This window comes from Schistocerca gregaria, chromosome 7, assembly GCF_023897955.1.
Source record: "Schistocerca gregaria isolate iqSchGreg1 chromosome 7, iqSchGreg1.2, whole genome shotgun sequence".
Lineage (NCBI taxonomy): Eukaryota > Metazoa > Arthropoda > Insecta > Orthoptera > Acrididae > Schistocerca > Schistocerca gregaria.
The window spans coordinates 346,538,590-346,682,768 of NC_064926.1; the positions used below are offsets into that span (position 1 = coordinate 346,538,590).

Below are 144,179 nucleotides of genomic sequence, written 5' to 3' on the forward strand. Positions count from 1 at the left end.
GATTGGTAGGTTTGTGAAAAGGAAGATTGCTTGCAGTGAATGCTTTTCATGGACCCACGTCAAACCGACTTTTTTAGTTACCTTTGGACAAATCTCTGCTACTACATCTGGCTGTTGTCAGAAGATTTTGTCGTGCTCCTTTCTTCTGCATTCCTGCGATATGAAGACTTGTCTTGACATGCTGGTCCATTTGAAACTTTTTTTTTTTTTTAGCACCAAACGTTTTTCTCGCAAACTCAACAATATAAAACAATGCTGTCATATGTAAATGTTCCAAGATGGTCAGCTATTCACGAAACGGCGTTTCTTTTTTCGGGCACCATGGAGCACAACACGTTACACACTACACGTCGTAAACCTCTTCAAGTGTGTACAAGTAAATAGAAAGTTAAACTGAATCAATGGACGTGCGACTAAAAGCTTGCTTAAGTTAATTTAATTGTTGCCGGAGCGGACGGCATGACAGCGGTGGGGATTAAGAGGGGGCACAGGTGCAGGAGCATTGAGTGTGTCTTCCTCTTCTGTAATGATTTCGCGAGGCAGTGGACTCTCGTTTACCGATTGCACGCAGTTCTAGGTCGCGGTCAATATGTGAGACATCAAAACTAGGTCGAGCTAGAGGTCGTCCATCTAAATTTTTAAAATATTGTAAACATAGAGCGAAAATATGCATCATAACTAGTTTTTGGTTAAAATATGCAATAACTAGTGAAAATGGGCCAAATAACCAAATGCATATGCAACATGCAAATGCATATAATCGGGTCTCTAGTAATAACTAATTAATATCATTCTTAATACAGCCATTATTTTATCCTCATCATTATAACAGTCACTATTGTTCTTACTATTGCCAGTTATTATTTTTATTAATAATACAAATTACTGTGATTGAATGTAATTTATTTTGTCTTATACCTGGTCAGATTTAAGAGAGGGCCTTAAGGGCCTCATCTGGTCAGGCTAAATAAGCAATACACAAGAAAATAGATTTGTCAACTTGTGTCTCACATACATTAAGTTACTCATTCAAGAGTTTGTACCGCCACTACCTAATTTTGACCGTATAGATATCAAACGCCCTATATAATTTTCAAAAAGGTTACATATGTCATCCCTGCCCGGCAGGAGTAGGAAGCTGTTCAGATACGAGTGTTCCAAACTGGTAAGTCAACTTTTTCCTATCTTTCAGAACCTAAATTATTAATTTTACAGCACTGCTCTTATATGGCTTAGATCTATGCCGAAATCGTTTTTTTTTTCACGCATTGCTCAAATAAAAAGACTGCATCAGACTCCATTTTTTTACATTCATGGAAGTGATACGACTTACGTGGTCAGTGCTCAATCTTTTTATCTAACAAACAGCTATCTTGGGCTTCAGCTAAAATCTGTTTTGGTATATAAATTACTGAATTATTACTATCTGCTTCTGTTTGATGTAAGCTGTTTGTAGGGTGTGCCGTTCAGAGAATGACGGGCTACAAGTTTTTGTATCATACATGTTTCGAAGTAAGAAGAAAGTTGATACCAGTATTAAGTATTTTTTATTCAAGTGAAATGAAACTAAGTAAGGAGGATTTTCTTAATTATGACATGCACTACTGTACTTGGAGTCCACTGCCTGCATCTACAATTGAAATGTAAGATAAGTCCGATAGTCTAAAAGTTCGTACAAGAACATTTCTAATAATGCAATTGTATTATCCTTTTAAATGTTTTTCATGTGTGTATGTATATTGTCTTATTTAATTTTTTATTTGCAACTCAACTGTCGACCTGTTTGACACATATTTAGGGCACCAGTTATGAATGGGGTTTGTTAACTATTGTTATAGTAGGTTAGGTTAGGACAGGTTAGGTTAGGTTAGAATATCTGACATTGTTATGCATCATAAAAACTAATTGTAGGTATTTTCTGTTTGCATGAGTCATGATGGGGAGCAAGTAAAGAAAAAAGGCAAACATTGAGGAGAGATATTGGAAAGTAATATGAATTGGACGCAGGTTAAGTAAAATTTTCCATAGTAAGCTGTTTTGGTCGGCTCAGCATAGGTAGGACAGCTACGCAAGTTACTTGCATGGTTGCGCTTGGCAGCGCCTCTCTTTATGTAGATAGAAACCTTTTCCTCTTTATTCCCTTCCTCGAATTTTATTTGCGAAAAAATTATAGGAAATTTTTCATTGTGATCCATATTACCAGTTAAACATAAAGAATTGCAATATAATAGTTTGCACATCATAATAGACGTAAAACAGGCTTTCACACCACGTAAATTAAAATTATAAACTGTAATAATTAGCATATGAAATTTAAATTTTTTGGGAATTTTTTTTTTTGCGTTTTCAAATACCATGGCCGAAAAATATATGCCCATTGCTGATAGCGATAGCGAAAATGCAATCAACCAAGATGGCGTAGAATTGTGTGATTGAACAATCGAAGTTCAGGCGCCATGCATGCCTACTGCAGAAAGATTAAGTAGATCAGAGATGAGTGTTGCAGGTGTGACAAATGATGGGGATGCTCCACAGCAGAGTAACCTTGACGACACAATGTTTACAATCGAAGAGACAATGTCATGCATCTTCCAGAGCAACATACGGCTCCTGAATGAAACATTGGAGAGCGATTATATGACTTTTGACAATGCGTTACAAACACCACTTGGTCAGAACACAAATATTAACTTTGAAAGTACAGCTGACAGCAACCACAGCAGTACAACCAATGCACTGCTATGGCAGTTATTAACTAACATAAACACGAAGTTAGATAGTATCAATACAATTTTCAGTGATATGAAACAAGTCATGAACATGGTAAACCAGCAACAAAACACTGTTACATAACAACTAAATACAATGAAACAAGAACAAAAACAAGTGTTCAAGGATTTGCAAGACACGGTCTCACAGAAGTTTAATGACTTACCCAAAAACTTTATCACTGAAATCGACGAAAAATTGAATGATATGAAAAAACAAGTAAAGCATGAAGTACTTGCTAAAGTTAACAGTAACATTACAGAGTTAAAACAGAAGGTCAATTCTTTTAATGACCATCATGATTTAGTAGAGCAACAGATAAAGAAAATCACAGGCGCAAACACAAATAGTAAAGTCACATAAAACCAGTTGTGTTCAACAGTAAGAAAGGTAACCACTGTCATTAACAAACTAAATGAAGATTATGGAGGTGTACCTCTAGCTGTAGAAGAGCTTACTTTAAGGGTAGCAACATTAGAATTGACTCAGCATGTGTTAAGGAGGAGAGAGAGAAGATCAATGAAAATCTAAGTGATATCATTAATCAAGCTGAAGCAGGTACATTAGATGAGGGTAATACCATAGCAGAGAAGTTAGTAACAGATTGTAAGTCATACAGAGATTTAATAGAAAAGGCTATACAGAAAAAGTAAATGTAATCGTGAACAAGGTAAACATTAACCTACAAGCCACAGAAAATATTACTGGACCTCAAAATATGCAGGTAAATAATGTGCAGGCTACAGTGAAAAACCAAAACCTATCGGTATTTATCCACAAATTGTCACGAGTCCCACAGCAGGTACCACTGACTGTTATAGAGTGCAAAATCTAAACATACCCCAACTCCAACACCTGAACAATTAGCAACCGGAATTACAGGTAACTATGACAACAACATAAATACCACCAAAAATGCCATGTATCTATCAATTATTTTTGCAGAAGAAGGTTTGCTGGGACATAGACAGTTTCCTATATTCACTACTGAAGATAAAAGAAAGAATTCAGTAGTATTTATGAGTGTTTTTCTTCAAGACGTGTTAAAAATTTTGAGTCATTTACCATCGCACATTAGAGAAAAATTAGTCACAACATTGAATATTTTCTGTCAATGCTTGATTCTATCAACCTAATCTATGAGAAAAGACCTGTACCCAATAGACAACAGAAAATCAGGCACAACAAAAACAACATAGTTATGTAAATCAGTCAGCAAAACATGATCCAAACATGCAGTAAAGGTACACACAACAACAATGTTACATACCCAAAGGTAACGAGTACAGGTACGGAAAAAATAAACAATTTAAAAAAAATGGTTCAAATGGCTCTGAGCACTATGGGACTTAACTACTCTGGTCACCAGTCCCCTAGAACTTAGAACTACTTAAACCTAACTAACCTAAGGACATCACACACAGCCATGCCCGAGACAGGATTCGAACCTGCGTCCGTAGCAGTCGCGCAGTTCCTGACTGCGCGCCTAGAACCGTAACGATTTAAAAGAAATTTTCAAAACAGCAGGAGCAATTTCAATGCCAGAGCGAATTACAATCCACCATCACAAGGCCCTATGCCGAACATGAGCAGAAACAGTCAGCCGCAGTAGTGGCCGACGTGCGGCAACAATGCCATGCCTTACACTGCACTGCAGCCGACCTTTGGGCAGCAAATTACTGGTGAAGTACCCATACAGTGCAACTAACTGAAATTACTCCAGGTAATGAATTAAGTCACACTATGCCATCGGAAAACACCAACTGGTCGTAGTTAAGCCCAAGGCTATTGACCTCTCAGGGAGTGTGGGCAATGAAAAACTACAAACATGTTTTATAAAGTTTGACAAACAAAGTGACATCCAGGATTTGTATCAGCATGAGTTAGATACAACAGATAAAACTCAAGAAGAATGAATACAAGCATTCATTTAGATGAAAATATTTAATATTGACACACAGTTAATTTTAGATACAGGTTCAACTACCAACCTAATGTCAAATGAATTTTTCTGTGAATTGAAAAAGAGAGGCAAATACCCAACATTTTCTGTCCTAATTGCAAGGTGCAAACTGCTACAGGCAATAAGACTAAACTGGTTAAAAATCAGGCATTTATTCCATTACAAATTAAACGTTTTGCAGTGAGGTACAATTTTCTTATAATTGACAAACTTATAGTCAATTATCTTATTGGCATGGATGCGTTTAGAACATAAAAACACAGATTGACATAGGTAATGGTAAATGCCACTTTTATGTAAAAGCTCAGATTTTTTCTATTGATTTAGTCAAAACACCTGATGAAAGTAACAAACACAAACCAGAATCAAATGTAACTGTACAATATTCCTTTCCGGTTGTATATTTCACAAAAAATTTGATACTGAACAAGAAGCAAACACTGAGTTTATTTATGAAATGGTAGAGCAGAAACTAAGAGAATCACAGATACTAAATGATATGCAACAACAAGAACTTTCTGACTTGTTATTTAAGTATGCAAATGTTTTCAGTAACGAGCCAGGAGTAATTGAAGACTGTAAATATAAATTTGAAGTTTGTCCACATAAAACATTTTGTGTAATGTCATATCCTATTCCATGGATAAAATGAGAGCCAATAAGGGAAGAGATCAGTCATATGATTGAATGGGGAATTATGTAACCTTAATTTTCATCCTAGAGTAGTCCTGTATTACCAGTACATGAACCAGATGGATCCATAAGATTAGCTATCAATGCTAAGGGTATCAATAAAATTATAGTACCAGTAAGCATAAGACCAGACAACTTGGACGAACAGCTTCTAAAGTTTTACGATAAAAAATATTCAGTATACTTGACCTCAAGATGGTCCTACTGGTAAATAAAGCTCCACGAAGAAAATAAAAAACATACAGAATTTGTCTCTGGTGGCAGAAGTTACAAATTCTGTGGCTAACCTTCTGGACTGAACATTAGCACAGGAGTGTTTATAATGGCATTGAACTAGGTTTTAGGACCAGAATTGCTTAGCAAAGTCACTGCCTATGTAGATGACCTGTTAATAGCCACACCCACTTGGTTAGAACATCAGGCTCACTGAACAGGTGTTTCAACGATTTGCAGATTACGGAGTAACAGCCAATTTAAAAAGGTCTAGTTTTGGTAGGGAGCAAGTCAATGTTTCAGGACATGTTGTGCCAGAACAAGGTATATTACCTGATCCAAAAATGCTTGATGCCATACGCAGCTGTCCATCTCCAAGAATAGGAAACAACTAGAAGCTTTATTAGGACTATCATCTTTTTTTCATAAATTTGTATCACATCAACTGATAAAAGTGATGCATTGCTAAACTTGTTAAGAAAAAGTAGGCTTTGGTTATGGGTTGATAAGTGTCCAGAGGACTTGAGTAACATTAAGAAGGCACTATTCAATGCAAACATTCTTAACCATCCTGATATGTCCCAGGATTTTTGTCTATGCACAGATGCCTCATCTCAGGGGCTGGGTGCATGCTTGTTCCAGATGCGAGAATAAGGAAGTAAAAAAATACCCAAGGTCACCAATTTTTCTAGTCGCATTTATCAGAAGCAAAAATATCTTATTCTGTGTCAGAATTGTAAAGTTTAGCTATAATATGGGCATTTAAAGAGTTTGAATATTTTTGTGGGGCAAGAATGCCAAAGTTTGCTGTGACCATCAGTCACTGTAATTTCTTTTAACATGTAAACTATTACACAGTAGATTAGCTAGGTGGTGTCTATATTCACAAGAATTCAATTTTGAGATCATTTATATTAAAGGAAGTCAGGCTGTTATTGCAAATGCCTTGTCTAGGTTACTACAAGGTTTAGAGCAATTTGGTGAATTAAGAGAGCAAGATACAGAACTCAGAACGTTACTGATGCAAGGTATAATACAACAGTCTCATTACCATACGCTTTCTAAGCAAATGCAAAATTATACAGCAGCAAGATTGCAGATGGAGTAAAGTCATCGAAAGCCTTAAGCACGAGAGGAGGCATTGACCTGTGCACATGTGCAACAGACTGGCAGAAGGCGCAACCAAACAGGAATGCGACATGTAGTAGTAGTAGTAGTTTTATTCATCCGTAGATCTATTTTTACAAGGATATAGGACATGTCAAAGTATTTACAAGCTTAGATCAATTTACAATAAGCTAATTCGTATACACATATATTTACAGACTTCTAGTTAGAGACAATCATTAGATTTTACTCCTGGTATACAATAATTTATTTACAAATAACTCATTAAATAATGTAATGCCACACTATTCACTCATATTTCACTATCAGTCACTGCACACACTATACACACATTGTTTCATAACACTTCACTCACTACATACACACACACACACACACACACACACACACACACACACACACACACACAGGTGATCCTTGGGCCATTTTCTGTACTGCAAGTTCCCATTTGCTATTCTGAAAAACTGAGTCAGCATCCCTTCATAATGAGTGAGATGTTGAGCTCAGAAAGAGGAAGAGGTGTTAGTATTGTGCTATGCATAACTTGAGGGGAGAGTGTCTCTAGAAAGGAAAAAAGAAGAAAAATAATAAAGTGAAGGTGTTATGTGGAATATTGGATGTTTTATAATCATCATTATTATTATTATTTGTTTGTATAACATTTTTTTAGCAAACCCCTACTCTGCTTTATCTAAGTAATCCTTCAATGTATAAAATGTATTGCATAACAGGTACTTTTTAGTTGCCTTCTTAAATAAGTGTATTTTTGAAATTTCTTTAATCTCTTTTGGTAATTTATTGTACAGTTTTATTCCTTGGTAGAAAATGCTGTTTTGAGTTTTATGTTTATTTTTTCTTGGTAAATGTAAGTTGAGTCTATCTCTTGTTGCATGGTCATGGACAGAGCTGTTTGTGCAGTAATTGCCAATGTTACTTTTGATGTGTACAACTGACTGGTAAATGTGTTCACATGGAGCAGTTAAAATTCCCAGTGTTTTGAACAGATCTTTACAATGAGCTCGACTACTATTTCTGGTTGTTATTCTTATGGCTCTTTTCTGGAGTTTGAAAATTGTGTTCATATTTTGTGGATTTGTTCCCCAAAAAAGAATGCCATAGCTAAGAATTAGTACTTAACTTAAGTACTTAACTTAAATACAAAGTAAATGGAAATACTGCACAAATACATCTACTACTAAGAACTAAGGAACCTATTGACATATGTGCACAGAGATTTAATTAAATACTAAGCTTTATACAACATATTTTACAAGCAAAAGGAAGCATTATGAAAAATTATACGAAACTTGTAAGCTAATGGCAAATGACAAATTTCCATAAAAAATGTCAAATATTTTCTTTGTAGAGTAAATGATCATAATGGGTTACAGAATAAATGAATGTCTACATATTTAAACAAAGTATGGAAATATATGTGGGCATATGCAATGACCAAATGTATTAATGGACACCGAGCTACATAATACATTTAGTTTTAAGTTAGTTTTAAATTTTTTTCTTTCAGCAACCAGTGCATCATCACGGCGCAGAAGAAAAGAATTGTGTCGAGAGTAGCAGATACCAAATGAAGAAACAAGCCAAATCTCGAGTAAGCAATTTAGTTATAAGGATATTTATACAAAGGTCATAAGGAGAATGGAAAATGAAATATGCATCGTCACAGTATATCTTCATGACAATTATCATTACCTATTCGCTGCAGAGTACACATAAATATTTAAGAATGAGATGTCACAAAAACCAATTAATTTTTATCACGTCACATGAAAGCTTGAATAATGTCATTTCTTGGTATTTGAGAAAGATAAGTCTGCGATGGTGAAAACGTCACATTTCACACTAAGCTACATGGGAATTTAAGTAAATAGCACTAGCACATGAAGAAACAACATGATACTATGTGAATGATAAGTCAGTACACATTATTTCCATGAAACGAAAGTTCCTTGGTGACTAGTCAATGACTACACGAGTAACATTTCCTCATAAATCTTTGAACCAGTAGGTGTGTAATTTCCTTCTTACCTCCCAAACAAAGAGGCAGTGCCAAGCATAGTTAGGGCATCAATGCATAATGTTTTATTCCTCATTGCAATGTTTTTCTCCCTCCTCTATCTAAGGAAGAAATGAGCTCCCATAAATGATAATAGCGTGTCTATAAAATGAAGTATAAATGTATCGTGTGATCGTATTGCATCATGATAATGTACATGTAATTAATTTGTATATGTGATGTGAACAAAGATAAGTTGAAGCTAAAAACAAACTGCAGTAACAGAACCCAATTGATTATATGATTTTCAAAACATAAGAAATTTATGCTCGTAGTATAAGCAGTGGATGGAATGTCAGCCATAGTTATAAGTTATTATGTTATGTATATCATTGTAACTCAATACTTGTATGAAATTTCATTGGAAACCAAACTCCAGATGAAGAAACGAAGTTGAAAGACAAGTAAATTATACTATGTTTTGGACGGCTATATGTGTCTTTCAACAAGTGGATGGTCAAATGGGGTAACATGAACAAGTGTGTGCAACAAAATAATTTCTGAGTATTGTGGCTCACAACACTTGACACATTAATGTCTGGGAACCCTATCAGGTAGGAATGATAGAGAAGATTCAACAAAGAGCGGCGCATTTCGTCATGGCATCGTTTAGCAGGCGAGAGAGTGTTACGGACATGCTAAACAAACTCCACTGGCAGGTGTTACAAGACATGCATTGTGCAAGACAGAGATTTATTATTGAAATTTCAGGACAATAATAAATCTCTGTCTTGCACAATGAATGTCTTGTAAATTTCAGGACAGCCCCCCCCCCCCCCCCCCCATTAACAATGGACCTTGTTGTTGGTGGGGAGGCTTGCGTGTCTCAGTGATACAGATAGCCGTACCATAGGTACAACCACAACGGAGGGGTATCTGTTGAGAGGCCAGACAAACGTGTGGTTCCTGAAGAGGGGCAGCAGCCTTTTCAGTAGTTGCAGGGGCAACAGTCTGGATGATTGACTGATCTGGCCTTGTAACAATAACCAAAACGGCCTTGCTGTGCTGGTACTGTGAACGGCTGAAAGCAAGGGGAAACTACGGCCGTAATTTTTCCTGAGGGCATGCAGCTTTACTGTATGATTAAATGATGATGGCATCCTCTTGGGTAAAATATTCCAGAGGTAAAATAGTCCCCCATTCGGATCTCCAGGCGGGGACTACTCAAGAGGATGCCGTTATCAGGAGAAAGAAAACTGGCGTTCTACGGATTGGAGCGTGGAATGTCAGATCCCTTAATCGGGCAGGTAGGTTAGAAAATTTAAAAAGGGAAATGGATAGGTTAAAGTTAGATATAGTGGGAATTAGTGAAGTTCGGTGGCATGAGGAACAAGACTTCTGGTCAGGTGACTACAGGGTTATACACACAAAATCAAATAGGGGTAATGCAGGAGTAGGTTTAATAATGAAAAGGAAAATAGGAATGCGGGTAAGCTACTACAAACAGCATAGTGAACGCATTATTGTAGCCAAGATAGATACGAAGCCCACACCTACTACAGTAGTACAAGTTTATATGCCAACTAGCTCTGCAGATGACGAAGAAATTGAAGAAATGTATGATCAAAGAAAAGAAATTATTCAGATAGTGAAGGGAGTTGAAAATTTAATAGTCATGGGTGACTGGAATTCAAGTGTTGGAAAAAGGAGAGAAGGAAACATAGTAGGTGAATACAGATTGGGGCTAAGAAATGAAAGAGGAAGCCACCTGGTAGAATTTTGCACAGAGCACAACTTAATCATAGCTAACACTTGGTTTCAGAATCATGAAAGCAGGTTGTATACATGGAAGAACCCTGGAGATACTAAAAGGTATCAGATAGATTATATAATGGTTAGACAGAGAATTAGGAACCAGGTTTTAAATTGTAAGACATTTCCAAGGGCAGATGTGGACTCTGACCACAATCTATTGGTTATGAACTGTAGATTAAAACTGAAGAAACTGCAAAAAGGTGGGAATTTAAGGAGATAGGACCTGGATAAACTGACTAAACCAGAGGTTGTACAGAGTTTCAGGGAGAGCATAAGGGAACAATTGACAGAAATGGGGGAAAGAAATACAGTAGAAGAAGACTGGGTAACTTTGAGGGATGAGTGGTGAAGGCAGCAGAGGATCAAGTAGGTAAAAAGACGAGGGCTAGTATAAATCCTTGGGTAACGGAAGAAATATTGAATTTAATTGGCGAAAGGAGAAAATATATAAAATGAAAGGAGAAAATATAAAAATGCATTAAATGAAGCAGGCAAAAAGAAATACAAACGTCTCAAAAATGAGATCGACAGGAAGTGCAAAATGGCTAAGCAGGGATGGCTAAAGGACAAATGGAAGGATGTAGAGGCTTATCTCAATAGGGGTAAGATAGATACTGCCTACAGGAAAATTAAAGAGACGTTTGGAGAAAAGAGAACCAGTTGTATGAATATCAAGAGCTCAGATGGAAACTCAGTTCTAAGCAAAGAAGGGAAAGCAGAAAGGTGGAAGGAGTATATAGAGGGTCTATACAAGGGCGATGTACTTCAGGACAATATTATGGAAATGGAAGAGGATGTAGATGAAGATGAAATGGGAGATACGATACTGTGTGAAGAGTTTGTCAGAGCATTGAAAGACCTGAGTCGAAACAAGGTTCCAAGAGTAGACAACATTCCATTAGAACTACTGACAGCGTTGGGAGAGCCAGTCCTGACAAAACTCTACCATCTGGTAAGCAAGATGTATGAGACAGGCGAAATACCCTCAGACTTCAAGAAGATTATAATAACTCCAATCCCGAAGAAAGCAGGTGTTGGCAGATGTGAATATTACCGAACTATCAGTTTAATAAGTCACAGCTGCAAAATAACAACGCGAATTCTTTACAGACGAATGGAAAAACTGGTAGAAGCCAACCTCGGGGAAGATCAGTTTGGATTCCGTAGAAATACTGGAACACGTGAGGCAATACTGACCTTACGACTTATCTTAGAAGAAAGATTGATGAAAGGCAAACCTACATTTCTAGCATTTGTAGACTTAGAGAAAGCTTTTGACAATGTTGACTGGAACACTCTCTTTGAAATTCTGAAGGTGGCTGAGGTAAAATATAGGGAGCGAAAGGCTATTTACAATTTGTACAGAAACCAGATGGCAGTTATATGAGTCGAGGGACAGGGAAGCAGTGGTTGGGAAGGGAGTAAGACAGGGTTGCAGCCTCTCCCCAATGTTATTCAATCTGTATATTGAGCAAGCAGTAAAAGAAACAAAAGTAAAGCTCGGAGTAGGTATTAAAATCCATGGAGAAGGAAAAAGAAATTTGAGGTTCACTGATGACACTGTAATTCTGTCAGAGACAGCAAAGGACTTGGAAGAGCAGTTGAACAGAATGGACAGTGTCTTGAAAGGAGGATATAAGATGAACATCAACAAAAGCAAAACGAAAATAATGGAATGTAGTCGAATTAAGTCAGGTGATGCTGAAGCAATTAGATTAGGAAATGAGACACTTAAAATAGTAAAGGAGTTTTGCTGTTTGGGGAGCAAAATAACTGATGATGGCCGAAGTAGAGAGGATATAAAATGTAGACTGGCAATGGCAAGGAAAGCATTTCTGAAGAAGAGAAATTTGTTAACATCTAGTATAGATTTAAGTGTCAGGAAGTCATTTCTGAAAGTATTTGTATGGAGTGTACTCATGTATGGAAGTGAAACATGGACAATAAGTAGTTTGTACGAGAAGAGAATAGAAGCTTTCGAAATGTGGTGCTACAGAAGAATGCTGAAGATTAGGTGGGTAGATCACATAACTAATGAGGAAGTATTGAATAGGATTGGGGAGAGGAGAAGTTTGTGGCACAACTTGACCAGAAAAAGGGATCGGTTGGTAGGACATGTTCTGAGGCATCAAGGGATCACCAATTTAGTATTGGAGGGCAGCGTGGAGGGTAAAAATCGTAGAGGGAGACCAAGAGATGAATACACTAAGCAGATTCAAAAGGATGTAGGTTGCAGTAGGTACTGGGAGATGAAGAAGCTTGCACAGGATAGAGTAGCATGGAGAGCTGCATCAAACCAGTCTCAGGACTGAAGACAACAACAACATTTCAGGACAGCACATTTTTGGACGAGTTGAACAACATATTACTTCCCCTCACATACATCTGACTTATTGACCATGGGGAGAAAATCAGAGAAATGAGAGCCAATACAGAGGCTTACCGACAATCATTCTTCCCACATACTATTTGTGAGTGGAACAGTGTTGGAGGGCTCAGATAGTAGTACCGAAAGTACCCTCCGCCATACACCATTGGCTATCTTGCAGAGTATGATGTAGATGATGATGTAGATTGTCTTTAATTTCTATAGAAACTAGATCAAACATAGTTGCCAGTTTTGGAACGGAGAAAGAAATTAGTATGCATATTTAGAGGTTTCCAATCTGCTCAAGATTTGTGTTTGCAACAATGCATATGGAGTATATGAAATGGTTGCATTTAAAAGATCAATAGCAGAAACGCCTCTTAGGTACCAGGTATCTATCCATGCTGAAACTCCCTTATTAGTACATGGTGTAACTGCCATGGGCAACAATGCAGGCACTGACTCAGGCATCCAGCTTACTGTACAGAAGATAAATAATGTCCTGGGATACATTACGCCACTCATGCTCAATCTGTTCATGTACTTTTGTGAGATGTGTTGCCTGACAAGTCATAGGAGTCACTGCTCATCCCTTCATATCCCACACATGTTTGACTGGAGACAAATCCAGAGATAGAGCTATCCAGGGAAATTAATGCACATCTTTCAGATCACATTGAGTTTCACAGGCAGTGTGCGGGCAAGCATTATCCTAATGGAACAACACATCACTATCCTGTTGCAAGAAGGGCAAAAGAATGGATCTAACAATGTACCAAGTGCTGGTTAGGGTCCCCTCCAGAAACACAAAAGGTGAGCAAGAGTTGTAGCTTATCGCACCCTTTTGGTGAGGCTAATGTGTCTTGGAAAAATGCACCGTATGATACAGTTCTCACCAGGCTACGAGTATGCGCCTGCAAACGACCATTACTTTTGTGCAAAAGAATCTGCATTCATCTCTAAAGACCATGGTGCACCATTTCATCTTCCATGTTATAGTCTGAAAGAACCAGTCAAGCCATGCACCTTGATGCTGTGGCGTGAGTGGGTGCACATGCCCATAGTTCCACTGCTATTAACTAGTTTGCAACAGTTCTTGTTGACACATGTGGGCTCACAATGTCTCTTATCTGTGCTGTGGTAGATGTACAATCTGCCACTGCTGCAATTCCAGTACAACGATCCAAGTGGTGTAATATCCATGCATATATTTATTCAGAAAATATGACATCATTGTGTGTGGAAACTGAGTGAACATTCTCATGATTTAATAAAAAAAGGACTTCACCATTACTAAAATAGTAAATAATTATTTTCAGTAACATAATTTAATATTCTGTGAAAACCTTTATCTCAGAATATCTATGGAAAAAACACAACGAAAATCACCGTCTTCTGTTATCTATGATTCTTCTAGAATAATCCTCCTTGTTTGAACTGTTGTAACGATTGGACGTGATTGATGTCTTGTAGTACTGAGGTTGGTAAAAACTGTGTTTTGTTGCTAATTTAATATTTTAAAAATAGTTTTTTTGTGTCATTGACAAGAATCTACTTTGTTGGAGTCTTATTTCTTTGTGAGTTTCATCATATATAAATGTTAAATTTTCTGATCAGCTACAAAGGAGTGCAGCCACTACACTATTGATCTACAGGGCAGATTATTGATAAATGCTGAATAGTAAGTGATTAAATTTGAGAAATATTTTGAAATGTTGATGCATAAACTAAAGGTACAGAAAAGATTTAATAAGTGGTTGTCTTATGTTAGGTGCCATCTTAGTGAAATATTTCAGTGGCAGATTTAAATCAAAGTTTTAAACAGACACAAATCTTGATGGTCAATTTTTATTCTAATAATTGTGTATTGGTGGCCTAGAACCCACTCAGAAATAATAAATTTGACTTAGGTTGTGAATAGTCTTTAAATGTTGTTCAAACAGCACCTTAATCAATAAAATTGTTCTCTGCTAAAGTATGGACCACGATTATTTTGTAAGAACTTTTATGAAATATTTTGACAGGAAAGAATACATTAGTGTTGTGCACATGTGATATTGTGTGTAAAAACGGTTCATTTTGCTTAAGAAAAAGTGTTGCTACCTTGAATAACAGTTCAGTAAATTGTATGAGATCACTCTTGTGCATGAACATAGTGCAACTTACACTGCTTGACAGACAACATTGCTACACAATCACAGGTGGAGATTTCCTTTGTAGAATAACTATCTTTCGCCAGGAGCAGCAGCGATTAAATGAAACCTCATGTTACGCTAATAAGTAATGGTTTTTTTGGTTTTGTTGTCATCCTGCCAATGATTTGTAAAATACCACAATGCCACCGCATGCCACACCAGTGGTACCAGCATCATTGCACAACTGATGCGGCACGTCCAACTCATGTGGCAGTTCTGCAAAAGGACTATCCCACAACTCGGAAGGTCACAATTTGCCTCCATTCAAACTCACTCAGTTGGTTGTAAGAATATATCCATGGCATGGCTGCCTACTTGCATCATATGAATGTACCACATTGAGCCTTCTAGTTGTAAGCATTCCCTATTAAAGTGTACACAAAGGTGGTGCCCTGGTAGCTATGCTACTACGTTATCCATTGGCAGATGACATCAAAACCATTATCAGTACTTATACTATCCCCAGGTGGCATATGCCGTAATAAGACATCATCTTTCCAGGTTTAGTGTATTCTTAGTATGTCAGTAACTTAAAAGTAGTGACATCAAAATGATGATAAAGCTCAGAATGCTGTTTTAAGAGAAGAAAGCCCAATTTTAACCTAGCCCCAGGCTGATTCTCAAACTGTATGCCCTAACTGACACATGAAGGAAGTGTTAGAAACAATGTTTCTGTGTATGTATATGGCAATTAAGACACTAGTTTTATATAAAGGAACAAAACTAATAACAACTCTTGGTCAATGACCAAGGTAAATTAAGACAGTTCATAAATAAGAGACAGAAAACAATGATCTGTATCACTTCTGAATAAAGAATGATTTATTATTCTTGATCTATTATACAGCCTTTTCAGTCTTCTCCTATGGAGCCAGATGATTTGGTGGTAGAGAGCTTCTGACTTTCTCTCCAAAAGCCTTTACACCTTCTTCATTGGCCTCCTGGAATCCTGGGATCTTCTTACAACGCTCTATCCAGTCTTGTGTCTTTGGGTAGCCACTGAAATCCAAGCCAATCGCCTGGAAACAAATAATTACTGATTAATTTCCAAATGTTGTTAATGGGGACTGTTAGATAAAAGTTACAGTCATTAAAAAGCACACCAAAGATGAATTATGGGATTCTCAGATATTTTTAAGTTTCTGCATTCATAGATGATCCAGAAGTTGTTACCTATACTCAGTGATTGGCAATACAAGTCTTTTGTAGGTTTATTCTTCTATAAAAGTGCAAAACCTGTACAGTCCTAATAAACTGCACTCACCATCTGCCTTTCCCATTATGAAGGAAACTTTGGTAATACATCACTCCAAAGGTCTCTTACTGGTATTTGACCAAAATCATTGTCCTTAGTTCCAATGCTACACTATAACAATGCTTAGCATTTTTGTATTTTTTATTATCCTGTTGGAGAACAATTTCAATTATGTTTTGGACACCAAGAATGAAACCCTGAAAAAAGTATTCTCAAACCAAACTCTCACGTTGCCCCACACAACAAAATGGATGTAACATTTCAGTATTAGTTTGAAGAAAGCCATAACACAATGTGTAGAGACTAGCTGCAACTGTATCTGCAGTCATTTGCCATGAAATCTGAAAACTAATTCATCATCCACCACAAAATCAACATGAACTGTTCATCATCATTCTTTGCTTCCATTCTAGGCATGCACTTGATTGTGTGATTTTACGTAACATTTTTCTGCGACTTTCTGACATCTTTATCAACAAATTTCCTCTTGTCCTTTACTGTGCTTGCCTGAGTTAATTAGGTGTTTAATCCTTAAGATATGGGAAAGGATCATGATGAATCCAATATGTTACAAAAAGTTTTACTGTATAACATTTCTGGTGAATTGTCAGTCTACACTACAAGAGGGGATCAGTTGATAGGAGAAAGTCTGAAACATCAAGGAAGTATCAGTTTAGTACTGGAGGGAAGTATGCAGGGGAATAAAAAAGACAGAGGGAGAGTCAGAGGCTGGTAGACTAACCAGGTTCAAATGGGTGAGATTGCAATAATTATTCTGAGATCAGTGGGGCTTGCATAGGATAGAGTAGCATGGAATGCTCCATCAAACCAATCTTTAGATGGAACACCATCAATACCACCACCGACACCACCATCACCACAACCGCCACCGCCGCCACTGCCGCCATAACAACAACAGTCAACCTAAACATAAGTGGTGTTTTTACTCCTACAAAGAAGTGAGCAAGAACTGTTTTGATTGAACTGCTGGAAATATTGTATATGGAATATGATGTGGTTACAGCTATATCTTTTTGGAAGGCAACGGATGCTAGACACACATCTTATAAATAAAAACTACTTTTCAGGTATAGGAAATTTAGTTACAGAGTTACTTGAGGCTTTACATAACACCTTTTGTTATTTTTGATATTCATAAATGATTTACTACACCACTTGTCAACAGCATAGCCAGTGTAGTTCAAAAGATTATGTATATGGAAAGGTCTTTGTGAGAGCAGAAGAAAAGGAAATATAATTTAAAGACAATTGAACAGTGATAACCTAGAAGAACACAATGTGAATGAATTTTCAAGATATAACAGCAAAAGCATAGAAATATATTGCTATAAATATGGTACTGTAGCGTTCCATACATCTTACACAAAGTGTCTATGAGTGCATTAGATGATCTTTTGTAATGGGAAAAAGTGATGAACTACTGAACAAAGATCAAGTAAATAGGGTGCAGTACAATAACAGCTATCACTCACAATAGAAGGTGATTTTATTTAATGCTGTTATTTCTCAAGAATTTTTAAAAAAATTGAAATTATATGTCTCCCAGCTCAGTCTCACAATTAAGGAATTAGAGGTAGCAATGATTTTCATTAAAGCTGTATGTAGCTATGAATTTATTGAAAATCAGATTGTGTGTGTGTGTGTGTGTGTGTGTGTGTGTGTGTGTGTGTGTGTGTGTGTGTGTGTTGATAACAGAAATTAAGCTATCTATTGACTTCTAAATGTGGCGTGGATTATGCTGTGGTAAGCAAGTATTCCTGAGCAGTGAGTCCACTATTTTGGCATTTGTAAGTCTGATGGAATAGCTAATGCACTCATTTATTACCCATTTCTATCCAAAAAAATTAATGAAATGCTAGAGTCTTTTAACATATAAGGAAAACACAATACATGAAACATTTAGATAGGTAAATACCCATAAATCAAGGTGAGACTAATGTACCAGAAAAAAATTTCAGCTTAATAATGTTTAATTTTTATGTAGTAACTTCATCATAAAGTGTAGTACATGTAGACATTCTTCAAGAATGTGGCATTCAACAAATGTCAAACTGGCATGAAGTGTACTACATGTATGCCTATGCAAATAAGCATTTCACAATCCCTGTACAGGGTAAACAGATTAACACAGTCTACATTCTGTATATAAGAAAATGGAGTTCTCATTCATTAATCACAACAGAGTCTTGGTAGTAAGTGAGGGGATCATGTGGTGCTTCTTTTCATTATGTCATCAGTCTTCTGGGTGTTTTGATGAAACCCATCAAAAAGCAACGAATTCCTCTCTTATGTTAACCACTTCATATCAAAGTAGTGCTTGCAAGCTATGTCTTCTATTATGCGCTGGATGTATTCCAATCTATGTCTTTCTGTACAGTTTTTAGCCTCTACAGCTCCCTTTAGTACCATGGAAGTTTCTCCGTAATGTCTTAACAGATGTCCTACCATCCTGTCCCTTCTTTTTTCAGCATTTTCTATACATTCCTTTTCTTGCCGCTTCTCCAGAGAACCACCGCATTCCTTACCTTAACAGTGCACCTAATCTTCAACATTCTTCTGTAGCACCACATCTCAAATGCTTTGCTTCTCTTCCTTTCCAGTTTTCCCACAGTTCATGTTTCACTACCATACAATGCTGTGCTCCAACCATTACTCCTCAGAAATTTGTTCCTCAAATTATGGTCTACATTTGATACTAGTACACTTCTCTTTGTCAGTGGTAGTCTACTTCTTATGTCCTCTTCGCTCCATCATGGATTATGTTGCTGTGTTGGTAGCAGAATTTCTTAACTTCATCTATTTTGTGGTCACCAGTTCTGATGTCAAGTTTCTTGTTGTTCTCATTTCTGTTAATTATCATTACTTTAATCTTTATTTGATTTATTCTTGACCCATATTTTGTGCCCTTTAGAGTGTTCATAATATTCAGCAGATCCTGTTATTCTTGACATACACTGATGACACCAGTGTCATCAGAGAGTCTGATCATTGATAGCGTTTCATCTTTAATTTTAATTCCACTCTTAAACCTTTATTTTATTTTATTTTATTTTTTATTTTTGTCATTGCTTCTTCTATGTATTGATTGAACAGTAGGGACGAAAGACTACACCCCTGTCTTACACCCTTTTGAATCCAAGGATTTCACTCTTGGTCTTCCAGTCTTATTGTTCCCACTTGGTTCTTGTAGATGTTATAAATTATCCATCTTTACCTATAGCTTACCCATACTTTTCTCAGAATTTTGAAGATCTTGTCCCATTCTACATTGTCGAATACTTTTGAGCAGGTCTTCAAATCCAATGAATGTGTCTTGATTTTTCTTTACGCGTGCTTCCATTATCAACCACAACGTCAGAATTGCCTTTTTGGTGCTGTTACCTTTACTAAAGCCAAACAGGTTGTCATCTAACTCATCCACAATTTTCTTTTCCATTTTTATGTATATTATTATTGTCAGCATCTTGGACGCATGAGCTGTTAACCTGATTGTATGATAATTCTCACACTTGTCGGCTCTTGCAGTTTTTGGAATTGTGTGAATGATGTTTCTCCATAAGTCTGATGGTATATCGCCAGTCTCATACATTCTACACACCAATGTGAATATTTGTTTTGTTGTCACTTCCCCCAATTATTTTAGAAACTCTGATGGAATGGTATCTATCTCTTCTGCCTTGTACAAAAAGGAAAACAGCCTACCAGTAAGCGTCAGAATTTAACAAGAGCTAGAGCACGGCCTATCGATATTAAGGTTAATTATTTCATGAAATTGTCACTTCCACTGGTCCTGATAACAGGATTGTTGTCTGAATACAGAATCAATGAGTTGAGGAAGGCTGTACTCTACGCCCTGTAAAATCTCAATGGCCCAACACAACTAGTGCCCTAGAGGTCAAATATATTGCTTGCTCTAGAAAACACCTTCACGATGCAGTAATCACCAACTACATTAGTGTGTTCTCTACAGGTCTATCGCTCCATCAGTAAACAAGTACTGTGCTTGGTCAAGACATCCTACTAAATGCAAATGTGAAACAGCTACTACAACTGAAGAGCAAAGTATGCCCTCTTCCTGTGCAATAGGAACTGTTAGAAGAACAAATCAGTCATTACAACTAAACAGTGAGTACATCTTCTGCCGGATTAAATAATGCTCACAGGAAATTATCACAGCCAGCCACTGTGGCCAAGCAGTTCTAGGCCCTTCAGTCCGGAACCACGCTGCTATGGTTGCAGGTTTGAATCCTGCCTCGGGCATAGATGTGTGTGATGGCCTTAGCTTAGTTAGGTTTAAGTAGTTCTAAGTCTAGTGGAATGATGACCTCAGATGTTAAGTCCCATAGTGCTTGGAGCCATTTGAATTTGAAATTATCACATTAGAGAAAATATTTGTTTTAGTTTCCCATGGAACTTCACAGAATTTGTCAGTTAAAACAATTTCCACCCTCTATACACAAGTAAATCTTTGTTATTTGCTGTCGCTCTTCATGATGCAATTTTGATGTCCAGTAATCTGGATGTGGATGACATGTTTACGAAATGCTACAGTGAAACTGTAATTGTAACCAGTCTATAAATTCTAGAGGAAAGATTTAACACACACACAATACACTGATAAATAAAATAGTGCAAGGCAAAGAGAGGTGCCAACCTGCAGGCTGGTGGCTGTGACAGCGCACACCACGTCTGCTATGGTGAGGTGGTCACCGGCCACCCAGCGTGTCGCTTCCAGGAACTTCTCCAGGAACCCAATAGCCTCATACGCTGCTGCTTTGACTGATGCTTCCACAGTCTTGTTGCCCAGAAAGAACACAGGAAACTGTAAAAGAGAAAGAGCAGTCTTCGACTCATTGCCTTTTCATCCATTTTTTACTAAACACTCCGACAAAGAACTCGGCAAAATTGTGAACAAAATCGTAGTTCTTTCAATAAGAAATTCAAAGAACCCAAAGATAAAGGACAGTAAAATGAAAATGAGATAGATGGAAGAAAGTAAGTCAATTGTTTATGACTTCTAAAGTAATCACCATAAATGTTAAAACATTTATCCCACAAGGTGGTCAGTACCTTCATGGAAAGTGTGTGATTGCCTATAGATCCATTGTGACTGCACCCAGATGTACACTTCTTCACAGGAAGCAAATCAACAGCCATGAATTACTTTCTCCAGGGGTCCAAAAATATTGAAATCATGTGGGGAGAATTTGAGACTCTATGGAGGATGTATAAGGGATTCCCATGTAAGCCCACATGATACCAAGGCTGTTTCGACTACACTGCGCAAGTTTCACTGGGAGGCTCTTACACATATTGTATATAGTCACAATCTCTCCCCATCTGATTTTCCTGAGGAAAGACATTCATCATTCGTGGCCACCGATTTGCTTCATTTGAATAGTGCATCGCGTACACTAGGAATCAAAGGGCAGTACATTGACGGAGCTGTCATTTTGTATTAAGGTAATTCACATGAAAAGGTTTCTGACATGATAATGGTCATGTGATGGAAATTAACACACTTTGAAAGCTTCGAGCTACATGCATGGGACATTCCATTTCGGTAATATTTAGAGACTTTAATATTTCTAGAGCCACAGTGTCAAGAGTGCGCCGGTAATACCAAATTTCTGGCGTTACCTCTCACCACAGACAACGCAGTGGCTGACAGCCTTCACTTAACAACAGAGAGCAGTGGTGTTTGCATAGAGTTGTCAGTGCTAACAGACAATCAACACTGCATGAAACAACAGCAAAAGCCAGTGTGGGATGTATGACAAACATGCGATGAAGTTTGGCGTTAATGGGCTATGAGAGTAGACGACAGATGCCAGTGCCTTTGCCAACAGCATGGCCTGCAGCACCTCTCGGGGGCTAATGACAGTATCCCGGTTGGCCTTAGACAAGTGGAAAACCATGGACTGGTCACATGAGTCCCGACTTCAGTTGTTAAGAGCTGATGGTAGGATTAGAATGTGGCACAGACCCCATGAAGCCATGGATCCAACTCAACAAGAAACTGTGCATGCCGGTGGTGACACCATAATTGTGAGGGTTGTGTTTACATGGAACTGATTCGGTCCCCTGGTCCAACTGAACTGATCACTGACTGGAAAAGATTATGTTCGGCTACTTGGAGACCCTTTGTTGCCTTTCAATTATGGAATTTTTAGGGATGACAATGTGCCATATCACAAGGCCATAATTATTCGTGATTGGTTTGAAGAACATTCTGAACAATTACAGCAAATGAATTGGTCACCCAGATCCCTCAACATGAATCGAATATAACATTTGGCTCATGCTATGAATTTTTTCTGATTTTAGTGTGAAGTGTGTAATAGCAAAATTTTCCAAAATTTTTCAGTTTCAAAAATACAAAGCAGCAAATGCAAGTCAATCAGGAATGATTAGATGAAGTAAAAAAAGATGCAGAACTCATGAAACATGGGTTTACGGATAAGACATTGACACTAAGGCTCAATCGTCCCCATCCACAAGACCAAAAAAAGCCACAGAAGTGCAGTCAGATGTGAAGTTTATGGGCACTGTGCTCTTCGATTTCAATGGCATAGTGCACCGTGTGTCCTTGCCACAAACTCTATCAGTATTTTCAATGGCATTTGCATGAATGAATTTGGGAAAAAAAGGCCGGATTTGTGGCTTTTTCAGCATGATAATGTACCAGTTCACACTCAGTTGTTTGCAGTATTATCGGTGACCGTATTGATGACTGTAATGATGACCCAGCCTCTTTGCAACCTCTGACTATGTTGGCCATTCATATGACTGTTTTATTTTCTTTACAAAGTAATAAAGCTAGGAAGTTGTGAAGAAAAGTGTCTAAGTGACAGAATTATAACAAGTGGGGGATTAACATTGTATTAATCATCTTGAAAACTGTTGTTGTAAGAGTAATAGCCCACCACACAGTAGTCTGAAATGCTAGGGAAAGAAGTGTCTAACGTTAGCCCCATGCATGGTGACAATAGTGTGTTGCCTAATAAACAAAGTAAGAGCCTATGGAATATCAGACCAGCTGTGTGGCTGGATTGAAGAATTTTTAGCAAACAGAACACAGCATGTTGTTCTCAATGGAGAGACGTCTACAGACATTAAAGTAACCTTTGGTATGCAACAGAGGAGTGTTATGGGACCACTGCTTTTCACAATATATATAAATGACCTAGTAGATAGTGTCGGAAGTTCCGTGCGGCTTTTTGTGAATGATGCTGTAGCATACAGAGAAGTTGCAGCAATAGAAAATTGTAGCGAAATGCAGGAAGATCTGCAGCAGATAGGCACTTGGTGCAGGGAGTGGCAACTGACCCTTAACATAGATAAATGAAATGTATTGCAAATACATAGAAAGAAGGATCATTTACTGTATGATTATATGATAGCAGAACAAACACTGGTAGCAGTTACTACTGTAAAATATCTGGGAATGTGCATGCGAAAAGATTTGAAGTGGAATGATCATATAAAATTAATTGTTGGTAAGGTGGGTACCAGGTTGAGATTCATTGGGAGAGTCCTTAGAAAATGTAGTCCATCAACAAAGGAGGGGGCTTACAAAACACTCGTTCGACCTATACTTGAGTATTGCTCATCAGTGTGGGATCCGTATCAGATCGGGTTGGTGGAGGAGATAGAGAAGGTCCAAAGAAGAGCAGCACATTTTGTCACAGGGTTATTTGGTAAGCGTGATAGCGTTACGGAGATGTTTAGCAAACTCAAGTGGCAGACTCTGCAAGAGAGGCACTCTGTATCGCAGTGTAGCTTGCTGTCCAGGTTTCGAGAGGGTGTGTTTCTGGATGAGGTATCGAATATCTTGCTTCCCCCTACTTATACCTCCCAAGGACATGACGAATGTAAAATTAGAGAGATTCGAGTGTGCACGGAGGCTTTCTGGCAGTCGTTCTTCCCACGAACTGGAACAGAAAAGTGAGGTAATTACAGTGGCACGTGAAGTGCCCTCCGCCACACACCGTTGGGTGGGTTGCAGAGTATAAATGTAGATGTAGTAGATGTAGATGTAGCCAGTAATGGATCTTGAAGGGCAACCATAAGGCCTGTGGAACATCACGATATGGCTGCCCAAATCACCACTGAATCCTTGTCAAGTGTCACTCTTGGCAGTAAACTGTCTGCAAGGTAGGCTTGGTATGGCTTAAGCCAGGTGTAAATTCGGCCCAAAGCTAGAAACAGTGTGAAACAAAAGTCATCCAATCAAATGCCTTTCTTCCACTGCTCAACTGCCAAGATTTTATGGCTTCGGGATCATTGATGTTTGGTTTTGGAATTCCAGACCATCCTGCAATACCCAGGTTAGAGAGACCTCTTCATGTTGTTTTAATGCTGACAGGGTTCACGAGTGCAACATTCAGTTCTGCAGTGACTTTTGTATCTGTTATCCTCTTATTCTTTGTCACAATTCTCTTAAATGACTGTCCATCATGATTACGCAATACACACTTTCATTTGGTTATGACTTAGCAGATGAAGTTCTGCTGCTTTTTCTGCATGTTGTATAAATCCTGGAATGGTGCCTCTTGAAAAACCAGACTCTCGGGATACCCACCATACAAGCACCAAAAAATTTGGCCACCTTTGAGTTCACCTACTTCCAACATAATGAGCTCACAACTATACAGAACTCTGTTCTGACCACAACTGACACTTTCAGTGAAAAGACACTGAATGAGTGCCGTTCCAGGTCAAATACAAAAAAGCAACCTGTCGTCTTGGCTAGCATTCGCATGTATATTCAGGCATGCATTTCTCGCATTTCCACATTTTTGTCCACCCCCATAGTTAAATGATGTAATGATTTTGTGTAGTGCCAGGCCAGATTATTTACTGAATTAAATGCAAAAATAAACTTAATATTTGTGGATGGTTATGGTATACAAGGGACATTATGCCTGTATAAACAGTTGAAGGAAAACTTGAAGTTATTTTTTCCTAGTATTATGTTGTTCCCATTGGTTGTTTCAAGACATTTGAACAATAATAATGAAGTAATTCTTCATGCTTTCCCGGCGATCTGTTGGCATCTTGGATATTCGGGAATCCAGCCGGATGTTCGCGTCGTTCTCGCACGATATTTCAACAGCGTGCCTCGCTGTCTTCTTCAGGTGCTACCTGCTTTCCCGGCGATCTGTTGGCATCTTGGATATTCGGGAATCCAGCCGGATGTTCGCGTCGTTCTCGCACGATATTTCAACAGCGTGCCTCGCTGTCTTCTTCAGGTGCTACCTGAGACTGGTCCTTGGGTCGATCGAGTCCAGTTTTTATGCCTGGGAGGAGCTGGGCGTTCCCTAATCGGTCCGCGCCGAGTCGAGTGTTCCATCTGTGGTCCGCGCCCGCCAGACTCGGCTTCAACGGACCCCTCCAGTCGCGGATGTTCCGACTGCCGTCGGCGCCGGTTTTGGCCGTCCTCAACGGTTGTGGTTGTCATTTGAGGTGTGTCAGACCCGATCTGAGATGTTAGGTACTCTATCTCATGACTGTTCCTACGGTTTCCACTTCTGTTGCTTCTTTAATGACACTGTCCCAATATCTTGAGGTCTGTGTCACAATCTTGGTGTCATTGTAATCCATTGAATGACCATGTTCCAGACAATGCTCTGCTATGGCTGATTTAGTTGCCTGCCTGAGTCTGGTATGTCTCTGGTGTTCTTTACACCTGATGTCCACAGTTCTGGTGGTCTGGCCAATGTATGACATCCCACACTGGCATGGTATGTTGTAAATACCTGGCTTGCGTAGCCCCAGGTCATCTTTTACAGTCCCCAGCATAGCGCCAATTTTTGTGGGTGGGCAAAATATGCTCCTGATGTCATATTTCTGGAGAATCCTGCTGATCTTGGTAGAGAAGGTCCGGCATATGGCAAGTATGCCATCTTCTTTGCCTCTTCTGGTTCTTCTTCTGGATCCTTTGGCCGGTTGGCAGGTTGAAGTGCCTTCTGGATATCTCTAGAGGAGTACCCATTCCTGCTGAACACTGATTGTAAGTGTTCTATTTCTGTGGCCAGACTATCAGGATCTGACAGAGTTTGTGCTCTGTGGACCAGTGTTTTGAGCACTCCATTCTTCTGTGCCGGATGGTGGCAACTGCTGGCTTGAAGGTATAAGTCAGTGTGGAGACCGAGGGAACAGCCGTGAGACAAGGTGTTGGACATTAGAGACCAGATCTGACACACCCCAGGTCATGAACTCGACTTCAGAAGACGGCCAGGCCGGGCGCGGACGGCGGAGGGAACACCGGCCACCAGAGAGGGACAATGTAGCCGCGTCTGGCGGGCGCGGACCTCAGATGGAACACACGACGCGGCGCGGACCGATTAGGGAGCGCCCAGCACGCAACAGAAGTGGAAACCGTAGGAACAGTCATGAGATAGAGTACCTAACATCTCAGATCGGGTCTGACACACCTCAAATGACAACCACAACCGTTGAGGACGGCCAAAACCGGCGCCGACGGCAGACGGAACATCCGCGACTGGAGGGGTCCGTTGAAGCTGAGTCTGGCGGGCGCGGACCACAGATGGAACACTCGACTCGGCGCGGACCGATTAGGGAACGCCCAGCTCCTCCCAGGCATAAATACTGGACTCGATCGACCCAAGGACCAGTCTCAGGTAGCACCTGAAGAAGACAGCGAGGCACGCTGTTGAAATATCGTGCGAGAACGACGCGAACATCCGGCTGGATTCCCGAATATCCAAGATGCCAATAATAATGAAGTGTGACTTCTTATTTGATGATTAATTGCCAGTGCAACGTTTATTAAATGTGAAGAATATTATGCAAACTGAGCAGGAATAATTATTCTGTGGAAGTGCCAGAAACTCTTAGGACTCTGAACTTAAGATTTTTATGTGGGGAAGAACTTGATTCAACATGTAGTCACAGTTTCAATGCACAGTCTCAAACATACATTGTACATATTTGGGGATTTGTATATTAGATCCCTACTGACGGACGTTACACCTGGGTCGGAACTCAATTATTCTCTGAGTACTCAGGAATGGGAGTGTTGGAATGGCTAGGCAGTTAATTAACTCCAGACCTCAAGTAGCAGAAACGCCACAGCATATTCGCCATGTGCCATGTGCTTGTTTTCTGCCACCCCCCACCCCCCCACGCAAAAAAAAAAATTTTAAAAAATCAACAACAACTTGAAGTACCTTCATTTTGCGAACATAGATGTGATTAAAACATATTGCTGAGAGAGCTAAAAGCTATCTCACAGATAGAGTTCCATAAGTGTTTCGGGTTTTGAAAAAGTCTTGGTACAAGTGTGTAATACTTAATGGGTTCAGTTTCGGAGTGGATAGCATTCAATCACACAAAGAGACAAAATTCTTACCAAAAATCAAACATCGTATGAATGCCATTGAGTGATGTACATTAATGCACCAGCAATCCAAGTGGAGGCTGCAATTTTTGTTACTCACACATGCGTTAGAAACAATAACAGTAATAGGAGAGTGCAAGAGATGGAATGGAATTGTGTTTCTAACAGTTTATTTAATTAACTATAACAGATGACTGACAGTATTATCAGCATGGGAATCAAGTGATAAATCCTATGGCCTTCACCTCATACATCATAAAATCCATCCAAATAACATGCGACCGTCTTCAGACACTATTTCCAGTGGCTTATTTCAATAACACTGACTTCCAATACAAACCATTATTAATAAATATGAACTGTTTCTCATTCTGCTAAATCAGAGAATGTCACCTTGCTAGTTGTGTCAGTGTCTCCTTAATACGTCTGTAAAAAGTGTTTAACTACAAATTAAACAATACACGTAAATTTGCCAACTTTTCAGGTATTAGAAAAAAAGACAACAGTAAACATGAATCAGAATGTCCCATAACATTTCGGGTGGGCTGCTGGGTGTCATTAGGTCTCATAATGATATTTTGGTGCTGAGACTTTGCTGCCAAAATATTATGACAGGAAATACTGACATCAGGTACTTGGCTGTAAATTTCATGGAACAATGTACACACCAAGAAACTTTCAAACATCAATGGAAGCAAGATACTTACGACAATTGCCCTCAATCGAGGGAAAAGGGTCCCTGCCTCAAAGTAAATTCTCTGATTGACTAGCGCCCTCTTCTTTGGCTCCTTCGGATATAAGGAGTCATCCTTCCCATACTGTGACACGAAGTATGTGGCAATTGCATGGCTGCGAATAAACATACAATGCTGTCAACCAAACTGATGTTGCTGAGGATGAATTGAATCCCATTAATATCAGTAGCATAGCCTTACCTGTCCCACAGGACAAATCCGTTGTCGTCGATAGTCGGTATGGTGTGCTGTGGATTTATCTGGAACAAACAGTGACAATCAGTATGCCGAATAGGCCAAGGTGAAGGCTTTCGCTAAGCAATCAAATTCCAACCTATAACTGTATATTTTTATATTTATCACACATAAAATGACAACCGTGGTACTAAACCCCATATTACACACGAACAAAATTAATACAAGCATTCCAGCAGTCTTCATTTCAAGCAGTCTAACGTAATAACACTAGCCATATGTATATTTCTTACATCTTCTGTTGCTGCCATTACACCCTATAGCCCCCCATGTCCCCAGCTCCTGTTCTTGCGGTAGCGTTCTTGCTTACTGCGCACGGGGTCCTGGGTTCAATTCCTGGTGGGGTCAGGGATTTTCCCTGCCTCGAGATGACTGTGTGTTGTGTCATCTTCATCATCATCATTCATCTCCATTACGGTTGGAGGAATGCAATGGGAAACTACCTCCACTAGGACTTATCCTAGTAGGCGGTGCGGGTTTCCCTCATCGTCCCCTATGATCCTCGGAGTATGGGACCTCATCATCATCAGCCCTCCATAACCTATGGACCTTGCCAAGAGTGGCTTGGATGACACACAGACACAGATAACAGTACAGTAGGTGCAACCGGAATGGGGATCTTTGGAGAGGCCAGAATAACTAGAGCTTCCTGAAGAGGAGTAACAGCATTTTCAGTGGCTGCAGGGGCAACCATTTGAGTGACTGATCTAGCCTTTTAACATGGGTCAAATGGCCTTCCTGTGCTGGTACTGCAAATGGCTGCAGGCAAGGGGAAATCACAGACTTCTTTTTTTTCACTAGAGCATGCAGCTTTACTGTGTTAATGATAATTGTATCCTCTTGGGTAATATATTCTGGAGTTAAGATAATCCTCCGTATGAATCTCTGGGCGGGGACTACTCATAGGAACCTCGTAGTTACAAAAAATAGAACTGGAATTCTGTGGGTTGGAGTGTGAAATCTTAGATCTTTTAAATGTGTAGGATGGGCAGAGAATTTAAAAAGTGGAATGACTAGGTTGAAAATCAAATTGTGTTAGTGCAAGATAGGTCTAATAACGAATAACAATATTCGAATGCAGGTAAGCTACTGTTAGCAGCATCGTGACCACATTATAGCACTGAAGATAGACATGAAGCAAACACACCACTGCAGTACTAGTTTATATGGCAAACAGATCCACAGATGATTATGAATTTGATAGACACTATGATGAGATAAAGGAAATTGTTCCTGTATTTAAAGAAGATGAAAAATTATAATGGGAGTCTGAAATTTGGTAGTAGCAAGAGGAAGAGCAGGAAAAAACAGCAGAAGAATGAGGAGTGGTGGAAAGCAATGAAAGAGGTAGATGCCTGGTAGAATTTTGCACAGATCATAACTTAATCATCGTTAACACTTGCTTTAAAAATAATGAAAGAATGCTTCAGAGTAGTTATACAATGATAAGACAGGGAGTCAGAAGCCAAATTCCAGGGGCAGATGTGAACTATGACCTTAGACTATTTTGCATGTGATGCAGTTATCTATAGTCAAAAACTGTCTGAAAGAAGCTGCATCAACATTTAGTCTGCTCTTGATAACAATTCAAAGTGGTATAGAAATTGCTGCATAACTTAATCATAGCTAACACTTGGTTCAAGAATCATAAAAGAAGGTTGTATACTTGGAAGAATCCTGGAGATACTAGAAGGTATCATATAGATTATATAATGGTAAGACAGAGATTTAGGAAACAGGTTTTAAATTGTAAGACATTTCCAGGGGAGGAGTGGACTCTGACCACAATCTAATGGTTATGAACTGTAGATTAAAACTGAAGAAACTGCAAAAAGGTGGGAATTTAAGGAGATGGGACCTGGATAAACTGACTAAACCAGAGGTTGTACAGAGTTTCAGGGAGAGCATAAGGGAACAATTGACAGGAATGGGGGAAAGAAATACAGTAGAAGAAGAATGGGTAGCTCTGAGGGATGAAGTAGTGAAGGCAGCAGAGGATCAAGTAGGTAAAAAGACGAGGGCTAGTAGAAATCCTTGGTTAACAGAAGAAATATTGAATTTAATTGATGAAAGGAGAAAATATAAAAATGCAGTAAATGAAGCAGGCAAAAAGGAATACAAATGTCTCAAAAATGAGATCGACAGGAAGTACAAAATGGCTAAGCAGGCATGGCTAGAGGACAAATGTAAGGATGTAGAGGCTTATCTCTCTAGGGGTAAGATAGATACTGCCTACGGGAAAAGTAAAGAGACCTTTGGAGAAAAGAGAGCCACTTGTATGAATATCAAGAGCTCAGATGGAAAACCAGTTCTAAGCAAAGAAGGGAAAGCAGAAAGGGGGAAGGAGTATATAGAGGGTCTACACAAGGGTGATGTACTTGAGGACAATATTATGGAAATGGAAGAGGATGTAGATGAAGATGAAATGGGAGATACGATACTGCGTGAAGAGTTTGACAGAGCACTGAAAGACCTGAGTCGAAACAAAGGCACCGGGAGTAGACAACATTCCATTAGAACTACTGACGGCCTTGGGAGAGTCAGCCCTGACAAAACTCTACCATCTGGTGAGCAAGATGTATGAGACAGGCGAAATACCCTCAGACTTCAAGAAGAATATAATAATTCCAATCCCAAAGAAAGCAGGTGTTGACAGATGTGAAAATACCAAACTAGTAGTTTAATAAGTCACAGCTGCAAAATACTAACACGAATTCTTTACAGACGAATGGAAAAACTAGTAGAAGCCGACCTCGGGGAAGACCAGTTTGGACTTCGTAGAAATACTGGAACACGTGAGGCAATACTGACCTCATGACTTATCTTAGAAGAAAGATTAAGGAAAGGCAAACCTACATTTCTAACATTTGTAGATGTAGAGAAAGCTTTTGACAATGTTGATTGGAATATTCTCTTTCAAATTTTGAAGGTGGAAGGGGAAAATACAGGGAGGAAAATGCTATTTACAATTTGTACAGAAACCAGATGGCAGTTATAAGAGTTGAGGGGCATGAATGGGAAGCATTGGTTGGGAAGGGAGTGAGACAGGGTTGTAGCCTATCCACAATGTTATTCAATCTGTATATTGAGCAAGCAGTAAAGGAAACAAAAGCAAAGCTCAGAGTAGGTATTAAAATCCATGGAGAAGGAAAAAGAAATTTGAGGTTCACTGCTGACATTGTAATTCTGTCAGAGACAGCAAAGGACTTGGAAGAGTAGTTGAACATCAACAAAAGAAAATGAGGATAATGGAATGTAGTCAAATTAAGTTGGGTGATGCTGAGGGAATTAGATTAGGAAATGAGACACTTAAAGTAGTAAAGGAGTTTTGCTATTTGGTGAGCAAAATAACTGATGATGGTCGAAGTAGAGACGATATAAAATGTAGACTGGCAATGGCAAGGAAAGTGTTTCTGAAGAAGAGAAATTTGTTAACACCGAGTATAGATTTAAATGTCAGGAAGTCATGGAGTGTAGCCATGTATGGAAGTGAAACATGGTGATAAATAGTTTGGACAAGAAGAGAATAGAAGCTTTCGAAATGTGGTGCTACAGAAGAATGCTGAGGATTAGATGGGTGGATCACATAACTAATGAGGAGGTATTGAATACAATTGGGGAGAAGAAGAGTTTGTGGCACAACTTGACAAGAAGAAGGGATCAGTTTGTAGGACACGTTCTGAGGCATCAAGGGATCACAAATTTAACATTGTAGGACAGTGTGGAGGGTAAAAATTGTAGAGGGAAACCAAGAGATGAATACACTAAGCAGATTCATAAGGATGTAGGTTGCAGTAAGTACTGGGAGATGAAGAAGCTTGCACAGGATTGAGCAGCACGGAGAGCTGCATCAAACCAGTCTCAGGACTGAAGACCACAACAACAACATATAAATTGGTAACTTGTAGTAAATGTTCATAAATGTAAAATTGTTCATTGCACAAAATGAAAAAATGCGGTATTGTATGACTATAATATCAACGAGTCACTGTTGTAATCAGCCAACTTATACAAATACCTGAGTGTAACACATTGTAGTGATATGAAGTGGAATGATCATGTAGGCTGATGTGTGGCTAAAGCAAGTGGTAGACTTCAGTTTATTGGTAGAATACTGGGGAAATACAATCAGTCTAGAAAAGGAAATTGCTTCCAAATCACTCGTACAATCCATTCTAGAACATTGCTCAAGTGTGTGGGACCTGTACCAAACAGGACTACCAGAGGATACTAAATGTAAACAGAGAAGAGCGGCATGAATTGTCATATGTTTATCTGATCTGTGGGAAAGTATCTACGCGATTCTGAAGAAACTGAACCAGTAGACTCTTGAATAAAAACGTAAGCTTTAAAAGATTCTGAAGAAACTGAACCAGTAGACTCTTGAATAAAAACGTAAGCTTTAAAGAGAAAGCCTTCATACAAAGCTTCAAGATCCAATTTTATATGATGACTTTAGGAATATACTACAATCCCCCACATATCGCTCACTTAGGGATTGTGAGAACAAGATTAGAATAATTAGAGCACACACAAACGAATTTAATGCAATCATTCTTCCCACGGCCCATATATGAAAGGAACAGTGGGATGTACCCTCTGCCATGCACTTCATGATGTAGATGTAGATTTGGATTTAGCTGAATTATTGAGAACCTTGGAAGAGTCAGCCATGACAAAACTACTGGATCAGCTGTGTAAGATACATGATACGGGCGAAATACACTCAGACTTCAGGAAGAAATAATAATTCCATTTCCAAAGAATGAGGGTCCTGATGCCTGTGAACACTGCCAACCAACAGTTTAGTACATCATGGTTGCAAAATATTGTCATGACTTATTTATGGAAGAATGGAATTACTGGTAGGAGCCAACTTTGGTGCAGATCACTTTGGATACGGGAGCAATCTAGAAACACATGAGACAATACTGACAGCACTGTTTATCCTAAGGATACGATGAAGGAAGATAAACAAACATTTATATGATTTTTAAATTTAAAGAAACCTTTTGATGCTCTTGACTGGACTATAGTCTTTGAAATTTTGAAAGTAGCAGAAATAAAAAATGGGGAGTGAAAAGTTGTTTACAACTTTTACAGAAACCAGACTGAAGTTATGAACCAAAGGACACAAAAGAGAAGAAGCAGTAGTAGAGGAGGGAGTGAGACAGGATTGTAGCCCATTCCCCAGTGTTATTTAATCTATAGGCTAAGTGAACTGTGGAGGAAAACAAGGACAAATGTGGAAACAAAGTTGAAGTTCTTTGAGGAAAAATAAAAACTCTGAGACTCGGTGATGACACTGTTATTCTGGCTGAAACAGAAAAGGACTTGGAAGAGCAGTTGCATGGAATGGATAGTGTCTCGTAAAGAGATTCAACATTGATATCAGCAAGAGTAATGCAATGCATCTGAATTAAGTCAGGTGATGTTGGGAGATTTAGATTAGAATCTGACAAACTATAAGTAGTATAACAACAAAAACAATCAATTTTTGACAATATAATTTAATTATATAGGTTAAAAATCTATTCACCAAGCGGTGTCTGAACACACACATAAAAGAAAGTTACAACTAGGCAAGCTTTTGGAGTCTTTGGCTCCTTCGTCAGGCAGAAGGGTTGAAGGGGAAGGCAGAGGGGTGAAGGAAAAGGACTGAAGAGGTCTAGGAAAAGGGGTCAATTTTGGGAAAGTCAACCAGAACTGCTAGTTAGATGAGAATTAACAGATGGGATGAGAAGATAAGACTGATTGTTTGGGGATTCCATTGGGCAAGATTTGAAAACCTGAGAGCGTAAAAGTGGAAGACAGGGTATTATGCAAGACAGATTATGGCTTAAACATCATGCATGAGTTAATAAGAGTGAAAGGCTAAGTGTGTTGTACCTAACAGAGGTGGGAGGAGGCAGTGGAAAATAGACGGGTATGACAATGAAATATGTAGAAAACTAAAATGGAGTGAAGAAAAGAATAGGTAGTGTGAAGAAATACTGAGACTGAAGAAATTAAGGTAAATTAAGGCCAGGTGGCTGACGAGAAGCAAGGACATGTTGCAGCACTTGTTCCCACCTTCTGGGTTCTGAGAAATCAGCATCTGGGGAAAGAATCTAGATGGTGCGTGTGGTAAAACAGGCTCTGAGGTCACGATTGCCATGTAGTAGACCATGCTCTGCAACAGGGTATTGCGTGTTGTCAGTATACACCCTGTGCTTATGCTCATTCATCCTAACTGATAATTTGGTGGTAGCCATGCAGACGTAACAGTGTTTACTTAACAACTGGTGTATGATGCATCGTTTCACAGGTGGCTCTGCCTTTCATAGTATATGTTTTGCCAGTACAGGGTTGGTATAGGGGGTGGCACGAGGATGCATAGGGCAAGTTTTGCAGTGGAGATGGTCACAGGGTGGGAGCTATATGGCAGGTAGATGGGTGCAGAAGGAGCATAGGTCTGACAAGAATACTGCGGAGACTGGGAGGATGATGGAAAGCCATTCTAGGTGTGGTGGGTAAAATCTCAGACAGAATAAATCTCATTTCAGGGCATGATTTTAGGAAGTCAGGGCCTTGTTGAAGTTGCTGATTAATACATTCCGGACCAGGATAATACTGAGTGACCAGTGGTGTGCTCCAAAGTTGTTTTTTGGAGGGATCAGCAGTACCAGGATTGGATGTGATGGCTCAGGAAATCTGCTTTTGAATTAGGCTGGTTCGGTAACTACATCCAGTGAAGGCTGAGGTGACAACAGTGGTGTATTGCTGTAAAGAGTCCGCATCCGAACAAATACATTTGCCTTGAATGCCAAGGCTGTATGGGAAGGAGTGTTTGACATGGAAAGGATGGCAACTGTCAAAATGTAAATACTGTTGTTTATTAGTAGATTTAATGCAGACAGAGGTGTATAGATGCTCTTCCGCGAGGACAAGATCAACATTAAGGAAATTGGCACGGGATATGGAATGGAACCATGGGAAATTTAACTGGGAGAAGGTATTCAGAGATTCCAAGGATTTTAACAGGTCAACCTCACTATGAGTCCATATGGTAATGATGTCATAAATGTTTCTAAACCAAACCAGGGGCTGATGACTTATGGATCCCAGGAAAGCCCCCTCCAAGCAATCCATGAAAAGGTTGGCATAGGACTGGTTCCCATGGCCACACCTCTGATCTGTCATTATGTCTACCCCTCAAAGGTGAAGTAGTTGTTGGTAAGTATAAAGTTGATTAAGATGAGCAGGAAGGATGTCATAGGTTTGGAATCAGGAGGGCACTGGCTACGGAAATGTTCAGCAGCAGACACACCATGTACATGGGGGATGCTGGCATAGAGGGAGGTGGCATCAGTGCTAACAAGCAAGGTGTGTGGTGGGAGTGAGACAGGCACAGACTTCAGGCAGTCTAGGGAATTGTTGGTATCTTTGATATAGGAGGAAAGTCTTTGCACTATGGATTGCAGGAAATGTTCAAGGCAGGTTTCATTGTCAAATTTGGTGTTGGAAATGTTTTCGGATTAGATTGCAAAGTGATGTTTCCAGTTGACATTATGTGTGAAGGAAAGCAGGTCTTTCATCAAAGCAGCATGATCAAATGCAGGTTTAGGGATGAAAGTGAGACCCTTAGATAATACAGATAAATCAGGAGGGGAGAGTGCTTTAGATGAGAAGTTGAGGGCACTGTACTGTTATGACTGGTTCTTGTGATTGTGGCTTATTCTTGGTCTGGGAGGCAGCAGTGAAGGCTGTGGGATGTTAAGGAGGTTGGCCATGCTTGGTTCCTACGAGAGGAGTGGTGGTTTGATGTGGCTGTTTAGAAAGCTGCAGAGGGACACGAAGGGAAACATCACTGTTCAGGTAGTTTAGGAGAAGGTCAGATAGTTTTTTGAGGTGAATCCTGGCATGTTGCTGCAGTTTGAAGTTGGCTTGGCAGATGATACCATCCAAGGAAATATGAGGGGCAGATATGATTCTGTAGGAGGAGAGAAGTCTGGTGGAGTGGAAATTAGCTGATGAGACATGTAGGTACAGATTATCCAGGTTAGAGCAAGACTTGCTACATTTGAAACTGTAAAAGAGCCCAGTGTAAAGTAGGATTACTTCCACAAACAGGGACTTTCAGTGTTAGTCCTTTTGGAGGAACTCCATGGGACAAGCAGGTTTCAAGAAATAGAATGTGGGACCTTAGTTTTGATGTGCGAAAGCATGTTTTCGAAAAGAACGGATGTAATATGAGATGGGATTCATCATGGCAAGAGAGGACAGTTTGGAGAGTTATAAATCATTGGAGTGGCAAAAAAATAAGTAGAGAGCAGCTAAAAGATAGAAAACCGGTAGAAAAGCAAGGAAAAATTTGTAAAAATCAGAAAAGTTCTTATGAAAATCATGAGAATACACAATGGTTAATAAGAAGTAATGAGTGGACAATCTATATGATACGAAAAAACGACAGGAAAAAAAATAGGTTGGGAAAGTCGTGAAAGCAGACAAAATTTTAAAAACTGAGTAAACAGAAAGAGAAAGTCACAGGAGAAAATGTAAAATACTTAGCTTGGCAATTAAAGTGATGTAGGAGGGAGCAGCAGAAGTCAATCAGAGCAGTTTGGCAAAAAGCAAACGCATACAATGTGAAAGAATTTACACATAAACAATATAAGTGGAGGGTGGGAAAGAAATAGCTATGGGAATTTGTAAACAACAATGGAATTGTTATATGTTAATGAAAATGGACCCATCTACGTACTAGAAAAGATGTAAGGGCAAAGTGTTGATTAATATGGCGATACAGATAAACGAACGGATTAGCACATAAGGTAGAAAATGGACGACAGTTTGAACAAGACAGACGATGTCAAAGACCGATAAGAGGGTTACATAAGAAGGAATGATGGGCCAATATAACAACAAAAATAATCAGTTTTTGACAAAATAGTTTAATTGAATAGATTAAAAAATTTAGCAGCAGCAAAACATACATATAAAAGAAAGTTACAATTAGGCTGGCTTTCGGAGCCTGTGGCTCCTTCTTCAGCTAGCAGGATTGAAGGAGAAGGAAGAGGGATGATGGAAAAGGACTAGAGAAGTCTAGGAAAAGGATTAGGTTTTGGGAAAGTCACCCTGAACTGTGGGTTAATATAAGAGATTTGTTGTTTGGGAGTAAAATAGTTGATGATGGCAGAAGTAGAGAGGATATAAAATGCAAATTGACTATAGCTGCAAAAGCCTTTCTCAATAAGATGTATTTGTTAGCATATAATATTAGCGTAAGTGTTAGGAGGTCTTTTTTTTAGTATATTTGTCTAGAATGTAGCTTTGTATGAAAGTGAAATATAGACACTAAGGAACTTACAGGAGAAGAGAACGGAAGCTTTTGAATTCTGGTGCTATAGAAGAATGCTAACCATTTGTTGGGAGATCAAGTAATACTTGAGGAGGTACTAAACAACTTAGGGAAAAATTATGCCACAACTCATTTAAAAGAAGGGATCAGTTGATAGGAAACATTCTGAGACATAAAAGAATTGTCAGTTTGGTAATGGAATGAAGTGTGTGTGTGGCGGAGGGGGGGGGGGGGGGGGGGGGGAGAGGGGGCAGGGGGATGGGTTCAGGGAGAGCAAAATTTGTAGAGGGAGACCAAGGCTTGAATACAGTATGCAGCCTTGAACAGATGTATGTTGCTGCAGTTATGCAGAGATGAAGAGGCTTGCACAGGATGAATTAGCATGGAGTACTGCATCAAACTATTCCCAAACTGAAGTCTACAACAACAACAACATATTCAATATAAACATGTAGCACATGTAATTGTTTACTTCTATCAAATTATATTTATATATTAAAAACAAAGATTCCAAGACTTACCAAGCGGGAAAGTGCCGGCAGACAGGCACAATGAACAAAACACACAAACACACACACAGAATTACTAGCTTTCGCAACTGATGGTTGCTTCTTCAGGAAGGAGAGGGAAAGACGAAAGGATGTGGGTTTTAAGGGAGAGGGTAAGGAGTCATTCCAATCCCGGGAGCGGAAAGACTTCCCTTAGGGGGAAAAAAAGGACAGGTGTACACTCGGACACACACACACACACACACACATATCTATCCGCACATACACAGACACAAGCAGACATATGAAAACAAAGATATGTCTGCTTGTGTCTGTGTATGTATGGATGGATATGTGTATGTTTGTGTATGTGTGTGTGCGAGTGTACACCTGTCCTTTTTTTCCCCCCAAGGGAAGTCTTTCCGCTCCCAGGATTGGAATGACTCCTTACCCTCTCCCTTAAAACCCACATCCTTTCGTCTTTCCCTCTCCTTCCTGAAGAAGCAACCATCGGTTGCGAAAGCTAGTAATTCTGTGTGTGTGTTTGTGTGTTTTGTTCATTGTGCCTGTCTGCCGGCGCTTTCCCGCTTGGTAAGTCTTGGAATCTTTGTTTTTAATATATTTTTCCCATGTGGAAGTTTCTTTCTATTTTATTTAAATTATATTTATAGTTACAGTTTGTGTGCTGTAAAGGAAATATTGTGAAAGTTGTTATGAAACTGTATGTTATCTAACTGGTTACCAAATTCTGTATAAGATTATACTTCCCTGAGTGTAAAATACCACTGTGCTTTGAACGAGGCCTTGTAATATGATGTAGCAGAAGTACTGACGCTTCTGGCACATAGAGGGGAGGGCATAGTGAGTTGCCATCAAACTCAGTCAGCTTCAAACACTTGTGGTGGTACGAAGCAGTGAAAGCTGAAAAGTATTAAACTGACAAACCAATCCCGCCCCCAGCCCCCCACCCCGTAGTAACTTGCTGTAACTCACAGTTTTTATGTCCTACATATTCATAGGTTTTAATAATAATATAATAATAACAGTAAAATGTACGAAATATTTTAATACAATTATGATAAAATTGTGTTATTACTTATAAAATATTTAAAATGTTTAATATGCATTTACAGATATGGTAGTAGTATGCCCTCTTCTCCACAAGTAAAAGACAAGTCCCTGCGGCGGATGCAATGCAGATGCATCAAAAATCGGCAAAACAAACAATAGTCCAAACGAAGTCAGCATCTGATATCTAACCTAACCTAACGATGAGCAATGCAGAGTCTATATTACTGACTAACCCAGCACAAGTTTCATGGTTCACATCCCAGTTACAGGAGCAATAAAACTTTGAGTTTCAGTATTTTATAATATTATTGTCTGGATTAAAGAATTTAAAATGCTGTCATAATCTAAATATTAAGAAGTATAATCTTATACTGAAGGCTTAACACAGTAAGACAAGCATTCTGATTAGAAGATGCCCTGAGGCACTCAACATACTACTCGTAAATTATGACTATATTTGTCTAGTGTTTGAGAATGAGTGCAACTTCTGACAAACTTTAAACACAATTTCAAACCTTTATGAAACTTTTTGTCACTCGATTTCTCAACCCTGCCCTCCCCCCCCCCCCCCCCCCCCCCATACACACACACAAACACCCATACACACATGCACATACACACAAAAAGTGATTAAATGAAAACGTTAGCACTTATTACATTTTCTTGTAGTAAAACTTCAGTATCAGGCACCATATTTTAAAGTACTATTTCTGAACTACTACCTCTATTCGCAACATTTCACAGATGGGAGCTGCACAACACTGAATGTACCTGCAGAATTATATCATTGTATGACACATAGATCAGTGAATAGGACATCACAAATATTGAGATGCATGAGAAACTAGCTTTTGCTCAAATTGGAGAGCAAATTATCCAGACTGTATTAATACAGCAGTTTATAATAAGAGCACTAAGCAACACTCAACAACTTTAAACACAATTTCAAACATTTTCTAAACTTTTTCATGCTTACATACTTAGCATCAAATATTTAATATATTATCTCATTTGTAATGTAACCATAAGTTTGAAGCTGTTTTGTGCATGGCAGTTGGATTTTTTAAAGATTGGGGGGTTACTGATATGTATCCTTACTAAACAGAGCGATTCAGTGCCCTAGAAATGGAGTCCACAAGCTAAGGCGGAAGCAACAAGTATTCTGAAGATTAGTGGGTGCCCACTAGTCATTGCCTGAAGCGACGGATGAGATTCAAGTGGAAACGAAATGGAAGCAGTTAACCAATCAACTACCTCAACTAAGCAGAAACCAAACAACACTTCAGCACCTTTTACAGACCTTGGATTCCAGAGAAGAATCTCATGGCCACAGTAAGCACCAAGAACACCCAACCTATGATGTTCCCAGATCAAGCTGTTTTCTAAGCCTCTCTACAAGTTGTGAAATGGAAAAGTGAACAGAATCCCAAGCAGGGTGCCCATACCCAGGGGGCAAAGACCCCCCCCTCCCCCCCACCTCCTAGTGAAAGGAAAAAATGGTGTAGTCAGGTTTTTTCCTTCCAAGAAAATTATTTAAAAGACGGTATTTTCCTGGTTTTTAATATGATCGGAACTGGAACATTTTTATGGCTGCTTATGAGTCGTCATTCATCTTCCAAAGTATAACAATAAAAATACTCCATATCCCCAGTCTACACCCCCCCTTCCTACAAAGTAGAAATACCAAACACAGCAGTGATGCAACAGAACAGGCCAACCAAACCGTCATTGGTTCCATACCATACGACGAACTACACACAGCTGGACCATCAATGGACCACTGCGTGCAATATAAAAGGGTAGCCATGTTGAAATGAACTAAAAAACAGAGGATATCAGGTAACTGACATTGATCAGTACAAAAATACAGACTCTAAAACTGGAGACTTGATACCCCTTGTGATCTCCAGGGATTTGCTACCCAGATGTGAAAAATAGAGAAATTGTAAAGTGAACAGTACCTACTGTATATACGGATCTGACTAGAAAACTATGAACAGCAAGCAGCTTCACAGCGCCTCGACTTTGCAACAGGTACTGCCACAGGCCGGTCAGTTGCGTCAAATGTGGTGAATAGGATTCGTACGTCTAGACGATTCTGAGAGAATGGGTTTTTAACAGTCAGACAGACAGACGGACAGACGGATGGATGACAAAGCGATACTGTAAGGGTTTCATTTCTATCGATTTAGGTACGGAATCCTAAAAACTATGCCTCGACGCAGGCAGCAAGTTCTTAAATCAAACTCACAACCACAACAATTCCCCAGCATCAGACCTTCTGCAGAGCCTGAAGACAGCAGAACTGCAACGTCGAATGGAGGGAGTCATACGGGGGGCCACAACCAACTGGTGGAACGCCAGCTAGTACTTACGCCAACACAGCCCCATCCAAACACACACGAAAATATGACAATGTAAAGTCTCGAACAACACAGGAAGACTCAAAATAGAAATCTGGACTTGGTGATGCCCACCTTTTCACAAAAATAATAGAAATAATAATAACTGTAGCAAGAAAAATAAAACGGTGCTTGTATCAGCAACAGCCCAGTTGTTTTATTAATAGATAGACGATGTCAACCTAATATTAACTTGAAAACTGTCACCTCGAACGCCATCGTGTCCTTGTTCGTGGAATATTATCAATCAGATCAGAGCTGAGTGATACGTTTCGTAGTCAGTAATTTGGTTTGAAATGAGGAGTCGAACGAGTGGCGTTTAATAAGTAATGCAACACATTTTCTTTTTGCGAAAACAGGTTAGTTTTATCAGGATTCCAACACACCATACTATTCCCCATTCTACTGGCTAAAAACCACTATTTTTCGACATAATCTCCGTTCAATGCGACGGCCTTACTCTATCTTACTAGAAGGGCCTGTATGCCTGCATGGAACCAGTACTGGGCAAAGTCGAAGCCATCGTCTTGCTCCATCGATAACCTCCCTATCATCCGCGTACTGTTTCCCACGGAGTGCATCCTTCATTGGGCCAAAAAGATGGAAGCTGGATGATGCGAAATACAGTCTGTAGGTGAATGAGGTAGAACAGCCCAATGAAATTTTGTGAGCTCCTCTAGGGTGTGCAGGCTGACAAAGGCATCCAATTGAGCAGCGACGTGTGATCCACCAATCACCTCGAATTAGAGTATACGCATGTTGCAACACTGCTGGAGTCACAGCCGACCTGCACGCGGGAGAACCCACAGGTTTGCAAGACCTTGTTGTGATAACGACATATCCCTCACCCAACGACTCACCGTGCTTTTATTAACTATTACCTCTCCGTAGACATTCTGCCAACGCATATGAGTAACTGCGATTCTCTGGTTTTCCGCCGAAAGAAACTCAATGACAACTCTCTGCTTGGAACGTATCTCCGTTACTGACTCCATTTTGAAGGCTACGTATTGCGGCGTCACCTGTCGGAACTTCAAACTACGTATAAGACTACAGCAGGAATATTCTCCCATGTCTCACAGCAAATTCTGCATGTTTTCAACCAAAATGGCCAAAAAAAAAGTGTTGCATTTTAATTATTGAACGTCCATCACAAATAATGGAATTGTCAAGCACTAATGTACATTGAGTTGTCTAATGATATCAACATCTACATCTACATCTATACTCCGCATGGCATCTTACGGTGTTCAGCAGTACTTTGCGTACCACTGTCTCTTCCAGCTTTTCCTATTCAGTTAGGGAACGGTTCGAGGGAAGAAAGATAGCCATTAATCCTACTGTCAGCTCGAATCTCTTTCATTTTACTTTCACGACTTTTCGCGAGGTATACACCGGGAGAAGCAATATATAGGTTGACTCTTCTAGGAATGTATGCTCTCAGAACTCAAACAATAAATGCATCGCGATGCAAAACATCTCTCTTGCAGGGTCTGCCGCTGGAGATAGCTGGGCACCTCAGTGACGCTTTCGCACTTCCTAAATGAAACTGTAACGAAACGCGTTGTTGTTCTTTGATTTTTTTCTATTTCCATTGTCGGTACTATCTGGTACGGATCCGAGACTGACGAGCGATATTCAAGTATTGGTTGAACGGAGGCTTTGTAGGCTACCCATTTTGTGGGTGGGTTGTATTTCTTGAGGGTTCTTCCAGGGAATCTTCGTGTGGCATCTGCCTCACCGGTGATAAGTTTTGTGTGTTCGTTCTACTTCATATCGCTCTGTACGCATACTCATGGACACAGTGACGGAAAAAAATCGCAACGCCAAACAATAATTAAGGTACAGTAATGAATTTTCGAGAATACATTTGTCTAGGTAACATATTTAAGTGATTAATATTACACAAACGTAGCTTAATGTAAGTGCGAGGTAATCCACTGCAAATGTGAAAAGGTGATACATCAATAACCGGTGTAACCGCCAGAATGTTGAATGCAAGAATGCAAACGTACACGCATTGTGTTGTGCAGGTGCCGGATGTCAATTTATTGGATGGAATTCCGTGTCTGTTGCACTTGCTCGGTCAATGCAAGGACGGTTAATGCTGTTGTGGATGACGCTGGAATTGTCGTCTGATGATGTCTCATCTGTGCTCGATTGGAGACAGACCTGGTGCCCGATTAGGCCAAGGTAACATGTCGAAACGCTGTAGAGTATGCTGGGTTACAACAGCAGTATGTGCGCGAGCGTTATCTAGCTGGATAACTTCTCTTGGAACGTTGTTCAGGAATGGCAGCACATGTCAAATCAGTAGACTGACTTACAAATCTGCAGTCAATTTGCGGGGGATAACCTCTGCTGTCATCCGAAAACATGCACCAGACCATAACTCCATGTGTAGGTCCAGTGTGTCTAACACACAGACCGGCTGGTTGAAGGACGTGAACTGGTCTCCTAACCAATACATGGCCATCACTGGAGCATGACAGAGGCAGCTTTCATCAGAAAACACAACAGACCTCCTCTCTGCCCACCAATGAGCTCTCGCCTGGCACCACTGAAGTAGCAAATGGCGGTGGTGTGGGGTCAGTGGAATGCACGCACAGGGCGTCTCGGAGCTGCCCTTGAAGCAGCCGATCTGTAACAATTTGTTGTGTCACTGCGCCACATCCAATCTCAAACGCCACTACGCTCACGACCGTTGAAGCCTTTATTTAAAGCAAAACTGATTTGCATACCCATACTGGCTCTAGTAGCGCCACTCTAATATGACTGACGCGAAACTGGAATAGACATCATCTTTCAGATGTAGAAACACGCCTACCAACTTTCGTTTGTGTCGCACAGCTCCTTCTCGGCGTTGCGATTTTTTTCCGTCAGTGTATTTCGTGAATGTATGGTGTATGAATGGTTGTTGTGCAACCGTATAATCATGCAGCAATGGATCTTTGAGTACCTTACATTTCTTATATTCAGGTTCAATTGCAACTCCCTGCGCCAAACGTCGAACCTGTGCAGGTCTTCTCGCACTTCACTACCTCTCGACTTGACTGTGGACAACAGCATCATCCGCGAAAAACCTTATAGAACTTCCGATGTTGTCTACTACTTCATTTATATTCTATTGCGTTATTTGTAAAACACTGTGAAAATTAGTGGTCGTACGACACTGCCTTGGGGTACGCCAGAGGTTAATTTTACGTCTGAAGCACTCTGCCCATCGAGAACGACATGTTGAGTTCTGTTTGAAGAGACTTGAGTCCAGTCACACAACCCTTTTGATATTCCGTAACCTCGAATTTTGTCAATTTAAAGGAGGAGCTGCAGTGTGATCTTCTTCAGTGGAACAGTTTTATATAAAGACGTTTGACTACTCGGCGTCCTTTGTGTCACCCTCCGTTTCGATCAAGGGCGCCCATACAATAGTTTGTAGGTGGGAGGGTGGACGTACCTGCGGGTATGGACTAATTGTACTATTCTGGGAGACGAATGGCGACTTCCAAGTAGCCATAAAAAAGTTCCAGTTCCGACCCGGTTAAAAATCTACGTAACACTGCCTTTTAAATAATTTTCTTGAAAGAAAAACAGCAGAGTACACTATACGTTTCCTTTCCTTAAGAGCTGGGGAAGGGTGGAGGGGAGGAATAGTCGCGGCCCTCCCTTGCTTCCGGGTGTGCACACCCTTCGTTCAGATGACTCTGAGCACTATGGGACTCTACTGCTGAGGTTATTAGTCCCTTATAACTTAGAACTACTTAAACCTAACTAACCTAAGGACATCACACACATCCATGCCCGAGGCAGGATTCGAACCTGCGACCGTAGAAGTCGCGCAGCTGCAGACTCTAGCGCCTAGAACCGCTCGGCCACTCAGGCCACACCCTTTGTTTCGATGCTATTATGACACAGTGTTTGGACAGATGACTTTGACCTGTTTACTGACATAACGTAAGTCCAAAACTTAACGCTTTCTCCAAAGTCGATCGACAGAATTTTTACGTTCGAATTCGTTGAAAGCTTTACGCACGGGTGCCCTTGCCCTAATTTTGCTTTAGTTCAGTTTTTGTTTTTCTGTGAAACTCTGGCTACGTTTAAATTTCCTGTCAAGCAGAACTGTCGAACCACGGCGCCGCCTTTTCCGTCGCAACTTTTCTCGGCGCATACCTGTCTAAAGTGTATCGCACAGTACTCTTGAACGCTGTCCACTGAAATACACTAAAGTATTCGCAATTACGAATGGGGACAACCGTCAGTTGTAAAGTGGAATGACGTCAATGAACATCACCAACTTTCTCCTCCGGATGCGAAAATATTTTGTTGACACCGACTTACATAGGGAGGAACGACCACAAAGATAAAATAATGGAAATCAGAGCTCGTACGGAAAGATACAGGTGTTCATTCTTTCAGCGCGCTATACGAGATTGGAATAATAGAGAATTGCGAAGGTGGTTCGATGAACCCTCTGACAGGCACTTAAATGTGATTCGCATAGTATCCATGTAGATGTAGATACCGGGACTCGAACTCGGAGACCGAGCGAGGTGGCGCAGTGGTTAGCACACTGGACTCGCATTCGGGAGGACGACGTTCAATTCCGTCTCAGGCCATCCTGATTTAGGTTTTCCGTGATTTCCCTAAATCGTTTCAGGCAAATGCCGGGATGGTTCCTTTGAAAGGGCACGGCCGATTTCCTTCCCCATCCTTCCCTAACCCGAGCTTGCGCTCCGTCTCTAATGACCTCGTTGTCGACGGGACGTTAAACACTAACCACCACCACCACCACCGAAGACGGATTTTCCGCTTATCGCGAGCGTTCTCCTTACCATTTGGCTATCCGTGCACGGCGAGACCCAAACTTTTATACAGGGTGAGTCACCTAACGTTACCGCTGGATTTATTTCGTAAACCACATCAAATACTGACCAACTGATTCCACAGACCGAACGTGAGGAGAGGGGCTAGTGTAATTGTTTAATACAAACCATACAAAAATGCACGAAAGTATGTTTTTTAACACAAACCTACGTTTTTTTTAAAATGGAACCACGTTAGTTTTGTTAGCACACCTAAACATATAAACAAATACGTAATCAGTGTCGTTTGTTGCATTGTAAAATGTTAATTACATCCGGAGATATTGTAACCTAAAGTTGACGCTTGAGTACCACTCCTCCGCTATTCGCTCGTGTGTATCGGAGAACACCGAATTACGTAGGGATCCAAAGGGAACGGTGATGGACCTTAGGTACAGAAGAGACTAGAACAGCACATTACGTCCACATGCTAACACCTTTTTATTGGTCTTTTTCACTGACGCACATGTACATTACCATGAGTGGTGATGTACACGTACACACGTGGTTTCCGTTTTCAATTACGGAGTGGAATAGAGTGTGTCCCGACATGTCAGGCCAATAGATGTTCAATGTGGTGGCCATTATTTGCTGCACACAATTGCAATCTCTGGCGTAATGAATGTCGTACACGCCGCAGTACATCTGGTGTAATGCCGCCGCAGGCTGCCGCACTACGTTGTTTCATATCCTCTTGGGTTGTAGGCACATCACGGTACACATTCTCCTTTAACGTACCCCACAGAAGGAAGTCCAGAGGTGTAAGATCAGGAGAACGGGCTGGCCAATTTATGCGTCCTCCACGCCCTATGAAACGCCCGCCGAACATCCTGTCAAGGATCAACCTAGTGTTAATTGCGGAATGTGCAGGTGCACCATCATGCTGATACCACATACGTCGACATTTTCGAGCAACGTTGGCAGATATTCTGTAGAAGCGCGGTGTATGTTGCAGTGCTCTCAGATACACGCGATCGAACAGCAGAGGAATGGTACTCATGTGTCAACTTTAGGTTACAATATCTCCGGATGTAATTAACATTTTACAATGCAACAAACGACACTGATTACGTATTTGTTTATATGTTCAGATATGCTAACAAAACTAACGTGGTTCCATGTATAAGAACGTAGGTTTGTGTTAAAAAACGTACTTCCGTGCATTTTTGTATGGTTTGTATTAAACAATTACACTGGCCCCTCTCCTCACGTTCGGTCTGTGGAATCGGTTCGTCGGTATTTGGTGTGGTTTACGAAATATATCCAGCGGTAACGTTAGGTAACTCACCCTGTATGTTGTCAACCATGCGTTTACGACCTATACTCGTACATCCATTATGTATATTCCCTTACAGATCAGACGCTCTACTTAAAGGTGTCTTGCCCGGTATCGGCAGAGAAATACGATACTGCAGTGCAGGAAGTCGGCATTGTTATAACAGTAACATAGGCACTGAAGCATTTCTCTGCCGATACCGTGCAGACGACTTTCAAGTATAGCGTCTGACCTGTACGGGAATGTACATAATGGATGTACGAGTCCAGGTCGTAAACGCATGGGTCTCACAGTGAGCCGTGCACGAATAGCCAAACAGTACGACCGCTCGCGATAAGCGGGAAATCTGGCTTCCAGTCCAGGTCCCGCACAGATTTTCACTGTCGTCACTCCATTCTACACCTGATGATTGTCACTATTCGCAACTGCGAATACATTTAATGTATTTCATAACGGTTGTAGTCGCCGCAGTGCCTGTTCCTTTCGACATGCGTGGATCTCCAAAGGAACTACGCATTGTAATCAGAATCGCACAGGCAGTGCAGTATCGTAGTGAACATATTCTGTTCACTCACGCCTTCAGCGGATGTGATACAACATCCGCTTTTTTGGTCAGAAAAATTAAATGCTGCAATATTGTTGCGAAAAATGAACACCTAACCTCAGCGCTTTGCACGTTCAATAAACCACGTGCTACCCGTGAAGAAATAATAACAGCAGCAGAACAGGTTACTATCGCATTGTATAGTGGAGGTGTCAGCAGTTCCCACACACCAGACCATTTGCGGTACCAGCTATTCGCCAAGTCTGCCACAAAAAGCAAACTGACTCTTGCACGGTCCACAAGATGCCGCACATCATTCGTTGCGGACTTACCAACAAGTCCAAAGTTGGATGGGAAACTGGAAACCTCCTGAGAAATTCGGCTGGAATCACAGTGACCACGGTCCAATACCCGTTATAATGAGCCAAGATCCAGCACCTGAAGCACTTCTTCACATCGTTTCATGCTCATGCAGGCCCAGCTGTGGCGGAGCGTGCTCCTGCAGAAAAGCTGGTTTGAAATGTTCCTCAATTTGCAAGAAATGTATTGGGGTCAACTGTGAAAACAAGCCAAAATTTTTATATGAAGACAGTAAAGAAGATGTTATGGAGGATGATGAGGAAACCGCTGACGAAATCAACGAACTTGCTGAGGCTGACTCGCTGTTTAAAGAAAAGGTCAATCTGGGATCAACTCTATGTACAGACCCTGAATCCGTAACTCAAGGTATTTCTGGTGACACTGAGGAACCTGGCCCATCAAAACGTCGGAAGTGATGCTCATATCAGTCTCAAGTGCGCTAAAGTGCGATATTACAAGTATTAGACACCCAGAACTGTCAACATTTTTTAGTAATTGACATTGCATTTTAATTGTAATAAAGCTTCTTATTTTTAATGTCAACTGTGTGGCTTTTATACACAAGAATAATTACCTACCTAATTAGGTTGCCTATTGCAGCTAATAATAGCTCAGTTTCCTGAGACAATTTATTTTGTGTGTGTGTGTGTGTGTGTGTGTGTGCCTGTGTATGTCTATGTCTCTTAATGATCTATTTTTATGTTTATAGTTTTACAAATACCAGGGCTGAGGTGGCCCCTAGTGAACTTGAGGTAGTGATGTAAGAATCACAATAGTTGGGTGCCCAGCAATCCCCATATTGCATACAGAGAAATTGAATACCTGAAAGTCAGGTGGTAAATTCCAACATATAACAAGATGTATAATGTATTTATACTACACAAACAGAAACTGAACAAATAGTGTTAAAAAATAAGGTATCTTGCCACTATGCTAAAAATTTGAAAAATTGGTATTTTTTGAGGCGCTGTAGCGCCTTAGATATTACGAGTAGGAAAAATTGGCAAGAATCAAATTTTTAGAAAATTTTGTGCTCTTTAACAAAGAAAATAGACGTTAAAGCGATAGGAGTAAAAAAACTGAGATATTTTGAAAAAACTGAAAAAAGGTCGAAATTTTCCAAGTCTTTTGACTGCAGAAAGTTTTCCCAAGCGAAATTTTGTTGGCAAAACTCGGTTTTCTAATCTTTGCAACCAGATGAACGAGTTGAAAAAATAAACTCTTCTACCCCACCTTTTGCAAGGTATATCTGCTATTTGACTGCACTAGTAATGTATTGTCCATTGATGCTCCACATCATCACAGCTTGTTTCCATACGACTTCATAGCCCAAATAAAAGTGCTTCAACGCACATGACCTAATTCTCGTAAGAAAGAGCTGTGACTGGTCTTGGTTAGGTCTGTCTCTTACACAACATACCTTGACAAATTCTTCTTTGAGTTGCTCCTTTGCAAACAGATCGACGATTTTGATGTTGACGTCGACGCCGACAACCTTAGCTGCCGCCAGAGCTATTCTGGAGGGCGGGCTGGCCGGGAAGTGGTAGAGGACGACGGGCATCGTGGCTGCTCCCCCTGAAAGCAGACCAGCACGGGGTAAGCGCGGGGCCTCGCACGTGTAGCCATCAATCACACACTCCACGGGGCTTCTCAGACTACTTCTATCTGGGACATGCATATTTCATACATAAGCATGCGAAGTTCAGAAGAACGCGAAATCCCGAAGATTGGCTAAAATTTACAGACGCGCGAAATTTGGCACGGACTTTAATGCGAGATGCCTCTAATAGGTTCCACAACGAAACATTGTCTCGAAATTTGGTAGAAAATCCGAAGAAATTCTGGTCGTATCTAAAGTACACAGGCGGCAAGACGCAGTCAATACCTTCGCTGCGCAGTGCCGATGGTACTGTTACCGACGACTGTGCCACTTTATTATTGAGCGCCGTTTTCCGAAATTCCTCCACCAGGGGAGACGAATGCAACATTCCAGAATTTGAAACACGAACAGCTGCTAGCATGAATTTGTTAGAAGTAGATACCTTAGTGGTTGCGAAGCAACTCAAATCGCTTGATACGGGCAAGTCTTCAGGTCCAGATTGTACACCGATTAGGTTCCTTTCAGATTACGCTGATTCAATAGCTCCCTACTTAGCAATCATATACAACCGCTCGCTCACCGATAGGTCTGTACCTACAGACTGGAAAATTGCGAGGGTCGCACCAGTGTTTAAGAAGGGTAGTAGGAGTAGTCCATCGAACTACAGACCTATATCATTGACGTCGGTTTGCAGTAGGGTTTTGGAGCATATACTGTATTCAAACATTATGAATCACCTCGAAGGGAACGATCTATTGATACGTAATCAGCTAGCTCTTTATTCGCACGAAGTAATGGCCGCTTTTGACAGAGTATCTCAAGTCGATTCCGTATTTCTAGATTTCCGGAAAGCTTTTACACCGTTCCTCACAAGCGACTTCTAATCATGCTGCAGGCCTATGGGGTATCGTCTCAGTTGTGCGACTGGATTCGTGATTTCCTGTCAGGAAGGTCGCAGTTCGTAGTAATAGACGGCAAATCATCGAGTAAAACTGAAGTGATATCAGGTGTTCCCCAGGGAAGCGTCCTGTTCCTGATCTATATAAATGATCTAGGTGACAATCTGAGCAGTTCTCTTAGGTTGTTCGCAGATGATGCTGTAATTTACCGTCTATTAAGGTCATCCGAAGACCAGTATCAGTTGCAAAGCGATTTAGAAAAGATTGCTGTATGGTGTGGCAGGTGGCAGTTGACGCTAAATAACGAAAAGTGTGAGGTGATCCACATGAGTTCCAAAAGAAATCCGTTGGAATTCGATTGCTCGCTAAATAGTACAATTCTCAAGGCTGTCAATTCAACTAAGTACCTGGGTGTTAAAATTACGAACAACTTCACTTGGAAGGACCACATAGATAATATTGTGGGGAAGGCGAACCAAAGGTTGCGTTTCATTGGCAGGACACTTAGAAGATCCAACAAGTCCACTAAAGAGACAGCTTACACTACACTCGTTCGTCCTCTGTTAGAATATTGCTGCGCGGTGTGGGATCCTTACCAGGTGGGATTGACGGAGGACATCGAAAGGGTGAAAAAAAAGGGCAGCTCATTTTGTATTATCACGTTATAGGGGAGAGAGTGTGGCAGATATGATACGCGAGTTGGGATGGAAGTCATTACAGCAAAGACGTTTTTCGTCGCGGCGAGATCTTTTTACGAAATTTCAGTCACCAACTTTCTCTTCCGAATGCGAAAATATTTTGTTGATCCCAACCTACAAGGGTAGGAATGATCATCAAAATAAAATAAGAGAAATTAGAGCTCGAACAGAAAGGTGTAGGTGTTCGTTTTTCCCGCGCTCTGTTCGGGAGTGGAATGGTAAAGATATAGTATGATTGTGGTTCGATGAACCCTCTGCCAAGCACTTAAATGTGAATTGCGGAGTAATCATGTAGATGTAGATGTAGATAATTTATCATTAGTTTCATAGTCATTTAACTACTAATCTAAAATAATTCCACGTTAACCCTAAAGGCGTCACTAAACTATTGTTCACCTGGAATATTATGGTCATTGGAAAGAACGAGTCAATAAATAGAAAGACAAGAAGGCGCAAATGTATTTTAATTTACATGACAGCCTGTGGCATGAGTTTTCGAGAACTTAAAACAATATTTTCTATAAGTGGCCATAAATTTTTACAAAATTTGACAACCGGTTATGGCGCTGCCTTTGCAGATATTGCTGTCTTATTGACTTGAGGGTTCCTGCCACCTGTAGGACACCTACTGAATAGAAGTTATTTCATTTGCTTCCAGATAACAGTCTACACATGATCACACTTCAACCTGCTGTTTTTCAGGGCCCAAATACAAGCACATGATTGGAAACGATTTACAGGATGTGTCGGGATGTCACAGGGTACATATCAATGACAATGCGGTACAGTCAAATTTTTGAGTTTCTCGTGCATTTAAGTTAAATAACTTTTGCTCTTCGCTTCAAAGCAAGTACAAATAAGAAATAAATTAACACTTTAACATTTATTATACAGCTCTAATAATTGTGTATTACAGCATTACAGCACAATGTTCTTGGATTGACTCACCACTTGGAAAGGCACTGTTTAGTCTATATATAAAAAAAGCAGTGATATTTATTTGTTATATACACCGTCAGTTATCATGAAAGGATTAAGTTTTGTATTCTGACGAAGGAAGTAAAGTCAGCCACTAGATCATTAGAAGAAAAATTAACTTCATTACTTACCACTAAATTTTCCACTTGGTTGGACTTTAAGATGGTGATTTTAATGCTTCTGTTCTACATCGTCGAATTGGGTGGGGCAGTGGATCCATCGAATCTCGGTTAGGGTTATACCATCTAACGAAACCTTGCAAGACCTAAATTAGAAGATCCATTCGAATGCGAGTCCAGCACGTTAATGATTGTACCATCCGCTCAGTCGCGAACGATTGTAAGTACAGCAACTGAGTGACGTAAAACAGTCATAATGGGGATCTATCAGATGTTGTGGGCTGGCATTGGCTGAGTACTAAAGAGAATGTTTTACGACTGCGAGACGTTATAATTAAAAATTACTCAGAAAACAATGTGAAATCGGCTCTCGACTCTGTATCAGATATTGTTTTGAAGATTGCTGCATAAAATGAACTTACATTGTTGGATGTTGCCTAAGACAATTCAAATTTTACTTACAAATACAGGCGGAAGAAATCTGTATCGCTACAGGTATCAATAAGGATATGAGTGGCATATGGTCTTAATTTTCGTCTTACTATCTATATCCACTCCTCCATTTCTGGGTAAAGTGCACAAAGACTACTTCAGATGCACTCTTCAACTCTTTCAAAATGTGTGGCTTTTCACAGAGCATAGATGGTGCGCAGAGCAATATTGGGTTGGAGTCAGGCAGGCGGTTTGGCGGCTACTGCTACTTCAGCTCGATCCATGACTGCCTCATGACCTTCTGACCTTCTGGATAGGCGTGAGGTGACTCCAATCATCTAAACGACTGACAGAATGAGTCTGAATGGCCGTTGTGCATTAAGCTCGTCAGCACACCATCACTTCTGTGAACGACGTCTTAACTGCGAGAATTAACTTCCGGAAATCTTCGGCCCAAAACTACTTCAGCCAAGACATCAGGTGGTCGGTTTTTGTTGCTTTTCGGCTTCCCTAAGACCTTCACATACATAGTAATCCTGAAGGTATTTCATTAAGACCATACATAATAAACAGAGACAATTATAGTATCTTGAGGTTAACATACACACACAGAGTGAGCACAAAAGTACTTTACACTTTCAAAAATTCATAGAAACGAAACGTGACAAGGTATTCGCTTCAACCCTTTACCTGTTAATAGGTAGATTAGGAAGATTGTTTTACTTATGCACACAGTTCTATTGTTGTAGAGTGCTAGTATGGAAATTGTCAAGTATGGCGCAACAGATCTGGCGTGTCCCTCAGTTAGCAAAAAGGGACGCAGTAACTGCTGTTCAGCGAGCATTTATTACACGAATTCACCACGAGCCATAAAGCAGTCTTCATTTATGCCTGCTATAAACAGTGTGAGGAGAAACGCTGCATCATGGTCGGTCTGATGATTTACCAAGTTGAGCGAAGCCCACGGAAATCAACACGTCGAGCAAGTCGACTTCTGATGGTCCCACCAACACCCATTTCAAAAATCCTACAGACACACTACATTTTCTGTGTGGTGTACTTGTTAGTTTCCTACACTAGCACTCTCTGGTTGCGACATCCTGCAACAAAAGAACTGCTTTCATACCTAAACAGCCTTCCAGAGATACTGTATTACCAGATCAAGGTTTGAAGAGAGGAAGTCGTACCGTTTCGCTTCTATGGATTTTTGAAAGCGTGAAGTTCTTTTGTGCTCACCCTGTCTCACAAGTTCGCTTTCAATCAGGATTCAACATTAAAAACATTGCTTTATAGTCCACAAATATCTGTTATACAGTTAATTTCGCTTCGACTGAGAAGGTAAGTAACGTTTTATGTATTGTTCTCTTGATGCCAACAGCGCAGGGGCTGACGGCGACATGTAATGTTTCAGACGGCAAGTGTTACTCAGTAGTGCTCTTAGGCCGTCCGATACACGCAGCCAAAAAAAGTGTTACTTAGGTCTTCCTTCCTTGTTTGTAAATATGTTTCGGTCGCTCAACATCATGATTATTGGCGCTTCAGATCATTCTCTCCACCACAGAGGATGACCGTGATACCATGTTGCGGCGTACGAGTAGTAATTCCCATGCTCAGATAAGTAGACGTTACCAAGGTCTGGTCTTATTGTGGACGTAGTGTCTTAATACTGTCGGTAGGGAGGCCCTCCGCTTTTAGCCCACATTTTTCAAAAAAATATTCGTTATACGAGTGGACACCGAAAATAAACGGAATAACGTTGTTGGCGGAGCTTGTGTAGTACGCTTTTCTGCCGCTAGGCGTATATAGCACAACTCATTGCTAGTTCAGTGCCGCCTGTGTTGACCTGCCTTCCTGTGTTCATCTTCAGGATTGTTTTTGCTAGCACTGTTTTGTTCTTGTTTCGTTTTTTATGATGGCAAGTTTAAGTGAACGACATGCAGCTGTGAAACTTTGTTATCCACTAGGTAAAAATGCTTCTGAAACTGTTTTAATGTTGAAAACAACTTATCAAGATGACGCTAGGGGAAACACTCAGGTGTACGAGTTGTTTGTCCGATTTAAACATGGCGACATGTCGGTCGAAGACAAACCTCGTTCTGGACGTCCATCAAGTAGCCGAATCGACGAAAATATTGAAAAAATTTGAGAGCTTGTGCTCACAGACCGTCGACAGGCAACTGGTCATCTGTCAGAGATTAGTGGGTTATCTTGGAGCTCGGTGTAGCGAATTTTAACGAAAACTTTGAGAATGAAAAGGCCTGCTGCCTAGTTTGTTCCTCGGGTACTGACTGACAGTTAAAAGTAACGTCGAGCTGAAAAACGTCTGCCGGCCAGTGTGGCCGAGCGATTCTAGGCGCTTCAGTTTGGAACCGTGCGACCGCTACGGTCGCAGGTTTGAATCCTGCCTCGGGCTTTGAAACAACAACTTGAAACTGATCCAGATTTTCTGTCAAATGCCAAAGCAACAGTCAAGCCAATCGAAGATGTCATCTTCACCCCGTCCAAAAAAATGTCCATTCAAATCAAACATTAAACCAATGCTGATTTGCTTTTTTGATGCCAAGCCTGTAGTTCACTCAGAGTTTGTTCTCCCAGGTCAGACTATCAATCAGATCTTGTATTTGCAAGTTTTAAGAAGGTTGTGCAACAACATTCGCCAAAAAAGACCTGATTTGTGTCAGGCAGGAGGCTGGTTCTTCTCCCACGATAACGCACCTGCACACACAGCCATCTCTGTTAGACAGTTTTTTGCTGGAAATGACATGGTACCACTGCCCCAGTTTCTCGCCTGACCTGACTCTGTGCGGCGCTTTCTTATTTCCATGCATGAAAAGGAGCATGAAAGGGCGACATTGAAGTAGTGAAGGAAAAAAAAGAAGAGGGAGGAGTGTCAGTCATTTCTAAAGACGACTGCGAAAAACGTTTCGAACATTGGAAGCATCGGTGCCACAAATGTATTAGTTGTAGTGAAGAATATCTTGAAGGGGATAAGGTTATTTTGCAAACAATTTGAAAATATATAGTTATAAAAAATAATTCCAGTTTTTTCGGATACCCGTTTGTATTGTGGATGAAGTCACTCAATGGTAATAATATAGTATACATTTTCGTCACTTTTAGTAGTTCTATTCGCAAGAATGTCTTAAATTTAATTGCTTGGTATGTTGCTGTGAGTTTTTATCCAGAAGATTACGATATTTTGTCCTTTCCTAGTCATTCATCACTACCAAGAAGGCTGTTTGGTCGTCTGGGTGCTCCTCCTTCAGCTTTTTGATTAAGATGGTAGCAGATTTCGAATCTGAATGGATGATGACACTTTTAATAATCGGGCATACTCCGTAACTTCCATCATCTGCAAGCGGACGATACCACAATATTTTAAGCAGCGTTTTCGTACCATACACTTCACAATCTAACATTGTTGTGGCACATACAACAATTATTTCTTCAGGTATCGCATTACCATCCGAATGCTGCAGTACTGACGTAAGTCAACAGTTCCATTAGCCCTTCTGGTAGATGTAAAACAAAAGACAGCGAAGCTGCAGCATAATTAATTCTAGGTGGGGATTTAAAAAAGTTACACATATCTTCCCATGCTAAGACCATTCCGCAAGTCGAGTAATGTATTATCAAAAGACAGTAAAAGATTCCGAGTTTCGTACTAACGCATTTCTGCTGCGGTACAACAAAACGTGCATCACAGCTTGGGAGTGAAATGGCGCGGCAACTGGAAACGTATTCCAAAGTTGAAATACTGGGGACAGTACGATTCTTGTGAGCAAAGATCTAATTTGTACACCGACTCACCAGGAAATTCTGGTGGTATATGGACCAAATGCAATGTCGCGTCCAACCATAGTGAAAACGACGAAGGCCGCACAGACTAGGGTGATGCCAATCGCGATGGAAGGCAGTGATGTGAAGGGGTTACAATGTGGTTGGTAACCAATACGGCAGTCCTCAATTGTGGTTTTCAGACATGGTCTATCGTAACGTTCAGGATGAGTACACCTGCTCTCAAGTTCCCAAACAGTCCAACATGGGATCATGGACATGAATACCACGCATTATGGTCGCCGTTCTACTTCTCACTCATAACAACTCACCATTTAAATAATCACCAGTGGTGTGTACCTGCATGAACTTCCTAGTGTTTTCCTTTTTTTTATCAGGCAATGTAATGCATAATGTGCATGGACAACTAACTGGCGGAATTAGCCTCACGGTCAGCACTGGTCGTAATGTTTTTAATCATTTAGTGACTATAAGTGACATGGTGGATAACATAAGGTTCACAGGTGATGCTGTTATACGCAACCAAGTCAAAACGCTAGAAAATTGTGGCGAAACAGCCGGCCGCTGTGGCCGCGCAGTTTTAGGCGCTTCAGTCCGCAACCGCGCTGCTGCTGCGGTCTCAGGTTCGAAGCCTGCCTCGGGCATGGACGTGTGTGATGTCCTTAGGTTAGTTAGGTTTACGTAGTTCTCAGTCTAGGGGACTGATGACCTCAGATGTTATGTCCCATAGTGCTTAGAGCCATTTGAATCATTTTTTGTGGCGAAACGCTCCAAGACAAACAGAGAATCGGCGCTTGGTGCAGGTATTGATGCACTATGTGACCAAAAGCATCCGGACACCTGGCTGAAACGACTTACAAGATCGTGGTTCCCTACATCGATAATGCTGTAATTCAGTAGGTGTTGGCCACCCTCAGCCTTGATGGCAGCTTCCGCTCTCGCAGGCTGCGAGGTTGTTGGAAGGTTTCTTGGGAAATGGTAGCCCATTCTTCACGGAGTGCTGCACTGAGGACAGGTATCGATGTCGGTCGGTGAGGCCTGGCACGAAGTCGGCGTTCCAAAACATCCCAAACGTGTTCTATAGGATTCAGGTCAGGACTCTGTGCAGGACAGTCCATTACAGGCATGTTATTGTCGTGTAACCACTCCGCCACAGGCCCTGCATTATGAACAGGTGCTCGATCGTGTTGAAAGATGTAATCGCCATCCCCGATTTGCTCATCAACAGTGGGAAGCAATAAGTTGCTTAAAACATCAGTGTAGGCCTTTGCTGTGATAGTACTACGCAAAACATCAAGCCCCCTCCACGAAAAACACACTCACACCATGACACCCTGCCTCCGAAGTTTACTGTTGGCTCTACGCACGCTGGCAGATGACGTTGACCGGGCATTCGCTATACCCACACCCTGCCATCGGATCGTCCGCATTGTGTACCGTCATTCGTCGCTGCACACAACGTTTTTCCACTGTTCAATCGTCCAATATTTACGCTACTTACACCAAGCGAGGCGTCGTTTGGCATTTACCGGCGTGATGTGTGGCTTATGAGCAGCCACTCGAACATCTAATCCGTTTTCTCACATCCCGCCTAACTGTCATAGTAGTTGCAGTGGATCCTGATGCAGTTTGGAATTCCTGTGTGATGGTCTGCTTACATGTCAGCCTCTTACACTTTACGACCCTCTTCAACTGTCAGCGGTCTCTGTCAGTCAACAGACGAGGTCGGTCTGTACGCTTTTGTGTTGTACGTGCCCCTTCAAGATTCCACTTCACTATCACATCGGAAAGAGTGGACCTACGGATGTTAAGGAGTGTGGAAATCTCGCGTACAGACGTATGACACAAGTGACACCCAATCACCTGACCACGTTCGAGGTCCGTGAGTTCCGAGGAGCGCCCCATTTTGCTCTCTCACGATGTCTAATGACTACTTATATCGCTGATATGGAGTACCTTGCAGTAGGTCGTAGCACAATGCACCTAATATGAAAAACTTATGTTTTGGGGGTGTCCGGATACTTTTGATCGCTCCTCGACATGAACACACGCATCTTACTGGTAATGAAAAAGTAGAAAGATGCGTTGTTGTATAACTACACGATAGTCAAACAATCAATGGGGCCAGTCGTTTCTATCAAATGAGTGCGACTATGCGTACGCCAGCCGATGTGGCCGAGCGGTTCTAGGAGCTTCAATCTGGAACCGCTCGACCGCTATGGTCGCATGTTCGAATCCTGCCTCGGGCATGGATGTGTGTGATGTCCTTAGGTTAGTTACGTTTAAGTAGTTCTAAGTTCTAGGGGATTGATGACCTCAGATGTTAAGTCCCATAGTGCTCAGAGCACCCTTTTTTTACTATGCGTACAGAGCGATTTAAAGTGGAACGAGCCGCGCGGGATTAGCCGAGCGGTCTTGGCGCTGCAGTCATGGACTGCTGGTCCCGGCGGAGGTTCGAGTCCTCCCTCGGGCATGGATGTGTTTGTTTGCGCTTAGGCTAATTTAGGTTAAAGTACTGGGTAAGCTTAGGGACTGATGACCTCAGCAGTTAAGTCCCGTAAGATTTCACACACGTCTGAAAGTAGAACGAGCACTTAAAAACTAATCATAGGGAAAGCAAATGCCAGCCTGATATTCATTGGAAGGAAGTGGCGTCCACACACAAAGGATCTAGTTAACAAAAGTCTCGTTCATCTGAAACTTGACTACTCCTCGACAGTGTGGGATCTTTGCCTTTTCTTCATTAAGGTACTTATTTGGTTACAATGAAGCTCGCAGCCGGCTGGAGTGGCCAAGCGGTTCTAGGCGCTTCAGTCCGCAAACGTTTAAGAGCCCACTTGAGCGATAAGATGGGATGCACAGGTGTTTTGTAAACAGTCTTCTCTGCAGACTGACTACCTTTTCGAAGATATTGTACTGCAAGCAGATATCGCAGTCTGTATGTGATGAAGAAGTCGATCCTGAAAAGCTCTTTTGTCGAAGAAGAGTGGCTGTTTTTATCGAGCTTCGTGAGCTTGCAGTCGTTAGTATTATGATCAGCTATACTGAGAATCTCTGCGTAGTGTGGAAACAGTATTATGGCTTATAGTTAGCGCACAACGAATTATTGGACTTTTGTTTTGTCTCAGACACCATATTCGCAGGACATGATCCCTGCAACTTCTATCTGTTACCGAAGCTGAAAAAACCATGAAAGGATATCATTTTGCCCTAAATGATGAGATAAAAACAAAACTGCTGAAATACCTGAGCACAACGAAAGGTGAATTCCGTAAGTGCCTCCAAGGATGGAGAACGCGCTGGCACAACTGTATTATATCTGAGGGGGATTACGTTGAAGGAGACAAAAGTTAATGTTGATGAATAAGTAAAAATTCTTTAAGAAAAACAAAAATTCCCGTTAGTTTTCTATTACACATCGTACAAATGTGTTACGTGATTTTATTTTTGTAAAGTATAAGATTCACAATGGCGTGATAATTGAAGACAATGTTTATTCATGGGTGTCGTACTAGCATAAGGAAATGCATAGGCGCTAGAACTATCTGAAGACTGGAAACTACAAACAGAAAAACATGAAATTTTAACCATATAAAAAAATAAAAGAGTGTATCTTCAATAAACCTAAGGCATGTGGATCAGTCTTACATACCATTTTATATCCATCATCCCAAATCCACCAAGCCTTACAACAACTCAAAAATTCAGATTTGACTCTCTGTCTGAACATCATTTGGATGTCTTTACCACGCACGCATTTATAACTCTGTCAAATTAAATCTTACAGTAATGAAGCTACATACAATTATCAGCAACTTCATTATTAGTATAAAAGTTCCGTTATCATAACCATCTGCAAAAATATGTTTATTGTGGAACATCGGCAAGGAAATGAAATATACACCATTATAAAAGTTACAATCTCTCATAGACCAACAATGTATATAGTCCATACCTATTTTATTTAAATATAAAGTAATAATTGCTGTCACCACAGAAAGGGAAGAGTAGTAAAAATTGCCTACTAGCGTGTCGCCAAGGCACCTCCAGACATCGAGCAACATAACACCTAGTCTGTAGGGTAACAAGGCCATTGCAAATATCACGGCTTCTCAATCGGGAAATGCAATATACATAATTTCATAAATTACAACCTCTTTTATATTGCATATCTATTTTTTTTTTATTTTCTCTCTTCCAAAGTCACTCTGAACTCTTTAAGTTATTTAAAAATGCATCGCCTCTGTAATAAACCAACACAAGTACACTTTACTGGTCGAACGAGCAAAAAAAAAAAAAATTGAAACCGATATGCCACCTGACATGCTGTGCGAGCAATGGGCGCAGCGACATACGAAGACTGCAGCCTGTGGCGTATGGAGCCATTGGTACCTGCGCAGTGTGGAGGCAATGCTTGCATCTTACATGAAACACCCCAGCTTACTGTGACGTTTACCCTTCACGAAGTGTAGATGACTTTGGTAAGCACAGGCCAGAAGTTTGCAGTTACACTCTGAGGTGTTATCGTCTACGGCTAGGTAGCACTGTCACGCTCCCACCGACGCTTCCCGCTGCTCACAGTTCTTACTCTTTTTTGTCGCAAAGCCAAAGTTCTACGTATCTGAAAATATTCAGTTTACAACCATTCCTGTATTTGTTATTCTGTGAAGCCTGATGATCAATAATAGTGATTTCTTCTCTGTTTTTGCCCGCATCTCGGTAGCGTTCTCGCTTCCCGCACCTGGGTTCCCGGGTTCGATTCCCGGCGGGGTCAGGGATTTTCTCTGCCTTGTGATGGCTGGGTGTTGTGTGTTGTCCTTAGGTTAGTTAGGTTTAAGTAGTTCTAAGTTCTAGGGGACTGATGACCATAGATGTTAAGTCTCATAGTGCTCAGAACCATTTGAACCATTTTTTTCTTCTCTGTTTGCAGTGCCAAATACACTACCTGATCAAAACCATCCAGGCGTTTATTGGTGGACAGTAATATGGGGTGCATCCACCCTTCTCTTTAAGATGGTTCGAACTCTGGTGGAGTAATTTTCAAGAAGACGTCTCGATGTCTGTGGAGGAATGGCGGCCCATTTCTCCGTAACAACCAAAAGCAGAGAAGGCAGTGATGCTGCACACTGAAATCTGGAACGAAGTCGACGTTCCAACTCATACCAAAGGTGTTGCATTGGATATGGGTCAGGACTCTCAGCAGGCCAGTCCATTTCAGAAATTTATTGTCCCCAGACCGTCAGCTCAGAGGAGCTGCTTTATGACAGGGTGCACTGATATTTTCGTGTCCTGACATAGGTGGGAGAGGGAGAGAAGGGGTTACTGGTCAATCTGCGTTCCCAAGCGGTACAGAGCAGAAGGCAGAAGGGCAATTCACAGTGAAGGCATTTGATTGTTTTCTTCTATTTGTGCCAACACTGGTACAGGCATTTACTAGAAATGCAGGTGGTGAGACTCGGTAGGGAACTCGTTTGGGAGACTCTTGGACAAACAGGATTTTGAAATAGTTGTTTATTTCAGACACGACTAACTAGTACACTGGAGGCTAGTTCTAAGATTAGAAAAAGCATGAATAACACTGTTACAACAGAAGCCAGTGCAGGAGTCCCAGGAATGGATACTGACCATAGTAGCAAATACTAGCAGCATCTTAAGGCAACAACTTGGTTACAAAACAAAACATACTGAATGCGACACTGTTCACTGAGGCACTCCAAGTGAGAGAGATGACTTAACGCGGAGCTGGACCGAAGCTGGAGTGGATGGACGCGGATTCAGCGCCCAGATCTTTTGACTGAGAACTCCGCCAAAATGCAGAATCTAGGGGTTCTAAAGAGTCGCGTGGGGCACTGTTTTTCCCACTTACCCACTTAAAGCAACCCAGACAATTCCGCAGGTCTCTTGCAGCCGCCTGCCAATCACGGTTTAGTTAGGTCCCCTCTACAGCTCGTAAGGCGAGGATGTTAATGCAGTTGCACTAATTAAGTCCGTATTTAGTATCAACATTGTTCAGTTGAAAGCTAAACATAACTGCTCTGCCAAATAAGGCTTGCAACATTATTTTTATACGTCATTTAGCCCCGCCCCTCGGGCTCCCCGGAGTAGGGAGGGACTGCTAGGTAAACAGTTTTTTGGCGCTTTCGCTCTCTTTCTAACCCTTGTGAGCCTACTTACGTTGCTGTTCTCAGGGCTGGTATCAAGGTGGCTTTATACGCTAGTACGTGCCGGTTGGTTACAAAGTTCTACGGTGGCAACCTACCACAGCGTCTAGACGACATGAAGTTACATCTTCATTCCTTGAAGAGTAACTAGCGCTCTGGGACCGCGTCTGGGGGCGTCTGCATTTTCGCAAGGCTCTCCCCTTACAGTTTACTTCCTGTAACAATACCTCTCCTAGTTTCGTCTGCCCTCTGCATCGTCTCTGCTTCCGCGTCTTGCAGCGCCTGTCCTCCTTCCTCACAGCTTCAAGATAACACTACAGTAACAAGGAATAATCAATATATTACAATATAGCATATCACACAATCATCATCTCCGAACTTTTTCTCTATTGTACAAAGAACACAGTGCTGTAAAATGTGTCCACATCGGCCGGCCGTTGTGGCCGAGCGATTCTAAGCGTTTCAGTCTGGAACCCCGCGACCGCTACGGTCGCAGGTTCGAATCCTGCCTCGGGCATGGATGTGTGTGATGTCCTTAGGTTAGATTTAAGTAGTTCTAGTTTCTAGGGGACTGATGACCTAAGATGTGAAGTCCCATAGTGCTCAGAGCCATTTTTTTGTGTCCACATCAATCGGGATGAAGTGCAATAAGAGAACCACAGCAAAACCATGATAAACACCCCCTTACCGTAAAATCACCTTATCCATATTTCATTGTTGACATGGCATCGGACTGTCACAGGATACAGCGTGACTCATCACTCCAGATCCCTCATTTTCCATTTATACACTGTCCGGTGGTGGCGATCTGTACACCACGTCGCTTAACAGTGACTACAGAAATGTCTGGCTTATGAGTAGCTGGTGGATCATTGTGTCCCATTCTTTTTAACTCCAGACACGCAGCACTGTGCTAGGTGGACTAGTGACAGAACTTCCACCAGAGATTACTTCCGCTGATTTCAAATTTGACATTGTACTTCTGTCAGAGACAGCAAAGGACTTGGAAGAGCAGTTGAATGGAATGGACAGTGTCTTGAAAAGAGGACATAAGACGAACATCAACAAAAGCAAAACGAGGATAATTGAATGTAGTCGAATTAAGTCGGGTGATGCTGGGTGAATTAGGTTAGGAAATGAGACAGTAAAAGTAGTAAAGGAGGTTTGCTATTTGGGGAGCAAAATAACTGGTGATGGTCGAAGTAGAGAGAATATAAAATGTAGACTTGCAATGGCAAGGAAAGCATTTCTGAAGAAGAGAAATTTGTTTACATCGATTATAGATTTAAGTGTCAGGAAGTCATTCTGTAAGTATTTGTATGGAGTGTAGCCATGCATGGAAGTGAAACATGGACGATAAATAGTTTGGACAAGAAGAGAATAGAAGCTTTTGAAATATGGTGCTACAGAAGAATGCTGAAGATTAGATGGGTAGATCACATAACTAACGAGGAAGTATTGAATAGGATTGGGGAGAAGAGAAGTTTGTGGCACAACTTGACTAGGAGAAGGGATCGGTTGGTAGGACATGTTCTGAGGCATCAAGGGATCACCAATTTAGCATTGGAGGGCAGCGTGGAGGGTAAAAACCGTAGAGGGAGACCAAGAGATGAATACACTAAGCAGATTCAGAAGGATGTAGGTTGCAGTAGGTACTGGGAGATGAAGAAGCTTGCACAGGATAGAGTAGCATGGAGAGCTGCATCAAACCAGTCTCAGGACTGAAGACCACAACAACAACAACAACGATTTCAAATTATTTGTTTCAACCACACTGCAATGATCGACGGTCTCCGGCCATTCTCCAGCAGTCGATTTAGGCAACTTTAGGGGGGTTGAAAGCCCTGGTGGATTTGTTACGCAGCTGACATCCAATTACAAGTCCACGTTCTCTGAGCTACCCTGATCGACCAAATCTGCCGCTACTACTTGTCTGCTGATAACGTCACACTCCCCGCCCCGTTTTATACTGACAGTCCCGCCTCCCGTGAAATCTGCAGGTAATTTCGAATTTAATAGGGGCGCCCGGATACTGTCTGGCAGGTAGTGTATTCGTCAGTTGTGCTTACATAATGTCTTACGCAATATACTTCAATTGTCTTGTTGAATATGGGCTCTGCGCGGCGTTACAATTGTAGTATGGCCCTTCCTTTTCATCCACATTCTCATAAATAACCTTGATTAACCAAAGTACCAATTCACACCTTTAAAACCAATGTCACATGAGGCTACCTGCTAAGATATCTTTCTCCTCCCGCTCCCCTCTCTACAAGAACTGGCGGATACGCTAGGAGTACGGCTGTAATAGAATTTGTGGTAATATCGTTTAGTTTGGATGCTTTTTGTCAACATAGATCATACAAAACTGTAGAAGATTTATAACGAATGGGCCCCTTTCCAACAAACAAGATCGAGTCACGTGAACGGGAACGTCGGGTCGCTTTCGTTGACAAGGATAGAACTGGAGGACATCACGGAAAAAAAGACAGTCTTCGAGATACTACACGATCTTATGTACTCGCAGAATGATTGGCGAGACAGTCACCTATGTGGCATCTTTCTGAAAGATGAGTGCTGGATTTGTTGATTACTGACCAAAACTTGAATAATGCTCGTCAGTACGTCATTAGAATCAAAGAGGGTTCCTCGAGGAAATAGGGAAGATCCAAAGAAGAGCAGCACGTTCCGTTACAAGTTCATTTCGTAAGAACGAAAGTATCACGGATTTGTTAAATCAACTCCAGTGTCAGACACGGCATGAGTGGGTTTCTGCATCATGGCGTGGTTTTCTGTTAGTTCTGAGAACATACATTCCTAGCAGAGTTAACAAATGTATTGCTTCCTCCTACATATTTCTTGTGACAAGACCATGAAGGTAAAGTTACAGAGATTCGAGCCCATACGGAGGCTTACCAGCAATCATTCTTCCCACGAAACAGTCGCGACTGGAACAGAAAGAGTGGAAATGACACTGGTACGCAAAGTTCTCTCCGCCACACAACGCTACGTAGGCTGCGGAGTATACATGTAGATGCAGAACGTAAATGGAGCAACCAGTTTCCCAATACATTTACACTATCCAGTCACATTAACGTGACCAACTGTTTAAAGGCCAGAAATACCGCCTTTTGGAGCATGGAGATGTGCAACAAGAGAGTCAGTGAGGTTCTGGAAGGAGGTACCAACATGGTCGTGAAGCCATGCTACCTCTAGCGCCGTGGCCACCTGTTATAGATTTTCGGTTGAGGAGGGGCGCGAAGAGCCCGGATCTACGTGGTCCTACAGACTCTCTGTTGAGATTAAATCGGGGAAGTTTGGTGACCAAGAAAGTGTGATAAACTCACCCTAATGCTCTTCGAACCACGCAAACACACCGAGAGTTGTGTGGAACGTAGCATTCTCCTGCTAGTAGATGCCATCGTGGTGAGCAAAACCAAACTGCATTTAAGGGATCACATGGTCCAGCTGCGGTACTAGAGAGAAAATTCTAGACTTCCTTGCCGATGAACAATAGTCAGCACAGATGCTTCAACCGGGCGCTTGCTGAGGAGGCCCATACGCAGCAACGCTCGCTGATTCATGTGGGCGGTCAGTTGCTCAACAGTTGCACCTCTATTTGGCCAAACACATCTGTGGAGCTGTCGTTCACCCCTGTCATCTATGGGCCATGGGCCACAGTTGCCTCGGCTTCGGTTACGGATAGCGCCGTATTTCAGTGCACAGTATACCTTAACCACAGCGACACGCGAACAACATTGCAGTAAGCTAAAGACGAAACAGGCAGATTATACCAGCAGCTGTGGAAGATAGCCATGCAAACAAACATAACACGTGATGGAGCTTCAAAGACGTTTATACGTCTTAACCTTAGATTACTAAACCCTCGTAAAATTTACGACAGCAGCAGGCTATAAAACAGAACATTTCGTACTTAATTTGGTATATAACATACCATCAGTGATCTAATAATTGTAATTAACTAATGCATAACCTACAAATTATGACTCCCTTTGAATAAAATACAGAGCAATAAACTTTAAGATGGTTTAGTATCCTAGGGGTTGCGTCTTTGACTAGTAATCTAAACATCCTCGGTCCCAGGTTGGAACCTTGCCGCTGCTTAAGTTTTGAATTAAACTCATCAGCCGAATAAGTAACCCTTCCTCTGCCAATGGGTTTGTCAAAGATGGCGGAGGAGCAGACACAGGTCCAGGGCACTCTCTTCCCCTATGCGTGCGAAATGGCCTCTAAAATACGGAAGAATCAACATTCATCAACGGCATGAGGATGCAGAAGGCAGTGTAAATCGCTGCATTAAAGACACATAATGTGTATGCACAGGACATGTGGCCTATAACTGAAAATGTGTCACAATGATGTCTCCATTGGCAAAAAAACTCGGACTAGTATCCTGGAGGGAACTGCCAAGGATAAGGTGATCATGAGAAAAAGATTGAATAACAAACGAAAGGCTAACGTCTGTGGAATAGCAGGAGTTTCAAAGCGGGAGCGAAGCTAGGAAGTCTGAAAACGGAAATGCTTAAGCTCAATCTAGGTATAGTGGATGTCAGTGAAGTCAAATGGAAAGAAGACAAGGACTTCTGGTCAAATGAGTTTAGGATAATACCAACAGCAGCAAGAATTGGTATAACAACAGTAGAATTCGTTATGAGTAGGAAGATAGGGCAGAATGTGAACAGTTCAGTGACAGGAATGCTCTCATCAGAATCGACAGTAATTCAATACCGACAAAAACAGTTCAGCTACACATGCCATCGTCACAGGTAGACGATGAAGAGAGAGAGAGAATGTATGAGAACATAATGAACAGATAATTCAGTACATAAGGGGAAATGAAAATGTAATAAGGGAAGGTGAAAATCTAATACTCGTGACGAACTGAAATGCGATTATAGGGGAAGGAATAGAAGAAAAGATTATGGGAGAATATGGGCTTTGTATTAGGAATGAGAGGTGAGAAAGACTAATTGAGTTCTGCACTAAATTTCAGTTAGTATTAGCGAATCTCTATTCAAGAATCATAATTGGGCGAGGTGTACTTGGAAAAGGACGGTAGATACAGGAAGATCACATCATGATCAGGCAGAGATTCCGAAATCAGATACTGGATTATAATGTGCACCCAAGAGGCAGATATAGACTCATACTGAAGTTGAGAGACTAATCAGGAAGAATCAATGGCAAAGAAGTAGGATACGGAAGTACTAAGGAACGAAGACATACATTTGAAGTTCTCTAAGACTATAGATACAGCAATGAGTAGCTCATTCGGCAGTTCAGCGTAAGTGGAGTGGATGTCTTTAAAAAGGGCAATCACGTAAGCTGGAAATAAATACATAGATACCAGGAAAGTTACTAAGAAGAAACCATAGGTAACAAAAGAAATACGTCAGCTGTTCGGCGAAAGAAGGAAATGCAAAAATGTTCAGGGAATTTCAGAAATACAAGTCACAGGAATGAAATAAATAGAAAGTGCAGGGAACCTAAGGCGAAATGGCTGCATGAAAAAGTGTGAAGAAATCGAAAAATGAATGATTGTCAGGACTGATTCAGCATATAAAAAAGCCAAAGCAACATTCTGTGAAATCAAGCAAGGGCAGCCACATTAACCCTGTGGCGCATAGCGTCCACTACAGTGGATAGCTGTTAATGGCCGTTTCTGTGGCATTTTCAATCAGTCCTGAGGCTGCAAATGCACACAGTTCACTGCAGTGAGCACTCCATACTGGTGTTGAGTCCTGCGTGGATTTTCAGCCTCATGACTGATTGAAAACATCGGAGAATTGACCATTAAAAGTTGTCCACTGTAGTGAAATTCATGCACCACTGCAATGGGAATTCCACTGTTAAATGCAGAGAAGAGAGCGGATGGGTGGAAAGAGTAAATTGAAGGCCTTTAAAAGGGGGACGACTTGTCTGATGACGTGACAGAAGAAGAAACAGGAGTCTATAGGGAAGAGATAGGGGATACAGTATAAAAATTAGAGTTTTAACAAGCTTTGAAGGCAGAAGGGATAGACAACATTATTATTAAAATCATAAAGGGAATTGGTAACAAAATGTCTGTTGACACTGGTGTATAGAATATGCGAGACTCATAACATCAGACTTTCTGAGAAATATCATCCACATAAAAGCGAGCAATATCCTATAAGTGCGCGAACTGTCGAAGAATCAGCTTAACAGCTCATGCATCCACGTTGTTGACAAGAATAATATAAAGAAGAACGGAAAAGAAAACTGTGTTAAATGACGAACACTTCGTCTGGGCTGGTTCAAATGGCTCTGAGCACTATGGGACTTAACATCTTAGATCATCAGCCCCCTAGAACGTAGAACTACTTAAACCTACCTAACCTACGGACATCACACACATCCATGCCCGAGGCAGGATTCGAACCTGCGACCGTAGCATACTTCGTCTTTAGGAAACATAAAGGCACCTGAGAGGCAGATCTGACATTGTCGTTAGTAATGCAAGCCATACTGAAGAAAAACCAAGACATGTTCGTAGGATTTGTCGACATGGAAAAAGCGTTCGACAATGTAACAGAGAAAGATGTTCGAAAGTCTGCGAAAAACAGGGGTAAGCTAGAGTGCAAGACAGATAATGTACAATATGTACAGCTCCAAAGAGAGAACAATAAGACTAGAAGATGAGGAACGTATTGTTTGTATTCAAAAGGATGTAGGAGAGGGAGATAGTCTTTCGCCCATACTGTTCAGTCTATACATAGAAGAAGCAGTGACGGAAACAAAAGAAGGGGTGAGCAGTGAGATTAAAATTCAGGGTGAAAGGTTATCAATGATAAGGTTCACTGATGAAACTGCTATCATTAGTGGAAGTGAAGAGGAATTACAGGACATGTTTCCCGGAATGGACATTGTAATTAGTATAGAATGTGGACTGAGAGTAAATCGAAGAAAGATGAAAATAATGGTAAGTAGCAGAAATGAGAATAGCAAAATGTATAACATGACAAATAGGGATCACAAAGAAGACGAAGTTAAGGATTTATGCTACATAGGCACCAAAATAATCCATGATGGAGGAAGCTAGGAGGACGTAAAAAGCAGTCCAGCACTGGTTGCAAGAGCAAGAGATATCAGCTGGTATCAAATGGAGGCCTTAATTCGAGGGAGAAATTTCTGAGAATGTACGTTAGGAGCACAGCACTGTATGTCAGCAAACATGCACTGTGGGAAAACCTGAAGAAGAGAATACAAGCGTATGAGAAGTGGTGCTACGGATAAACGTTGAAAATTAGCTGGACTTTGAGGTAAGAAATTAGGAGGTTATTCACAAAATCGGCTAAGAAAGGTTCAAATGGTTCAAATGGCTCTGAGCACTATGCGACTTAACATCTGTGGTCATCAGTCGCCTAGAACTTAGAACTAAGTAAACCTAACTAACCTAAGGACATCACACACATCCATGCCCGAGGCAGGATTCGAACCTGCGACCGTAGCAGTCGCCCGGTTCCGGACTGAGCGCCTAGAACCACGAGACCACCGCGGCCGGCGGCTAAGAAAGGAACACAAGGAAAACGCAGACAAGAAGGTACAGGAAGATAGGACATGTGTTAAAACATTAGGGAATAGCCTGCATGGTACTAGAAGGAGCTATAGACGGTATGACGGGATGACAGAGATTGGAATACATCCAGCAAATAATTGAGGACGTAGGTTGCAAGTGCTACTCTGAGATGAAGAGGTTGGCGCAGGAATTCGTGACCAGCCGAATCAAAACAGTCACAAGACCGACGAGACAAAAAAAATGAAATTAAATAAAAAATAAAATGAAAAAATTAAAAAATGTCTTGGGCAGAGAATCTGTGTAGGATAAAATTATGATTCACTACTGTATATCTCCTACTAAGATGGTAGTCATAAGAATATCTTCTTTTTTTTTACATTTCGATCTTTGTACATATTATTTCCTGTGTTCCATAGCTGTGGTCGTAGATGTACATATCAGATTCATGGATTTAATGGTTGTCTCATTCGCCAACTTCTATATTCCTAAAGACAGCAAACACATAGATTACCTCTGCGTGCGCGCACCAACTTTCGATGTGAAGGGAAATAATATTGTTTCACATGACTCGGCACTGAAAGCTGTAGGTGTGAGAAAGAGCAGGCAAGGCGTAAAGTGAAAGGGAAGAGTGTACAAAAAAGGACAGAAGCAGATACAGCCCAGACATATGAATAACTGTCTCCAACATCGGTGGATAAGACGGGCAAAACCTCAGAAGTGCGTCGGCAAACACATGCAAGAGCCTGTTCCATCAGCAACATAGACCGCCGTACAGCAATACTCTAAGGTACTGCAGGCACACTGCTGCAGTGTTACCGGCGACACTATCGTGGCTCCACGTTGCCGTAAAATACGGCCCTGTCAACGCGCCTTGAGTCCTAGGCTCTTCTACCTGCTGTGCCAGTTGTGGAGATCGGACGCGGAAGTTAGTGAAACTTTTCTCTGCCTTTCCTGTGAGCAAATTTCACTGGCTGCAGTTCTCTGGACACCCTGAGTAAAGCTGGTTTGGGGGACATCTGCTCAACAGAGAATTTTGAACAGCGAGGCTATGAAGCGGCCAGCGTCTCGCTGCCAAAATGGTTGTAACGCAGTCTTCCGCGGTTTGTTACCATCGACCAGTTTTTCCGTAACGTGAGCCTGTCTCGTCATTTCTTTCCTCTGCTGCGTACCCTATACTTTACACGTTTTACTGTTTCTAGCTTTTCTGTAAAATTTGTGTGTGTGTGTTTGAACGCTCTAAATGCTCCGCCACATACAAATTATTTTTATTATTTTGTGTGAAATCTTATAGGACTTAACTACTAAGGTCATCAGTCTCTGAGCTTACACACTACTTAACCTAAATTATCCTAAGGACAAACACAAGCCGGACGTGGTGGCCGAGCGGTTCTAGGCGCTACAGTCTGGAACCGCGCGACCGCTACGGTCGCAAGTTCGAATCGTGCCTCGGACATGGATGTATGTGATGACCTTAGGTTAGTTAGGTTTAAGCAGTTCTAACACCTCAGAAGTCAAGTCCTATAGTGCTCAGAGCCATTTGAACCATTTTTTTTAACACACACACCCATGCCCGGGGGAGGACTCGAACCTCCGCCGGGACCAGCCGCACAGTCGATGACCGCTCGGCTAATCCAGCGCAGCTATACAAATTAGTGAACTTGTACGTACTTTGCTTGCACCTCCAGTGTTCAGTACTGTGTTTACAACTATGTATTCTGCGGAAATTGCACGCAATGCCAACACACATATAATAGCTAGCTCACAGTTATATTCTACCAAAGTTACGAAGTGATGTGGAGCGTACTGCAAACAGCATAACTATTCCGGCGCTGTTTGTGGTGCGGCATAAACTGAGGAGTTGTAAAATAACTGGTTGTGGTTTTTTTCTTCCAGTTTATACCGCTTTTTCACTAACAGTTCTACTTAAAGCAGCGAACGCCAACGAAAGTGTGCAGGCTTCGAAGAGAACTAACCTCTTGTATGTATCTGTCCGTTTAGGTGGTCGTACCTCGCACAGAACCGCACGCTCCGCCTGCCGGATGGGTACTGACGTGGCGGGTCGGCAACTGTAACTACAAGAGCGTCCAGACCGAGCTCCAGCCGAGGTCACGTCCTGGTTGTCGATTGTGCTGCCGTCCGGTTACGGCAGCTCCACCTCTCTCTGGCTCTCTCTCTCTCTCTCTCTCTCTCTCCCTCTCTCTCTCTCTCTTTTATTGTACAAGGCGACTTCAGTCGTTCCAGGAATGAACACTGTCAGATAATAATGCTGATGAGTTGCGTATTGTGGAGTAACATGACATCACCCAGTCAGTTCTCGAAACACGAAGATGTTTAAAAAAATATAATGACTCGAAAGAGAGTCACTAAGCGGATGCCACACATAATACATCAAATTAACTTGCTGTTTTAAAGGTCCAAATCTCCCCCCACAAAATCAGAATTTGGGAACACATGATATGATACATATCCTTTTCTTTAGCGCTTAATCTGAGAACTGGTTGGCAGCAATCTGGCTCGCTGAAGACGTCTAGCCTTCACATGCTATTGCGTCCTTCATTTCTGTGTAGTAGAAACAGCCAATATAGTTTTATAATTTCTGTTACTTCAGTCGTTCTCTTCCTCAAGCTTTCTATTCCATTGACACATTCCTGTATTATCCATGTTAGAAATGCGTCAGTGGAAAAGAAAGCTTGAGGAAGTGGTTGCAGGGGCAACAGTCTGGAAGATTGACTGATCTGGCCTTGTAACACTAACCAAAACGGCCTTGCTGTGCTGGTACTGCGATCGGTTGAAAGCAAGGGGAAACTACAGCCGTAGCTTTTCCCGAGGGCATGCAGCTTTACTGTACGGTTAAATGATGATAGCGTCCTCTTAGGTAAAATATTCCGGAGGTAAAATAGTCCCCCATTCGGAGCCCAGAGCGGGGACTACTCAGGAAGACGTTGTTATCAGGAGAAAGAAAACTGGCGTTCTACGGATCGGAGCGTGGAATGTCAGATCCCTTAATCGGGCAGGTAGGTTAGAAAATTTAAAAAGGGAAATTGATAGGTTAAAGTTATATATAGTGGGAATTAGTGAAGTTCGGTGGCAGGAGGAACAAGACTTTTGGTCAGGTGAATACAGGGTTATGAATACAAAATCAAATAGGGGTAATGCAGGAGTAGGTTTAATAATGAATAGGAAAATAAGAATGCGAGTAAGCTGTAAGTAGGCTGTTTAGTTTTTTTTATTGGTAACATCACATACCACTCTGTATGGAAATCACTGGCTGTGCTGTGTGCAGTCTGTGGCTGGTTTGCTTTGTTGTTCGCTATTGTAGTGTTGAGCAGTTGGCTGTTAACAGCGCGTAGCGTTGCGCAGTTGGAGGTGAGCCGCCAGCAACGGTGGATGTGGGGAGAGAAATGGCGGAGTTTTGAAATTTGTAAGACTGGATGTCATGAACTGATATATATAATATGACTTTTGAACAATATTAAAGTAAATACATTGTTTGTTCTCTATTAAAATCTTTCATTTGCGAACTATCCCTATCAGTAGTTAGTGCCTTCCGTAGTTTGAATCTTTTATTTAGCTGGCAGTAGTGGCGCTCGCTGTATTGCAGTAGTTCGAGTAAACAAGATTTTAGTGAGGTAAGCGATTTGTGAAACGTATAGGTTAATGTTAGTCAGGGCCATTTCTTTTTTGTAGGGATTTTTGAAAGTCAGATTGCGTTGCGCTAAAAATATTGTGTGCCAGTTTAAGCACAATCTTGTATAATTTTTCTAAGGGGACGTTTCATATGTCGACCCTTAGCCGAAGGTACCTCACTGGAATCTTCTGATTTTTTCTTGTAGTTTGTGTAATTAGTGTAGCTATTGTTTATTGCTAGCGCGTAATTATAGAGACAATTTCCTTCGTAGTTGTAGTTTTTCATTTTTGTACAGTAAAACAGTTGTGCAATGCATGTAGATTTGCAACAAGTATTTCGCAGCTGCGCTTGCAATTAACGAGATATTATTTTCAGTGCTACGTTAATGTGTTCTCTTATTTTTGCTCTTCAAATTGTGCTTTTCTGTGTTATCGTGTGAAATATTGTGACAATAATGGCGTGTGAAAAACGTAATATTAGGCTCCAAAGTAAACTGAGAAATAACAGTGAAGACGAGAGCAGTGCGTTAGCGCCACCGAGTAATGAATTAACTAATGTTCAAAGTAGTAATCTGGTAACTGTGCATAGGGAAATTGAGCGGGCTGCAAACAGTGGTGTGGACAGTGAAACAATTAGTGAACAGGGAGCATTATCGATCGATCGGTCGGCATCAGCTTGCCTCAGGAATCCGAAATGACAGGATACAATCTTGCAAATACTGTAGATTCAGGTTTTGCGTTCTCACCGCTTTCTCAAATAAGTCAAGACACATTTTCTGCTTTTCACACTGCGAATATTGCGGGTTCAAATGCATTGCCGAATAGCACTGAGGAACATGTTTCATACACCAGTGCATTGTTATTACAATTAATGCAACAAATGGGACAAAAGCTTCAAAAGTTAGACGCAATGGAACAAAATGTTCAAAAGTTAGACACAATGGAAAAAAATCTTCAAACGTTAGACGCAGTGGAACAAAATCAGAGACAAACACAGCAAAAGCTTCAAAAGTTAGACACAATGGAACAAAATCAGAGACAAACACAGCAACAGTTAGACACAATGGAACACAATCAGAGACAAACACAGCAAAAGCTTCAAAAGTTAGACACCACACTTGAACAAACACATGAAGATTTAACTACTGAGTTACATAACATTGAATCGAAATGTCAAAAAGTCTGTAATGACGTAAAAACTCAGATTTGTGAGCATTTTAAACCTATTTTTTCGGGGCATGAGCATGCATTACAGAATCACGAAGCAGCCATAAAAGAACTGCAAACTATTGTTCATGAAAATCATGAAACCTTGCAAGCTAAAACTGACTAAGTTGCATCTACCGATTCGGTTACGTAACTTGCAAAAACTCAAGAAAACTTAAAGGAAACAGTAGATACTCTGAAAATTTGTTCAGGAAGACACATGGAGCAAATTAGTTCATTATCAGAGAAAGTAGTTGAACTTTCGGATCAGCTAAATAATTTATATACGAAGGTAGATGATTATCTGAATGACACAAAACCGGTAGTCTTTAATGACACAGAAAAGTGCGAACAAATTAGGAAATTCAAACAAAATCAGAATCAAATTAATACGCAACACCAAAGAGAAATCCGGGAAGAACAAGATCAGCTGACACAGGTAATACAAGAATTGCGTATTTCAGAGGACACTCGCGCTCCAATACGGGAAGAGGGACAGAGGAATACGGAACAGCCACAAAATAATAACACAGGGCACTTCGGAAATTATGAAAGAAATTGGCAAGGTACACCGAATTTTGAGATGGAACCGCCGACACGACGTAACAATGACCAATATGCTACCCACCGAGACGATGATTTTGACTATAAGTTGTTCATTACTACACGTAAATTCAAAACATTTAAGAATTCTGGCAACGACATTCATCCACAAGCGTGGCTCCATCAATTCTCTCATTGTTTTCCTCCCAACTGGTCATTAGAGCACAGATTAGAATTTATGTGTGGCTACTTAGAGAATGAACCAGCTGTAAGAATGCGATCGGTCATTCACGATTGCCACAGTGAAGGAGAATTTTACCATGCCTTCCTCTCAGCATATTGGTTCCAAGCCACACAAGACCGAGTAAAACATGGCATCATGATGATGAAACATTTCGAACAATCTGAATTTTCCAGTCTTGTGAAATATTTTGAAGACATGTTGCACAAGAATCAGTACCTGTCAAACCCATACAGCCCGTCAGAACTCATCCGCACTTGCTTAATCAAATTGCCTGAACATTAACGGCATATTATTTTAGCAGGACGTTGCAAAGACGACATTGAAGCTTTTCAGGGACTCTTACAAGAATTAGAAATTGACACTGACAATCGCGGAACGCGAAAACAGGAACACAACAAATTCAGGTCACATCCGTCACTATTCCGCGATGAAAGAAACAATAATAGACACGACAAGGCTATTCTCACAACGCAAATCGTGACCAAAACAGACACCACCCGTATGACAACCGTTTGCAGAGTAGTAATAATTACAGGGAAAGATCACCTCTCCGCGGAAATGACTATCACAGAGACAATCAGAGAAACAGACAATATGGCAACCAGAACTATTATTATCACGGGAGACAGAATAACTTCAGACGCAACGATCCACCGTGCAGTGATAATTCAGGGAGAAATTCTCCACCACATAACCGACAAACAAGAAACTGTGTAAACTACCGACAAAACGACAGACCTGAATTCCATCAGAAATGGCGAGCTTCAAACAGGTCAGGGCCTTCTCGTCAAGCTGAATTTGTAGAAGTTAGGTCTCCTAACCCCAATAACGACGCGCGACAACAGACTATGACTCTTACCGTAGGCAGCCACGTGCGCCGGCTGGCTCAGAGAAAAATAACATAGACGCTAACCTTGAGAAAAATTCCAGTATTCTTTACCGACGTATTCTGCATGATAATTGCGTTCAAGCTGAAACTCTCAGTACTATGAAGAGTCACACCACATTTCAAATATAATACCTTTTATTGAAAGATAATCTGCTTTTTAACTTTGTCTTTGCCATAAAACTTTGCACTTTACGTTACTAGTATGCTTTTTCAGACTTAGAATCTCTTAACATGCAACAGTGTTTGAAGTTAAATATCCAGTCAAGAACCAAGAGAACTTATTTAAACAGAAATTACGAATGCATTGTTATAGTGAACAGACGTCATAGTGTACATTGGTCATGTGTACATTCTTGCCTGTTAGTTGCACGATTACGTAACGACTTTAAGGCTCACATGCTTAGAACATTTAACAGTACTGCTAATGAGATTTTAATGCAACATTTTGGTTTACTTGAAAATATATTCTGGATTTAAAGTACTTTCTGTGAGATACCAGATAACACAGTGGTTAGTTTATGTGACAGCTACACGATTTTATCACGACGCTACTAATGAGTGACAATTTACAATGTTGCTTTTGCGGTGTTTCTGTTTTATATCTGCACAGTTTTTCTGAATTCTTCTAGAAAGTAAAACATGTTTTAGTAGTAACTTTTGTGGTATAGCTACAATGAGACAGCCTTTTCTGTAGCACAACAATACGTTACAGCACAGTACTTTCTTCATCACGGCAATAAGCGTAACAACTAAGATATCTATACGCAAACCATTTCACCTTTGTTTATCATGAGGTAAGTACATTGACTTCTGCAGAACTTAGCTTTCGGAGGACGATAACTACGACACTTCCACAGAGATTATCTTACAACAGTTTAGCGCTACAGTACACGTATTTGAGTGAATATTTTGTACTTAAAACATTTATTTTAAAGATTTTTGAATTACAATGATGTAAAGGTTTTTCCTGATACATTTCATTCCATTGCTGTAATCTGTAACACCTGAGGGTATAATTACATTAATCTTCAGGGGGTACACGCTTACTTTGTGTACCATGTGCGTAGCAAGCACAAAGAGCCCTAGCTAATGTGGTATTTATACAACTTTACATATCGGTACCATATTTCTCTAACACATAAATTACACAGCTATTTGATCATTTAACTGAGAGAGACAAACATTTATTTTACTACATCAGTGACAGATGTTTACGTAATTACACCGTTGGATAACTTTAGACTTACGAAATTGAATTTTGTCTGTACTTTGTGAACTGTTCATTTTTTTTTTTGAACCATTGTGATACTATGAGAGCTTTGAATGATGTAATTGGTGTGGGATCGTGATTTTTAAAGTATGTTTGAGGCAGATGACACTTTTGACATGAGCAGAGAATTTTTTTTTAGGTTTTGAGATTATTGGAGGAATCTACGACGATTTTGAGAGTTGACTGAGGTGTTATGATGTTATTATTACGACGACTATGTGTATTATGCAGTTGCGGTATGGTTATGATAAATAAGCTAATGCTATATGAGGTATTTGATTATGCTACATATCTGTCATGATGAAATGTTGAAGAAGTGTCAACGAATAAGGTAAGGAATATTGAGTAGTTGTTAGGGACTCTGGTTTATGAAAAAGGTTGTTGGAAACCAAGAATCGTACTTTAAGAGTTATGAAATGTATGTAAATGCGTGAATGTATTACAATGCCGACGAAACTTTTTTGGACACTGTTATATCAATAGGATTTTGTTTCTACAGATTTGTAATGCAAATTCTTGACCTGTGAAATATTTTATATGAGACTGTCACTGTAGTGGAAACTGCTGTCGTAAATATTTCGGTAAGAAAGGTAAGTGACCGTGACGTAATGCGTTTTGGGCGCCCAGCTGAGAGGTAGTCGTCTGACAAAAAAAAAAAAAAAAAAAAAAAAAAGCCATCAGATGGAGAAAAAAAAAGAGACCATTAACCTCGCTATTGACATTCCTTTGTAGAAAGCATCGCAAATACGACATGCTCAAACTTGAAAACATATGATTATACTGTGGAGCTCTTATTTTATGATATTTACTAAATTGCCTAATGAAATGATGAGAAACATTTTACATCTATTGTCTTTGGAATTGAGAGATTGCTCATTTTGTTTAATATCTAGATTTTAGCTGCATTGCAGCATTGGTTGAAATAAAATTTAATATATGTACTAATATAATTATTTTATGCCTACAGATCCAGTAAAAAATAATTTTATGACCTACTTCCAAGAAAACGAGGGAACATAAATAGACATTTCCCTGCACAGGAATTGCATAACTAATTTTTTTACAATTTGGTAACTTGTCTGCTACAGTAAGTTCTCGTGATGCATCACACTAGTGTTAAGATGTAACATAGGTGTTAAACATGGCCATTTTTACTGTAATATTTTTTCTGCTTGAGCTTTTTCATGTTTAGATATAAGTTATTGCATTTGATGCTGCTGTTTGCCAGGCATAGTGTTACTGAATTTGACTTTATATTACTCTGTTAAGCCAGCTTTACTATGGATTTATTTTTCTTGTTTGCTGCGCATTGCCTTATATTAGTTGTAATATTGCATTTGCTTTGCTAATTTATGCTGCTTGCTTTGCGATTTGCATTTTATATCACTGCTGTTTGTGTTAATTGTTTTTCGCTGCTGCATTACCTCGTCCCTTAGTTTAGCATCTGAGCTCAATAGATTTAAGTTAGCTTAAGATGCGGTAGACTATATAAGAGAACAAGTTATGACGAATGGAAAGAAATGCATTGAGAAGCTATAAGAAAATGGTTTGGCCAAAAAAAGTATTTAAAAGAGGATATGAACAAAAAAGTAGGGTTTAGGGACAATAGGTTTAGGTAGGATTTTCTTGGAAATAAATGAGGAGGTAAGATAATGGAAAATAAATAATGAGGTAAGAAATATGTATACATATAAATACAGAAAGCATGCTTGGATAGGATTTTTTTTTGGTGGAAACACATGTTGAAATAAGACGAAAGATCTATGAAATGAAGTTTTGGGCTGGACTGCAGGAACAAATGTTACACTGAAAACAAACCCTGTCCTCTATTTTTGTGTTATTACACTATTTGAATTTGTGTTTTTCCTGTCTGCATATGTCTAGCTAATAAGATTTATGTTGTAGAATTTTTCTGATAATATGTTATTTACCTTGTAAATATGCTTATACATTATTTATTCTGTTTTGTTTTAATGGTCATGTGTAAAGCTGATTTTTCAAAAGTTATTCTGATCTTTTATGTTTACTTATGCCATAATTCCTGTAACACTGATGTATATGTTAGTTCGATTCTTTCGAAAAGGCTGTATTACTACAAATGTTATCTGTATTGTTATGTTCTTTAATGATGTATTTTGTACCTTTGTTATTGTATTCTTGTTATAAAATTGTAATTGATACCATTTCACCAAATTAAGTAACTTGTAAGTTACATTTCACTGCACACGTTTCTGTTGATCATAGTATATGGACAATATGTGAGAAGTAGGGACTTATAGTGTTTGCACGTGTGTTAATAATTCAGCAAGAGACTGGATAACAGCATTGCTGGTTCTAAGGACATTTCAAAAAAAAAAAAAAATTATAAGTACACAAGTGGTGGTTCATGGACATGCTATATTCTCCGCAAGACCTTTCGATGGTGATTGTGCACCTGCACAGTCGCAACAGATGGGTGCTGGCCGTATCTACAAGGACTACAGTGGGTCTGCATCTTTGATGATCCACCAATACCATTATTTCTACGAGGACTGCAGTGGGTCTGCCCCACTGGTGGCCCACCAATACCCTAATCTCTAACAACACTACAGTGGTCTGTTCTGTGATGACCTACCTACCAATATTCTTCCAAACTTCGACTTACTCTGCGGTGGGTTTGCTCTGTTGTGGCCCATTACTTGTCTGCATGTCAAGCGTCAGCACTGTCTTTCCATCGGAAGGACAACACCACTTCAAGACTGCATGGAAATCCACTACTTCTGTGTGCTTTTTCTTTTACTGCTCAGATTTTCATTAAAAAAAAAACACAGCTATTTTACTGTGATGAATGATCAGGACTGTCTTAATGGACTGTGAGAAAATTTGAGCTGTTGACCAACATTGTATCAATAAGTGTGTGCATTTGATTTCTTTGTTATTGTAATTATAATAATGAAAATTTTTTTCAAATCTCTATTGGCCAGGACCCAAAACAACTTATAAATTTTTTTGTGTGGAGCATAGGGGCTATGTAAGTAGGCTGTTTAGGTTTTTTTCATTGGTAACGCCACGTAGCACTCTGTATGAATACAAATTCAAATAGGGGTAATGCAGGAGTAGGTTTAATAATGAATAGGAAAATAAGAATGCGAGTAAGCTGTAAGTAGGCTGTTTAGTTTCTTTTATTGGTAACATCACATACCACTCTGTATGGAAATCACTGGCTGTGCTGTGTGCAGTCTGTGGCTGATTTGCTTTGTTGTTCGCTATTGTAGTGTTGAGCAGTTGGCTGTTAACAGAGTGTAGCGTTGCGCAGTTGGATGTGAGCCGCCAGCAGTGGTGGATGTGGGAAGAGAAATGGCGGAGTTTTGAAATTTGTAAGACTGGATGTCATGAACTGATATATGTAATATGACTTTTGAACAATATTAAGGTAAATACATTGTTTCTTCTCTATTAAAATCTTTCATTTGCGAACTATCCCTATCAGTAGTTAGTGCCTTCTATAGTTTGAATCTTTTATTTAGCTGGCAGTAGTGGCGCTCGCTGTATTGCAGTAGTTCGAGTAACCAAGGCGATTTGTGAAACGTATAGGATAATGTTAGTCAGGGCCATTTTTTTGTAGGGATTTTTGAAAGTCAGATTGTGTTGCGCTAAAAATATTGTGTGCCAGTTTAAGCACAATCTTGTATAATTTTTCTAAGGGGACGTTTCAAAGCTACTACAAACAGCATAGCGAACGCATTATTGTGGCCAAGATAGATTCGAAAGCCCATGCCTACCACAGTAGTACAAGTTTATATGCCAACTAGCTCCACAGATGACGAAGAGATGGATTAAATGTATGAGGAGATAAAAGAAATTATTGAGATAGTGAAGGGCGACGAAAATTTAAAAGTTATTCGTGACTGGAACTCGATAGTAGGAAAAAGAAGAAAAGGAAACGTAGTACGTGAATACGGAATGGGAGTAAGGAATGAAAGAGGAAGACGTCTGGTAGAATTTTGCACAGAGCATAGCTTAATCATAGCTAACACTTGGTTCAAGAATCATAAAAGAAGGTTGTATACATGGAAGAAGCTTGGAGATACTGACAGGCATCAGATAGATTATATAATGGTAAGACAGAAATTAAGGAAACAGGTTTTAAATTGTAAGACATTTCCAGCGGCAGATGTGGACTCTGACCACAATCTATTGGTTATGAACTGTAGATTAAAACTGAAGAAACTGCAAAAATGTGGGCATTTGAGGAGATGGGACCTGGATAAACTGAAAGAACCAGAGGTTGTAGAGAGCTTCAGGGAAAGTATTAAGGAGCGATTGACAAGAATGGGGGAAAGAAATACAGTAGAAGAAGAATCGGTAGCTTTGAGAGATGAAATAGTGAAGGTAGCAGAGGATCAAGTAGGTAAAAAGACGAGGGCTAATAGAAATTCTTGGGTAACAGAAGAAGAAATATCGAGTTTAATTGATGAAAGGAGAAAATATAAAAATGTAGTAAATGAAGCAGGCAAAAAGGAATACAACCTCAAAAATGAAATCGACCGGAAGCGCAAAATGGCTAAGCAGGGATGGATAAAGGACAAATGTAAGGATGTAGAGGCGCTTATCACTAGTTAGATATTGCCCAAAGGAAAATTAAAGAGACCTTTGGAAAAAAGAGAACCACTTGCGTGAATATCAAGACCTCAGATGGAAACCCAGTTCTAAGCAAAGAAGGGAAAGCAGAAAGGTGGATGGAGTATATAGAAGGTCTATACAAGGGCGATGTTCTTGAGTACAATATTATAGAAATGGAGAGAATGTAGATGAAGATGAAATAAGAGATTTGATACTGCGAGAAGAGTATGACAGAGCCCCTGAAAGATCTAAGTCGAAAGAAGACCCCGGGTGTAGACAACATTCCATTAGAACTACTGACAGCCTTGGGAGAGCCAGTCCTGACAAAACTCTACCATCTCGTGAGCAAGATGTATGAGACAGGTGAAAACCCCCCAACTTATGTTTCTAGCATTTGTAGGCGTAGGGAAAGCTTTTGACAATGTTGACTGGAATACTCTCTTTCAAATTCTAAAGGTGGCAGGGGTAAAATACAGGGAGCTAAGGGCTATTTAAAATTTGTACAGAAACCAGATGACATTCGTAAGAGTCGACGGGCATGAAAGGGAAGCATTGGTTTGGAAGAGAGTGAGACAGGGTTGTAGCCTGTCACCGATGTTATTCAATCTGTATATTGAGCAAGCACTAAAGGAAACAAAAGAAAAATTAGAAGTAGGTATTAAAATCCATGGAGAAGAAATTAAAACTTTGAGGTTCGCCAATGGCATTGTAATTCTGTCAGAGACAGCAAAGGACTTGGAAGAGCAGCTGGACGGAATGGACAGTGTCTTGAAAGGAGGATATAAGATGAACATCAACAAAAGCAAAACGAGGATAATGGAGTGTAGTCGAATTAAATCGGGTGATGCTGAGGGAATTACGTTAGGAAATGAGACGCTTAAAGTAGTAAATGAATTTTGCTATTTGGGGAGCATAGTAACTGATGATGGTCGAAGTAGAGAGGATATAAAATGTAGACTGCCAATGGTAAGGAAGGCGTTTCTGAAGAAGAGAAATTTGTTAACATCGATTATAGAGTTAAGGGTCAGGAGTCGTTTCTGAATGTATTTATATGGAGTATAGCCATGTATGGAAGTGAAGCGTGGACGAAAAACAGTTTAGACAAGAAGAGAATAGAGGATTTCGAAATGTGGTGCTGCAGAAGAATGCTGAAGATTAGATGGGCAGATCACATAACTAATGAGGAGGTAATGAATAGAATTGGGGAGAAGAGAAATTTGTGGCACAACTTGACTAGAAGAAGTGATAGGTTGGTAGGGCATATTCTGAGGCATCAAGGTATCACCAATTTAATATTGAAGGGCTGTGTGGAGGGTAAAAATCGTAGAGAGAGACCAAGTGATGAATACACCAAATAGATTCAGAAAGATGTAGGTTGTAGTAGGTACTGTAGTAGGTACTTGGACAGGATAGAGTAGCATGGAATGCTGCATCAAACCAGTCTGTGGACTGAAGACCACAACAACAACAGATGTTAGAAACCGCTCATGTCAGAGCAGGTGATCCGTAATCTCTTGTTCTGTCCCACTCATTGAAGGACTTCCGCATTCGTAATGTCATGTGTCCATCTGATTATCTGAATGCACGTTTAACACCACATTTAAAAAGAATTGAGACTTTACTTTTCCCCAATCCCCGGATCCTGGCCTTAGATCCATGCAATGTCACACTGCAGGCACATGAATTTGGCAACAACAAATACAACGTGAACGTTTGGACTCAAAAGTACAATTTATGTTCAGTGGCTGTATGGGCGCAAGGAGTTGAAATCCTGCCAATACTCTGCTGATAGAAGAGAACGAGAGTCAATTTCCCTTCGTACAACAGAATATTGGCTCGTGATACCTGTTGAAATGAGTGCAATTCATATAAGGTTCTTCGTTGATAATCCACGAAGTATCACAGGGATGTTTTATCTGTAAACATTGGTTTTTAAAGACGTTTTTCTGCTAGATTAATAATGTCTCTTTTAGTTGTGTCTTACCATTGTCATCGAAATGCAGCCTTCAACATTGCTTCATTAAAGATTACCGAAATGTTTTAAAGGATTTGGATGGTTGTGACATCCGACTGATTGGAAATCTCTACTGGGACCAAAGTGGTCGTGTGCGTATCGATAGTCAGCTGTCAGAAGAAGTATCGATTCCGAAAGGAGTTCGCCAGGACTGCATTCTCTCCCTATTACTTTTCAGCATCTATTATGAAAATGTATTAAAGAAATTATAAAACCTTCCTTACAGCCACACGCTATTCTGAAAACAGTTTCCGGGACATTCTTGATGGAAAGTATCAAGGACAGCTGGTTAATAGATTTATCATTAGTAAATTCAAGTATGCTGATGATACTGTCTTACTTGGAGCCAGGCTGGAAGACCTAACATACACTATTATGTCAGGGAGGAGAACCATTTGGGAACGTATAAACGTCAAGAAGACAAAATGGAGATGATATTCAGGACACTCTTACACTCAGCAATGATAAGATCTAAAGTGTTTCACCATATAAATATTTGGAGTGTCAAATCAGTGATAACTGGGAATTCTCTCAAGAAATTGCTGCTGAATTGAGCAGGCAGAAGTGCTTCCAGATAATGAAGAAATTTCTGACTAACCATGTCGTAAGTATTACATTTTTCATTCGACTACCTCGATACTATGTGTTCAGTATCCTGCTCTATGGAGTTGAGGGTCAGTATTAGCTAAGAAACTGGAGGCATCTGAAATGTTGCGTATTTAGGGTATTAAGAATACCATGGACAGATAAAGTCACAAACTTGCCAATACTGCAAAGTATGAATAAAGGTCTCGAAGTTCTCAATATTATCAAGAGAAGAAACCTCGAATATTTTGACCATATAATTCACAATAATAAATACAACTTGGTTTAACTAATATTTCAAGTAGAGACTGGTGGCAGACGTGGTCTAGAACGTAGAATATTATCCTAGCTTAAAAACATAAATCAGTGGTTTAGACTGGACATACAGTGAAGGTTTCCAAAAGGCTTCAACAAACAGCGGATCATGCTACTAATAGCCAATGTTCTTGGAGAACGAGTTGCTTAAAGAAGAAGAAGCAGAAAAAGAAGGGACAGGTGGTGTAAGTTGACATTCCGGCAATATAATAAATCTCAGATACCCTGCCATGATCTGGGAGAGGGAGGTCTTAAAATTGCCTGGGAAAGGATGTTGTAAGAGGTCCATGAATCAGGAATATATGGCTAGCGCACTCCAGCAGATGTAACTTCGATGGAATGCTCACGCGCTGCCTGCGAAATGTATGCTACAATAAAATCGCAGGCCAGAGAGCAGTGTCGGCAGCTGCAGTTGCAGTAGTAGCTTGCAGTCGGGCGGTTGGGCGGGTCGTGGAGAGCGATGTGGTATAAGGTAAAAGCAGTCGCGCGCATATGTCATTTGTAACAACTGATTTTGTACTATTGTTATATCAAGTCCCGTGTAAATGTTTTTAAAAAAATATGTTAGTAACAATCTTTCTTATAAAGATAACTTTTGACAATCATTCATTCGAATTTAAAGATTTTTACTAATTTCTCCCATCCATGGTCATCCCTATTATCGCAAAGAAAAATCAGTTGTTTCTTTTTATACAAAACTAATCTAGTGGCCACCATTGCACTGCACTGTGCCAGAAAAATTTCTTATAGGAGCAGTTATATACGCGTTATTCGGCGACTTCATTGAGGTCAGAATTTTCAATTTGTTCAGAAAGATTTTTCAGGGCCATGACGCAGCACTGCTGCTGTCCAAAATTTACCAGTTTAAATTCTCAGTTAATTGTTGAAAGGCTATATATGAGTCACAATTTTATTGAGACGTTAGTCACACGTTTTTATTCCGAGGTTATGCAAATAAACTGTTGGGAGGTTACACTTGGCGACAGCCGGCCAGGATTGTAATTTTTTTTTTTGTGAATTTCTGAAAAGTAGTCAGCTATATATCTGCTCTTATTTACCTAATATTAAGTGTAGTTTTACTAATTTGTCACTCCTTCTTTCACAGATCATCGGCAATTTATTGTTCTTTGTTGTTGTTGTATTTGTTCCATTCTTTGCTATATCTTTGTTTGATTTTGTGTCCACTTTTGACTTGCGAAAATGCCGCGAAAAACTGTTAACGGTACATCGCGATGCGTAATCAGTAAAAAAGCCGATTTGAATAATTTGACTGATAATACTAGGGACACTCAGTATCATAATGATAATCCTACAATCACATATAATCAGTGTATGTCGACAACGAGTAATGATTTTAATCCAAATGATGAACAAACAAATTCAATTATTACCACAGTAAATTTAACGACAATTGATGACGTGGCACGGTCCGCTACAATGAACGCTGCCCAGTTTGACACACCTGATTTACAAAATTTACACAATGGACAGATAAATGTTTCTAACGATGATGAACAATATACTCAAAACACGTCAGATTTATTTGATTCCGATGTAGTGACCAACAGTGTACATCCAATTAGCAAACCTTTTCATGAATCAGACAATGACCAAATGGTTACACAAAAAGTGATAAATGCAGATACACCCTCACATAGCACAGAGAACAGAGTCGCTAATTTTGGCATGGATCAAGTTGTAGAATTATTGCTACAACTCAGTGAAAAACACGACAATAATTTCAAACAACTTAATGAAAAACACGACATCCTTAATGAATCTAACAAACAACTTAATGGAAGTTTCAACCAAAAACACGACAGGTCGATCAAACAAACTAATGAGAACTTTAAAAAATTAATGAAAAACTTGACACTTCTATTGAACAGCTTACTGAATAGATTTCAGCCGTACCCGAGCAATGTAATGACACTAAAAAACAATTTCGTGAGGAAATTAAGGCCTCTGCCAGAAACAGTAGTGAGATATACGCAATTCACATGCAGCCATAATAAAATTACTTAGAGATGAAATCTGTCTAGTCTCTAAACAACGTTCAGAAAACGCAACACAGCTACGCGTCAGCAGAACATTCACGCACTCTTGATGCGAAAGTCGACAAGAAATTTGAAGAACAGAACAGCCAAATGGACGAACGTTTTAATCACCATCTACAAAACCGTGAAACGCGCTTACCACAAATTCATACAGGAACAGAACAAAGTAAAGAAACAAGTTATGGAAACAATTACTACACAGAGGCAGGAAGACAATCGTAAGCTGTTTACGAAAGCAAAAACATGCGTAGACAACGACACTGCTACAGTATCAGACGAATTCAATACTATCAAACAGTTGAACACAGAATTGCATGGTGAAATCTCCGATCTTAAAACAAAAACAGACACTAATATTCACACTTTGGAAAATAAGTACACAGAAGATTTTCATACAGTGACCAGCAGACTTGAACAATTGGAATTAATACAGGACCCCGATGCCGTTAAAGCAGACGTTAAGAAACTGAACAGAACTACACGTAAAATGCAAAGACAAATTAATGCTTGTGACACAAAAATGACGATCAGGTAAAAGCACTGACTGAAAAACTTGATCAATTGGCCAGTCGTATTGACGTTATTGAAAATAGCAATGACACCAAATCAGACGATACGTCATCAGTTTCGTTCAATCAAACACCCAAATTCTAAAATATACAGCAGACAATCAGTGAGATGGGTACGTCAAATAATACATTACGTAGAAAATTGTCATCTTTACAACAAGAAGCGACAGAAATGAAAAATGTTTCCGCATCTAACACGTCACAGTATACGCCAGATTCTGAATATTTGTCACACTCACACAGCCAGTATAACTTAGGTAATTTACAGAGAGTATGTGACTTGGATTCCAAACAGACACAGACAAACAGATTTTCATACAATCCTGAATCTGCTCAGACATTCAGAGACGATAATTTTGATTACAAACACTTTCTATACGGAAATTTAAAGTATTTAAAAATGATAGAACACAGATTCACCCTTTGGATTGGATTGGATACACCAATTTGGCCCGTAACACACAAAATTGAATTTATTTGCAGTGTTTTGGAAGGCGAACCGGCAACTCCTATGAGAACGATCGTTAGACAGTGTTATTCGATAGAATTTCAGAATGTTTTCTGTCAGCATGTTGGTCGAAGACGACACAGAGCGGACTCAAGGATCAGTTAATTAGCTTGCCGAATTATGAGAATTCAAATTTTTCCACTGTCACGCTGTTTTTTGAACACATGGTACAGCAAAACCAATATTTATGTGAGCCATACAGAGAGTCAGCACTTATCCAATTATGTATTTCAAAATTACCACAATCATTAACAGTGTTACTTTTAACAGGACAGCAGAAAGAAAATATTTCGGCATTTAGAGATCTTCTACAGGGTTTGGAAGTTAAGCAATCAGATTATTCCTTCATAAACAAAAATTTTTCACAGCATAACCAAGGCCAACAAGCATCCAGTAATTACGACCAGCCAAGCTATTTTAATAGAAAAGGTGATAGAAGCTCCAGGATTGACAACCACTAGAACTTTAATAACAAACAAAATTTTAATTATCAGTATCGCCGAGATCATCAGCAACAGCAAACACATTTTGGCAACAATACAGGGTTTTCCCCACAACAGCGACAAAACCAGCCAGTTGGCATACCCTACCCAACAATGTGGTTTGCAAGGTCAACCAAGCTTTAATGTTTCGCGGCCTGCAGGTATAGCGTCGGCTCCGCCAAATACTAACGCACAGCAACGAGGAAATCACTACGTACAGAAGACACATCATTTCAACTCATATCGCAACGCGCCGTATAGTAATTATTATCGTGACAGACGTAAAAGTAATGAGCACAGTTTTCAGCGTACATTTAATAACAGTTCGTCTTGTCAACAGCAGAATCATCCACAACAACAGATTATCATGAATGAACCAGACAGTCGATATCATCCCGAACCTAATACGTCTGGACGAAATAACAGAACAGTACAAATAGTCGAAATCCACAGCATCCTCCAGCAAATAACAGCACGTCAGAAAGAATTTGACTAGGTACAGTACAGATTGCATCTTCCAGTAACGTAAGCTATTGGTACACAGAATCTTGTTCACGAAAATGTTATTACTTTTGACGACATCCGAGACACACTTTTACATGAAAAACCAGTTATACAAAAAACGTTTCCCACCCTGTTATAGAAGTAAAGATTAGATCATTCATATTTTCAGCAGTAATTGATTCTGGATCACCTACGTCAGTTATAAATGAAGAAACTTTCAACGAATGTAACAAAGAGAATACCTATCCTATGTTACCATTAGACAAAAATAAAGTAAAAGGAGCAGTATCTGGTAAAGGAGTAGATGTAAAATTACAGACACACTTATCATATTGTATTGCAGGTCATAAGTTCCACAAATTTTTTTGGATTCTCTCCTTATTGGCAACGTTATTTTAGGTACAAATTTTTTGGTACAACATGATGCAATTATTGACTTTCAAAGTTCCTATTTGATGTTAAAGGATGAAAATGTACAACTGACATTAGAATTACAGCACACTTTATCAGTAAAAGAACAAGCAATTAATCTAACAGAGTTCATTTCTACATCGCGTAACATAGAATGTCGTTCCACATTGTTCACAGATACGTATGAACACAACTACAATGCACCTGAAGAAGCCGACTATGACGTTATGATTTCTGAGATGGTAAAACAGAGCAGTGCAAATAAGGATGATGAACGTACAGAGCTACGCAAAATTCGTTTACAGCAAGCTCCAGTTTCTGACAACATCCCTGGTACTATGTCCGGTTTTATGTATGAATTTCAAGTTAAACAGCATGACACATTTAAAGGCAAACATTATCCCGTTGCATATATCCACAGAGAAGAAATTAAGAAGGAATTGCAAGCTATGCTTGACCAAGGTATTATTGAACCGGCAGTTAGTTCGTACATAAACCCGCTCCATATTGTTAAGAAAAAGGATGACTCACTTCGCCTCGTACTTGATTCACGTCATGTTAACGACATTATTATTAATGAAACAGATCGCCCACAGACACTAGAAGAACTTCTACAGAAATTTCATCGTGCTGCTATTTATTCCACATTACATTTGAAATCGTGATTTTGGCAAATTTAGCTCCATCCGAACTGCACAAAATACACAGCATTTCTCTGTTTGGCAATTGTTATCAATTTTGCAAATTACCTTTCGGTGTAACAATTTCTTAAGCAGCGTTTATTCGCGGTTTGAATACTATACTGTCGACAGAACTTAAAGACAGAATCACAACGTATGTAGACGACATCCTTATCGCAGAAACTAACTGGTCTGAACACAATTTGATTCTGGAACAACTGTTGCAAACTTTTCGTGCACACGAACTCACAGTTAATCTCAGCAAATCGCACTTTGGCAAAACGTCCATAAAATTTCTTGGACATGTAATTTCAGCAGAAGGCATTGCGCCTGACCCGGAAAAACTTCAAGCTTTACGTGACATTACTGTTCCAACGTCAAGAAACAATTACGCAGCTTTCTGGGATTAATTAATTTTTTCCGTAAATTTATTCATTACTGTGCTTTAGACAGTCCTAGATTATGCCATCTGATGGGTAAAAACGCTATTTGGTCCTGGGATAGCCAAGCACAATCTGAGTTTGTTAATATGAAACATGCCTTGTTGAACGCACCACTTTTATCACACCCAGATCCTACGAGAAATTTTCCTATTGCCACCGACAGTTCTAACACCGCTTTAGTCGTACACATTTTTCAGGAAATTGAAGAAAATGGCACTACAGTAATTAAAAACATCGCCTTTGCAAGTCGCATTCTGTCACCTGCTGAACGCAATTATTTTGTTACAGAACTTGAAACATTGTGTGTTGTATGGATTTAGGCATTTTCTTTATGGAAGACATACTACCGTTTACACAGACCATAGAACCATACAGTTTTTACTTTCCGCTGAATTTACACATGACAGATTAAGCAGATGGAAACTTTATTTGCAGGAATTTAATTTTACGATTGTACACATTCCCAGTACACAAAATATTGTAGCAGACGCACTATTCCGTTCTCTCAGCAACAATCAGCAAGACATCGCAACCAACTTCTGCCAAGCAAATTCTAGCGTCATGCATGTTCAACAAGTCGCATTTGAAAATTTCATTTCGGCGTCATTACGAGACATAGCACAAGAGCAAAGCAAAGACAACGTGTGGAAAGAAATTAAACACCTTTGGCAAGATAGGAATAACGTTACCGTTAGAAACAATTATACTGTACGCAAGAACATCCTGCTCTCACCTGACAGCAACAACTGGTTATGCATTCCTGACGAGCTTGTTAACAAATTAATTTGGTATATTCACTTACGTTACGCACATTATGGAGCCAGAAAATGTTTTCTTATACTGAGACAGAACTGTTATTTTGCCAACATGGAGAAACGTATTCGACGAGTTTTAGCGTCATGTAAAATCTGCCAGGAAGCTAAATCAGACACGACTTCACATATTCCTCCGTTACATCCCATTCTACCCATTAAATTGAGACAAATGGCCGCTGTAGACATTTTTGGACCGATTCCCAGATCTAATAGAGGTTTTTGTTCCATATTTGTCGCTGTTGAACTCACTTCGAAATTTGTTACCTTCACTCCATTACGCAAAGCTACTGCTAAAACTATTGCGAATGCATTTGTAAAACATTTTCTATTTCATGTAGGACATGTATTGAAAGTAATTTCCGACAATGTACCACAATTTCGATCTGCGATATGGACACGTATGTTACGAGCGAGAAACATTTCTCCGATCTATGTATCCAGGTATCACGTTTCTTCGAAGCCTTCTGAACGATTGATGAAAGAAATTGGTAAACTATGTAGAATATACTGCCATAAAAGACATTCTGATTGGGACACACCAATACTCTCATTCTAGGATGTAATTAACTCCATACCAAATGAATCTACTATGCTATCTCCGGCTGTTATATTGAAAAATGTTGAACCACCCAACAAAATTAAAGAATTAGTATCTGTTCCTACATCTCGTCGACTACGCCACCATGAAATAATTGACATTGCGCTCGACAACATCAAACGTTCCGCAGAAGACAGCAAAAACAGATTTGTACACGCTGTGAATTTCACATAGGACAGAAGATATTAGTACGCACACACTATTTATCCAACAGAGGAAAGAGTAGATGCAGTAAATTGAGCTTCTATACGCTGGTCCATATATAATTCGCAGCATTCCTCACCTCAATGTAGTACAAGCCGAAACTTTGAGAACCAGAAAAACCAAGGTCAATCACCATATTTCCAATATTAAATCCTTTATTGAATGAATATACTTTATGGTTTATCACACTGTAATACCGTTTCCAGATATTTATATAAACACTTACTGATGATGATCATATGTTTTCTTGACAAGTGCCATGAGAGGTAAGGTTACCAGGTCGCTTTTCTTGTCGTTAGATATCAGACAGTCCATATTTTCCATTTTTTTAATGTATATATGATTGTTTTCCTATTGAAAGTAGAATTTTCTCTGTATACAGTATGAAATCTTTAAGATATAACAAACACCAGTTGAGTTTGACATTTTACCTTATGATATCCCAATATCTTAACTATTCTACATTTTTTTACTATCACATTATGATATTGTGTGTACATTTCTGCACTTGAAAATTGTCTATGGTTTTGACCTAATACGTTTTCTGTCATGCAATGCTGTATGCTTAGTCACATCACTAGAAACAAGTTTTCATTTAATGGGTATATGAATTAAATGCAAGATATGAATCCATATTCACCATTTTCAGAAAGCAATACCGTGTAAAAGAAATAAATTAAGCGACCACAGTGGTTTACTATGAAATGGAAATTCCACCATCGGAATGAACGAAAGAAAATCAAATACTTTGTCGTGAAAAGTAAATGGATCGAAATTAACAAGCATTAACAAGAATATGCTATATACACCATATGATAGCAACCTTGACTAATTACTTTTCTTTCAGATTATGACGCAATTGCGGCAGAGATGTGTATGTTAGTTTTAGTGATTAAGTATGCTAGAAGTAAGAAACTTAGTAATATATGAAATGATGATGCCGATAAATAAGATAATGAATAATGAACTATTTTTTGCTGAGGATAATAAATGATGGTGTCTATTTATATGAAGAAAATGATAATGAAGTTTTTTTCTTTTTTGCAGATGAGGATAATGATGAAGTGTATGTAGTTATTTAAGCATTTATTGTTGTCCTATTTGACAGTATGTTGTATATTGCGTAGTATAATGATTGAATGTTTTGGAAAGGGACAGCTACAGTACATGACTGTTAAGCAGATATGTCATTACCTGTTCATTAGAAGTTTACCAATTTTCAGCATAATATATATTTCTTCTCTCTGCTTAATAATCCACTTTGTATTTTTCCCAGGAAAAGCTTTTCATGACATTAAAATGTTTTCTGAAATATGTCATTACATTATATGTTACAAGCACTTAGTTATTAAATCTGTTCTAGTACTGCATTTATTTTTTCCCAGTTGTCTCTCATTCATGAATGTAATCACATATACTCTACCTGTTCCTTTTTTCCAGCAATCAGTCAAAAGCAAATATTTTCATGCCCCAGCAATTGACTATTGATCCCAACACAATGCTTTGCTAGCCAAAAAAAAAAAAAAAAAAAAAAAATTACTAATCCCAACTACTACCAGTATACAACTAAATAATGCTACCTGTTAAAGATATATTTCTAGTCCTAAATATAATGCAAATTTTTCTGATGTATTTATTCCATTTTGTCTATGTATTATTGAACTAAAAAACTTGAGTACTAGTTCCAAAGTCTTACATTTTAAATATGTCTTATGCCACTTGCATGATATGAAATGTAGTCACTAGCAACTAGTTGCTACACGCAATAACACTCGTTTTGAATAATACTGAATAATGTTCTGTAATACTACATAAAAGCTATGTAACTGGTCAATGAGTACCAATAATTATTGAAATGAGATGACTTATGAATAATGTTTTGTTGTACTCTATAAATAATATGCCAACATTTACTGCAATGAGATGACTTCATAATAATATTCTATTATACAACATAAATACTTTGTAACTAGCAAACGAGTGCCAATATTTACTGCAATGAGATGACTTCTTAATAATATTCTAAAATACTACATACATGCTTTGTAACTAGCCAATGAGTGCCAATAAATATTCAAATTGGATGATACACTAGTGTAGTTCTGAATGATGACTAGCATAAGACTTAATATATCCTTCACTTTCCGACCTAATCGCCATTAATTACCAGGATATCCGTATATCCTGCCCCTCCTCATGATCATGGAGCACTATATTTGGTTTTTGCACTAATTCTATGTTGATGTAAGAGTATGGATTCTACAAGAAAGTGGTGTTGACATCAAACTGTCTACCACTCTGACGGAACGAGATGTCATTATGGTCCTACTGTTTGGTATATCTAATGTACTACCAAAATGATAACATACAATATTAATACGACATTTCAGAGTCTTGGCTACACTGATAGATACTTCAGGGAAGACAACGTCAGATTGTTTCACTTGGTGTTGTGCTTCTGTAGAAAGATATGAACTTTTAGTGCAGCTTTGTGCAACCCACTGTGCTACAACCATGATGCTATCCTTCTCATTCCTTTCCAAGTTCATGTAAAAATGCTAGAGACTTTTACAGTGCGTGTGCACTTCATTTCGTTTGTTAATATGATCAGATCTCCTAAACATGCTAAAGACATTTACGATGCGAGTGCACTTTATTTCACTTCTTAATATGTTCAGTTCGTGTAAAAATGCTAAAGACTTTTACAGTGCCTGTGCGCTTTATTTCATTTCTCAATGTGTTCATTTCTTGTAAAGCGCTAAAGAAGGTTATATATGAGTCACAATTTTATTGAGACGTTAGTCACACGTTTTCATTCTGAGGTTACACAAATAAACTGTTGGGAGGTTACAATGTGGAGTGTTTATAGATGAAAAGAATATTACGATACATTTATAATATCCTCTCCTAATCAGTTTAGTTCTTGAAATGAATTTAACAATTGTGTAAATGAACACAATACTTTTTTTGAAAGAATTTGTGACGTCAAATCATAATTGACAACATATGTTTGACATAATAGGCTGTTTCAGTAAGCGGCAGTTCACATGGGTTCGTGCCCCTCTATTGATATTGACCCATATGCCAGTACAGCGTCCTAGGTCAGCTGCCTGTCAGACTTACACGACCTTACCTCCAGCGCAGTTATGAGTATGCTGTGCTTTAACATGTGAGTTCTGCTTAATTAAGTTTTCATCACAAGCACATTTTTGGCTTTTACTACACCTACAAAATTAAAGAGCAACTGACTCTAGTAAAATTTACCAGTACTGTCGAGGCCCAGTGTCCTCAAAATAAGTGGTTGTACATTCGTAATTGCATCGAAGTAAAATCAAAGATGGCACTTATCAATTAAAAAGCATTCAACAGCCAACACCGCATAAAATATTTATTTATTTGTAACAACCGGTCTCATCTTCAGATCTTAAAATTTTTTGTTGTCAAACATGTTTATTTTACACTGCACATCATGCACAAGATGTCAAGTGCATAAAACTCAGCACATTATAAAACGTGCTGATTTTTATCTATCTAACATCTTGTGCATGAGGTTCAGCGTGAAGTGAACATATTTTACAAAAAAATATTAAAACCTGAAGATGACAGCAATGTCTGTTGAAACCGGTTGTCTTAAATAAAGAAATATTTTATGCGATCTTGGCTGTTGAATGGTTTTTAACAATTAAAACAGATCACCCTGCATTACTCTCAAAATGAGAAAATTCAGAAACTTAGACCTCATAAAACTTGCTCAAATGAGTGCGCCGATGACAGTGGTACAAAGGCCACACACGAAACTTCAATCGTGTATGCCACGACACAGCAAATTTATGTTGGGAAGATACAATTAGTGCTTTTTGCTACTCTGTACATATCACAACTCGCCAGGATATTCTAGAAAGCCAGAATAATTCATTATATATTCTCCAAGCAAAAAATTCCACTAAATTTTGAGTCGCGACCAATAGGCCACCGCACTTGAGTAATCAACGGCTTGCAAGTACGTCGCGCCCAGGTTACCTTCATTCACTGGAGTGATGCGGCGCACACAACATTAGCTTCCCTTATTACCTACTTGCTGTAAGCCGCTGCCTTTTTCCACCGGCACAGATGTACTTGAAACATATTCATAAAGTTCTCTGTCTGTGCGAGTTTACTTACATAACGTCAATAACAAAACCATTATCGAAGCCTATTGTGCAATCCCGAAGGAGTAGCACTGTTTGCCCGTCTGGTTAAACTTCCAAAAGGTCTGTCTCGTAACAATGGCAAGTCTACCCACCGTTCCCGATTCTACATCTACGTCTACATTTATACTCCGCAAGCCACCCAACGGTGTGTGGCGGAGGGCACTTTACGTACCACTGTCATTACCTCCCTTTCCTATTCCAGTTGCGAATGGTTCGCGGAAAGAACGACTGCCGGGAAGCCTCCGTGCGCGCTCGAATCTCTCTAATTTTACATTCGTGATCTCCTCGGGAGGTATAAGTGGGGGGAAGCAATATATTAGACACCTCATCCAGAAACGTACCCTCTCAAACAGCAAGCTACACCGTGATGAAGAGCGCCTCTCTTGCAGAGTCTGCCACTTGAGTTTGCTAAACATCTCCATAACGCTATCACGCTTACTAAATAACCCTGTGACGAAACGCGCCGCTCTTCTTTGGATCTTCTCTATCTCCTCTGTTAACACGACCAGGTACGGATCCCACACTGATGACCAATGGTCAAGTATAGGTCGAACGAGTGTTTTGCAAGCCACCTCCTTTGTTCATGGACTACATTTTCTGAGGACTCTCCCAATGGCTCGCAATGAATCTCAACCTGGTACCCGCGGTACCAACAATTAATTTTATATGAGTATTCCACTTCAGATCGTTCCGTACGCATACTCCCAGATATTTTACAGAAGTAACTGCTACCAGTGTTTGTTCCGCTATCATATAATCATACAATATCTTTCTATGTATTCGCAATACATTACATTTGTCTATGTTAAGGGTTAGTTGCCACTCCCTGCACCAAGTGCCTATCCGCTGCAGATCTTCCTGCATTTTGCTGCAATTTTCTAATGGTGCAATTTCTCTGTACACTACAGCATCATCTGCGAAAAGCCGCATGGAACTTCCGACACTATCTACTAGGTCTTTTGTATATATTGTGAAAAGCAATGGTCCCATAACACTCCCCTGTGGCACGCCAGAGGTTACTTTAACGTCTGTAGACGTCTCTCCATTGAGAACAACATGCTGTGTTCTGTTTGCTAAAAACTCTTCAATCCAGCAACACAGCTGGTCTGATATTCCGTAGGCTCTTACTTTGTTTATCAGGCGACAGTGCGGAACTGTATCGAACGCCTTCCGGAAGTGAAAGAAAATGGCATCTACCTGGGAGCCTGTATCTAATATTTTCTGTGTCTCATGAACAAATAAAACGAGTTGGGTCTCACACGATTGCTGTTTCCGGAATCCCTGTTGATTCCTACAGAGTAGATTCTGGGTTTCCAGAAAGGACATGATAGTTTACCAAATATTAACTTTGCTTATATCATTCCCTGCGATATATCGACCTGGAGACAACTTCTAAATGTTACTTTAATTAATACTGCGACCTCTCTACTGTCCGCCACAATACAGTTTAAGGTAGACTATTTTTCCCTTGGGTTGGGTCTTCTGATGGGCTGGTCCACAAGAACCAAAGTGAAGGGGTGCCTGCCTCTGGAAGCTACGTCTTAACTTTTACTTCGTATTCTTTGTAAGTATCCTTGCGCATGTGCTTGCAGTTAACAGATCCTGCTAGCTTATCCTGGCCGGCCCGCGTGGCTGAGCGGTTCTAGGCGCTACAGTCTGGAACCGCGCGCCCGCTACGGTCGCGGGTTCGAATCCCGCCTCGGGCACGGATGTGTGTGATGTCCTTAGGTTAGTTACGTTTAAGTAGTTCTAAGTTCTAGGGGACTGATGACCTCAGCAGTTGAGTCCCATAGTGCTCAGAGCCATTTGAGCCATTTTTGGCTGATCCGGTCATGCTCACTGGCAATATTTGGGAGCCACTGGCCGCGCCTGCCTCCGAAGGTGATAGCTGGCCTTCTCGCGCCAGCCGAAACTGACAACTAGGTATTTCTGCTGTATGGGTCGTATTTGAATGAAATTCAAATATCAGACTTATTTCGAGCCGGTGAACGCAGAGGTGAAGATCCCCTGTTCAGGAAATGCCTAGTTTTCGTGCAATAAGACCACATTCATTAGCCATATTTCCGTTTTGCAGGCCAATGGCAATATTAATACCTAACATAAACAAATTCCCCAGATTACTGTACGATACGTAACGGAAAAGACTGTTAAAACTCTAACGGAACATCTGTTCTCGTCGTTTAACATGCATACGTACGTATACTGAGGCGACAGAGATTGGATAGTGACATGCACATATACAGATGGCAACAGTATCGCGTACACAAGGTATAAAATGGCAGGGCACGGGCGGAGCTGTCATTTGTACACAGGTGATTCATGTGAAAACGTTTCCGACGTGTATATGGCCGCACGACGAGAATAGTCTATCTTCCTGTGTTAAAAATATGGTTCGGATTGTAGTTATTCTGATTGATTAAAACAATTAAATAACATTTACGGTCAATATTCTCACAAAATTTCTGTAATTTTTACGTAATTAAAGCTTAAAAATCATTGAATATCAAGATTTGGTCACTTGATCGAAAAAGCTCTGTTATTGACTGATGCACTGGTGACGTCACAGGCTAGGAGTGTTACAGGAGCATTAGACGAAGTTATGAGATTTTTACGTACTTTTTCTTCAAACAGTTTAGCTATTTAGTGACGAAAAGCGCAATTACAGCTTTTAACTAATAACAGAAAGGAATTTTGTGAACACTGATAGTGGAATCCTTGCTAAAGTTAATTTGTCTCTGCTCCACCCATTTAGAGCGGACGACGGAGAATCTGCAACATCACTCAACTTGATCAGAACTAAGGAATTCTCACGGGCATCATATGACCCGAATGGAGCGTTTTAGCTGTCTTTCAAATTACTTGAATATCATTTCCATTTTTATAGAAGAATACTAAAATTCAAGAAGGAAAAAAAAGCTTGTTAGGAATGACATAGTTTATCATTTAAGACAATTTACACTGAAATACCCTATTAAAAGTCTTTCAAAGAGGAATGGTAGGTGGAGCTAGACGCGTGGAACATTCTATTTCGTAAATCGTTAGGTAATTCAATATCCGAGACCCACAGTGTCGAGAGTGCCATGGATACCAAACTTAAGACATTACCTCTGACCTTGGAAAACAGTACTGCCGAGGGCCTTCACATAACGGCCGGGAGCAGGTGTGCAGAATTGTCGATGCTAACAAACAGGCAGCACAGTGTAAAATACCTTCAGAAATCTATGTCGGGCGTACGACGAAAGTATCCGTTAAGACAGTGCAGTGAAATTTGGTGTTAATGGGCTATGGCACCAGGCTATAGACGCGACTGCCTTTGCACGACATCGTCTGCAGCGCCTATCATGAGTTTGTGACCACATCGATTGGACTCTAGACTACTGGAAAACCATGGCGTGGTAGCATGAGTCCCGATTTCAGTTCGTAAGAGCTGATGGTAGGGTTTTAACGTGCTACAGAGCCCACGAAGCCATAGACCCAAGTCAATGTTCAATCTGGTGGTGGTTCTACAATGTTGTGGGCTGTTTTGACATGGAATGATCAGGGTCCTCTGGTCCAACTGAAACGCTTATTGGCTGGAAATGGAACCATCTACAGCAATTCATGGATTCATTGTTCCAAAACAACGATTTGGTTTTTTTGGATGACAAAGTGCCATGTCATTGGGCCACAATTATTCGTGATTGGTCTGAAGAAAATTCTGGATTATTCCAGAGAAAGATCTGGCCATCCAGATCGCCCGACATGAATCTCATCCATCATGTATGGGAAATAATCGAGAGGTCAGTTCGTGTACAAAATCCTGCGCCCGCAACGCTGTCGCAATTATGAACGTCTATAGAGGGAGTATGGCTCAATATTTCTGTAGGGGACTTCCAACGACTTGTTGAATCCATGCTGCACTACTCCGGGCAAAAGGATGTACGTAACGATATCAGAAGGTATCCCATGACTTTTATCAACATATATACAGACATAACCCATAATTATTCATGCAAAGGTTGTATCCATTCACAACCAGTATAGGATACATACCTCAACAAATACAGACTTGTACTTTTATGGCATTTCTATTTGGTGTATTTTGCCGTATCATAAGATAATATTTGTATTTGAAAATGAGGCATTATTACAAAATGTTCCGGGCAGGAATTTTGAGAAAAGTACATACAAATAACGAAAGCATAGTCTTCACAGTGTTTGATACCACAGCCAATATTTACTACACGTAACATCGATTCTAGGACGCTATTGAAATTCACCCACAGTTCTGCCAGGCATAAATAATCATGTCCCTCAGAACTGACGAAGACATCAGGTGACAAACAACCGAATGAAGTTTCATTCAGTAATTTAATGTATCTTACAATGTCTTCAACGTAAATTTATTTCTAATGTAATCTTAATACCTGCGGACAACAACTTTACATTACTTGAAAGAGTAGACGTCTAATGCCCGGATGTATTCAGTGGTTCGTGGAGGATTATATATGTGCAGGTTCTGGAAGTCAAGCTCTACCGGTTTACCCAATCCAAGACTCCAGCAACAGTATCCTGTTGTCTTTTACATCTGGAATGAAAACATTTTAACCAACCGATAATATCGTTTGCCAGAGGTGCTACTAATAACACCTATGTTAAAAGTAGTTAACCACACTTGGTTCGCGTTGTCCATTTTGCTCTTGAAACTAAGTGGTCATCTTTGTACCAAGAAATCCATTATATGACTTATGAAGTTGGCACAGATGAAATAGATTTCAACATAGCATAAGTGTGCTTTCCTCATACAATTGATGAAGTTCGTTCACCTGCCATTTCATATTCAAATTGTGATTGGTCTGTAATGAAACACAGTTTCCATTGCATTCTTCACCTGCCATTAAGGCGTTGACCTTGTGCACAAATGCAGCATCAGACTCCATTATGTCTTCTTCGTCCTTCATTTCTTTCGTAACAACAAATATTGTTATTTCTCGGGAATCAATGTCATTTATTCCTGTAAATCTGTCCATAAAAGTTTTTGAAGAAAGGTATTTAAAGAATCTTTTTTTTTTCAGAAATATTTCCCAATTTCGTGGACTATAATCACGGTCAATCAGATCCCTGTAGTCTCTAAATTCTTCTAACAATTCCTTTTTTATTAAAAAATACTGCTAGGATTTTGGAACTACATTAGTGTTGCAATTAAACTTATTTGCAGCCACCCATGCACGCTTTCTGTTAAGCTTCTTTTTTAACTTTTCAGTGTATGGATACAATTTCTAATAACGCTCTGCATCTGTTTCTGTCAGTTCGTTTCACTAAGCTCTGTCTGCGATGATAGGTCCTTACTGGCTCGCAGAAAAACTGCTACTTACCCACTTTTAATTGACGTGACCTCACAAACACATTCATTCACAAACATTCATTCGCCAACATTTAATGTATCATTTACAGTCAGAGAAATTTCTCCAAAAAACTTGTCATTGCAAAAGATTTGGTATGTAGAACATCCGCAACTGAGAGGCACGATAATTAATTTAGAGAGATGCGCTTCACTTGTACTAATATTTATCTAAACCACGACCGGTTTCGACATTTTAAAGTCCCGTCTTCAGGTGTATGAGAACTGTCCGCCGCTGGGTATTCGCACTGTAAGAACGCCAACCACTACTTATCGTTAATGAGTTCGAATAGTTAATTTGCAGAAGAAAGGTCTTCAGTTCCACGTTGTCATACACACTGTTGACTGCCACACACACAAAAAAAGAAATGGTTCAAATGGCTCTGAGCACTATGGGACTTAACATTTTAGGTCATCAGTTCCCTAGAACTTAGAACTACTTAAACCTAACTAACCTAAGGACATCACACACATCCATGCCCGAGGCAGGATTCGAACCTGCGACCGTAGCAGTTCCGCGGTTCCAGACTGCAGCGCTAGAACCGCACGACCACCGCGGCCGGCCGAATGCCACACAATTTCATAACACGTCTACTACGCGAGTTGGATTGTTGTGGTGCGTGCTGGCTGAAACAGAAAAGTTTATAACCTCAGTGTGAAGATTATAAGAATAATTGTATTAACAGTGACTGTAAATACATCACTATTATACTTTAAACATAACTGGATATTTAACAGCATGGACACAGGATGATTTAGGATGTGGTAATACGCACTAATGCCCTACCGTTAGTTCCTTGTGCACTACAACAGCAGTGAGGATTGCTGAATGAACGTATTGGAAGGTCCCATCTCAGAATACCATACAGCCCACAGTGCAGTGGCGTAGCTGCACGCAAGAAAGACAAATAATTCGCCAAATAATGTATCCTCATCATTCGAAAACTACGCATTTGCTGAACAAGGGACTACCACAACTGCACTCACTGACACACAACGAACCCAGTACGTACAGGTATGTTTCACCCAAATACGACTTATAGAGCTGAAACACCTAACATGTGAGAAAATTCTGCATGACTTGCTGAATTAAGAGTCAAGTATCGCCACTATATACGGTCATGTCGTTATGCTCTTTTCATCATTCTTAGTGTAATAAAATAGTGCACCAATCGACAGGTTTTACAGTTAATTAATTTTCCTAATTACTATGCTTAATTGTTTCATTCATTTAATTATCAACTTAAGGTGTGCAGTGTTACGGTGGCAGACTGCCACGCCAAATACCGACTGGACGCTATAGGAATCCACGTTTCTCAACGACGGGAAAGTAGGTAGAGCTCACTGTCTTTTTTTTTTTTTTTTAAATACTGCACACACTCATAAGTTATGACAGCAGGATAAAACATTTTCGGTTGGGTAATTGTGATATTCCTGGCTGTGGCCGCCAGTATTTTATTTTGCTAGAAGCTCGCCTTGATACAGCTTGATACACGTGAAACAGCTTATGCACAAAAGTGCAGTGAGGTACAAACGACAGATGGTACAGTATGTACCAGTCCCGTGGGAGAGTCCGCCAGTTGAACTGAACTTGCTCCTGAATGGTCGGCACGTTCGGGTGCTAGGCGCCATAACGCCTAACTTCTCTTATTAATTATTTATATATTTTCCATTGTATTTAACCCAGTTTTTAGTATATCGATCTCTCATTGTTATCCTAGGAGTCTATCATTTTTGTTTATTAAATTTCACTAGCTATGAGGTACATGTGTTGTTGTTGTGGTCTTCAGTCCTGAGACTGGCCTAATGCAGCCCTCCGTGCTACTCTATCCTGTGCAAGCTTCTTCATCTCCCAGTACCTACTGCAGCCTACATCCTTCTGAATCTGCTTAGTGTATTCATCTCTTGGCCTCCCTCTACGATTTTTAACCTCCACACTGCTCTCAAATACTGAATTTGTGATCCCTCAGAACATGTCCTACCAGCCTATCCCTTCTTCTAGTCAAGTTGTGCCACAAGCTCCTTTTCTCCCAAATTCTATTCAATACCTCCTCATTAGTTATGTAATCTACCCACCTAATCTTCAGCATTATTCTGTAGGACCACATTTCGAAAGCTTCTATTCTCTTCTTGTCTACACTATTTATCGTCCACGTTTCACTTCCATACATGGCTACACTCCATACAAATACTTTCAGCAACGACTTCGTGACATTTAAATGTATACTCGATGTTAACAATTTTCTTTCTTCAGAAACGCTTTCCTTGCCATTGCCAATCTACATTTTATATCCTCTCTACTTCGACCATCATCAGTTATTTTACTTCCTAAATAGCAAAACTCCTTTACTACTTTAAGTGTCTCATTTCCTAATCTAATTCCCTCAGCACCACCCGATTTAATTTGACTACATTCCATTATCCTCGTTTTGCTTTTGTTGATTTTCATCTTATATCCTCCTTTCAAGACACTGTCCATTCCGTTCAACTGCTCTTCCAAGTCGTTTGCCGTCTCTGACAGAATAGCAATGTCATCGGCGAACCTCAAAATTTTTACTTCTTCTCCATGAATTTTAATACCTACTCCGAATTTTTCTTTTGTTTCATTTACTGCTTGCTCAATATACAGACTGAATAACATCGGGGAGAGGCTACAACCCTGTCTCACTCCTTTCCCAACCACTGCTTTCTTTCATGCCCCTCGACTCTTATGACTGCCATCTGGTTTCTGTACAAATTGTAAATAGCCTTTCGCTCCCTGTATTTTACCCCTGCCACCTTCAGAATTTGAAAGAGAGTATTCCAATCAACACTGTCAATAGCTTTCTCTAAGTCTACAAATGCTAGAAACGTAGGTTTGCCTTTCCTTAATCTTTCTTCTAAGATAAGTCGTCGGGTCAGTATTGCCTCACGTGTTCCAACATTTCTACGGAATCCAAACTGATCTTCCCCGAGGTTGGCTTCTATCAGTTGTTCCATTCGTCTGTAAAGAATTCGCGTTAGTATTTTGCAGCTGTGACTTATTAAACTGATAGTTCGGTAATTTTCACAACTGTCAACACCTGCTTTCTTTGGAATTGGAATTATTATATTCTTCTTGAAGTCTGAGGGTATTTCGCCTGTCTCATATATCTTGTTCACCAGATGGTAGAGTATTGTCATGACTAGCTCTCCCAAGGCCATCAGTAGTTCTAATGGAATGTTGTCTACTCCGGGGGCCCTGTTTCGACTCAGGTCTTTCAGTGCTCTGTCAAACTCTTCACGCTGTAAGTAGGCTGTTTAGGTTTTTTTAATGGTAACACCAAGTAGCGCTCTGAATGAAAATCACTGGCTGTGCTGTGTGCTGTCTGTGGATAGTTTGCATTGTTGTCTGCCATTGTAGTGTTGGGCAGTTGGCTGTTAACAGCGCGTAGCGTTGCGCAGTTGGAGGTGAGCAGCCAGCAGTGGTGGACGTGGGGAGAGAGATGGCGGAGTTTTGAAATTTGTAAGAATTGATGTCATGAACTGATATATATATTATGACTATTAAGATAAATACATTGTTTGTTCTCTACTAAAATCTTTAATTTGCTAACTGTGCCTATCAGTAGTTAGTGCCTTCCGTAGTTTGAATCTTTTATTTAGCTGCCAGTAGTGGCGCTCGCTGTATTGCAGTAGTTCGAGTAACGAAGATTTTTGGTGAGGTAAGTGATTTGTGAAAGGTATAGGTTAATGTTAGTCAGGGCCATTCTTTTACAGGGATTTTTGAAAGTCAGATTGCGTTGCGCTAAAAATATTGTGTGTCAGTTTAAGCACAGTCTTCTATAATTTTTCAAAGGGGACGTGTTAACGCAGTATCATATCTCCCATTTCATCTTCATCTACATCCTCTTCCATTTCCATAATATTGTCCTCAAGTACATCGCCCTTGTATCGACCTCTATATGCTCCTTCCACCTTTCTGCTTTCCCTTCTTTGCTTAGACCTGGGTTTCCGTCAAAGCTCTTGATATTCGTGCAAGTGGTTCTCCTTTCTCCAAAGGTCTCCTTAATTTTCCTGTAGGCAGTATCTATCTAACCCCTAGTGAGATAAGCCTCTACATCCTTACATTTGTCCTCTAGCCATGCCTGCTTAGCCATTTTGCATTGCCTGTCTATATCATTTTTGAGACGTTTGTATTCTTTTTTGACTGCTTCATTTACTGCATTTTTATATTTTCTCCTTTCATCAATTAAATTCAATATTTCTTCCGTTACCCAAGGATTTCTACTAGCCCTCGTCTTTTTACCTATTTGAGCCTCTGCTGCCTTTACTATTTCATCCCTCAAAGCTATCCATTCTTCTTCTACTGTATTTCTTTCCCCTATTCCTGTCAATTGTTCCCTTATGCTCTCCCTGAAACTCTGTATAACCTGTGGTTCTTTCAGTTTATCCATGTCCCATCTCCTTAAATTCCAACCTTTTTGCAGTTTCTTCAGTTTTAACCTACAGTTCATAACTAATAGATTGTGGTCAGAGTCCACATCTTCGCCTGGAAATGTCTTACAATTTAAAACCTGGTTCCTAAATCTCTGTCTTACCATTATATAATCTATCTGATACCTTTTAGTAGCTCCAGGGTTCTTCCATGTATACAACCTTATGAGGTGCATAAGAGTAACGCTATTGCAGCCGAAGTGCTTTGGGCACCTTCCAGTCCCTTTGGGGCGCCTGGGAGACGAAGTACTTCGGCTGTGCTAGTTACTTAGTCACTTTGTTTCGGTCATTCTGGAGGGCCGGGCACGTATCTCAGTATCGTTCGTTATTTAGATGTGAAAATGTACTACAGATCTTGCCCTCTGTAAATACAGAGACTAGCCCAGGCAACTGGCATCACGCAAAAAGCGTCGTCTGCCCTGGGGACACAACTTTTGAAGACGACAGGTTGGTGGAGAGGACGGTCAGAGACTCTTATTCAATCTCTCTAGGTCTCCCCAGCTTCCAGATCCGACTTCTAAAGGGACACACAATTTATACAAAGACAAATTGCATTTCTGGTCTGAAAAGTCTTTAAAAGTGTAGTTTTCATCTTTATGAAAAGAGTAGGATTTTCTTTAAATGGTGTTTGTTAGCCTTAAATCCCAAGCGTTTAAGTTCAGAAAAAAATAATCGGCTTGAGTGAAGCAACACATTAAGGCACTTTTTTTATAAATCCGCTGGAAATTATTTTGACCAATATGAAATCTTCATTTGTGCTCTAACTTAGCATCTAACTGCAATAAAAATGTACCACCGCTAGAGACACTTCCTTTGATACAATTGAACGGAAAACGCTAATCCGTGGAGTAAACGACTGTCGAACAGCTCATGATTTAAAAATCGCAAAATTAAGCAATGTTATTTGGAAACAAATGGAGTACATTTTCGTGTCAGTCCATTTTGTAAAGGAAAGAGCTGGCACTGTGGACCAAGTATAATATAATTTTTCAATAATATTACAGGCCTAATATTTTGAACCTCTTGTATTTGTAACAACTGTAGTATCTATACACTAATGGGCGGGGGCACTACGAATGTAGTGCGGGACAATACGCTGAGAATGTGGGTTTCGTGGGAGGCGTGCCAGAGATAAATCCCTGCAGACGCGCTATTCTCTGTGTCCTAGGTGGCTCAGATGGATAGAGTGTCTGCCATATAAGCAGGAGATCGCGGGTTCGATTCCTGGTCGGGGCACACATTTTCATCTGTTCCCGTTGACGTATGTCAACGCCTGTAAGCAGCTAAGGGTGTTCATTTCATTGTAATTTCAAATGCAGTATCGCTACAATTGCTCGTATTCCCAACACGCCAGTCTATGGCGAATAAAAAAAAAGGACTTGTTTCTTCTACAGAAAATATTAACTGGTGGGACATGGGTGCAATCCATGGTAACTGTTGCGCGCTCCCACCACGTTCTCGCCAGCAGGGGGAGGGCGGGGGGGTTGTAACTCATATGGGGAGGGCCTGTAACACGAACTTGCTTCGTTGCTAGGCCACTTGGAGCGCTGCAGGTTTATCGATACATCACCTCGGTATATAATTGGATGATTTAAAGTCTTCCACATCTGTGAGACCTGAATTTCTTCAGCCTTATATTCCAAGGCACGTTCCCCGAAATATTCCATAAACAAAATGGCAATAATAGGTGACAACGAACTTCCCATCGCAACTTCATCTGTCTGCTCGTAGCACTGGTCATTGAATAAAAAGTAAATAGACGTCAACAAGTGTCGAAATAGGTTCGTTAATACAGCACTAAACTGAACCTCAGTCAACGGTAATGGGTCAACACGGTATGTCGGAACACCAATGTCACTTGCAATCGAACGAAGGTGGAAAAAGATGGATGTCTTTCCTCCCTTGATTTGTTGGTCAGGGGGAGGGTGGATAGTGAGTTGGGACATGCCTTTTGTAGGAAGCCTACTCACGCTGACTTGTATCTCCAGGCTGATAGTTGTCACCATCCGGCTCAGCGTGAAGGGGTACTTTATGCCTTAGTTCACAGGGGCCATGTCATGTCGGACCCACAATTTGTTGGCTGAGTTAGTCCGTCTCAAAGTCACCTTTCGTCAGGATGGTGACAGTGAAAAACAGATTAGACGTGCGTTGCGCTATCGACCAACTGTGCACCGGACGAATGATGATAATATCGAGTTGGTACCAAAGTCTACGACCTGTTTGCCTTACCCGGGAGCATTTCGAACAGGACTGGTCGTATTTTGCGGCAATATCGTGTGGAGTGTGTTTTTAGACCACCGTCTAAGATCAGAGTCCTTTAAGGTTGCATAAAAAATGAACTTCGTTTGCGTAAGCCTAATGTCTACTGTGTTACTCGTACTTGACTACTGCCGCGCGGGATTAGCCGAGCGGTCTTAAGCGCTGGAGTCATTGACTGTGCGGCTGGTCCCGGCGGAGGTTCGAGTTTTGACCACACGGTAGAAATGGAAACATGTTGAAGCTCCACCACACATGTACCATGTGTAAGGTTTGCGCAAAACGAAGCCTGATCCTGGAACACGACGTAGTATAAAGGACAGTACGAGCAGTTCCGGTGGTGTTTCTTATTAGAAAAAAAATAGGAAGACTCCACATAATACAGGGCACGGGAAAATGACGAGGATTTTGCTGCTGTATTGCGATACATCTCCAAACTACTTACAGGTACCGCAATTAGAAGCAGATCCACCACCCTCAGGGCCCATGCACTTGATTCACCCAAACATTCTATCATCGTAATTCTGTGCCATCCAACAGCGAAAAACTACGAACTATAAAAGCTTCACTAACTTCATCTCATAGATTTTTACAGCATCTCTCTCTTCTGATACATTAAAAACGAATACTGTCTATGTGCCAGCATCGAGCATATGCGGCGATCCTATTAAATGTACACGTCGCTTGCACAGATCGGTGTAAGGTTTCATTGCCTGTACTGTAAGAAAACCATCTCCCAAAGATTATTAGTCGCAGGGGAGGGTCCCTGTTTCATTGTTTGATACACCGCTTTTTCTCCTGTAACACGCTTAGTACACTGCCATAGAGTTTGCTTCTTTTCCGCCACGACGTCGACGTCTGTGTCAGCATTAGCATGTTTTGGTCCCTTGGCTCCCCCAGAAAACTAGATATCACACGGTGTAAATAGTGTTGGTGCTACTGATACCACAACACACTCACACACTGACTGAAATGAAAGATAATCACAACATACGGAAACTGGAAGAGTTTTGAGGCAATGTGGAGCATTTCCAAACTGCTTTCCAAAGGTGATTGACGATCTCTACATTTAAACTCACCATTTATAGTGACGGGATAGCTGATGGTGCTGTGTTCCATTTGATTGTTTCCTCATTTGCTGCTATGCACACGATCACTGTTTTGGTGTTAGTTATCCCCGGAAGGTATTCCCTCCTCCACCAAGATTCTTTCTTCATCTCAAACAAGCGATGTCAGTCAGTGATTATGTGGTAATCAACAGTGTACCAGTGGCCTGTTGGGATGGAAAAGAAACCGTCGATATACTGTAATAATAAGCATCATAGGTGATAGTGAGTTAAATTTTAGCAATTTTATCGTAATTTAAACACCGACCAATGATGTGGCAGCATGCTTACCAATTTCTGTATCTATGCGATTGCAGTCTTTCTCGGCGTATTCCATTGATGAAATCTTCTCGGGTTATCAGCCGAGTGGTGGCGTCGTCTTGTCGCAACGTTTCGATGAGTTTCGTACCCATCATCTTCTGGCGAAGTGACTTCGCCAGAAGATGATGGGTACGAAACTCATCGAAACGTTGCGACAAGACGACGCCACCACTCGGCTGATAACCCGAGAAGATTTCATCAAATTTCTGTATCATTGCTAAACAGCCCCTCCATTACTTTGAGAGTACCATCGCCAGTATGAGTAGATGACTGTGCAGTACTTTCACTCATTGTTAATTCTCGAACATATACACCAAAGTATACCAGACAGCAACCTACGTATCTCTACAACTTCAATAAATTGCGTAACTTATGATCTTTCTCTGTGTGGATGAGAGTCAAGGGCATTCTCGCATTCTTAGGATAAAGTTAGAGACCGAAATATCTCCTCGCATTGTCTTTGACCAACGCTCCCTGCAGCACTGGCACCTATTTAATCTGCAGCTGACCAGAAGCAGACCACTACATTCCACATTTCGTGTAGGATCAGTGGAAACTGAGACTGTAACTGCTGTCCTGCATTCATCTAAGAGCACGAGACTACTCCAGAGGCGCGAATGTGGAGGAGGGTAGCACCCGTTATCGGTGTATAGTAGATATGAATCTATTGTGATGACATAACAGATGGTTAAGAACAAGAAACGAGTGGTTTTTGTGCTTGATGGAGCTCTAGACGGACGGAATTTGCCGCGTTTTACGTAAATCAACTGCGCTAGCAATTCCAAAGTATTGTTCTAGTGGTTCAAATTGTTCAAATGGCTCTGAGCACTATGCGAATTAACATCTGTGGTCATCAGTCGCCTAGAACGTAGAACTAATTAAACCTAACTAACCTAAAGACATCACACACATCCATGCCCGAGGCAGGATTCGAACCTGCGACCGTAGCAGTCGCGCGGTTCCGGATTGAGCGCCTAGAACCGCGAGACAACCGCGGCCGGCTATTGTTCTAGTGCCTGGGGTCAATACCAAGAAGGTATTGGGACGAGACAGCATAAACACATGCACTCCTAAGGCTGCAACGTTCTGCCCTTAAAACACGTTATAACGTTAGATCATTGCGGTTTCCCTCCTGTTAGCCACATGTAATGCAACGCTGTTACTATCACAATGTAATAAATATATTTCCAGCGCATGAAATACAATCTCTGTTGTGGTTGGCAGGAGAGCCAACCGTGTTCCTAAAGGAAGCCGAAATGCACGCGTTTTAGCTCACGCAGGCTGGTGTGAGGTCTGGAACATGACAAGAGAATTAGAATTAAGAAAAACGGACGTAGCTGGTGGAATACTTAACTTTAATCCATTAATGGAGAACGTCGCTCTTTATGGTACATGATTCACAATATCAATAGTACGGATACTGGCGCCTTGCTAGGTCGTAGCATATAACGTAGCTGAAGGCTATGCTAACTATCGTCTCGCCAAATGAGAGCGTAGAAGTCAGTGAACCATCGCTAGCAAAGTCGGCTGTACAACTGGGGCGAGTGCTAGGAAGTCTCTCTACACCTGCCGTGTGGCGGCGCTCGGTCTGCAATCACTGATAGTGGCGACACGCGGGTCCGACGTATACTACCGGACCGCGGCCGATTTAAAGGCTACCACCTAGTAAGTGTGGTAACTGGCGGTGACACCACATTCCTCTCCCGCAAATCGGCGTACGGTTGTGGCATAAGGCTTCCGCCCGCCATGGGGAGGACCGCATGTTGACGTATGCGATGAGGTGGGGAGCCTAACAACAGGCGAGGCTGTGCCACCCGCACCCTGCCATTGGGACCGCAGGGAGCTAGGAAACGCCTGAAAACCTGCTCCAGGGTGCACGCCAACATGCGTTGTATGCGCCCGTAGAGAAACATGAGGGGCCGAAGGGTCCACCTCCATCGGGCCGGGGCACCCAACGGGCGAAGACGACATATGGTCCGGAGCGGGCAAGAGTTCCATGTCGGAGGATAATTGGTCACGGGAAGCGATCGGCGGCGCGTACCCAGGGAGGCGCCCGGCGCTTGCAGTGACGCGTCCACTGCGGGCGTCGCCGGCGGGAGAAGAGGCTGCGGCGGCGGCGGCGGCGGCGGCGGCGGCGGCGCGTCGCCATGGGGCAAAATGGAAGGCAGCGTCGGTAACACCTGGGGCTGAGGCGAGCCAGTAGATGGGTCCCCGGGGCGCTGACCGGACGGCACCGTCCCTGAAAGCAGACGGCGAGCGGCAGATCACGTGCGACGACAGAGGCGCAGCTGATTGAGATGCCGACGCACCTCACCAGAGGCCCCCAAAGCCAGATACATAGCGCGTCCGAGGCAGCGAAGAATGCGCCCTTCGAGCCAACGCCGTGAACCTCGATAGTGGCGATAGTAGACAACGTCGCCTGGAGCAAAAGCAGGTGTCTGCCGCTGCACAGCAACCTGATGCGGCGGATGGAGCAAAGACATCAAGGTTCGATGAGGGCGACCGTGGAGCAACTCAGCCGGCGAGCGACCATCTCGGGGCTGAGAGCGATACGAGGACAAAAAGAGCAATAACGCGTCCTCCTGAGAATGCGACTCTTTCAACTTCAACATCTGTAACTTTAAAGTCCTGACCAATCGTTCAGCGGCACCGTTTGACTGTGGCGAAAACGGCGCGGACGTCAGATGTTGAATACCATTGGCCCTGCAGAATGACTGAAATTCTGCTGACATGAATTGTGGGCCATTGTCGGAAACAATAGTCTGTGGAAGACCTTCAATGCAAAAGATAGCAGATAACGCTTAGATGGTGGCAGATGACGTCGTGGAAGACATCCGGAAAACAAAAGGAAAATTACTGAATGAATCTACCACAACCAACCATCGAGCATTCCAGAATGGACCAGCAAAATCGATGTGTAAGCGTTGCCAAGGGAAAGTGGCGTTTGGCCATGCAAAGAATTTCCGCGGTGGTGATGATTGTTGTTCAGCACACACCATGCAAGAAGAGCACATATTCGTAATCGCGGCATCGATTCCGAACCAAGTACAGTGCTAACGAGCAAGTTGTTTCGTTCTCACTATACCCCAATATCCTTGGTGGAGAAGCTGTAAGACAGAGGACTGTAACGAACGTGGTACCACGACCCTGGAGTGATCATTATCAGAACGCAACAGCAAAACACCACGTCGTACAAAAAGTCTCTTCTTGTGAGCAAAAAATCGGTGAACCAACGGGTCCTCGATCCGTGACTTTTACAAGGGCCATTGCGTAGCAACAAAACGCAGAACGGGAGTAAGGACAAAGTCGGCAGCTGTGGCTGTAGCTACACGACGAAAATCAAACGGAAACGATTCGACCACGTCATCGGTTTCCGCATCAATGAACATGCAAGCAAGTTCGGAGGAATCGAATGCCCTATCCTCAGCAACAGGCAAGCGGGACAACGCATCGGCGTTTGCGTGCTTAGCAGTGGACCGATACAAGATATCGTAGCCGTACTGTGAGAGGAAAATAGACCAGCGAATGAATTTCCGCGCTGAACGTGGAGGTACAGGCTTGGTCGGATGAAATAGCGATGTCAAAGGTTTGTGGTCTGTGATTATGGTAAAGTGACGACCATACAAAAAATCATGAAACTTTGTAACACGAAATACGAGAGCCAATGCTTCTTTCTCGATCTGTGAATAATTTCTTTGCGCAGACGAGAGCAATTTGGACGCAAAGGCAATAGGGCGATCGTGCGATCCATCTTTGTGCGCAAGCACAGCACCGATCCCGAAATCCAATGCATCCACCAGCAACAAAAGGAGCTTCTGGGGATCGAATGGCGTGAGGCAAGTATTGGAAAGCAACGCCGATTTCAACTGGCGAAAGGCGCGTTCGCATTCCGTCGTCCAGACGAACGGAACACCTTTACGGCGTAAGCGATGAAGCGGAGCTGACATGGAAGAGCCATGCGGAACATATTTATGATAATAGTTGATTTTTCCCAGCACACTCTGCAGCTGCTTCAAATTCTGCGGCGACGGCAAGTATTGTATGGCACAAAGGTGCGTGGGACTGGGATGTATGCCTTGGGCATTGAGTACATGTCTCAAATATGGCAAGTCCCGAGCAAAAAACACAAATTTGTCCTTCCGCAAGCGAAGACCATGTTGTCGCAAGACCTGAAATAATGTTCTGAGATTGGCCAAATGTTCTTCTTCCGTCTTTCCGGAGATCAGAATATCGTCCAGATAGCTGATATTCTTCACGGGTTTGCAGCCGGATCATTTCGTCCTCCAGCTGGTCCGCCGAAATATTGTGTCTGGAGGACGAAATGATCCGGCTGCAAACCCGTGAAGAATATCAGCAGTTATTACGCCGGGAAAGTCTACGAAATCTCATCGTCCAGATAATTTGCTGCAGTAGGGACCGACGCACAAACAGTTTGTAGATATTGCTGAAACAATGCAGGGGCGGATGCACACCCGAATGGCAGTCGTTTGAGTCGATACTACCCAAGATGCGTGTTAGCCACCAAAACGCGCTGGGATTCGTTGTCCACCGGTATTTGCAAGTACGCATCTGCGAGGTCCAACTTTGAAAAATATTTACCCGGGCACAATTTGTCAAAAAGATCTTCCGGGCGGGGTAAAGGAAAAGTTGTAATCACTAGTTGTAGATTCACTGTTGCCTTGAAGTCCACACAAAATCTCAACTTTCCGGAAGGTTTTGGCAAAATTACTATGGGTGATGCCCAGAGAGAAGCCTGCACACGTTCAATCACACCTTGTGATTCCAAATCGTGTAACGTTTTTGCGACCTCATCACGCAATGCGTGGGGAACATTGCGCGCTCTGAAAAATTTCGGTTGCGCGTTTACTTTCGGTTCCAGATGTGCTTTATAGTTCTTAGCGCAACCGAGGCCCGGTGCAAAAATGTCTGCAAATTCTTCACATAGACGAGAAACACTGTCTGAAGGCACAGTCTGGTTCACTGATAGGACCTGATTTACTATAGACAAGTTAAACAACTGAAATAAATCGAAACCAAACAAGTTCATTGCAGAAGAAGAACGAAGGACGTAAAATGACAAGTTTTGTTTGTCCTTTGTATGTTGCAAGAAGGCTGCACTGTCCTAACACAAGGATATCTTGACCGGAATAGCTAGATAATTTAACATTTGCGGCACGCAACGGAGGTGTGCCCAGCAGTTTGTAGGTGTCTTGATTGAGCAGTGAAACTGCAGCTCCGGTATCGAGCTGGAATGGTATCACTTTGCCGTTAATGTCCAAGTCTACAAAAAGTTTATTGTCCTGCTGACGACAAGAGCGACTGTCTCGTGTAACGTGAACTGACACTGGTACATAATCACTTGTGACTTGACGGGAGTTCCGGCGATGTCGACGCACACTATTTTTGGGACGAACACAGTCACTGTTGGAGAGAGTGGCATTGGGCGGAGTGGAATGACTACATGAATTTCCATGGGCGAAGTTTCGCGAGCCTGAGTATCCTTGGTTCGATTCCGATTCCGGCGCGAAGCAAAGGGCCTGGAACGGTTTTGTGCTTCCGATCTGAGCTTTCTCTGGCAAACACTCTGAACATGTCCTTTTTTATTACAATAAAAGCAAATCGCTTGGCGTGACGGGCAATTCGCAAGCGAATGTTTAGTAGCACACCGCGGGCATGATTTGTTCACTGCATTTGCTTGCTGGCGCGGCACAAGTGCCTGAGAGCCTGGCGGCAGTGGCGCGGCCGGGCGCGAGGGCTGTTTACTTCTCCGTGCAGCTCGCCCGGCGGGCCGGTTAACCTGACATACTGCTGGCGAAGTTTCAAATGATTCCTGAGCAAAGTCAAGTGTGTCCTGCCGATCCAATATGTCCATCACTTGTTGAAGGGAGGGATTGACTAGTTTCAAAATCTGTTCCCTTATACGAACATCAGAAACGTTCTGTGCAATTGCATCACGTACCAAAGTATCTGAATAAGGGAGTCCACATTGACACTCAAAAGCACAATCCCTAGTAAGGCCTTGCAAGGTTGCAACCCACTCCCGATTAGTCTGACCTGCCGTACGTTTTGTACGAAAGAAGGTATACCTTTTCGCAACTACATTGACTCATTCTTTGAAATATGCATCTAATGCAGACAAAATTTCTTCGTAGGACAGAGTTGCTACGTCGCGTCGGGGAAATAATTTGACTATCACACGGTACGTGGTCACCCCGACGGATGAAAGCAGAAAAGGCTGCCGCTATTTACCTTGAATTCTGTAGGCGGTGAGATGGAATCCAAATTGGCGTGACCACTCCGTCCAGCTCTCCAGTGAAGCATCAAAAGGTCGAAAAGTTGGTGCAACAGCGTGTTGTGGCTGCGTTAGCGGTGAAGCGGCTGCTGCCGCATCGTTTTGCATCGCTCGTTGACCCTGGACGAGCTGTCCAAGGGCATCCAGTACGGCCTGCGTCTGCTGATTCGGTAAGCGATAAAAATCGGACAGTACATCTGCAGAGCGTGGCGAAGCCATTACACAAGTAAATCAGGGCAATTTAGATAAGAACAATTTTACTCTCGTCGCCAATGTTGTGGTTGGCAGGAGAGCCAACCGTGTTCCTAAAGAAAGCCGAAATGCACGCGTTTTAGCTCACGCAGGCTGGCGTGAGGTCTGGAACGTGACAAGGGAATTAGAATTGAGAAAAACGGACATAGCTGGTGGAATACTTAACTTTAATCCATTAATGGAGAACGTCGCTCTTTATGGTACATGATTCACAATATCAATAGTACGGATACTGGCGCCTTGCTAGGTCGTAGCATATAACGTAGCTGAAGGCTATGCTAACTGTCGTCTCGCCAAATGAGAGCGTAGAAGTCAGTGAACCATCACTAGCAAAGTCGGCTGTACAACTGGGGCGAGTGCTAGGAAGTCTCTCTAGACCTGCCGTGTGGCGGCGCTCGGTCTGCAACCACTGATAGTGGCGACACGCGGGTCCGACGTATACTACCGGACCGCGCCGATCTGAAGTCTACCACCTAGCAAGTGTGGTGTCTGGCGGTGACACCACAATCTCCTTACAGTTTTCTCTACGATGAACTACAGTATGGTGATAAACTACTTCCTTAAAACATCAATTCCTTGTGGTACAAATACAATATAGACTTCCGATCACAGTTCATAAATTATACTATGCTCGCATCAGTCCTATATAAAATTATCGTTAGTAACGGGGAATTCCTCTTACAAATAAAGTGACAAACACATAGCGGCGGAGTTTGACATGTAATATTACAAACTCCAGTGAACAGGACATCGGTCAAGCAGATGTATACACAAGGATTGTAGTACCTCAAAGACACCGCCGCGCGGGAGTAGCCGAGCGATCTCAGGCGCTGCAGTCATGGACTGTGCGGCTGGTCCTGGCGGAGGTTCGAGTCCTCCCTCGGGTATGGGTGTGTGTGTTTGTCCTTAGGATAATGTAGGTTAAGTAGTGTGTAAGCTTAGGGACTGATGACCTTCGCAGTGAAGTCCCATAAGATTTCACACACATTTGAACATTTTTTTTCCTTCCAAAAACACCTCTCACTAACTTAGAATCACCGCAGTTATGAAACTGAAGACTCGATGTTATGCCCAAGATGTGGTAGGGGAATGGAGTACGTCGCATAAATCTTCATTCGTCTAGAGGAATGTTGTGAAAGAGGGTGGATGCCCTCTTATGGCTGAGCTGTCTGCTGTTAACGATCGCAAGTAGACAGCGCTTTACGTCATGCTCAGAGTAAACGCAGTTGTATGCAAGTCAAACGCAGGTTACATCACACAACTGATGCATCCCAACAGAACGACGGAAAAATGGTTAAATGACCTGTAGCAACATGTCCCTCTCTCTCTATTGAATGCATCATCGGTCTACCATTAAATGCTACCTTGTTACAACTCCACCTCAACCGATCACTCCATAAACTCTCTGCCATCCTTTACTGCAGATGCAAGATAGTTAATGGCAGATGGTTCTATCTTTTCCAGGAAAGCATCAACAACAGCAGTCACCTCACACGTGTCACTATTGCCTCAATAGACATACAGTACAATGTTGCCTCGATGCAAAATAAAAGACTGTTTCCCCAGTCCTCGGTGCTTCCACCTCAACGTTCTCCCATATATCTCTTGAAATGGTTCAAAATTAATAGTCATGGGCGACTGGAATTCGTCAGTAGGAAAAGGGAGAGAAGGAAACATAGTGGGTGAATATGGATTGGGGCTAAGAAATGAAAGAGGAAGCCGTCTGGTAGAATTTTGCACACAGCACAACTTAATCATAGCTAACACTTGGTTCAAGAATCATAAAAGAAGGTTGTATACATGGAAGAATCCTGGAGATACTAAAAGGTATCAGATAGATTATATAATGGTAAGACAGAGATTTAGGAATCAGGTTTTAAATTGTAGGACATTTCCAGGGGCAGATGTGGACTCTGACCACAATCTATTGGTTGTGAACTGTAGATTAAAACTGAAGAAACTGCAAAAAGGTGGGAATTTAAGGACATTGGATCTGGATAAGCTGAAAGAACCAGAGGTTGTACAGAGTTTCAAGGAGAGCTTAAGGGAGCAATTGACAGGAATGGGGAAAGAAACACAGTAGAAGAAGAATGGGTAGCTCTGAGGGATGAAGTAGTGAAGGCAGCAGAGGATCAAGTAGGTAAAAAGACGAGGGCTGCTAGAAATCCTTGGGTGACAGAAGAAATATTGAATTTAATTGATGAAAGGAGAAAATATAAAAATGCAGTAAATGAGGCAGGCAAAAAGGAATACAAACGTCTCAAAAATGAGATCGACAGGAAGTGCAAAATGGCTAAGCAGGCACGGCTAGAGGACAAATATAAGGATGTAAAAGCTTATCTCAGTAGGGGTAAGATAGATACTGCCTACAGGAAAATTAAGGGGACCTTTGGAGAGAAGAGAACCAAGTGTATGAATATCAAGAGTTCAGATGGCAACCCAGTTCTAAGCAAAGAAGGGAAGGCAGAAAAGTGGAAGGAATATATAGAGGGTTTATACAAGGGCGATGTACTTGAGGACAATATTATGGAAATGGAAGAGGATGTGGATGAAGACGAAATGGGAGATAAGATACTGCGTGAAGAGTTTGACAGAGTACTGAAAGACCTGAGTCGAAACAAGGCCCCCGGAGTAGACAACATTCCATTACAACTACTGACGGCCTTGGGAGAGCCAGTCCTGACAAAACTCTACCATCTGGTGAGCAAGATGTACGAGACAGGCGACATACCCTCAGACGTCAAGAAGAATATAATAATTCCAATCCCCAAAGAAAGCACGTGTTGACAGATGTGAAAATTACCGAACCATCAGTTTAATAAGCCACAGCTGCAAAATACTAACATGAATTCTTTACAGGCGAATGGAAAAACTGGTAGAAGCCGACCTCGGGGAAGATCAGTTTGGATTCCGTAGAAATATTGGAACACTTGAGGCAATACTGACCTTACGACTTATCTTAGAAGAAAGATTGAGAAAAGGCAAACTTACGTTTCTAGCATTTGAAGACTTAGAGAAAGCTTTTGACAATGTTGACTGGATACTCTCTTTCAAATTCTGAAGGTGGCAGGGGTAAAATACAGGGAGCGAAAGGCTATTTACAATTTGTACAGAAACCAGATGGCAGTCATAAGAGTCGAGGGGCATGAAAGGGCAGCCATGTTTGGGAAGGGAGTGAGACCAGGTTGTAGCCTCTCCCCGATGTTATTCAATCTGTATATTGAGCAAGCAGTAAAGGAAACAAAAGAAAAATTCGGAGTAGGTATTAAAATTCATGAAGAAGAAGTAAAAACTTTGAGGTTCGCCGATGACATTGTAATTCTGTCAGAGACAGCAAAGGACCTGGAAGAGCAGTTGAACGGAATGGACAGTGTCTTGAAAGGAGGATATAAGATGAACATCAACAAAAGCAAAACGAGGATAATGGAAGGTAGTCAAATTAAATCGGGTGATGCTGAGGGAATTAGATTAGGAAATGAGACATTTAGAGTAGTAAAGGAGTTTTGCTATTTAGGAAGTAAAATAACTGATGATGGTTGACGTAGAGAGGATATAAAATGTAGACTGGCAATGGCAAGGAAAGCATTTCTGAAGAAGAGAAATTTGTTATAATCGAATATAGATTGATGTATCAGGAAGTCGTTTCTGAAAGTATTCGTTATGAGTGTATGGAAGTGAAACATGGACAATAAATAGTTTGGACAAGAAGAGAATAGAAGCTTTCGAAATGTGGTGCTACAGAAGAATGCTGAAGATAAGGGTGGATAGATCACGTAGCTAATGAGGAGGTATTGAATAGGATTGGGGAAAAGAGAAGTTTGTGGCACAACTTGACTAGAAGAAGGGATCGGTTGGTAGGACATGTCCTGAGGCATGAAGGGATCACAAATTTAGCATGGAGGCCAATCCATGCCTGCACCAGTAAATTTGGGATATTCCAAAGCAATGGCTCGATTTCCGAAGTATTCCTCAAGGAAGCGAATCACTTGTTCGGTCCGATATGGTCGGGCTCCATCTTTCATAAACCATTCAGTACCTGGTCGATCCGCTAACGCTTGCTGTGTGGCGACAAATTGTTCCAAAATTGCAACGTAACGTGCACCAGTGACCGTTTCTCGAATGGAAAAAGGGCCAAGAATGCCTCTGCTGCATACTGCAGCCCACACAGTAACTTTAGGAGAATACAGGGGTTTCGGTTTATACCAATATGGCTTTTCATTGTGAGCCTCTGATTAGCAAAGGCAACCCTTTGTTGCACAGCTCGTACGGGTATGACCTGGTGCGTTTGAATTTTGAATGGAAACATGTGTAGGCTCTTTCTCAGTATTTTCTGCGTGCTGGAACGCTTCAAACCAGTCTCAGATGCAATTCTACGGACGGATGACATTGGATTTCGCTGAATAATTCAAGAAACTGTTGCGATATTTTCAGGCTAACTGCGGTTTGCTTGCGGCCAACATGCCCCATTAGATCATCAGTTAGGCTTCCTGTTCGATGAAATTTTGCGAAGAGCTTATGAATGGTTTTCGCATTGGGTCCTTTTGGAACATTAAATTGCGCGTGAAAGCTTCGCCTTATTGCCGTAGGACTCTCTTCTAACCTGTGGTACTCAAGCACCAGAAAAACGCGTTGTTCAATGGAGTACATGGTTTTAATCTCTTCCTTCGGTACGCTAACCTCCTTTCACGTTTCAATAGTGGAACTGATCGCTCTGGGCTTCGGATCACTATTTATACTAGGCATTACGTATGGCGATTACAGCGCCATCTGTTAGCAGCTTTTGTAACTATTATTTCAAACTGCTGTATAAACTTGTTACAGCTTTCACAATAAACGTACCGTTTACTGCATTCCTCTATCGATCTTTGTTTTCGAGATATTTAATTTTGAAATCAGGGAGTCCTTTACTGGACAACCTGTAACTGAACAATATTAGATAAAAGCATGGCTGTCCCAAGTGTAACTTGTTTGTCTATAGTGACACAGCCACGCGTAATGGTTAGTGGCGCACCTGCGGCGGCGACCTGACACGTATTAGGCAGGCCCCCCAGTACCTCCAATAGGCCTCTCGCTCTGTGATGGAAAACACTTTCATTTATCGTCAACAACTTCTGTGACACGCGCACAGACAGAGACATACAGAAAACAGAGCAAACGTCTGCATCTGTAGAATATGCGGATTGAGGTGACTGGATGCATTCGAGTACAGAGCTATACTATGCTGCCTGACCAAAAAGTAATGCATTTGCGTTAGGTGTTGGCAGCTGTACTACATTTACTAGCAGGTTTAGAACACGTAACAAGAAGTGATGTCGTGATTGCATGGATAGAAGTGACATAAAATTGATAAAATGACGGAAGATACGTGTAAATTGAGGGAAATACGCCGAAATGTGGTGAAATTGAGGGCATACTTACATGTCTTCTGATTGATGCAGAACAATTCTTGCACATGGGAACGACTGAACCATGTTGTTGTTGTTGTCGTCATCAGTCCTGGGACTGGTTTGACGCAGCTCTCCATGCTACTCTGTCCTGTGCAAGCTTCTACATCTCCCAGTACTTACTGCAACCTACATCGTTCTGAATCTGCTTAGTGTATTCATCTCTTGGCCTCCCTCTACGATTTTTACCCTCCACGCTGCCCTCCAATGCTAAATTTGTGATCCCTTGATGCCTCAGAACATATCCTACCAGCCGGTCCCTTCTTCTTGTCAAGTTGTGTCACAAACTCCTCATCTCTCCAATTCTATACAATACCTCCTCATTAGTTACGTGATCTACCCATCTAGTCTTCAGCATTCTTCTGTAGCACCACATTTCGAAAGCTTCTATTCTCTTCTTGTCCAAACTATTTATCGTCCATGTTTCACTTCCATACATGGCTACACTCCATACAAATACTTTCAGAAACGACTTCCTGACACTTAAATCTATACTCGATGTTAACAAATTTCTCTTCTTCAGAAACGCTTTCCTTGCCATTGCCAGTCTACATTTTATATCCTCGCTGCGTCAACCATCATCAGTTATTTTGCTTCTCAAATAGCAAAACTCCTTTACTACTTTAAGTGTCTCATTTCCTAATCTAATTCCCTCATCATCGCCCGACTTAATTGTCAGGGTTGGCTCTCCCAAGGCCGCCAGTGGTTCTAATGGAATTTTGTCTACTCCGGGGGCCTTGTTTCGACTCAGGTCTTTCAGTGCTATGTCAAACTCTTCACGCAGTATCGTGTCTCCCATTTCATCTTCATCTACATCCTCTTTCATTTCCATAATATCATCCTCAAGAACATCGCCCTTGTATAGCCCCTCTATATACTCCTTCCACTTTTCTGCTTTCCCTTCTTTGCTTAGAACTGAGTTTCTATCTGAGATCGTGATATTCATACAAGTGGCTCTCTTTTCTCCAAAGGACTCCTTAATTTTCCTGTAGCCAGTATCTATCTTGCCCCTAATGAGATAAGTCTCTACAACCTTACATTTGTCGTCTAGCCATACCAGCTTAGCCATTTTGCATTTCCTGTCGATCTCATTTTTGAGACGTTTGTATTCCTTTTTGCCTGCTTCATTTACTGCATTTTTTTTATTTTCTCCTTTCATCTCATCAATTAAATTCAATATTTCTTCTGTTACCCAAGGATTTCTAGTAGCCCTCGTCTTTTTACCTACTTGATCCTCTGCTGCCTTCACTACTTCATCCCTCAGAGCTACCCATTCTTCTTCTACTGTATTTCTTTCCCCCATTCCTGTCAATTGTCCCATTATGCTCTCCCTGATCTCTGTTCAACCTCTGGTTTAGTCCGTTTATCCAGGTCCCATCTCCTTAAATTTCCACCTTTTACTAAGTATGTAAACCTTATTGTCGTTACGTAATCGTGCAACTAACAAGCAAGAATGTACACACACAATAACACTGTGTCGTATGTTCACTATAACAATGCATTCGTAATTACTATATGAATATGTTCCCTAGGTTCTAGACTGGATGGTTTATTTTAAAACATAGTTTTATGTTAACAGTTTCTAAGTGTGACAAAGCATACTAGTAAGATGAAATGAAAAATTTTGTAGCAAAGACTAAGTCAAAAAGCAAATGATCTCTCAATGAACGGTTTTACATATGAAATGTGGTGCTATCCTTTACCCTTTCTAGTGCGCAGAGTTTCAACTTCAAAGCAATTATCATGTTGTGTACGTCAGTAAGGAATGCTAAAACGTTTCTCAAAGTTGGCGTCTATGTTTTTTTTTTTTTTTTTTTTTTGGAGCCGGCCAGCGGCGCATGTGGCTGGTTGCGAGTCATTGTCATCTATCTCTTTGGTGGCGTGCGTCGTTATTGGAATTAGGAGACCTAACTTCTACAAATTCATCTTGCCGAGAGGGCCAAGCCCTGTTTGAATCCCGCCAGTTCTGATGAAATTCAGGTCTGTCGTTCTGATTATATCGTCTGTCGTCATGTCGGTAGTTTCTGTAGTATCTTTCTTGTCGGTTAAGTGGTGGAGAATTTCTCCCTGAATTATCACTGCACGGTGGACCGTTGCGTCTGAAGTTATTCTGTCTCCCGTGATAATAATGGTTCTGGTTTCTATATTGTCTGTTTCTACGATTGTCTCTGTCATATTCGTTACTACGGAAATGCGATCTTTCTCTGTAATTATTACTACTCTGCCAACGGTTGTCATATCGGTGGTGTCCGTTTTGGTCACGATTTACATTGTAAGAATAGCCTTGTCGTGTCCAGTTATTATTTCTTTCACTGCAGAATTGGGATGGATGTGACCTGTAATTGTTGTGTTCCTGTTTTCGCGTCCCGCGATTATCAGTGTCAATTTCCAATTCTTGTAACAGTTCCTGAAAAGCTTCAATGTCGTCTTTGCAACGTCCTGCCAAAATAATATGTCGTAAATGTTCAGGCAATTTGATTAAGCATGTGCGGATGAGTTCTGAGGGGCTGTAAGTGTTTGACAGGTACTGATTCTTGTGCAACATGTCTTCAAAATATTTCACAAGACTGGATAATTCAGATTGTTCGAAATGTTTCATCATTATAATGCAACTTTTTACTCGGTCTTGTGTAGCTTGAGACCAATATGCTGAGAGGAAGGCATGATAAAATTCTCCTTTACTGTGACAATCGTGAATGACCGATCGCATTCTTTCAGCTGGTTCATTCTCTAAGTAGCCACACATAAATTCTAATCTGTGCTCTAATGACCAGTTGGGAGGAAACCAATGACAAAATTGATGGAGCCACGCTTGTGGATGAATGTCGTTGCCAGAATTCTTAAATGTTTTGAATTTACGTGTAGTAATGAACAGCTTATAGTCAAAATCATCGTGTCGGCGAGTCGCATATCGGTCATTGTTACGTCGTGTCGGCGGTTCCATCTCAAAATTCGGTGCACCTTCCCAATCAATTTCTTTCATATTTTCCGAAATGCCCTGTGTTATTATTTTGCGGCTTTTCCGTATTTCTAAGTCCTTCTTCCCGTATTGGAGGGCGAGTGTCCTCTGAAATATATAATTTTTGTGTTACTTCTGCCAACTGATCTTGTACTTCCCGGATTTCTCTTTTGTGTTGCGTCTTCATTTGATTCTGATTTTGTTTGAATTTCTTAATTTCTTCATAATATTCTGTGTCAGTGATGGCTACAGGTCTTGTGTCATTCAGATCATCATCTACCTTTGTAGATAAGTTAGTGAACTGATCCGAGAGTTCGGCTACTTTCTCCGATAGCGTACTTATTTCCTCAGTGTGTTTTCCTGAACCAAGTTTCAGAGTGTCCATTTGTGTTGAAATCGTATCTACTGTGTCTTTTAAGTTTTCCTGAGTTTTTGCAAGTTGCGTAGCCGAATTGGTAGATGCAACTGAGGCAATTTTAACTTGCAAGGTGTCGTGATTTTGATGAACAATAGTTTGCAGTTCCTTTACGGCTGCTTCGTGATTCTGTAATGCATTTTCATGCCGCGAAAAAATAGGCTGGAAATGCTCACAAATTTGTGTTTTTACCTCATTACAGACTTTTTGACATTTCGATTCGATTTTATGTAACTCAGTAGTTAAATCTTCACATGTTTGTTCAAGCGTGGTGTCTAACTTTTGAACATTTTGTTCCATTGCGTCTAACTGTTGCCGTGTTTGTCTCTGGTGTTGTTCCATTGTGTCTAACTTTTGAAGATTTTGTGCTATTGTGTCTAACTTTCGAAGATTTTGTTCCATTGTGTCTAACTTTTGAAGATTTTGTCCCATTTGTTTCTGATTTTATTGAAGCGTTGTGTCTCACTTTTGTAGCCTTTGTCCCATTTGTTGCATTAACTGTGATAACAATGCATTGCTGTCTGAAACATGTTCCTCAGTGCATTTGAACCGGCAATATTCACATTTTGAAAAGCAGATAATGTGTCTTGACGTATTTGCGAAAACGGTGAGGACGCAGAACCTGAATCTACACTATTTGCAAGATTGTGTCCTGTCATTTCGGATTCCTGAGGCAAGCTGCTGCCGACCGATCGATCAATAATGCTTCCCTGTTCACTAATTGTTTCACTGTCTACACCATTATTTGCCGCCCGCTCCATTTCCATATGCACAATTACCAAATTACTACTTTGATTGTCTGTTAATTCATTACACGGGCCGGCCGGAGTTGCCGAGCGGTTCTAGGCGCTACAGTCTGGAACCGCGCCAACACTACGGCCGCAGGTTCGAATCCTGTCTCGGGCATGGATGTGTGTGATGTCCTTAGGTTAGTTAGGTTTAAGTAGTTCTAAGTTCTAGGGGACTGATGACCTCAGCAGTTGAGTCCCATAGTGCTCAGAGCCATTTTCATTACACGGTGGCGCTAACATACCTCTTTCGTCTTCACTGTCATTTCTCAGTTTACTTTTAAGCCTAGTGTTACGTTTTTCACACGCCATAATTATCACGTATTTCACACGATAACAAGAAAAGCACAATTTGAAGAGCAAAAATAAGAAAACACATTAACATAGCACTGAAAATAATATCTAGTTAATTGCAAGCGCAGCTGCGAAATACTTGGTGCAAATCTACATGCATTCCACAAATATTTTACTGTACAACAATGAAAAACTACAACTACAAAGGAAATTCTCTCTATAATTACGCGCTAGCAATAAACAAAAGCTGTACTAATTACACAAACTACAAGAAAAAATCAGAAGATAACAGTGAGGCAACCTCGGCTAAGGGTCGACATATGACACGTCCCCTTAGAAAAATTATACATGACTTGCTTAAACTGACACACAATATTTTTTAGAGCAATGCAATCTGACTTTAAATAAGCCCTACAAAAGAATGGCCCTGACTAATAATAACCTATACTTTTCATAAATCACTTACCTCACAAAAATCTTCGTTATTCGAACTACTGCAATACAGCGAGCGCCACGACTGCCAGCTAAATGAAAGATTCAAACTACTGAAGGCACAACTACTGATAGGCATAGTTATCAAATGAAAGATTTTTTTAGAGAACAAACAATGTATTTATCTTAACAGTATTCAAAACTCATAATATATATAGCAGTTCATGACATCCATTCTTACAAATTTACTATCTCTGATGGACACATTTCCAGATCATCCGCTCTCAAAACTCCGCCATCTCTCTCCCCACATCCACCTCTGCTGGCAGCTCAACTCCAACTGCGCAACTCTACGAGCTGTTAACAGCCAACTCCCAACACTACAATGGCGAATATTGCAACAGTGCCGACCAGCCTCAGACTTCACACAGCACGGTCAGTGATTTTCATATAGAGCGCTACATGTCGTTACCAATATAAAAACCTAAACAGCCTACTTACAACTTGTTAAATTCCTCTCTGTCCAACAGCAGCATCTCATCAGTTGAATGTATTTCCCACCAAAGAGAATAAGGATAGCGCCTTACACCTCAAACTTTTCCCCGCCAGCTTGTAGGTGAAGGGTAGAGTTTGAGTGTGTCTGTCACTAATTTCGAGTGGTATTGGGAAATTTTTTCCAAGCATGATAGCACCAGTTGTATGTCATCGTCAGTTTTGAGTTTTAAGGCGCTTTATTGCTGTCCTTGTGCAGCGCAATGCACATAATTGTGTAATTAGGCCTGATGTTTATGATTAATTACGTAATTAGGACCGATCCTTGCGTCAGATTTCCGACCAAAATAAATAAAGTGCGCTAACCTAACCTTTTGTCTCCTGCATGTGGACAGTTTCCATGCGTTTGGGGGTGCATTTGGGCTTTCCATCTGCTAGAACCAGAGTTTGAGTCCCAGAAAGGGTGCCACCAATTTAATTTCCCACTGCTTCCAAGCGCCTCTGGTGATATAATTGTGTCGAAATATTTTTATATTTCTACTAATGATTTTTCATAACTACTATTGGGCCACAGTTTATTTACGCAGACCACATGAGGAGCCATCTAAATTTAGCAATCATCGGCCAGTAAACTACCTTTTGCTACAAAACAGTGTAAATTAATTGTGGCCTGATGATAGTTATGAAACCGAAAACATTTGTCACCAATAAAAATACAAAATATTGCAATTTAGACTGTTACTATTTATTCTTATATAAACCAAAAAACGTCAAAGTTTCAATACGTTGTCAAAATTTGTCCGAGATTAAAGTTGAATAAATGCTTTACGGATGTCTTGCCGTGACAGATTGTCAGCCGGCCGTAGTGACGGAGCAGTTCTAGGCGCTTCAGTCTGGAACCGCGCGAACGCAACGGTCGCAGGTTCGAATCCTCGGGCATGAATTCTGTGATGTCCTTAGGTTGGTTAGGTTTAAGGAGTTCTAATTTCTAGGGGACTGATGGCCATAAATGTTGAGTCCCATTTGAACAGATTGTCAGACTCACGCTTTCGACGACTTCCTTCACGGCATTGTCAGATTGTGGTAGGCCGAATTATGTTATGGGTACATCACGAAGTAAAGTATTTCTTCAAGAATATCGCCACAAAGAACTACTTTGACAGCAATAATGTTTTTCATCAATGTCCTCTGCGTTTGCAAATAGACATCAGTTAAATAATAAAATAATATTTTGTGCCAGTACTAATCGATTTATTGCAGTCTCGCCGTCTGTTCGCATACATACGTTGATATGATCTCTGCTATTCACTTTCCGTCAAAAATCGCCACCTGAGGTTTGTTCCAGTGTGCTACACACGAAAAATCTTCACCCGGAAGGCACAATCTACTTTGTCTTTCATGGTGCAAGGCCGCCAGCTTTTTAACCATTGCTTCGATGGTATCTCGTTCTTAGTGTGAAATGATGGACTTAACGTTTCATACTTAGTAACAAATCAACGTACAAAATCAGGTGAGTTCTTTCTTAAGTGTTTCAATGGTAGCTGGAATTCAAAACAAACCATGAAGTAATCGTCTGTTCTTATTATCAGTGTTATATTAGCGATAATTCTAAAGACTGTATACACAACATCAGATTTAAAAGCAGTAAAGTGAGCACTCATGTAGAACATCAGCTAGAAACCTTGCCACTGGCGATGCCTTTCCAAAAGCGAATGTGAAACACGTACGACATCACAAAATTGGAGTTATTCAGTTGCACACAAACCAACTTAAAGTGACAACGTAGTATTACACGCAACAGAGGACGACAGTACAACACAAATTAAAGAATTTATATTTCCACAGTTTCCAAGCGAATTCATTTGAAAAACCTCTCCAAACTCCCTGCATCTCAAGAAAATTCGCACTTCTAATTAAGTCCTCACTTAAAATTATTGAAGAACCAGGTTAAAGTGTCCGGAATTAATTCACTCTGCTTCAGTTTTACGCCGCCACTCTTGCACAGCCATTCACGAACATTCCTTTTTAACAAAGTAAAGTTCCTGTTGTAATAAAGTATTTACAGATATTATTGATATACCTAACTGGGTTATTGTATTACGTTTAACACAGAATTTTTTTTGATTGTGTCTTACATAAATTCACTACAAAAATTTACACAAATGCAGACAACATAATGAGTAATTTTTTACAATTTCTTGATAATTCTGTATCAACCCAGAAAATACACCATACAATGAAATAAGACACACATACAGACAACATGTTAGTTAAACGCAAATGTATATAAAAGCCTTCAGTATAGACTCTGTGGTCTCCGGTGGCTCGTTACACGTTAACTAGATTTCATTTAATTTTTCAGCTCTGTTTACCTTTGCAAGTGTATTTCGTTGAAAATACTTGCGAAATAGTGCAAACGTCAACGGTATTTACTGTGTATCTTGTTTGGAAAGAAACTTGTTCCTTTCACTCACTGTTTTTGGTAACGATAATGCTCACTTCACTCTTTGCCCTCAAGCTTGTATTCAATACTTATTGGTTCTGCCTCAGGTTTACTTCTCCAGCAGTGTTAGTTGCACTTTAGTAGTGATACACAGCACCATGCAGATATAAAGGGTGTGGATTGGTTGCGGCGAGTGGTTTTCTAGTGAATGTGACAGGATGAAGAAGATAAGGCAGCCAGTTGCGACAAGCAATATATTGACTTCTAACTTGGACAGGCGCAGATTCAGCGCCAAAGGAGATCGCGGCGGTGGTGGTCTGCGAGTCCAGACCAGAACAGGCGGACGAGGATGCGTTAGTGGCAGTCGATTTCTCAATACGTTTAGATGGCGACATTCCTGACAGCACATGGTTACGCCTCACTGCTGCATCTTGAGCTACACCTCTACTCTCATAAATGCCGTCGGAACAAGCCATCGTGTTGCCTTGGCAGTAGATGGCAGTGGCCCAGGGTCAGAATATGGGACCAGTGACTCGAAGGCGGTGGCTGATGCGGTTGGACCCCAGTGTGTTGGAGCTAAGAGGGCATTAGCTCAATCCCTGGCCGATATAGGTTGTGGCTGGATCGACAGCTGGCGTACCTGTCGAGGTGGCGGAAGAATGTTGTGTCGACTTTTATGCAGGACAAGACAGGTCTTCTTGCAGCTCAGATCACTCACACAGCCTGCCAAGCGCCACTTAAACGCTTCAAAACGCCGGTTGTTGCCCCAGCATCCAGGTCGTAGCTGCAGAGCTGGTGGCACATGGTAACTACTGGACTGAGATGTATCAGGAAGTGCCTGGATTTCATCATCGTCTCCAGATTCTGCATGCTCCATTACACTCCCCTGCGTTGGAATAATATGGTCTATCGAATTCTTGATTGTCCGAAGCCTGGCTGAAACAGACGTGCTATTACCTTTACTGTTTACACTTTCAGGCTCCCAGTCAAAACATAAATCAAGAGTACAGATTCTAGTTTAGCTGCTGTATGACTAAATTCTTTGTTCTCCTGTTAATATTTACACCATTCCATCTTCATAACCTCAGGCACTTTGTTTCTGATTCTTGAACTCTGCCCTATTACATTTTAATTTTCCAATGTTGTTGTTTCCTCATTTGTGCCAACACTTTTAGTATGATCCCACAGGTCAGAGGATGGTAAGGATGGAATTTGGGCAAATTGATCTTTGAGGCAGCGAAGAACAATGTGTACTGTCACCAAGGTGGTGAATGCGACTGATGTCGCTGATGTTGGCTATAGTCCTTTAAATTGGTGTTCCAATGATACACAAACATTCTGGGTGGGGAGCACCTCATTTGAGGTTAGATGGATAGAGCCTAAGGTGATTGTCAAAAAGGATACATTTCCATTATGCAAAATTTCTAAAGGTTGGTCTAGTAAGTACAGTTGTGGGTGGGTGGTGTTCAGTATTGTAGCTCTGAAGATGGTGGTGAGCAACCGGAAGGTAGGTCCAAAAATATCGCAACTGACACCACAACTTTTTGAAAGAACTCCCTTTTACTTGCAGATACCTTCTGCCTTCTGAGAACACTGGAATACAAGTTTCTGGGGCTGGAACAGATTAAGCTTGCATGATGCTGGAACTGTTTTGTAACCTAAGTGGTAAATAGCTCAGCCTGACACTACAGCTTAAGCAAACAAATTGACTCAGCCAACAGCACACTTCAGAAAAGGATCTTTCGTTCTGAAGCTGAATACATAGGAGCTAACACACACACACACACACACACACACACACACACACACACACACACACACACACACACACACACACGCGCGCGCGCGCGCGCGCGCGCACACAAACTCACAAACACACACATATGCACATGCGCACTCAGTTACAACCTACTTGCTATTACAAGTCTGTAGTGGACAGGGAACCACTTCTACACAAACCACACACTTCACAAAATAATCAATTAAATCTGCAATATAGCATCGATGATTCCCTAACAAACTAAATTAATTAGACTAAGTTTCCACTATACACTTTACAAGTAACTAATAAGAAAGAAAGCAAGGGTAAAATTGATATATGTATTGAGACTTAGAAGAAAAGGTTATCTACAAATAGCTTACGAGGCATTCTTGTGACCTTAGGGCACATCGAAAAGTGGCATTAATGAGAAGGAGATTTTGTACTTTTCATCTGACCTTACATTTCTTCCTTATCACTTCCCTCCCCTCTTACAAAGGAGCTGCCAGCGACTGAGGCAGCGCTTCAGTGGTACCCTTGAATGGATGGGCTTGCCCTACATGTGCAGCCATGCTGTAAGTTAGGAGTTGCAGTTTTACATTAATGGGAGATTTCATATCAGTTACTTGATGAGCTCACTGGTACAATGTAACAGACTTCTTTGTTTTTCCTATTGGCACCTAAAAGTTAGTTAGCATTTCCAAGTATCTGATGTGATACTTGGGTAGTCTGGTTTTTCCTCTTCGCACTCTCCCTTGCCACTCCAGGATTTTCATATTCATACCCTGAACTTGGTGTCGTACACCCTCCAGTCTCCTAGCAAAATACTTCTTCCACAAGGGATGGTTTAAACAATTAAAAAGGGGATAGCATCTTTTGCTCACGAAAAATCTCATGTGATGATAAACATATACTCTCATGTACCTTTGAATTACAGGGCACTACTACCTATGGAAGCAGTGTGTCCGAGTCACTATGATGACTGTTTATATAATAACTTAACATTTTTACAATTGCCCAGTGCACTCTCTCTGTCCGCAATTGGCTTGTGGAGGTAATGCACTAGACTGAAGTTCCTAATTCATAAAAGTCGACACAACCACTTCATCAGTTCAGACCTACAGTACATGCCCTGACTGCTATTACATTCTCTTGCATCCCAAACTTTAACTAACCAGTGGTCAACTATTGCCTGAGATTCTGTTTCTGTTTGCTGATGTGGCACAGCAATCATGGACAAAAATTGCCTAAAATGATCAATTATAGTTTATGGATACTAATTCCCTGCTGGTGTCTGTACAAAGGGCCAAGCATTTCCATACCAATCATTTGGAATAATCTGCTGCCCTCAGGTAATCTTTGCAGTGGAAAACTTTGATGAATAAGTTCAGCTCTTTAGATGTGCTTTATGCAGTTTTTTACATACTGCACTACACCTACTGCTGTGTTCTCCACCAATAATGTTCGAAAATGCCTCCTTCTGTGTCTCATAGGCTTCCATGTATTACCAAGATAGGATCATGAGCCTGAATCAACACTTCATGGTGTAAACTTGCTGACAATTATATGCTGATCACAACTGAGTCTGTATTGCAAATTGTTGATAATCTGATGAGTGGCCTGAGACTTTCACCATTCATCTGAAGGTATATCAACATACTCCACAGCGTTTATAGTGTGATTCAAACCATCTGCATAACTTGCTAATATACATTGTTTATGATAATCCAGGGTGGCAAGACAGGATCAGTGGTCAATAAAAATCACACTAAGGCTTCTTCACATTCTGGAGTCCATTTGCCAATAGTCTTGGTATTTCTGGTAATTTTGTCACAAATTTACTGTAATAGTTAGTTATCCCAAAATAGGAGTGCAAATCTTTCCCTCTTATAGGGATTAGGAATTCATATACAGTATTTACACTCTGACTGTCAGTTCGGACACCATCCCAACTGATACTAAGGCCCAGATGGCTTATTTCCCTTAGGACAAAAAGACACTTTACCAAACTAAGTTTTAGTTACATCTCTTTTAATCGACTAAAGACATAAGGTAATCATACCGAACATTCCTCAATGTTGTTAGAAAGGACTACAATATTGTCCAGATATACAATGCACTATTTTGGTTTCAAACCATGTACAAATAGTATTTCATCCAATAGGTACTGGAATGTCGTTGGTGCATTCTTCATTCTGAATGTCATGTGCCAGTACTGAAAATGGTATGATGGTAGGGTACTGAAAATGTTATGACCAGACCACGAAATTCCGTTTTAGGTCGATCCTCTGGTGTTCCATCTACTTCATGGTATCCACTTTACAAATCCCTTGTTATAAAATAATATCAATGGCCCACATTATCCAAGATCTCTGTGATTTTAATCACTGAGTACTTGTCTGTTAGTGTTTTCTGTTTGAAATAACTGTAATCATAATAAAATCTATAAGCCATACTTCTGTCTGGGCGTTTTTGTGGAACAGTTACTATCTGTGCTGATACTCTCTTTAATAATCCAGTCGTGAGGTTGCTGGTTAATAAATTCCTCTGTCACTGGTTGTAGATGATGACAAATTTGGTACAGTTTACTACAGAGTCGTGGTTCACTCCCTGTGGGAACCCTATGCTGCATTAGCAGCACAGCTGGCAACAGCTGGGAGGACTAAATGACCTCAGCGTATTCCTCTAATAATCTTTGCATCTCCTCGCCATCATGCCCTTCTAAACGTGACACCTACTCCTCCTTCTCAGTGAGGTTAAGTCGACATACTGTCCTGGGGTCAGCAATTAGTTAGTTACATGTTCCATAGACCATTTGAATGAAATATTTTGCTGAAATTAAGTAGAATAAGTCAGTTTACTGGATATGAGTACATGATTAATGTTAACATTAATGAATATATAATTTTTTTCCTACTCATGAAACTACACTAAAATATGTTTCTTTCTTTTTTATTACTTGCGACGAGTTTTTAAATACAAATTCGTCCATTTACTAGTGGTAGTTGTCCAGGCGAAATGATTTTAGGTTAGATTTAAAACTTGCTTTCCAATGTCATGTCATTAGGCAAATTATAGAAAATTTTTGTTGCTGCATATTGAACTCCTTTCTGAGCAATTGACACTTTAACAATAGGTAATACATATTATCTTTTCATCCAGTGTTGTAGGTATGGACATCTGTTTTCCTCAAATCGTGATGGAGTATTTATGACACATTTCGTTAACGAATAAATGTATTGTGATAGTGCAGTTAAAATATAAAACTCCTTGAATACCCAGTATGACAACCATGGGTGAACAACACTATCATTCTTGCTGCTCCCTTTTGTGCAGTCAACACTTTCTTGAGTGGAAATATGCAGGAAGTTGATCTGGTTGTTTCCAAGACCGGCAATTATACAAAGAGAAAAAGTAGCAGATCTTAATAGTTTGAGCAACTCAGTAATAAGATTCTTTCAATTCAAGTTTTTGTCAATATGCACATCCAGGAATTTGGATAATTCTACCTACCTTACTGGCCCCTTTCCATGTGCTACATCAATTGTTGTTATGACTCTGTTTGTTATATAGAACTTAATATGGTGTATGAGTCAATTTTCAGAGAACCGCGTTAATAATGCTTTGATAAAAAATTTTAGTAATGTCTTTTGTTGTTTTCTCTCTAATGGATTTATTATAACACTAGTACAATCTACAAAAATTACCAATTCTGCTTGATAAATGTTAAATTGGATGATTTTTTTAAAATTTTTCTCTGCACCTTCCCTGTAAAGAGGTTTAACTGTATGTTTTAATCTGCCTGGAAAAATTCCCTGTCCCACTGATGCATTACACATATCACTAAGAACATTTACTTACTTAATTAGAACAACTTTTCAAAAGTCTGTTTGAAATTCCAACAGCACATTGGCTTTTCTTTTTCAGAAATTCTATAATTCTCTTAATTTTGGTGAGGTGTGTAGGTGCTACTTCTAGGTGTTTAAAGTGATTGTTAAAATACTTGCAACTTGTGAATTATCATTCCCAATATTGTCATTTGTTTTAACTGTTGTGCCATGTTGTACATAGGCTGTTTGTCCTGTTTTTCATTGCACAGTCTTATTATTTGCATTATTAATTTCTATCAGGATTTGCAAATTTCTGGGCATTTTAATGTTTTTATCAAAATATTACAGCATTTGTTGTAGAATGCAAGTAACATTGACTCTTGACTTTTTGTAGCATTTATAAAAACTTCCCATTTTCTCTTACCTGAGTTTTTGAATGCTTTATCATCTGTAGCTTACTTGTTTTTCTAGTGGACTTCCTGGATAACATTTTACACATGCTACATTGAAATACTGACACAAATTTACTAGTATGGAATATATTGAATGTCACATTAACACATTCTATAAACACCTCATCCCATAACACCTCTTTTAATTTATCCTTAAAATATTGTCTGCTGTTTTCATTAATAAGCCTCACTGCTTTGTATGAGCAGACCTCAGAGATCTAAAGTGTTATTTTGTTTATTTCTACATTCCTGGAAATTGAAATAAGAACACCGTGAATTCATTGTCCCAGGAAGGGGAAACTTTATTGACACATTCCTGGGGTCAGATACATCACATGATCACACTGACAGAACCACAGGCACATAGACACAGGCAACAGAGCATGCACAATGTCGGCACTAGTACAGTGTATATCCACCTTTCGCAGCAATGCAGCCTGCTATTCTCCCATGGAGACGATCGTAGAGATGCTGGATGTAGTCCTGTGGAACGGCTTGCCATGCCATTTCCACCTGGCGCCTCAGTTGGACCAGCGTTCGTGCTGGACGTGCAGACCGCGTGAGACGACGCTTCATCCAGTCCCAAACATGCTCAATGGGGGACAGATCCGGAGATCTTGCTGGCCAGGGTAGTTGAATTACACCTTCTAGAGCACGTTGGGTGGCACGGGATACATGCGGACGTGTATTGTCCTGTTGGAACAGCAAGTTCCCTTGCCGGTCTAGGAATGGTAGAACGATGGGTTCGATGACGGTTTGGATGTACCGTGCACTATTCACCCTGTCCCCTCGACGATCACCAGAGGTGTACGGCCAGTGTAGGGGATCGCTCCCCACACCATGATGCCGGGTGTTGGCCCTGTGTGCCTCGGTCGTATGCAGTCCTGATTGTGGCGTTCACCTGCACGGCGCCAAACATGCATACGACCATCATTGGCACCAAGGCTGAAGCGACTCTCATCGCTGAAGACGACACATCTCCATTCGTCCCTCCATTCACGCCTGTCGCGACACCACTGGAGGCGGGCTGCACGATGTTGGGGCGTGAGCGGAAGACGGCCTAACGGTGTGCGGGACCGTAGCCCAGCTTCATGGAGACGGTTGCGAATGGTCCTCGCCGATACCCCAGGAGCAACAGTGTCCCTAATTTGCTGGGAAGTGGCGGTGCGGTCCCCTACGGCACTGCGTAGGATCCTACGGTCTTGGCGTGCATTCGTGCGTCGCTGCGGTCCGGTCCCAGGTCGACGGGCACGTGCACCTTCCGCCAACCACTGGCGACAACATCGATGTACTGTGGAGACCTCACGCCACACGTGTTGAGCAATTCGGCGGTACGTCCACCCGGCCTCCCGCATGCCCACTATACGCCCTCGCTCAAAGTCCGTCAACTGCACATACGGTTCACGTCCACGCTGTCGCGGCATACTACCAGTGTTAAAGACTGCGATGGAGCTCCGTATGCCACGGCAAACTGGCTGACACTGACGGCGGCGGTGCACAAATGCTGCGCAGCTAGCGCCATTCGACGGCCAACACCGCGGTTCCTGGTGTGTCCGCTGTGCCGTGCGTGTGATCATTGCTTGTACAGCCCTCTCGCAGTGTCCGGAGCAAGTATGGTGGGTCTGACACACCGGTGTCAATGTGTTCTTTTTTCCATTTCCAGGAGTGTATTATCTTCTCTGTTCATAGTTTTTGTTTCTTTCTTATATCATAAATGCATAGGTTTAGGCGTAAGCTTATTGGTTTCGGTTTTTCGTTATTTTCCTAAATTGAGAAAAACAAATACCAGAATGATTGTTTGAAAGAGTGCAGTCTATTTCACTGTTCTAAATTCAAACTTGTGGAAATAAAATGAGCTACCCTTATTACTGTATTCAGTACTGCACTTAAAATTTGATTCTTAGGCCTAGTTTTCGAACTGCACCATTACTTATGAATAAGCGTTAGCAGCAGTGCCTGAGCATGTTGTATCCCTCACAGCATTGTAGCTTCACGTGACTAGGTGTATGTTCTGCACATTTTCATAACGTTATGGTAGTGCTTTCATGAGAATTTTGCTGTAAGACACTCCCACATGTCAATCTACTATTACTTTATGTTAACAGGCACATAATTTATAACAAACACTGTTCGATGTGTTCATAATGCAGAACAGCTCAGTTACATTTGCGGTGAAGTAACATTTATTTCGGGGAAGTGTTCAGTTATGCCTTCTGTAAGAATGTCAGATTTCTTGTAGTTGCGCTGCAAGATAGGGGTCCAGCACATAAAACTGGTATGATCTATGGACAGCCAATGATTTAGAAGTTGCACCTTCAACTGTATTATCTATTAGGTCTATATAGTTCCTCCTATAAATGAAAGAAGAAGAAAACGGCAAGAGTTGTGTACCCTAATATACGCTCTGAAATTTGGCCTGTGCTTAATGCCAGACAATTTCATTGTAGTGGATAATCAGAGAGGCTCCAGAGAGCTCTAGCAATTCCTCAAGTAAAGATAAACAACTATGTAGGTCGAGAGATATAGATTGCACTAAATAACTGGAACAGTTCTTTAAAGCTAAAAGATACTTCAAATACATTAAAGATATAGATCGTCTTGTTGTTGCACCGAACATGGTTCACAGCCCAAATTAAAGGCATCTTTTCATTGACGCTTGAAAGACTAGTGTTAAAGTAGGAATTTCAAACAATGGTAACAAGTTACTCTTTATTCCTGTGGAGTGTGCTACCAGTACGAAAAGAATATATCAGAACATGAAAAATGTCATAAGAGCTCTAAGCAGATACCATTGGGAAGTTTGTAGTAATTTTAAATTTATTGCCGTATTACACTGAACTCATTTACAAAAGGGAAACTTAGGACAGCACAGAGAGCCATGGAGAGATCAATGCTAGGCTATACAAGGAAGGACAGGAAGAGGGCAGATGACATCCGATCTGTGACGAAGTTTAATGACATCTTAGAGACAGTAGGTTCCTTGAAATGGCAGTGGGCTGGCCACGTCGCAAGAAGAAAAGACAACAGATGGACGAAGCTAGTACTGGAGTGGAGTCCGAGAGAGCACCGAAGGCCTAGAGGAAGACCACCCGACAGATGGGACAAAGACATCAAGAAGATCGCTGGTGGCACCTGGCAGAGAACTGCCCAAGACCGTCCCACTTGGAGAAGACTGCTGAAAGCCTACCTGAATCCACGACTCGACGAGGCCACATCATTTAATGATTGAATTGGCTGATGATGATGATGATTACTAGAACTGCAAATCGGCTACATCAGGCACTGTTGTTTAGTGTGAAGATGGGATAGTTGTGGTAGGGACTAGCACGATTTACAGAATAATTGGGTGAAGCAATGGAAAATATTTTGTTTGAACGATTGATGGAACCAACTGAACTTTGGCTCTAGTACTATCCATAAAACTGAAGATGATGAATAATTTTGTAAAAGCTCAGGTTGTTGTTGTTGATGTGGTCTTCAGTCCTGAGACTGGTTTGTTGCAGCTCTCCATGCTACTCTACACTGTGCATGCTACTCTATCCTCTATACTTCGACCATCATCAGTTATTTTGCTCCCCAAATAGCAAAACTCCTTTACTACTTTAAGTGTCTCATTTCCTAATCTAATTGCCTCAGCATCACCTGACTTAATTCGACTACATTCCATTATCCTCGTTTTGCTTTTGTTGATGTTCATCTTATATACTACTTTCAAGACACTGTCCATTCCATTCAACTGCTCTTCCAAGTCCTTTGCTGTCTCTGACAGAATTACAACGTCATCGGCGAACCTCAAAGTTTTTATTTCTACTCCATGGATTTTAATACCTACTCCGAATTTTTCTTTTGTTTCCTTTACTGCTTGCTCAATATACAGATTGAATAACATCGGGGAGAGGCTACAACCTTGTCTTACTCCCTTCCCAACCACTACTTCCCTTTCATGTCCCTCGACTCTTATAACTGCCATCTGGTTTTTGTACAAATTGTAAATAGCCTTTCGCTCCCTGTATTTTACCCCTGCCACCTTTAGAATTTGAAAGAGAGTATTCCAGTCAACATTGTCAAAAGGTTTCTCTAAGTCTACAAGTGCTAGAAACGTAGGTTTGCCTTTCCTTAATCTTTCTTCTAAGGTAAGTCGTGAGGTCAGTATTGCCTCACGTGTTCCAGTATTTCTACGAATTCCAAACTGGTCTTCCCCGAGGTCGGCTTCTACTAGTTTTTCCATTCGTCTGTAAAGAAATCGTATTAGTATTTTGCAGCTGTGGCTTATTAAACTGATAGTTCGGTAATTTTCACATCTGTCAACACCTGCTTTCTTTGGGATTGTAATTATTATATTCTTCTTGAAGTCTGAGGGTATTTCGCCTGTCTCATACATCTTGCTCACCAGATGGTAGAGTTTTCTCAGGACTGGCTCTCCCAAGGCCGTCAGTAGTTCCAATGGAATGTTGTCTACTCCCGGGGCCTTGTTTCGACTCAGGTCTCTCAGTACTCTGTCGAACTCTTCACGCAGTATCGTGTCTCCCATTTCATCTTCATCTACATCCTCATCCATTTCCATAATATTGTCCTCAAGTACATCGCCCTTGTATAGACCCTCTATATACCTCTTCCACCTTTCTGCTTTCCCTTCTTTGCTTAGTACTGGGTTTCCATCTGAGCTCTTGATGTTCATACAAGTGGTTCTCTTCTCTCCAAAGGTCTCCTTAATTTTCCTGTAGGCAGTATCTGTCTTACCCCTAGTGAGATAAGCCTCTACATCCTTACAGTTGTCCTCTAGCCATCCCTGCTTAGCCATTTTGCACCTCCTGTCGATCTCATTTTTGAGACGTTTGTATTCCTTTTTGCCTGCTTCATTTACTGCATTTTTATATTTTCTCGTTTCATCAATTAAATTCAATATTTCTTCTGTCACACAAGGATTTCTACTAGCCCTCGTCTTTTTACCTACTTGATCCTCTGCTGCCTTCACTACTTCATCCCTCAAAGATACCCATTCTTCTTCTACTGTACTTCTTTCCCCCATTCCTGTCAATTGTTCCCTTATCCTCTCCCTGAAACTCTGTACAACCTCTGGTTCTTTCAGTTTATCCAGGTCCCATCTCCTTAATTTCCCACATTTTTGCAGTTTCTTCAGTTTTAATCTACAGGTCATAACCAACAGATTGTGGTCAGAGTCCACATCCGCCCCTGGAAATGTCTTACAATTTAAAACCTGGTTCCTAAATCTCTGTCTCACCATTAAATAATCTATCTGATACCTTTTAGTATCTCCAGGGTTCTTCCACATATACAACCTTCTTTCATGATTCTTAAACCAAGTGTTAGCTATGATTAAGTTGTGCTGTGTGCAAAATTCTACCAGACGGCTTCCTCTTTCATTTCTTAGCCCGAATCCATATCCACCTACTACGTTTTCTTCTCTCCCTTTTCCTACTGACGAATTCCAGTCACCCATGTCAATTAAATTTTCATCTCTCTTCATTATCTGAATAATTTCTTTTATTTCATCATACATTTCTTCAATTTCTTCGTCATCTGCAGAGCTAGTTGGCATATAAACTTGTACTACTGTAGTAGGTGTGGGCTTCGTGTCTATCTGGGCCACAGTAATGCGTTCACTATGCTGTATTTAGTAGCTTACCCGCATTCCTATCTTCCTATTCATTATTAAAGCTACTCCTGCATTACCCCTATTTGATTTTGTGTTTATAACCCTGTAGTCACCTGACCAGAAGTCTTGTTCCTCCTTCCACCGACCTTCACTAATTCCCACTATATCTAACTTTAACCTATCCATTTCCCTTTTTAAATTTTCTAACTTACCTGCCCGATTAAGGGATCTGACATTCCACACTCCGATCCGTAGAATGCCATTTTTTTTCCTCCTGATAACGACATCCTCTTGAGTAGTCCCCTTCCGGAGATTCGAATTGGGGACTATTTTACCTCCGGAATATTTTACCCAATAGGACGCCATCATCATCTAACCATACAGTAAAGCTGCATGCCCTCGGGAATTTTTTACGGCCGTAGTTTCCCCTTGCTTTCAGCCGTTCACAGTACCAGCACAGCAAGGCCGTTTTGGTTACTGTTACAAGGCCAGATCAGTCAATCAACCACTGTTGCCCTTGCAACTACTGAAAAGGCTGCTGCCCCTCTTCAGGAACCACAAGTTTGTCTGGCCTCTCAACAGATACCCCTCCGTTGTGGTTGTACCTACGGTACGGCTATCTGTTTTGCTGAGGCACGCAAGCCTCCCCACCAACGGCAAGGTCCATGGTTCATGGGGGGGGGGGGGGGAGGGGGGGGGAAGTACCGCTTGAAAAAATAAATACAGCTGTATTTACCATTTCACAACCATACAACTTTTAAAGGTACTCAGCTTGAATTAGTGCAAAACGATATAAAGAGGCGGAATGGAAATCCATTAAAACGTTTGGAATACTTTTCTGGGGCACTTCAAAACAGAAAATTGGCAAGAGTTTGAGGATGAACTGATGCAGTCATGTGAAGAGCTGTAGAGTAGCACCTCACTCAAAATGCACTTTCACAATCGCATTTTCCAGAAAATTTTGATTATGTGGGTGATAAATACAGTGAGCATTTTCACTAGTGCCTTCCCCCTGATGGACCAGAAATACAAAGGGAAGTGGAATGCAGCCCTGTTAAGTGATTA

The 144,179-nt window shown here is 40.9% G+C and overlaps 1 protein-coding gene across 1 annotated transcript; it reads right to left on the reverse strand.

The window, feature by feature from the left end:
- Positions 1 to 15,954: 15,954 nt before the first annotated feature.
- On the reverse strand, positions 15,955 to 73,494 carry LOC126281410 (glutathione S-transferase D7-like). Its single transcript, XM_049980347.1, has 6 exons — positions 73,345 to 73,494; positions 50,549 to 50,703; positions 28,735 to 28,793; positions 28,507 to 28,648; positions 21,089 to 21,256; positions 15,955 to 16,177 (listed from the first exon to the last, which is right to left on the reverse strand). Exons 2-6 carry the CDS (start codon positions 50,687 to 50,689, stop codon positions 16,022 to 16,024), a joined length of 666 nt encoding a protein of 221 aa, XP_049836304.1. The 5' UTR covers positions 50,690 to 50,703; positions 73,345 to 73,494; the 3' UTR covers positions 15,955 to 16,021.
- Positions 73,495 to 144,179: the final 70,685 nt, after the last annotated feature.

Coding starts and splice junctions, on each gene's coding strand:
- LOC126281410 (XM_049980347.1), bottom strand. CDS start 50,689: ATGCCCGTCGTCCTCTACCACTTCCCGGCCAGCCCGCCCTCCAGAATA. Junction 28,794..50,548: donor TCAAAGAAGAATTTGTCAAG/GTATGTTGTGTA, acceptor TGTTTGTTCCAG/ATAAATCCACAGCACACCAT. Junction 21,257..28,506: donor CTCGATTGAGGGCAATTGTC/GTAAGTATCTTG, acceptor TCTCTTTTACAG/TTTCCTGTGTTCTTTCTGGG.